The sequence below is a fragment of the Eretmochelys imbricata genome, chromosome 5 (genome assembly GCF_965152235.1).
Source record: "Eretmochelys imbricata isolate rEreImb1 chromosome 5, rEreImb1.hap1, whole genome shotgun sequence".
Lineage (NCBI taxonomy): Eukaryota > Metazoa > Chordata > Testudines > Cheloniidae > Eretmochelys > Eretmochelys imbricata.
Window position 1 is genome coordinate 23660931 of NC_135576.1, and position 131558 is coordinate 23792488.

The 131558-nt window shown below is 42.5% G+C and overlaps 1 protein-coding gene across 2 annotated transcripts; it reads right to left on the minus strand.

Annotated features, from left to right (window-relative positions):
- Positions 1-63897: 63897 nt before the first annotated feature.
- Positions 63898-116912, minus strand: NPR3 (natriuretic peptide receptor 3). Of its 2 annotated transcripts, none has more exons than XM_077816235.1 (8): positions 116216-116912; positions 107486-107608; positions 103664-103830; positions 78163-78298; positions 73508-73602; positions 69087-69222; positions 67200-67284; positions 63898-64159 (listed from the first exon to the last, which is right to left on the minus strand). In XM_077816235.1, the coding sequence occupies exons 1-8, from the start codon at positions 116910-116912 to the stop codon at positions 64048-64050; spliced, it is 1551 nt and encodes a 516-aa protein (XP_077672361.1). In that variant the 3' UTR covers positions 63898-64047. The 2 variants fall into 2 exon arrangements, with proteins under 2 accessions (XP_077672361.1, XP_077672362.1); XM_077816236.1 differs by having other exon boundaries at positions 67200-67287.
- Between the last annotated feature and the right edge of the window lie 14646 nt (positions 116913-131558).

Below are 131558 nucleotides of genomic sequence, written 5' to 3' on the forward strand. Positions count from 1 at the left end.
TTCTTAGTTCAGATTTCTGGGTTGTTTAATTTAGAACAGCTATTACATTGTGAGACTTAGGAGGCCAAAATCTGAAGTTTCCTAACTGGTGTATTCCATTATAGTCTTCTCAGTTGGACTGTACAATGCTGTCTATTCTGATATCCTGGGGCAGATCCTCAGCTGGTGTAAATCAAAGTAGCTCCATTACTTTTCACCCGCTGAGGTTTTTTCTGTTGACTTTTATTTTACTCTTATTTAAGGTTTAAAAGAATAACTCTGCAACAGATACCGCCAAGATCCATGTGTATTAAAAACAAAGCAGATAAACTTCCCCTGTCAGAGCAACAAGTCGAGTATTAGAGAAGGAAAGAATAGCATGCATTATGCAGATTTATAAGATGCAGTCAAGGGCATGTGCTTTGCATGCTCTACACTAAAGCTGGTGGTCATGTTTCATGAATACATGGACTGCAACTTGTTTACGCTTCTCAGGGACAAGTTGGGTAAAACTAAGCAAATGTTCAGCTTGTGCATGGTAGATTATATTAGCAAAACATAAGCAATACATTCCTTGAAGAGCTTTCATCCTCCATTGATAATTATAGTTAGTCTACAAAGAACACCATAAGAAATAATTGAGAGGGAGAATGCAAAGGGTAGTTGCATGAAAAAGAAAAGAATGTGAAACATAGCTTGCATGTAGCTTTAGGAAAAGGATAAAGGCTAAATTTGGGTCTCATTTATGCAACCCCGTTGAACTCAGTGGGGTTGCATGGATGTAACTAAGTGAATTCTGAATTTGACCCATTGGCCTGATTCCCCAGGCCTTAAACCTCTCCAGAGTAAGTGTGAAATGTTACCAAATCAGAATGGTAGGCTAATTTTGTACAGATGAAAATAATAACCCCAAGAGTAATGACAATGGGGCATCTAGGAGCAACAGCATGCTAAGTCAAATGACCCTGTCAGCGCCTCCACATCCCAGGCATTGCTTCTGGGGAAAAACTAAGACTATGGCTACACTGCACAGCTTGTAGCTGCATCGATGCACAAATTCAATTCCTACTCTACATCCATGGTGGCCCCGTGGCTGGGGAATTAGCCTAGATCTGTTGTGCAAGGGAGGCACTGAATGCAAGAAATCTGCCCAGGATATGCACTGGCCTTTTGGGATGGAGCTGGGTTCCAGAGCAGGAATGACAGGGGTGGGAATGGGCAGACTAGGGGAAAAGCAGGACCAGAGGGTTCATTGCTACATGACACTTCCCAGATTCCACAGTATAGCCCCAGCTGGGCAATACATGTAAGCCTGGGTTAAAATTAAGCATGTATTTAGGTGGATTTAAGCACATACTGAGGTGCATTACTGAACGGGGCTTATACACGGATTGTGTAAAGACCGACATAGGCTACCCCTGGCATTGGGTTGAAGTAGCTTCTATGGAGTGGCTGCATATTGTGGAAGAGGCAAATTCCTTTCATCTTTCTGTCCACCTGTCCAGTGCCCAGCCCAACTGCTAAATGGGCGCTGGGTAGACTGTTTGCTGCTTGACAAACACACTACTTAATTGATGCCAATACTGTAACATTAGCAGTAGAAATAGGAACATAGGGATTGGCATACACAGAACAATGGTCCATCAAGTCCAGTCTTTTTTAATCTATGACAGAGGCCCTGGGACTGCTTTAGCTATAAGCAAACGAAGCAGCTGCCTAGGGTGGCAAATTTCTGGGCAGCTGCATACGGCTGCAGATTTGGCCAAGACGCCCCTCCATAACGATGGAGGAGCGGCTGGGCCAAATCTGCAGCTCTGGGCATATGAGGAGCACGGGTCTTACTGAAATGTTGCCTAGGACAGCAGATTGTCTTGAGCAGGCTCTGTGGAGGCTAATATGAAATGCTCTAGAGGAAAGTGCAATAAACCCTGCAGAATAACCTGCACACATGGAAAGTTTCTCCCTAAGACCCATTAGTTAGAAATTGTCATTATAATGGTGTTTTCAGCTGACTTACTGCATAGGCAGAGGCATTGCACACTGAATTTTGTCTTACAAAATCCTGCATATATTTGCAGTGCTATATCAATCATGAATAATCATAAACTTACTAACCTAAATCAATGACTTCAGCTTAAACACTCCAAAAGATGTGCCTTTTTTTCATAACTAATTTTGCTTTTAGCAATTTTCTTGTTACAGCAGCTCTTGCTGGAAAACCTAGAGGTTAATCGGTCAGTAAACTTAACCACAGTTAGCATCAAACATACAGACCAATTTTAATGAAGCTGGGAAACTGTCCATGTTTAGAAAACACACACAGTCTCACAGAACCCAAGCTAAATCAGTAGAGCTGCAGTCAGGTTAGTATCAGCCTCTTGATCATGGATTTAGTGTACCAGTGTTTCATTTACATTAGTCATAGACTCAAATGTTATTGAACTTCTGCATTAGTACACTAGTCCCCATTAGAATGAACAACTGAGGGCTTGTCACATCATACTAAGAGGGAGAATTTGTTTTGGCCATCAAATCACAGTAGAAACTTTTCAAATGGTAAGACCAGAAACTACAACACCCAAGAAATCTCTGAATTTGTTTCCATTGTTTTGTTTCTGTCTCTTATTTTTTAACCTGTTAAGTTTGGGTTTTAAGTGAATTTTAGTGCTGGTAAGAGGTGTTGCATGGGCAGTCTCGAAGATGGAGGTGTTCTAGTCAGAGAGCAAGCATAGCATGGATAGCGACAATGCAAGCTTCCTCACATTGTCCTGCAACGGGTCTCCCCTCTGGCCTGGAAAAGGCCATCTTTAGAGGAGAGGTTGTTTTCACATCCATCCAGTCCTGCACTGCTGTCTCTGCCACTCTTGCAGGCACCACTGTGCCGATGTGTTTAGATGGGTACTTGTCTACAAAGAGGTGGGACCAGAGCCTCAGCTGATGTAAATGAGTGTAATTCCTGCTGATTTACACCTATGAGGAATTAGCTCCCTAGTCTGAAGCCTTCAGATCATTTCACACAGGATACAAAACAGCTGTCACAGAAGGATCACTAACCTGGACCACATGCAGACTTGTGACCTAGAGGTAGGAGGTTCTGTGTTCCATTGCCAAGCTCTGAGGCGCTATTCTCTTTCATTCTTCATCTGAAAAAAAAAAAATAGAGTGTGTGTCTGAACCTTGTTCTTGGTTTTCTGTGTTGATTCACTCCAGCTGAGTTACCTTTTAATCTTTGCTGTCTCCATATTTCCTCCACTAACTGATATTTACAGATGTTCCTTCTCAAATCATTTCCCAGTTTGCACCAGTTTTTCTAGTGGATTTTTTTTAATGTTCTTTGAAGACTTAAGGAAAGTATTGTACTGAGGGCAGTTAGCTGCTACCAATTAACACACTACATGCAGTTCTTGTTTAGCATGTTATAGTTGCAGGTTAATCCTTTACCTACTTTAATTTAAATGCTACATAAACTATAAAGCCACGGAAAAGACTCACTTTGCTGGTAAATACTGGAAACTTCAGAATTGCTACAGTGTCAGATTGGCCGACGGCAGCTGGATTTTACATCTGTTTTTGACTTGGCTGTTTGCAAAGTTGAAGCATTGTACGATGAAGCCATGAAACTGTTAAAGTTAAAAATCATGGGCCAAATTCTGCTGACTTTCACCAGTGTAAATCCAGTGTTACTCCACTGATTTCAGTGGACTGAAGCCAGATTTACAATAGTGCAAGTGACATTAGAATTGGGGCCAACATCATGTACTGCATTATGCTGCGTGTAGCAGTAGAAGATGACACAGAATTAAGCAATGTTTCCATGACATGCTGTACACACACTTCCCGCTTTATATGCTCTGAGCTCTTTGCCTATGTGAAGTTGGTTTTTAAAGTCTCATAAACATACTTGACTACTTAGACTTAGCAGTAACAAACCAAATAGCTGTTTCATGAGAGATTGTTAAAGAAAGACTAAATATCAAGGGAGGTCTTCATATTTAACTCAGGTTAATCTTTTGCTGTCATGTTATTCAAAGTAACATTTTTCTCCAGGGCAGGAACATGCTTTCACCCTTCCCGCTGTGCTTCTAAAAAGCACCACTGCATAGGAAGAAGAGCAACAATTTTTACACTACCAGCTGGTTTCCAAAATTCAGTTATTCCTGTTTTTAACAAATCCTCTTTGATCTGAGACTCCACCAGTGAAAGATAATCTGGAAATCCAAATACAAAGTTTCAGGCTTGTCTTTCACCCACTACAAAAATGAGCCATGCTGGTGGGTAGCAATGTTTAGCTCTATTCTGCTTATCTCAGCTGGACACCTGGTTCCCCTTTGCAACACCAAAGTGAGTCACATTAATTAAGCATCATCTGTTCTAAATTTTAAATATATTTCCCTTTCAAATGACATGCACCTTTCTGCACATTATTGCTGTTTTAAGGATGAGATTGTAATTTATCTAATTGAAAGCTCCCATTGATTTCCATGTTGCAGAATTAAGCCTTTAGACTCAGTTTATGTCTGCACTGCAGTTGCAGGTTTCATTGCAGCTGGGATAGACATACCTGCAGTAACTGTAATCTAACTAGTGCAGCTAAAAATTGAAGTGAAATTGTGGCAGTACAGACCCCAGCACAGGCTAGTAATGCACAAAGAATCATAGAATATCAGGGTTGGAAGGGACCTCAGGAGGTCATCCAGTCCAAGCCCCTGCTCAAAGCAGGACCAATCCCCAACTAAATCATCCCAGCCAGGGCTTTGTCAAGCCTGACCTTAAAAACCTTGAAGGAAGGAGATTCCACCACCTCCCTAGGTAACCCATTCCAGTGCTTAACCACCCTCCTAGTGAAATAGTTTTTCCTAATATCCAACCTGAACCTCCCCCACTGCAACTTGAGACCATTGCTCCTTGTTTTGTCATCTGGTATCGCTGAGAACAGTCTAGATCCATCCTCTTTGGAACCCCCTTTCAGGTAGTTGAAAGCAGCTATCAAATCCCCCTTCATTCTTCTCTTCTGCAGACTAAACAATCCCAGTTCCTTCAGCCTCTCCTCATAAGTCATGTGTTCCAGCCCCCTAATCATTTTTGTTGTCCTCTGCTGGACTCTTTCCAGTTTTTCCACATCCTTCTTGTAGAGTGGGGCCCAAACATAACCAGGGTTCAGCCCATGCTGAAGACTGAGCCGTAGCGACTTCACTGCTGTTTTTAGCTGCGCAAGCTAGATTCAAGCTAGTGTGGTTCAGTCTACCTGAGCTGCAATCACAACTTCGAATGCATTGTAGCTATACCCTCAGGCAGCAGCTGTATCATGATGTGGAAGGAAAGGAAACACATGAGAATAAACATCTGAATTTAAAGGCAACTTTCAAATTATTCTGACTATTGTTAACTAGATTTAGGGGGTATCTTTCAGAAAAAGTAGGTAGGAATTTGCGGATTTGCTTCTGTCACAGTTATTGCAATCTGTGCTGCAGATTTTTTATTATTATTTGTATTACACTCTAGCCTTTAGGCTATGTCAGCATTTGGAGCTAGGGGTATGATTCCCAGCTGGCATCGACATACTCCATGCTAGCTCTCATTGAGCTGGTGTGTTAAAAATAGTAATATAGCCGTGGTAGTATGCGGAATGGCAGCACTTGCTAGTTGCTCCAAGAACAATCCCACTTGGACCTTGGGGTCATGCACTCGGGGCAGCTAGCCCATGCTGCTGCTCACTGCACTTGTCCATGTGCAGCTTCGCTGCTCTCTTTGGCTTGGTGAGAGTTAGCGTGAGTACGTCTACACAAGCTGGGAATCACCCCACCACCCCAAGTATAGACATAGCCATAGAGACCCCAGCCAGTAGTGGGGCTCCATTGTGCTAAGGCACCATATGTACACATCATAAGAGATGGTCCTTGCTCCAAAGAGCTTTTAATCTGAATAGTCAAAGATTGTATTATTATCCCCGCTTATACTGAAAGGGAACTGAGTCACAGAGGTTAAATGACTTGCCTAAAGTAACACAGGAAGTCTGTGCCAGAGCAAGAAATTAAACCCTGGTTTTCTGAGTCTAGTTCACTACAAGACCATCCTTCCTTGCTAGAGTTATCCTTACCACAATTTTGAGGGTAGATATCGAATACCTTAAAATTATCAGGTCAAATCATGCAGCCCTAGATAGGAAAAACTGCCCTGGATTTCAAGGGGCCAGATACTAAAGTCCTTGTTCCAGTCTACTCAGGCAAAACTTTTATTAACTTCATTGAGAATTTTGCCTGAATAAAAGCTGCAGGATTGAATATATTAAGATTTTATTAGGTATATTATGTTCTTTATATAAAGAACAATAGCTAGTCTAAAAGATCTGAAAATGTGGAATATTCATTTCTGTACCTGAATGTCATGCTTTACTTTACATTTTTATTTTCCTGCTTGTACATACAGCTAGTTAAGAAATATTGACAAAAGGAATGTTGATGGTAAATGACAATGTTCAGGTTTTTTTCATTTTCCAATTAGCTTTAGTAAATATACATCATTGCTATAGTTTTCACTTTATTTTAATCCTATGTGCATTATTAATATTGATTTCCACAATAAGAGATAAATTACCAGTCAATATTTGTATAATTTGACTATCAATATATTTACCGTTGGATTGTATCTAATTGTTTAGCATGTCATCAGAACAACCATTTTGACTTGATTTATCATAGTACACTAGTAGCCGCATCTGTTATGTTGTGATGTATGGTGCCTTTTAATCATGACAAAATGCCATACCTGAAACAAAACTGTTATGTATCTTTCTATTATAGTAGACGTTGGTAATTCCCACTATAGTATTGCTAAGTTCCAATTTCCATTCTAACCAATCTGCAGTTGTTCATAATTTTGCCAAGGTAATTTTGTTTGACTGGAATTTTCCATGCTTGATCTTAGTCCCAATGTGATTTTTTTGGATGTGGCGGTGGTGGTGTTGCTTTTCGAATAAAACTGAGGGGGAAAGCCACTTTTGATTTATACAAGCATGAAAAAATACACATTTTTCCTTTACTGTCTAATACAAAAAATTGGTTTTGGTTATCTCAAAAATGACTGACGTTATGTAGATCCTTGATTCTGGGGTAGCTTGGGAACTGATTCAGCCCCCAGCACAACTTTGAGCAACCTCAAGGCTACTGTACATTACATGAGGCAGTAACAGCCATCCAGGGGGCTGTTCCAACAGCTAGGGGTCACTAGAAGGCAGCAGTGCCCTGACCATTCCTCTTTTCCACCATACCCCTCATGTTGTGAAAGCAATGGGGTAGGGTGGAAGCAAACTTAACAGGGGCTAGAATCTGGCTCCCTAAGTTCTATTCTCTGTCCTGCTTGTAGATATTACAGCTAGCAACTAGGTTGTCTACTCTATATGAATTTATGTGGCCTCAGTTTTCTCTTCCAAATGCATATAATGGGGCATAAATACATACTGAGAAATTCTGCACTGAAAAACATGTTGTTGAACCCTATTACCTGCAATGGGAACGCCTGGGCTGTGCACCGTTGATTTGGTGTTTTAAGTGATGGAGCATGCTAACTGTAGTTCAGTAAGGGTTGAGTAACATTCTTATCCCACTTCCCAGTGGAAGCACAGTAATTCCCTAAGTTCCCAAATTTGGAAGGATTTGCTAATTTTTTGGAAACAACACACGAAATATGTCATGTGTAATTTTTAACTGGATCCATTGTAAATAAATCAAACCAAAAATGTCAGCATTGGACTTATTTCCACATTTTTGTACATAAAATAGACTACTTCCAAAATAAAGAGGTCTTGAAGGATGGGTTTGGTTTGTTTGGAAGAATAATTTTTAATAAATATAGGCTCGAGGGTCTCCCAAAATCTGAAACAATTGTTTTGTGGATGAGGACGTAATGATATCTGATATTTGTTGCATTTCTTAAAATTTTTCTTGCAACTATTTCTGATTAAAAAAATATTGATCTAGTAGCAAAGTAATGATGCAGAATGTGACATCACATTAATTTCCATGGCAACAGATAGTGATGTCACAAATACACTATGTATTCTACACAGGATTAAGTAGAAGGATAAACAAGGACCATAGCCAAACAAAATATATGGAATCAGCACACACACACACTGAAGACAGGCCCACTGAACTAATTTATGTATAAATGATCCCTTTTTGTCAAATTTGCTTTAGCAAGAGAGTTTCATTTTAGCAGACTTTTAGAACTTCATGTCCACATGTTTATTTTTATTCACTTTGGAGTTTGGGACAGGGAAAGAACAATTTTTTCTTCTGCTAGTTTTATTTGTAATGTCCATTATGTGGTTCTGCTATACAATTGATTGTATCCTCTTTTATCTGTATTCCCCCACTTGCAAAAATGAAGTTTGAAAAATATTACTCATTTTAGCCTTGCCCGAACTTAAATTCCACTACATGTTTATTTGGATGCAACTTTTGGCTTTTGTTAATATTTTTCATTCATTTATATTTAAACCTGAAAGACAAAGTCTTCAAGAGCAGTCTCTAAATTTCAGTCATTTACAAACAATCTGCATATGTAAATAGTTTTTGCTTATGCAAGTTGGGTATTGACATTTATTATGGTCCAATGTACACATGCAAATTCTATTGACCTTATAAGTTGTATTACTTGCATATGCAAGTGTTTTTGTGTACAGAGCTATACAAGTAAATATGGAAACTGGATTAACCACCCTTTGAAAATTTAGCCCAAAGTTTTCAATTTTTCATTCTCTCTGGTTTTGGGAGATGAAGCATGATCTAATGGGTAAAGCATATGAGTATTAATCAGGATTTCTATGTTCTATTCCCTACTCTCCCATAAACCTTGTGTGTGACGTCAGACTTAAACTGCTTTTAAAATGAATCTGTATAAAGTGCCCCTATGCTGTTTTATGTTTTTCATTGATTTCCATATCAAGTGGCCATAGTTAATAGATGTCCTATGGTATGTGAGTTAGTGAAATCCCTGTTCATAGATAAAATGTATTTATGGTACCAAACTCTGTCACTTTTACAGGGTTAGCTACACCTCTATCCCCTTCCTCATCTGAGTACAGATCCTCAAGTCTTGGGCTTTGTGCCTTTACCTGATTTGAGGTGGCATTTTGCAATTTTCCTACTCTTAAATCAGAACCAGGGCTACAGGACCCTGTGTATTAACCATTTATTGACCTGTAGGTCTGAATAAGATTTTGCACCAGCAGTTCTTCCTTGAGGTGCCAGTGATCAGGGGTACATAGTGACCAAGCAGCTTTCTTAAAACAAAAGTATTGTTTATTCAGCAGTAGCAATACACCATTAAAGAAAAAGGATTTAAAAAACAATACATTGTATATATGCATATTTATCATATGTAGAGTCCTACTTTCCCATGACTGCGACCTAGGCAGGCCTACCTTCTCTGGACACTCCCAGCAGGCTCCTGACTCTAAGTCTCATTTTTCCCTTAGGTCTCTCCTCCCCAGAGAGAGCGACCTCCTTTAAACCATGCTAGGCCTTTTGTTCTTCTGAGTTTTCAGGCCTTGCCTTGTCTTTCCTTTCCTGGTCATAGGCTGGCTGGAACCCCAGAGACAAAATCAAAGTTAATAGCTCTAACAGTGTCCCTTAACAATTCAAGTGTTTGCTGATAGGTGGATATCTTGAGCCATGCTTCTCCTTCTTGCCTGCATTTCAGACACAACCTTTTTGATATGGTCTCTACATAACAAAAGTCCTGAACAGATAAAATAAGCCAATTAACCTGATGAGTTGCACCTGGAAGAGAGCCAGGGCCTGAGGAGGCCAAATGGCTGATGAAACCCAGCTGGAAGAAGAGTGGGGCTAGGCTTATAAAGAGAGGAAGTTGGTGGTAAAATGAGGCCTGTAGGGATGAGTTCTGCAGTCACTCCCTAGAGAGGAGAGGTATTGGCTAGGCACAAGTGGGAGTGTAAACTCTGTGGTTCTGCCTTGGGCTACAGACTCTTTCAAGAAGCCAAGAGGGGTGGGGGCCAGAAGAGATATTTGAAAGAGTCCAGGGAAACAGCAGCAGGGTTGGCAGTTGAGCAGACTGTGATTTCTGGGCATAGGGCCCCTGGACTAGAACCCAGAGTTGTTGGTGGGCCTGGATTCCCCTACTGGCCACTAGGAAAATCACAGAGACTTTTAGAAGTGGATTAGAAGACTGCCTGAGATTCCAATAGACTGTTTGTCCAATAATACTTTGATGCCCCAGAAGGAGAAGACTATACTGACCTGACTAGAGGGCTGAGTCACAAAGAGGGAACACGCCACGTCTAGAGAGAAACCATGGGGTGAGCAACTGAAGGAGGGGGTGCCAGACCAGATGACAGCTGATCTGTAGGCCCAGCCATGAGGAGGCATCACAGTGGTGAGTGTACCCATTACACATCTATTGAGTAAAACCAATATACTGATACAGTGAACATTCCAATAACCAGGCCAACGTGCAGTATCAATACATTACCAAGCAGTTCCATATTTGTCACAATTTCACATTTTATCATTGTGTGAGATTCTCCATGAACACAAAGGAGAACTCCTTGCCCACAAAGAGCTTACAATGTAAAAATAAAATGAACAGCCAAAGGGCACGGGAAGAAGGATAAATAATACAAGGAAGATGATGGGAATGATGATAGTCCTCCCATCTCCTCCCACCCTATGCACTGGACACTGAGCTGTCCAGAGACACAGGAGGAAGCATGTTGCATGCCTGGATTGTCACAACAGTGGATATGCTCATGCAGTGTACTGGGGAGCTGCTGTGAACTGAGGCTGTGTTCCTACCAGAGCTCCCCGCAGGATGGTGCAGCTCCACACTGACTCCAACACTGGATTGTTCCTTATTGGAAGAACTGAGCCCCTTGTTAGGCAGGAAGAGCCAAAAATACCAGTCACAAAAGCCTGCAATGACCACACTGGTGAAGATGCATGGGAACCCCTCCTTTACTTGCTACCATGCAGCATAAATACACTGTGGTATGGTGTGTCTAGATTAGAACTTAATTCTTATGTACTTTCACTGTTCTACCACCATTTCAGCTTCACCAATGGTAGCAACAATGAGCGTTGTATTGTATACCAGCTGCCAGCTTTCGGACCATCATTGTCCTCTTACTTTGCTCCTAACAAGTCTAGATGACCTGAATGTTCGAACTTTGGCAGCTGCCTGGGCTCTGCCTACATTAACATTCCCAGTGTTGCTCCTAATAGTGGCAGTATAATGATGGGAGATTTTAAGAAAAATGCTAGTGTAGACAAGGCCTTGATGGACAGCAGTGGCCTCATCATTAAACTCTTGAGAGGAAAAGTATTTGTGGAAATTAAATATAGGAGCTTTAATTTAATAACTTTCTCTTTTTGGCCAATTGTGCTACAATTTTTTTCCATCTCTACAAGACTTTGTTGAAATAAATATCTTTGAAGCTTAATAAACCCCATTTTCACTATCAAACAGGACCAGTCTAGTTTAGTATCCTGTGGGCTGTAACGCTTTGGTTTCATTTCGGTTGTTGGGATTAGTGTCAGGGTGCTGCGTGGTCCTGGTGGCCTGTAATAGACAGAAGGTCAGACTAGATCGTCAAGTAGTCCCTTCTGGCCTTAAATTCTGACTCTGACAGTTAAAGATAATATACTGCTTTCAATGTGCATCATCAAGTGACCTCAAGGAAGGCTGTGTCCAGGGATCAAGGTTAATAGGACCCTCAGTGCAAGTAAAGTATTATAGAAACACTAGAGGAGAGAGTGTGATGAGGTGAGAAAAGTACTAGCAGACTTCAGTTCCGGTATACATAGAATCATAGGGTTGGAAGGGACCTCAGGAGGTCATCTAGTCCAACCCCCTGCTCAAAGCAGGACCAATATCCAATTTTTGCCCCATATCCCTAAATGGCCCCCTCAAGGATTGAACTCACAACCCTGGGTTTAGCAGGCCAAAGCTCAAACCACTGAGCTATCCCTCCCCCCACCACTGAGCTATCCCTCCCCCATTGGATTCAAAGGGGTGGAATGCATTCTTGGTGATCACTCAACAGACTTTGTGATATGCAAGTATTTTTTTCAATCTTCCATTCATTCCTCAGCCAGATTTTTCTAATACAAGTATAACATGCTTTGGACTGTAATGGATCAGCTGCAAGCTAAGCCACGAGTCAGCTATTGGAGCACTATTTTCTTATCACAAATGTACCAAACAGAAAATTTGTTATTGAGGGGCGCTGTTCAGAAGAAAAATAAATCAGAGTCAGGGAATGCTGAGAGGGATGGACGCCAGTCCATGGGCTTACATTGCTTGGCTCAACAGGTGTGCGGTCAAAGGTATTTAGTCAAGGTTTTCTTGTTATAGAGCCATGCAAGCTCAGGGAGTCCTGTGATGTCACTGTGAAGGGTGGGTGGTCCATCTGAGACAGATTGGCTGCAAGCCAGTTATTGAAGACTCCAGCAGATCATCAACATTAAGGCAAGCCCCCGCCCCTCAAGCCAACCTCACAAACAGACCCAGGAAGCCTTTGACTGAGGGTGTATTGCCCTTAACAACTGAAGGGTTTTTTTAAAACAGAAAGATTTACTACATTTTGAGAGCTGGAGGAGCAACTCAAAAGCCTATCTTGCAATATATAAGTGCGCAGAGGAGGTCATTAGTGGTCAGCAAGCTTCCAAAGCTTTGGAGGTTGTGTTCATTTGGATAAGTATCAAAAATTCATTTGCTTCTGTTGAGCTTATCTGAGTTACCAAATCCCTTGTGTCTGCAAAATTGGGCTGGAAATCTTGTAAGAAACAGTATCTCACGTCTACTTCAGGCACCAGGCAGAAATATTGTGAGATGGGGTAACATTTTCAGAATCACTTAAGTTGCTTTTGAAAATGAGAGTTGGGCTTGTCTACATGGCGTGGTAATGCACACTCTGGTTGGGTGACCAGATGTCCCAATTTTATAGGGACAGTCCCGATTTTTGGGTCTCTTTCTTCTATAGACTCCTATTACCACCCCTCCCCATCCCCATTTTTCACATTTGCTGTCTGGTCACCCTACACTCTGGGTGGTGTGATATCTAAAGTGCACAAACGTGTTGGACGTCAATTGATCCAGGTGACGCTGCTGGTGCATGCTACATTTTCTCTAGTGTGCTTTAATGTCGTGCTGTTTGAAATGACCCTGCACAGCATACTGCATACATACTTGCATTATTAGCCCTCACCAAGGCCTGTACCACCATGTCTTCACTGCTGTTCATTTAGCCGTGTTAGCTAGATTAAACCAAGCATGGGTATGCCTGCCTACCCAAACTGCAATCACTTTCCAACTGCAGTATAGACATACACTTAGCTACTTCAGCTATGCTATTTGTGGAGTCAATGGAACCTAAACAAGGGAGAACATCTGTGAGGAAGAATCAGCCTAACAGACCAACCTTGGAGGCAGGGAGGGAAAGATGACCTCAGATGAAGCCTGACAGCCTGGCTAGTTAACCAGTGATGTACAAAACAGAGCTCCCAAAGGGGCAGAAAAAAGGTGTGTTGTGGGGGAAAGTGACAAGGGAAGTGCTGAGAACACTGTGGCCATGTCTATGCTATAGGTGCCACAGAGGCATAGCTATGCCTCTGTAACCCCATAGTGCGGATGTAGGCTACAAGAAGGGTTTTTTCCAATCACTGTAGGAACTCCACATCCCCAAGTGTTGGCAGCTAGATCGATAGAAGCACTCTTCCATAGACCTCGCTGTGCCTACAGCAGGGCTTAGGTTGACATAGCTGTGGTGCTCGGGGGGGTGGAAAATCCACATGCAGAGTTGTATAGCTGTGTCCCCTTAAGTTTTAAGTGGACAGGCCCGGGATCGCTCCAAGTTTGCTGTACCTTCAACAGTTGAAAGGAACTTCAGGGTGTTCCTTTTATGCTCTCAGAAACTTACCTGAAGGGGATGGGAAAATGGTCTTAAAAGTCACTGTTTTTCAGAAGATTCCAAGCTCACAGACCATAGATTCAGTTGTCCCAAGTGTGGAGATCCAGAAGGGACCATTCTTGTAAGAGAAGCCTTAGAATCAGGATTGCAGATGAGTATTGATGACTAAAGAAGGGCACATTACAATTACAAATTTGAAATTCACTTTCAATGAATGTTCTGCAATATTCACGTAAGCTTCAGGCTTTCTGCAAAGATTCCTGCCACTAGACTGTTCATGGGAAGTGAAAACAAAAGGAAGTTGAAGCAGACGTAGCAAATGCATTTAAAAAGTCAAATAACTTGCAGCGGAGGCCAACCCTAGTTCTGAGGATTTTTACTTTTTCTAAACTAACTTGTCCCAGGAGCAGACTGAAGGGTGGAAAAGGACAGGCAATACTGATTGGGCCATCTCTGTGCAGGGCCCTTCTGAGTTGTTCACTTGATGCCTCATCCAGCACCTGCTGACGTTGACAAAGTCTTATTGACTGGAATGGGTGTTGAGCAAGCCTTTGGTAAGGGTGCTTAAGTTAGGTTCATACACTTGGGCTCCACAGTTCATTTGCTGATTGAGACTTTGCTCAGCACTGGCTCAGCCCTCAAGTTGATCCCCTCCCCAAATGTTTCTACTGGAAATGGGCTCTTTCTCCTTTAATTAGACTTTAGGTTTCATTTCTTTGGGGAACAGGTAGGGAATCTAGAGGTGGGTATAGGATAAAAGAAGAGGTAGGAAGGAAAAAAGATAACACAATGGGAGTTTCCTGCATATCCAATCTCTTCTCCATGAAAGGCACCCATTGATTAATTAAAAATGCTTACAGGAGTCAGCATGTTTGATGTCACCTAGCTTGATTGGTGTAGAAGCTGGATCTGCAACTTTTTCCCATGACCTTGTGCATGAAAAAAGATCAAAATCATTGCCATGAGCTTAATTATAGGAGCGTATGGGTGGCATGTCCCTTTTCCCCAGTATTCTGACGTCTTTAGTGGATGTATGAATTAGAGGTTGTTCTTCAAAGGGCTGTCTGAATCCAACCATTTGCTAAGCAAAATTGTCCATATTCAATTCTGTGGAATCAGGCTTATGAGAGTCAACGCTTTAGCTACAGTATGTAACCCAAATGTAATATTCAACAAAACCTGATTTCAGCCACAGGAAACACTTGATATTTACAATGTCTCTCCTGTGCTTTGGAACTATTAAATAAAGTAGAATGGCAGTAAGTCAGGGTACAAGCTGAAGTCTTGTCACTAATGTCTCCTATATGTACCAGATTATGCAGTATAAATTCTCTATAGCTGTTGGTACTTAGATCACCCCTGTGTAAGAATGGTTGCCTGTGGTGGTTTGGATACACTGTAGGCAGCCTCACGCCACTCATCCACCCTGCTGCTTGCATTACACTGAGCCTGGGCTGATTTTTTGGCCCTTGTGAATGTTGTGGGCTGGCATAAACTAGTACAGCTCTCAGGCTGCTTTAATGAAGTGCAGGGGAATGGGTGTTAACAGAACAGTACCAGGATCAGAGGAGCTCGCAGGACAGATCTAAGCTTCCTCTGCACACAGCCCTGTGACCTGCACTCTGTGCAGGGTGGCTACCCCCAAGAATCTGTCCGCTAATTATCTAGGTGCTCGAATCTGTGAGGTGCTGATCCCACTCAATTCCCATGGTCATTAATAGGCATTAAGGGTGCTCAGCAGCTCTCACATCAGGCCGTAGGGGTTTAACACCAATCACACCCAGAGATTTCCAAAATTAGTATTTCTATTTACACCATGGATCAAATAATATCATGAATAAATGGTGAGTTAAGTAGTCTTATGGTCTTGGTAAGATGTGAAGATGGATGCCACAGCCGCAAAGAGACACTTAATATTCCTTAAATAGTAATGTTTGCTCTGAAGTGAACGACTAGCCTCAACTACCGGCATCTTTACAGGAATGTGACACAGTGCAATCCAAGTATCATTTAAAATAGTTTATGGAGTGGAGAAATATGTGTAAAGAAACAGTTTAGAAATGTACAGCTAAAAGATGTGAAATGATCTGTCAACCTAAGCTCCTGACAACTCCCAGGAATACAGCTCAGTCTTAAGCCTTCTATTTCACCCATGAAGCTGCCTGTCTCTGGCTTTCAATTACAGTGGGTCCCCTGGGAAAGTCAGCATTTACCATACCCTATAATTTGTGTCTCCCACTCATTCCTAAGCTTAGTGAATGATAGTACTGTAGTAAGCATTATACCTCACCAGAGCACATGTTGACTTTTTTTAGGGCCTTCACTGTATGTTAATTTCCACTGATTTCAACCCTGTGTTAGTTATGACAACCAAAATTATGAATAGCAAAGAAACTATTTTACATCTATAGAGCTCCTTTCCATTCTAAAGACCCAAAGTACCTTGCACCAGTCAAACAATTTCTCTTGTATTACCAACCATTTAAAACATATGGCCATTGGCCCAATTCTCATGTAGACGAAGGCCCCTCTACATTGCACTGGCAGTGCAAAGAGGCTTTAAATTGGGAGTAAATGTACACCCACTTTACAGTCCCTTTACACTGATAGCAGATACCAGCAGGTTGTTGGTTTGCACCTAAAGTTACCAAAGGCTGGAGTGAGCCACTTCTGAAGACAAGGCCCAGTGTTAGGTAGGGTAGCAGACTGCCAAAAGACTAACCACCGAGATCTGTAGCGAGATCCGTAGCCTGTTGTGATACAAGGACTGTGCTGCAACAGTTGTGTGTAATGCCTTCTGAGCAAGCCCCTCAAAAGCATTTGAATTTTGCCATGTTTTTCTGAACTGAACTTGAACCTTTTGAGCTTTGTCTATTAGATACATGTGGGTTTAGATGTAGGACTCTTGGGAGGCACATCACTAAATCCAGGCTGGTTCGTGGTGTTTTCATCTTTTTTTTCAACAGATTTCATATTAAAAGGAAAATTGTTTTTTCTTCGATTTTGAGCTCTCTCGTAGCAACCAAGATGCTTTTTTCACCCTCTGTAAATCAGGGCATGGAAGCTGTGGTGAGGTATGTTCATACTCACAACCTAGATTATCCAGCAGTTGTGGCTGCTCACACTCCCTTTCATTCAGACTAAAATGTGTCCCCTCTCTAATAAAGCCTGGGCCATTATTATAGCTTTGTATGAAGTTCTGTCTAGAGACCACGATTGAGAGAGCACAAATGGGTGGCTAGTAGGCATCCTTCAGTCTCGAGTCCATGGGTATGCGCTCCTGAGTAGTAAAGAGCTGGTGTACCTCTCCAGGGCGCAAGCCTGGGCAGATAATATGGAGGCCCTGAGTTGCCCATGCATCAGGACCCCACTCTCGGCATCACCAGTACAATCCAGAGGAGAGGAAGAACCAATATATATGGTATCCAGTCTACTACAGGAGTTGCCGGAAAGATACTAAGATGGTAGTAACTGACCATCCTTGGGGCTCCACGACAGATTTTCTGTCTGAGTTTATTCTCATAGCCTTACATATTCCCGAATTCACCCACAAGGCAGAGGGGTTGATGAGCTGCAGGTAGTACAGTCTACTCTAATTACGGTAGCAGGCATAGCCTGACCTAACCCTGTCTAGCCTCTGTACATACACCTAGTAAGACACAGTCCCTGCCCCAAAGAGCTTACAGTCTAAATAAACAAGACAGAAAAAAGGATGAGAGGAAGAAAGCAGCATTATTTGCATCTTACACATGGGGAAACTGGATCAGAGAAAGATTCAGTGACTTGCTGAAGGTCCCACAGGTAGTTTGTGGCAGAGTGAGGAACTGAACCTTGCTTTCCTGAGTATTAGGCTAGTGCCTTAGCCACACAAGTGTCCTTCATTTCAATTAAAGTGAGTGATAAAATTCCTATGTTTCTGAATGGTGCAATTTCAGATTTGTTGTCTCCAACAGTTTACTGGGGGGGAGGGACAAAATCACCAATAGCCTGATATCACCATTGTGAAATAGAGAGATTGTATGATCCAAATCTAGAGGTGAGAAAACTGAAGCACTGAGATTAAATAGCTTGTCCTAGGTCATACAGTGAGTCAGTCAAAATGCTGAGACTGGGACCAAAGTGTCCTGATTATCAGTGCTCTGCTCTAATCCATTAGCGCACCTAGTGGCATGAGAGGCTGCTACTCACCTTTAGATCAGCAGGGTGGCATTTCTGAAAACTTCCCCTAAATCCCATTGTTCAAGAATGCAGTTTATCATCTGATAAAAGAATGTGGGATATTAAAACAGGGATAATATTAAGCTATACAAGTGAATGAAATATCTGCATGGTATGAGAAAAAACAAGTTTTGCATATGCAATACGCCATGTGAAACTGTCCATTTCATATTGTAAATCCTTCCTGAGAACCTCAAAAGAATTTACTGCTGTCAGAAATGTCTGCTCTGCACGTGAAACAGAACATGCTGTTTTGAACAATGATGTTTCTGTTTTAAGGCACTTTAGTAACCCCTTAGCTGCCATCTATATATCAGCTTTAGTGCTATGCCTCTTTTGCTTCTTGGTCTGAGTACACAGGCCTGGAGCCTTACAGTTCCAACTGTTCTGTAGGAACCCCACTATTACTCACTGAGATTCAGGGCATGCAGGACAGGTGGAATTTTACTGCTTTACCATTAGTGGTCTCAATACCTTCATTTTTGAGACCTATTAGCAAGCAAGAGTCATGTAACATATTACTTGTATTAACAGCAATCTGTGCTGTGACACTGCAAGGGACCAACTAAAATAGCTTGCTTAGGGGAGTCAGGCTTTTAATAAAGGAATGGCAGAATTACATTCAGTATGCCTAAGTATATTTTGGGGTGGTCTTTTTTTAAAACAGGAGGTTGTCTAGTAAGACTAGTCTCTCAAATTAGTTTCTCAATATTTAAATTGTTTTGGTTTTTGGTTTGTTGTTTTAACTAAAAGTAAGGGCTTCCTGGTCATTTTAACAATTAAATAGCTAGGAAATGTTTTCTTTTATTGCAAACTCTAGAAGTTTACAGCAATGAAGGAGAGAATGTTTGTAACAGATCTAAACGCATTTTATTTTGCCCAAGCTGCTTGAACCGCTGTCCGGCAATTGCTAATTTTGTTTTAAAACTAAAGCTGCTGCCCACTTGGGGTTTCTCATTTTTTTTGAGACTCTTTACCTGCTGTTCCACCTGCCCAACTCCTAATCTTAGCGTGTCCCAGCTGCAGGGTAACTTTGGTATGTTGAGTATCAGAGGGGTAGCCATGTTAGTCTGGATCTGTAAAAGCGGCAAAGAATTCTTATAGACTAACAGATGTATTGGAGCATAAGCTTTCGTAAGGTGCCACAGGACTCTTTGCTGCTTTGGTATGTTGGAATTTCTACCTTTTTAAAGTAGAGTAATATTTATTACACAAAATAAAATGTCACACCTCTTAAGTGTGTAACTACCTCTTCAGTTTTTGGAGAAAGCTCAAGATGAGCACCTGAGAAATGTATTTCTTTTCTTGGCAATATGTGACCCAGATTCATTCTACTGACAAGGAATAATGAAAGGAGATTGAGAAACCAGCTTTTTTTTCTGAGCTGAGGAAACAGGAATGTTTCTTTTCTTGTAGCTTTTTAAAAGAAGTGATCTTAATGGATCACTAGTTCGAATTCACTGTCCTCAGAAGTAGACTCAACTCCATTGACTTCAAGGAAGTTATTCCCACCTACGCCATGGTGAAGTTGGTCCCATAAATCTGCATTCATATAATAAAGAAAAATGCAAATGGAGTAATTAATACAGATCACAAAGATTTCAACAGGTGAATGAGAGAGGACATGGTAAACCACTAGAGGTGCCGTGCATTGATGATAAATAAAATACACAAAGGCAAAAACTGTAAAGTAAAAAGATCACAGACTAAACATTACTTTACTCCCGTGCTGCTTTGCTGCCTGGGAGAGGATTCTTCCACCTCAGTCTGCATTGGAGAACCAGTTACATTGGCTAGGTACTTTGGAAATCATTTGGCCCTAGTAGCATAAATGAAGCCAAATAATGAAAACTCATAGTGTGGGTCTGACAGTACCATTTGCCTTAGGAATTTTAAATAAAGGAAAGGAAAAGCCTGCAAGTGTAAACTTTCAAAATAATTTGATTGTTCCCTTTCCCCTCCCTAGTCTACAGCCAGACATTTGCAGCTGCATAAAGCTTAGAAAGCATGGAGTGCAGTTTCTGTTCTGGAACTATACCAGATGAACAAACGTCTGGACCAAGCCAGTAAGTGAGATTGGTGTTTTTGTATTTTTCCCAGAATGTTGATAATATGGAGTTGAGTCCAGCAAGAATAATAACATAAAAAACAACCCTGACACCACTTGCTAAAATATCTAACCCCATGGACTGTGGAACCTCACTAGACAAAAGGATGTGACTCTCTGGCCTTTGTCCACACGCAAGAATTGTACGTCTTTAACTCCCTGGTCAGTCTCAGTCTGGAGTTAGTTATATCATTAAAGGTGCTTATGCTGGTATAGTTTGTCCCCTTTAGGGATGGAAAATAGGCTCTACTGGTATAAGGCACCTTCATCTCACGATAACTTCATCCACACCAGGGCTTGTACCGATTAAACTATTTTGGCAGAAAAATTGCACTGAAATAGTTAAATTGACACCAAACTGTAGATCATCTCTAAGTCCCATTCAGCAGAAGCATAACTCAACACTCCTTTAGGGAATCTTTATAACTGGGGGTAAGGCTATTTATGACCTGTCCAATAAACTGCAAGGACACTATGAGTTAAATCATTGTAAGTTAGCTGTAACTAATGACTTGACTGTTTCGATGTATTTAGAGGTACTTTCAATTTTCCGCACCTATACCATTATGCAACTGTAAGCCCCACACCTCCTGGGTGTGGTGTTCTGTCCCAGCTAGTGGCACCGAGACCAGGTAGAGACAGATTAATGAGTCTGCTCTACAGCCTTAGCTAACAACAATATAGCTTTTAGCTCATGCGGTTGAGGCTCATGCATTTAGCTCTAGAGGTACCAGGTTCAATCCTGCCCACCGACAGCTGGGGTCTGTCGGCATTACACACCTATGTAACATTCTGAAGTAATGTACCACAACTGCTGTGAAATGTGGGATAACTCAGAAAAAATGCATTTAAATTAAACTTTGATTGAGATGTATGTGGGGCCTTGTCCTGAAACAAATTAGTGGTGAGGCCAACTCAGCCCCTTAAAAGGAAAGAACATACGCATTTCCCTGAGCTTTTCCCTGGCTGAGAAATGGAGTGAAATCCTGGCTCCATTGAAGCCAATGAGTTTTGTAACTGACTTTTGTGGTGTCAGGATTTCACCATGATCTCTTTGAGCAATCTTTTTACAACAAATCTTGTAGACAATGAAATGGGGAATGTATCTGAAAGGTATGTTTAGATAGGCTATGTCAAATGCTCATTAATTTTAACAAAATATATAAGTTAATCCTTGAGTAGGTGCAATGATGAAAGCCAGAAGAGAGCTTCAGAATGTTTCAAAATACATCATGGGAGGTGTTGGACAGCCAGCCCAGATTTGACTTTAATGTATTAACTCTGGCTGGAGGAATTCACATGAAGAGCCAGCATAGGATTTATGGGGTGGATTTTTAAAGATATTTAGGTGCCTATCTGCATTCCTAGATCCTTAATGAGATTTTCAAGAGTACTTAAATGCCTAATTCATGGAAGTTAGGCACACAGGTGCTTTTGAAAATCGCATTGGGTGCCTATGTGCATCTTTAGGCAGCTTAAATACCTTTAAAAATGTGACCCTATGCATTTCAGAAGGGATCAGCACCCACAGTTAGCCTCACGTTTTCAAAAGATCTCCGTTTGCATTTTGGCACCGAAACAAATGCCCAGATTTTCGAAAAGGCTTAGCATACTGGGTGATCTTTGAAAATCTGGCCAAAGTTGTCACAATGGAAGTGGCTGGGTGTCAAGTTCTTTTGAGCACTTAAAAATCTGACACTGCTCTTTTGAATACCATATTTAGAGGGGTCGAGTGGAACATAAGTGGTTGCATAGGTCCTGTGCAGACCCTCTGCACAGGGGTGAATTTCACGCAGAAAGCTTAATTGAAATGCAGGTAGAAGTGAACTTCTGATAGATGATTATTTATGATCTGAGTACACACACTGGCAGCAACATCTCCTTCAGGTTTCCCATGCCAGTTCTGACAAAATGACCTTCCCATGCCAGTTCTTGCGAAGATACGTCAGCACAGTACCACTGAGGTCACTCTTTTCCTTTGTTCTTCTTTTTGGCCCTCTTTTAAATTAAAAATTGTTTTAGAGCTAACAGGATTTTCAATTTTGTCAATAGGGATATTATATTTGCATACATATCAGATGTGCTTGTTTATTCTATCAAAGGAAGAGCTAGTAATAGCATTTTCACTACATCAAAGTTGAAGCAGAGGAAGCCATTTCAACTAATTAATCACATTCCAGTCCTACTCGGCACTGTTTGTAAAGAAACATAGGCAATTTATTTCTGTAATTGTTCTAAGGAGTCACAGTTTGCACAGTTAAAATAATCTGACCATTAAAGGAAGCATTGAGAATGGAGGTTTAATACAAGAAAAATAACCAAGAATAAGTTACTAACTTAACTTATCAGTGTGAAGGATCTTTCCATATTGATCAGAGGCTTATGGGTGGATTGCACCAGCTTGCTTGAGATACCAAAAACATTCTGGCTGGTAAGTGGTCTGTATTTAATGGCCTGCTTGGTCAGAAGCACTAGTAACTAACCCAAGTTGATCTGTTAATTTATGAACCATACAGAACCATACCATACAGAACCATACCTGCAAATCTCCCTATGATTGAAAACTCTGCGGCAAGACATGTGAAGAAATCCAGGTTACAATTAAGCAAAGCCATTCACAGGTGGTGTTCATGACCATTATAATTACAGTCAGTACGAGTTCAGCTCAGGTCATTCTTAAATAGTGTGACTGTGTCAAAGATAACTCAAATTATTGCTCTTTCTCTCCATTCCATTGGCTCACATGAGTCAGTGGCCCGAGGCGGACTGTGCATGTGTTAAGTATTCTCATTGGTAGACGTACAAGCAGGATATTGTATTGGCTCCATACCTCTGTGTCTGAGCCTGAGGTACCAGGCCTCCCCTCGCCCCCAAGTGCAGCCATCTCTCAATGTGGTCCCCTCAAGTGGTGCAGGGCATGGATGCTGAGGTATGTCTCCAGTGTCAGTCTTCAGCCCCCAACGGGGCAGGTGGTGGTATCAAGCCTATCACTTTAGGTAGGCAGTGGAGGCATGGCCTCTCCTACACCCTCTTACTGCCTCACTTGTCAATGGGCTGAGCTGACAATACCTCTAGGCAACAAGTGCTGCACTAATACTTCAAGCCTCTATCATGCAATCTCCAGCTCTTCCCCCAGACGCTTCCCACTTCACCCTCTCCTTGTCTTCTTCCTTCCTTCCCACAGCTCAACCCCTTCCCTCCCACCAGTAGCTCCTAGCTCCATTCCCCTCATCCCTTTTCCTGCCTCCAGTCACACTTCCAAGCCACTCCTCCACCCCAGTAATGCCAGTCTCTCCTCAGGAGCCAGCCACACACCAGGAACATGAATTCCTCTCTTCACCTGTCTCCCCTTCAGCCCCCCTCAGGGCCCTCCAACTTTCCCGAGAGACCCGCATTCACCTGCTTTTCCCCTCCCCCAGTCTTTTCCCTGAACCCCACACAGTACCCCTGACAGTGTCCTGAGCCAGCTGAGCCCCTTCACCAAGATGCTGCTATTCGTTGGAGATGGGGGCGAGATTCCTGACAGCTGTTCGCTGTCACAAGGAACAAGATGTTTACAGTGGGTAGGCGTGTTAGTCTGTATCTACAAAAACAACAAGGAGTCCGGTGGCACCTTAAAGACTAACAGATTTATTTGAGCATTAGTTTTTGTGGGTAAAAACCTCACTTCTTCAGATGCATCTGAAGAAGTGAGATTTTTACCCACGAAAGATCTTTACAGTTCATTGTAAAGCTATTTGAATTTTTTCTATACTCTGTCACTTTGGAATATTAATTATTGAAAAGCCCTCTTAACCAATCTGGTGATGCCTATGGTAGACAGCTCAATGTTTTGTTACTTGCCAAAGCAAAGAAACACCCTGGCAGCTCTGCATTAGTGCTTACACGAGCAACTCGCTTTTCTGAGCTCTGGTATCAGTGCTAATGATCAAACATGTTCAGTTCGTGGGCCCATGTGCCAGCACCGTTCCTCTGCACTCAGAAGTCACATCTTCCAGCACTATAATTCACATGCAACCAGCCCTAAAGGGGAGAATCTACCTGGACCAGGACAAAGAAGAAGAAATAGGTTGCCTACCTGAATCACTTGAGAGGCCAGTTATTTTTATTATTTGCATTCCAATCATGCCTAGGAGTCCTAGTCAGGAACTAGGTGTTTTACAAACACAGACCAAAAAGACGGTCCTTCCCCCAAAGAGCTGACAATCTAAGTGTCAGACAAGAGAGGACAGGTGGGTAAAATCAGACAGATGCGAACAAGGAAACAATGAGACTGTATCGGTCACCATGATGGGCAGTGGCATCCACACACTAGCAGCCTAGCTGTTACCAAGTCTGCTGTGACCTGCACTCATAGCATAGCTTCCGGGTCTCTTACCCAGCCAGCCTGCCCTTGCAGAGCCTACTGAGAACAAGAAGCTAAGTCGAGAGTGGAATTCCTGTGTTTATGTGAGAGGAATTTATTGAAAGAAAGTTTTGCTGCCATACCTTCCTGTTTTCAGAAATTATCCAGCTTTTAGCTTCCTAATCAAAAGAAACATGGCAGCATGCCACGGAAATTAGACTTTGCTTCCAGCATATAGCCCCAACTCATGTTCAAAACCTGTTTTGTCTCTAGAGATGCATTTTTTACAAGGGAAAATAACTTTGAAAATAGGGCTGAACAGGAATTTTAAATATATATAATTACAGATATCACTGGCACTGTTCTTCAGAATGCTGTGGGTGAAATCTTGGTCCCATTAAAGTCAATGACAAAACTCCCAGGGGGCCAGGAATGTCACACTTTGTGTTCAATAAATGGGTGCATTCACATGGAGGAAATAGTTCACAAAATTCTACTTTAGTATAGACATGTATTTAAATCAACATAGGAATACGTGTGTGTGTGTATATAGCATACTGTTTTTAATTCAGCAAAGTATACAATAGGCAGTACCAGAGGTTAAATGAAAGGGAGTCCCCTTCCTCTTTGGCTGGGGGAGTGAGCACTCACCCTCCTCTTTTATTTTATATAAGGCCAATGAAAAGTGAAGGCAAGATACCTGGTTCACTGAAAAACAGGCTGCCTGGCTTTTCTTCCTGAGAGAACAATATTCTTTTTTGTTCTTAGTGTATTAGTTTTTGCTTATTAAACTAAATTAATACAAGGCACAATGTCTTTTCAAAGTCCTAAGAATGTTTTTTAGAAACACAGAAGGAGAAAGAGTACTGTATATCATATGCTTTATCAAAGCCGGACTTCTGTTTATAACCCATGGAAATTCAAGAGCTCATGAACAGATCTTCCTTGATCTAAGAAGATATTTTAAATTTAAAGACGAAAACTCTAGCTAAATGTCACATCTACTAAAAGTATAGGCTTTCATAATGGTGAATGGACCCTATTATTATAATTAACATGTTAATCTGTCTAATCAGATTGGCCTTGGTTGTGCTGGACATCAGATTAGACGATCGCAATGATTCTGGCCTTAAAATCTATGCATCTATTATGACTCAATATTATAATTAAAGGTTAAATTGGTGTGTATTTGACTTAATCTTGGGGAGCATTTCTAGACAGTAGATGATTACAAATGCATCCAGGTTTCAGATATATGTGAACTTCAGCCCACACTTTTGAAAGTTCAGGGCAGATGAGATTATCTGTAGAGCTCAAACTAGCAAACTCTCCATCCCTCTCTGTTTCATTCTCCCCTATGAAGCCTCAGGAGCCGCTTTGTGAATACATCTAAGGTAAACTGAGCTTGAACCCTCAAGCAAATTTTCAGACTTCCATCCCTGGTACCCAGCTACAGGATTCACTTCACAAACCCCTTAACGAACTGCCCTCATTTGTTCCTATGCATATTGAAAGTGAAGGCAATACTAGAATCACATAAATCGGGGTGGGCAAACTTTTTGGCCCAAGGGCCACATCAGGGTTGCAAAACTATATGGAGGACCGGGTAGGGAAGGCTGTGTCTCCCCAAAAAGCCTGGCCCTCACCCCCTATCTGCCCCCTCCCACTTCCCACCCCCTGATGCCCCCCTCAAACTCCCGACCCATCCAACCCGCCCTGCTCCTTGTCCCCTGATCACCCTCTCCTGGGACTCCCGCCCCTAAGCGCCCCCGAGGACCGCACCCCCCCATCCAACCCCCTGCCACTCACTGTCCCATGACTGCCCCAACCCCTATCCACCGCCCTAACCACCTCATAGGCCCTCTGGAACTCCCATGCCTATCCAGCCCCCCCCTTCCCTGACCGCGGCCCCCCCCCCAGAACCTCTGCCCCATCCAACCGCCCCCTGCTCCCTGTCCCCTGACTGCCTCCCAGGACCCCCCTGCTTCCCACCCCCTTACCATGTCGGAGCCAGCCACACTGCCCATGCTGCCAGGAGTTCAGGGGCCGGGTAGGACAGTCCCGCAGGCCGGATGTGGCCTGTGGGCCATAGTTTGCTCACCTCTGATATAAATATAAGATTGGAAGGGACCTTGAGAGGTCATCTAGGCCAGCAATTCTCAACCAGGGGTCTAGGGTCCCCTGGGGGGCTGTAAGCAGGTTTCAAGGGGTCTGCCAAGCAGGGTCAGCGTTAGACTCTCTGGGGCCCACGGCAGAAAGCCAAAGCCCCGTCGTGCAGGGCTGAAGCCCAGGGGCCCTGAACCCAGCCACCCAGAGCTCAAGCCAAAGCCTGGGCAGTTTAGCTTCATGGGGCCCCTCTGGTGTGGGGCCCTGGGCAATTGCTGTGCTTGCTATTCCCTAATGCTGGCCCTGGTTTTTATATGCAGAAAAAACATTGTTGTGGCACTGGTGGGCTGTGAAGTTTTTACAGCATGACTGGGGGGGGCCTTGGAAAGAAAAAGGTTGAGAACTCCTGATCTAGGCTATACCCCACATGTCCCCCCCTCCACGTTCCCCCCACCATACTGAGGCAGGACCAACTATACCTATACAATCCCTGTCAGGTATCTTAACCTGTTCTGAAAAGCCGCCAATTTCACAACTTCCCTTAGAAGCCTATTCCAGAGTTTAACTATCCTGCTAGTTAGAACGTTTTCCCTACTATCTAACCTAAATCTCCCGTGTGGCACATTAAGCCCATTACTTCTTGTCCTGTCTTCAGTGGACATGAAGAACAATTGATCACTGTTCTCTTTATAACAGCCCTTAATATATTGGAAGACTTATCAGATTTCCTTCCCACCTCCTCTTCCGCCCCCGGTCTTCTTTTTCTCAAGACTAAGCATGTCCAGTATTTTTAAACTTGTCTTACAGGTCAAGTTTTCTAAACCGTATTATTTTGTTGCTGTTCTCTGGACACTCTCTCCAATTTGTCCACATCTTTCTTAAAGCGGTGTCAGAACTGGATACAATACTCCATCTGAGGCTCTACCAGCACTGAGCACAGCAGGGAATTTACTTTCCATGTCTTACATAAGACAGTCTTGGTAATACAGTGCAGAATATTAGCCTGTTTTCCACCTATATCACATTGCTGACTCATATTCAGATTGTGAGTCACTATGACCCCCAGATCTTCTTCAGCCTAGCCTGTTATTCCCCACTGTGTAGTTATGCATTTGATTTTTCCTTATGTCTAGTACTTGTTTTCGCTGAATTTCATTTTGTTGATTTCAGACCAATAGTCCAATTTGTCATTTTGAATTCTCATGCTCTTCCAAAGTACTTGCAACCCCACACAGCTTGTCATCTGCAAATTTTTGTAAGTATCTGCTGCAGTCCATTATCCAAGTCACTAATGAAAACGTTGAATAGTTCTGGTCCCAGGACAAAATCCTTCAACACCCCCCCCCATTAGGTACATCCCCCAGTTTGACAGTGAACCATTAATCACTATTCTTTGACTACAGTTTTTCAGCCAGTTGTATACCCCGCAACAGTAATTTCATCTAGAGCACCTTTCCGTAGTTTCCTTATGAGAATGTCATGGGGGACTGTGTCAAAAGCCTTGCTGAAAATCAAGATATATCACATCTACAGCCAGTGCTGGTGTTAGTCCATTGGGAGGCCCTCAACAGGAATATTTTTGAGGCTCCCCCCCCCCCCTTCCACACACAATACATACTAATGATTAATAGGGGCCACCTTGAGCTGCTGGGGGCCCTAAGCTATTGCTTAGTCTGCTTATCCCTAGCACTGGCGCTGTCTATAGCTCCCTCCATCCACTAGGCCAGTAACTATCAAAGAACCAAACCTATAGGTTGGTTTGGTTCTTGACAGATCCATGCTGGTTATTTACAATCCTACTATCCTCTAGGTTCACATGACGCCCTGTGACCCAAAACTGCCCAGTTTTTCCCAGTCTAATGTTAGGTATTGCACTTTTTTCAAGACTAGGAGTATTAACCTTGGAGTCCTGGCCACATCTGAATTTGGACATGACCTTATGCCTACCAACATTTTCCTTGAAACTGTCAGTTGGACATAGTGCAATTTTTCACTTCCTATCTTATAGATTCATAGATATTTAGGTCAGAAGGGACCATTATGATCATCTAGTCTGACCTCCTGCACAACGCAGGCCACAGAATTTCACCCACCACTCCTACAAAAAAAACCTCACACCTGTGCTTCTGAAGTCCTCAAATCGTGGTTTAAAGACTTGAAGGAGCAGAGAATCCTCCAGCAAGTGACCCGTGCCCCATGCTACAGAGGAAGGCGAAAAACCTCCAGGGCCTCTTCCAATCTGCGCTGGAGGAAAATTCCTTCCCGACCCCAAATATGGCAATCAGCTAAACCCTGAGCATACGGGCAAGATTCATCAGCCAGATACTACAGAAAATTCTTTCCTGGGTAACTCGGATCTCACCCCATCTAATAGCCCATCACAGGCCATTGGGCCTATTTATGAATATTTAATTACCAAAACCATGTTATCCCATCATACCATCTCCTCCATAAACTTATCGAGTTTAATCTTAAAGCCAGATAAATCTTTTGCCCCTACTGCTTCCCATGGAAGGCTATTCCAAAACTTCACTCCTCTGATGGTTAAAAAGTTTCGTCTAATTTCTAGTCTAAATTTCCTAGTGGCCAGTTTATATCCATTTGTTCTTGTGTCCACATTGGTACTGAGCTTAAATAATTCCTCTCCCTCTCTGGTATTTATCCCTCTGATATATTTATAGAGAGCAATCATATCTCCCCTCAACCTTCTTTTAGTTAGGCTAAACAAGCCAAGCTCCCTGAGTCTCCTTTGATAAGACAAGTTTTTCATTCCTCGGATCATCCTAGTAGCCCTTCTCTGTACCTGTTCCAGTTTGAATTCATCCTTCTTAAACATGGGAGACCAGAACTGCACACAGTATTCCAGGTGAGGTCTCACCAGTGCCTTGTATAACGGTACTAAAACCTCCTTATCCCTACTGGAAATACCTCTCCTGATGCATCCCAAGACGACATTAGCTTTTTTCACAGCCATATCACATTGGCGGCTCATAGTCATCCTATGATCAACCAATACTCCAAGGTCCTTCTCCTCCTCCGTTACTTCTAATTGATGCGTCCCCAGCTTATAACTAAAATTCTTGTTATTAATCCCTAAATGCATGACCTTACACTTCTCACTATTAAATTTCATCCTATTACTATTACTCCAGTTTACAAGGTCATCCAGATCCTCCTGGAGGGTATCCCTGTCGTTCTCTAAATTGGCAATACCTCCCAGCTTTGTATCGTCCGCAAACTTTATTAGCACACTCCCACTTTTTGTGCCAAGGTCAGTAATAAAAAGATTAAATAGGATTGGTCCCAAAACCGATCCTTGAGGAACTCTACTGGTAACCTCCCTCCAGCCTGACAGTTCACCTTTCAGTAGGACCTGTTGTAGTCTCCCCTTTAACCAATTCCTTATCCACCTTTCAGTTTTCCTATTGATCCCCATCTTATCCAATTTAACTAATAATTCCCCATGTGGCACGGTATCAAATGCCTTACTAAAATCCAGGTAAATTAGATCCACTGCGTTTCCTTTGTCTAAAAAATCTGTTACTTTCTCAAAGAAGGAGATCAGGTTGGTTTGGCACGATCTACCTTTTGTAAAACCATGTTGTATTTTGTCCCATTTACCATTGACTTCAATGTCCTTAACTACCTTCTCCTTCAAAATTTTTTCCAAGACCTTGCATACTACAGATGTCAAACTAACAGGCCTATAATTACCCGGATCACCTTTTTTCCCTTTCTTAAAAATAGGAACTGTGTTAGCAATTCTCCAATCATATGGTACAACCCCTGAGTTTACTGATTCATTAAAAATGCTTGCTAATGGGCTTGCAATTTCGGGTGCCAATTCCTTTAATATTCTTGGATGAAGATTATCTGGGCCCCCTGATTTAGTCCCATTAAGCTGTTTGAGTTTCGCTTCTACCTCAAATATGGTGATGTCTACCTCCATATACTCATTCCCATTTGTCATGCTACCATTATCCCTAAGATCCTCTTTAGTCTTATTAAAGACTGAGGCAAAGTATTTGTTTAGATATTGGGCCATGCCTAGATTATCCTTGACCTCCACTCCATCCTCAGTGTTTAGCGGTTCTTCTTTCTTTGTTTTCTTCTTATTTATATGACTAGAGAACCTTTTACTATTGGTTTTAATTCCCTTTGCAAGGTCCAACTCTACTTGACTTTTAGCCTGTCTCACTTTATCCCGACATATTCTGACCTCAATAAGGTAGCTTTCCTTGCTAATCCCTCCCTTCTTCCACTCCCTATATGCTTTCAGCTTTTTCTTAATCACCTCTCTGAGATGCTTGCTCATCCAGCTTGGTCTACAACTCCTGCTTGTGATTTTTTTTCCCCTTACTTGGGATGCAGGCTTCCGATAGCTTCTGCAGCTTTGATTTAAAATAATCCCAGGCCTCCTCTACCTTTAGATCCATAAATTCTTCAGTCCAATCCACTTCCATAACTAATTTCCTTAATTTTTGAAAGTCAGCCCTTTTGAAATCAAAAACCCTAGTTGCAGATTTATTTTTATTAATCCTTCTGTTCAGTTTGAACTGAATTAGCTCATGATCACTTGAACCAAGATTATCCCCTACAACCATTTCTTCTATGAGGTCCTCACTACTCACCAAAACCAAATCCAAAATGGCATCCCCTCTACTCGGTTCAGCAACTACTTGATGAAGGAATCCATCAGCTATCGCATCTAGGAAAATCTGAGCCCTATTATTATTACTAGCACTCGTCCTCCAGACTATATCTGGGAAGTTAAAGTCTCCCATGATCACACAGTTTCCATTTGTATTTACCTTATTAAAAACATTAAAAAGGGCTCTATCCACATCCAGATTAGATCCTGGCAGTCAGGAGCTAGCAAAGAGAGCTGTAAACAGGGGTGTTTGAGTAGGAGTTTGTAAGGGGAGTTTGTCTTGTGGTGCTTGTTGTTTGCTGTGGGTGGTGGTGTTTGGGTGAGGTTTGTGTTTCCCAGATTAACAGGATTTAAGTGGGAAGGCAAAGACAGATACAGAGGTAGCAGTGGGAGTGACCCATGTAGCAGAAGATACAATGAAGATGACTGGATGTGTAAGATGTGGTATGTACATGATCCCGGAGGGGGCACCTGGTAAGAGTTTTGTCTGTATGAAGTGCCGTCTGATAGAGCTGATGGAGGAAAAGATCCGAGGTTTGGAGATGCAGGTGGAAAGTCTGGTAGAGTTTAGGAAGGGGTTTGAGCAGATTATGGAGCAAAGACATGAGGTAACTGAAGGGAAAAGCTCAGACTTGCAGATGGAAGCAGGACTGTGGAATTCTGAGGGGAGACTGAGTGAGGAAAATGGTCAGTGGAAGCATGTGACTAAAAGAACCAGGCAGAGGAAAAGACGGGCTAGTGAAGGAGAAACAGAGCTTAAGAATAGGTATGTAGAGTTGGAAAATGAAGAAGGGGCTCAGCAGGTAGTCACTGAAGGTGGAAGGGCAAGGAAGAAGAGAAGAGCGGCTAGTCCTATTGGAAAAGGGGAAGAGTTAATGGAGATTACACCAAATATGAGCCCCAGGAGGATATAGGATGGGTTAAAGAGGATTACAAGGGAGAATAGGAATGGAAAGAACTTGCAGCCAGAGGGAACAGAGGATAGACTGGAGAATAGCACCGTCACTAAGAAAAGACAGGTCTATGTGATTGGGGGCTCTTTACTGAGAAGAATAGACAGGCCTGTAACCAGAGCTGATCCAGAGAATAGGAGGGTGTGCTGTCTTCCAGGTGCTAAGATACAGGATGTAGACCTGAGGTTGAAAAAGATTCTAAAGGGAGCGGGAAAGAATCCCCTAATTATCCTTCATGTGGGAACAAATGATACGGCTAGATTCTCGCTGGAAAGTATTACGGGAGACTATGCTAGGCTGGGGAAGACGCTTAAGGAAATTGAGGCTCAGATGATCTTTAGTGGGATTCTGCCTGTTCCTAGAGAAGGGCAACAAAGGTGTGACAAGATTATGACTATCAACAGATGGCTTAGGCAGAGGTGCTATAAGGAGGGCTTTGGGATGTCTGGCCACTGGGAGGCATTCATGGATAGAGGACAGTTCTCTCGGGATGGACTTCATCTGAGTAGGGAAGGAAATAGACGTCTAGGATGGAGGCTGGCACAACTGATCAAGAGAGGTTTAAACTAGGAATTAGGGGGAGATGGATCTTAAACAGTAGTGTAATATTATAGTGCACTGCTAGCTGTCTCTCACATTTCAACCTAAATGTGGCTGTACTTCACTGATGAGGGACATGATTTCTGTATATTGTCACCCATCTGCCAAGCAATGGCAAATGTTCAGGTTGCTAGTTGGTTTCCTGTTGCAGGAGAAATCAGTGATGAGGAATCTGGGTATGTTCTTAGTGTAACTTCTTGTATTTATACATATGCAACAGTCCTTGACCAGGCATGTAGGCCCTTCTCTTTCGGGGATCTTAGCCCAAACACCAATGTTTCCGGGGAGAAACTCTGACCCAACTTGCTCTTGCATTAAAATGAAATGAACATACTTGTAAGACTATGTGTAAAGACACCATCTGGTGATCCCTTCCCTAATGATGTTAAGGTCTATGTGGTGAAGTGGCCATCAAGAGGTTAATTGGGTTACTTAGACTATTGCATTGGAGGAATACGCCTCCCCTCGTTACTTCCTGTTTAGTTAGTGGGAGTCCCGGCAGCACCACGCTTGCGCATGTACACGCTCTGTGATGCAGTTAAATAAAACCACAAGTTCCCAGCCTGCAGTTCTGAGAGTAGATTTTTTGTTGCACTAAGCAGTCCCTTTACAAAAGCCTATATCCTGCCCCGTGGTTCACCAATATACTTGGGGATAAAAGGTGCAAGAAGCTGCTTCTTTCCTACAAGTGACAGGGATATGTCTCCCCTCAGCATTCAAGAGTACTAACAGGGTGTACTAAATCCTGCAGTGTACTGAGCCCAGGGCCACAAAGAGATGGGGATGCAGCAGATGTGAGCTTTTCTGGACATCCTATCTGACGATTATGCAGGCTGCAGTCATTGGCATGTGCTATCCAGGGTTGCACAGTGGTCCTTGTCAAAGTTGCAATAAAGTTCATTCTATTCCACCATGGAATGCCCCAGTCCACCCCTTGCAATCCGGCTCTGGTCAACAGGATTCCTATAGCTAAGCAGGTACCTGCCAGGATCTCTCTTCCGCCTAGCAGTGTTGTCCAGAGAAGGATTAGGCCACAATTTGTGAAGAGCCTCATGATTAAATATGCTATTAAAATGTGAGATATTTCTGTGGTCTGACATGTAAGGCACTATTTGATTTACTGAAAACTGAGGTTTTGTAAAAAATCTCCTTAAGGTTAGTTAACCATTAGTTACAGATTTAGGGATTGGTTTTCAAAAACTGAGAACCCAGGAATGTTTGTTTCAAGTTACTGTCGTGAATACAAACTGAGCATCTACACTTACGAATACGTGGTCCTCAATTTTCAAAAGTGACTATTGATTTTGGGTGCCCCACTTGAGCACTTTGAAGAGACCTGATTTTCAGAAAGTTCTCAGCACCTCTACTCTTGACACATTTAAGGTGCCTCCAGTTGGGCACCCAAAAATTTAAGTACCCAAAGTCCCTGATCATTTATGAAACTTAGTCCTTAATTTGTGTAACCAATTTTGCTAATTGTATGTAAAATTGTCTAGCTAATTTTTATACCTCTCCTGATATCTTAGGGTTTTCTAATTTTTTTATTCAAATGTAAACTGACACTTGCAAATATGCAGATTTGGTGGTAAATTCCCAGATTTTGCAAGTGAGGGGTTATATTTGCAGAACAGGACACCATCTGGATAATATCCCATAATTTACCGTCTGAGGAGAGGGCTTTGGATTTTCTGCAGGTTTAAACTTGACTCACTGCTAGTCCAGGGTTGATTTATACCAGCCCTACCACACACAGGCAGGTTTGCCTAATCCCCACAGAATGTAATTTAAATCCTGATGAATGAGTATGCAAAAGATTTAAGAAATAACCAAACATAAAAGGCCAACCACCTAGACTGAGTCTGGATGATTTGCACGCACACAGAGTGGGCATGAAAATCCCATATTTTGTGCAAAGCTCTTCCTGAAGAAGAGCTCAGTGTAGCTTGAAAGCTGGTCTCTCTCACCAACAGAAGTTGTTCCAATAAAAGGTATTACCTCACCCACCAGGTCTCTCGTGCATGGAACTAGGCAGCTGTGTGTGGTAATGTCCATTGGGAGGAACAAAGGTGGGAATTTGCATGCCCAAAAGAGATATGTGCTAGTTTTGTAGGTGAAATACAAATATCATCCTCTGAACAGTTGATATATAGGAGGGGGCACCCTCACTTCAATAATCTGATTTTTTTTTTTAGTCACAAGTAAAATAGCAAATTCATTTGGATTAAACTCATATAAAAGTAAAGATTTTGTTACATTTTACATAAGCAGCTCTAGTAGGCAACCTAATTTATTTCAAATACAGTAATACTTTCAACCTCTATAATGCTACAACAGAGGTGGGCAAACTACAGCCCGTGGGCCACATACGGCCTGCGGGACTGTCCTGCCTGGCCCTTGAGCTCCCAGCCGGCGAGGTAGTCCTCGGCCCTCCCCCGCTGTTCCCCCTTCCCCGCAGCCTCAGCGCGCTGCGTCTGGCCCGCCGCTCCTGCCGGGCTGCACAGACTGTGCTGCTGGCTCCGGCATGGTAAGGGGGTGGGAAGCAGGGGTCCTGGGGGGCAGTCAGGGGATAGGGGGGGCAATTGGATGGGGCGGAGGTTCTGGGAGGGGCGGTCAGGGAAGGGGGGGCTGGATAGGCGTGGGAGTCCCGGGGGGCCCATTAGCAGGTAGGGGGTGGATAGGGGTTGGGGGGCAGTCAGGGGACAGGGAGCGGGGGGGGTTGGATAGGGGGTGGGGTCCCCTGGGGCGGGGGTCCCGGGAGGGGGTGGTCAGGGGACAAGGAGCAGGGAGGGTTGGATGGGTTGGAGGTTCTGAGGGGGGCAGTTAGGGGGTGAGAAGTGGGAGGGGGCAGATAGGGGTGGGGGCCAGGCTGTTTGGGAAGACACAGCCTTCCCTACCCTGCCCTCCATATAGTTTTGTAGCCCTGATGTGGCCCTCGGGCCAAAAAGTTTGCCCACGCCTGCGCTACAAGAATAAGTCCTCTGTATAATTGCTAGCACTTCAGTTTGATTAAGGGTAGGGCAGTCAGGGTCAACTTGCTGTTGCTTGACTTTGTTCTTCTGAAAATCCTTTTCCTTCTACTCACACATAAGTGAGAGGTATTTTCTCCCTGTAAAATATGTGGGAATGAGGTGCCTCCAAAATTCCTCCTGGGAGGGCTACACAAGGCCTATTATTGTTTTAAAAAATGCAGCCCAAACTAGTTGCCCTGTTATAGATGGCGCTTCTCCCATATGCCTCCTTGTGGCCCTTCCACTTCCCTCAGGTTTTTTCAGTTACCAGACCTCGGTTGGCACAAGAACATGTACCTCTGTAGTGGGGGCTGATTTTATTAAGTTTTATACAAAGGTTGACTTGCTTTTTTAGTTGCCCCAACTCATCCTGCTCCGGGACCCTAAAAGAGGCCTGGTCAGCTCTTTGTCCCAGTTTGGTAGGAACACACATACCTCTGGCCCCCCAGAGCTGGTGTTGTGCTTCAAACAGTCACTCTGTCACTAGCCCCAGCTCTCCTCCTTGGGGCCGAGTTATAATTTAGCCACTGTAGCACCTTAGCCAGTTTTTCCCTCAACTGGCCCCTTTTTCCTCAGCTTAGGTTAGGACAGTGGTTTTCAGCCTTTTTTTCATTTGCAGACCCCCAAAAAATTTCAAATGGAGGTGGAAATCTTTAGACGTAGACTGCGGGCGCCAGGTTGAAAACCACTGGGTTAGGAGGGTTCAGGAGGTGGCCTTCAGCTGGCATCTTCTCCCTGCTAACTCAGGGATCTGCAGGAGCCTTCTTATTCCCGGCAGTATCAACTACTGCCCTACTGTGAGGGAAGAGGAGCTTTTATGCTGGTCTCCTTCTCCCAGCTCATTCCCAGTTGGTTGCAGGGAGACCAGCCCCCTCTGCAAGTCTCCTGGCTCCAAGCCCTTGAAGATACAGTGTCAGGACTTGCTCCCAAGTACCATTCATTCCCAGGATGCTTCCTGTCTCTCCACATCCCCCTTAGGTCCTTATATTGGAGATTTCAAACTCTTAATCAGCCATGCCACCTGGTGGGGTGGACTGACCACTAGGCATGTCATAAACATACAGTTAAGGGTAGCATAAAATCCCTCCTTTACCTGTAAAGGGTTAAGAAGCTCAAATAACCTGGTTGGCACCTGACCAAAAGGACCAATAAGGGAAGAAGATCCTTTCAAATCTGTGGGGGGAGGTTTTGTTTGTGCTCTTTGTTGTTCTCTCTCGGTCAGAGAGGCATCAGGACAGGGAAAAAAATCTCCTAAAACCCTACCTGAAATAAGCATCTAAGATTACCAAAATTGTAAGTAATAGCAAGGAAATGCATTAGATTATCTTTTGTTTTAGCTTGTGAATTGTCCCTGTGCTAAGAGGGAGGTTTATTCCTGCTTTTTGTAACTTTGAAGTTGAGCCTAGAGAGGGATCCTCTTTGTTTTAAATCTTATTACCCTGTAAAATTATGTTCCATCCCGATCTTACAGAGGTGCTTCTTTTACTTTTTTCTTTATAATAAAGGTTTCAGAGTAGCAGCCGTGTTAGTCTGTATTCGCAAAAAGAAAAGGAGTACTTGTGGCACCTTAGAGACTAACCAATTTATTTGAGCATAAGCTTTCGTTTTTTAGTTGCCCCAAGTCATCCTGCTCTGGGACCCTAAAAGAGGTCTGGTCAGCTCTTTGTCCCAGTTTGGTAGGAACACACATACCTCTGGCCCCCCAGAGCTGGTGTTGTGCTTCAAACAGTCACTCTGTCACTAGCCCCAGCTCTCCTCCTTGGGGCCGAGTTATAATTTAGCCACTGTAGCACCTTAGCCAGCTTTTCCCTGTAGCTCACGAAAGCTTATGCTCAAATAAATTGGTTAGTCTCTAAGGTGCCACAAGTACTCCTTTTCTCTTTACAATGTTTTTCTTTTAAGAACTCGATTGGTTTTTAGTGTCCTAAAAACCAAGGGTCTTGTCTGTGCTCACTTGGTTAACCTATTGGTTGGTATATTATTCTCAAGCCTCCTCAGGAAAGAGGGTGAAGGGGTTTGGGGGGGGATATTTTGGGGAAATAGGAACTCCAAGTGGTCCTTTTCCTGAATCTTTGTCTAAATCACTTGGTGGTGGCAGCAATACTGTCCAATGACGAGGAAAGGATTTGTGCCTTGGGGAAGTTTTTATCGTAAACTGGTAGAAATAAGCTTAGGGGGTCTTTCATGCGTGTCCCCACATCTGTACCCCAGAGTTCAGAGTGGGGAAGGAACCCTGACAAGGCGCTACTGCCTTTAAGGGAGCAGACTATTCCATCACATTCCCAATGTCTACATATTCTTGTGATAGCCCTTTAGACAGCCTTAGTACAGGTACCCTTATCTGATACATTCCACTGTACTGGAGACATCTTTTAGTAATCAGGATTATATCCTTAGCACCTGTGGGAGTATCCTGGCATCGATCCACTTGTGGAACACCAGTAGGTGTTCTTCACAAAAAATTGATGCTGAGATATGGCAGCATGGCTACATGGCAAAGTGTAAGCCGTTACTGTAACCAAACAGATATCATTCAAACAATGGAATGCAGAGCAAGAGAAACCTCCTAGCACTTTCTTCCCCAGTTATTAGTGAATGTGATTTCCAGAACTGCACAGAACCCATAGTAGGGGGGAAGCCTGGGGGAAGAGTGGCTGTTCCTAGTTGTGGGGAGCTTGGGGAAGGGAGCGCTGGAATGCTGGCATCCCTACTGGGAGAGAGCAAGGGTCATGGGTGGTTGTCTGTGTTTTACGGTGGTGGTTGAAGTGATGAGGTGCACATCTCTGCGTGCAGGAGTAAAAGGTGTGTTGTGTTAGCTGCCATCACTTTTCATTTCTTTGCTTTTGTGTTATGTATAGAGCAACCTTAACTTACACATAGTGTTGCAGTGTTATTTTGTACTAATGAAATTCCGAAGGCCAGATCCTTGGCTCCGTTACAGCCCCTTTATATTTGGCACGATATTGCAGTTGGCTTAATCAGCCTTCTTAGGCTATGCCAATGTCTGGGAATCCCTGGGTGGCACAAAGGAAAAACTTTTTGACACAATCATAATGAACCTCTGGGCTCAAAAAGGGGACTTGATGTTTCTATGGGTAATGCAACAATCCACAGTTAAGTTGGACAGGATTACAAAATGCATGAAGAGTACAAACCCTCTTGCTTCAGGGTAGAAGCCGACCACTAATTGATGGGGATATAGGAATAAACTTCCCTTATGGGTGGGGTATTCTATAATTGTCCGGTATGGAAGTTTTTACAGCTTCCCCTGAAATATGTAGCCATTGTGGAATGCAGGATTGTGGGTTAGGTGCACCGTTGGTCTCATTCAGTATGACAACTTCTGTATACCTAATATGTTTCATGAGCAAAAGTCACAGCAAACAAACTATCCTTTTCTCAGTTTATTGCCTTCTTGATGAGTACATATATTTCTGATTCAACATATTGGAAGCAATACAGCCCTCCATAGCAGAACACACCCTTCTTTGGAATAAGATTCATTGCTAACTAGTCATAGAAAGACTTGCCCAACTTCTTTATCCATGAGATTAGAGAGAAAAAGGGGTGGTTATTTACATGTCGCTTTCAGAAATGTTTTACCTCAACCGCAGCAATTACTGAGTTCACCTATTGGTAGAACTAACCACCCATACAGAAGCTGAACTCACAGTGGATCTTGTCTCGCATCACCAGTGTAACCCCTTGACTTTAATGAAGTTACTCTTGCTTTACACTGCTTTAAGAGACAGGAGAAATCAGGCCCCTCAGATATTTATGTAGCTATTTCTTTGACATAGAAGATCAGTGGTCAGACACTTCGGTTAGCAGGTTTTCCTCATGATTTTTAAAAATCAAGAGCCAATTAATTTTTAAAGAATTTTTAAAAATCTTTAAAATATCTCCTCAAACTAACCTGTAAAATCAGGTTGCCTCGCATAGGAGAGAGGAAAACAAATTAACAAGGGTCCCCCCTGTCAGAATGTGCTGTTCCAACAAAGAACATCCACTAGATACCGAAAAAAGCAACAGTCCAGGAGTGCTGCAGAAAACTGAAGGAACAAAATGTTGTGGATCAGGTTATGATGTCCATGTCAGTGGTATAAATCCTAAGAAATTGTTGATATTCAGTGGTTTCATGAGTTCTTGTCTCTTCCTGAAGTAGCAAGTCCCCTTTGCATTTAGGCCCCATACAGCAAATATTTTAATCATGTGCTTATCCTTAATTTTGACTTCATTGGGATTATTCATATGCTTAAAGTGCTTTGCTGGCATGGTGCCAAAGATTTGTGCTTGTTAAATCCCTTTATTGTTCCTGTTCTTAGATAGGAGGTGATTAAATAAATAAAAATAACGGGCCTGATTATGAGCACATGCCACCTTTACCGCTGCATGACTCAATTAACCTCATGGACTTACTCCTGATTTACTTCTGGATAAGTGAGCTCAGTATCCAGTTCAGAATTTGTTTTTAAAAAGAAACCCCACCCTGGAGATCAAATTTAAATGTATTCCTGTGTAAACAGCAATTTGATGGCTTGTGAGTTCCTTCTTTCTTTTGTTTACTCTTCTATCTTCTTGAGTAACAAAAGTACCAAATGCTTTGCAAATGCTGTATAGTAAGTTAGCTTTTTTATATTCATTCAGACTTTAAAAAAATCTCCTTGGGAAGCCTTGAGGCTAACTGAGAATGATAGGAAATCATTTATCACAATTACAACATACTCTGGCTTCTGTGTGGTTTAACTGCATCTGGGTTTCATGAGTGCATGCTTGTGTTCTCCCAAGAGTCCTATGGAAAAAACATATTTGGATATAGTTTCCCCTGGCAGTATAGCTCTTAGCACAGGCTGATACAATGTGATTGTTTTTTCAAAGCTCAGAAAGGGTGCTTCTACCTTTCCACTCTTGAACTCGCTTGTTTCACTGTGAGACGGGGCATTTCCTAGCCTGTAGAGTAGAGGACATCAGAAAAGTCCCCTTGCAAACAAATTGTCATCAAGAATTCTGCATGGAGATAATTTCCTATGTTATTTAGAAATAACTTTGCTCGAAAACATTTATCAGTTCTTTTTTTCAAACACTCAAGGAGCACTTAGCCCAAACTAATATTAACAGATGGTTAACATAATATTTTTGACAGGTTTCAGAGTAGCAGCCGTGTAGCTCACAAAAGCTTATGCTCAAGTCCACTGAATGGATCCGACGAAGTGAGCTGTAGCTCACGAAAGCTTATGCTCAAATAAATTTGTTAGTCTCTAAGGTGCCACAAGTACTCCTTTTCTTTTTGCATAATATTTTTGGTTCAACTCTAATCAGTTATTACAAAGAGAGGGAAGCAATGTAATTTTAATTGCCAGTCACAATTGCCCAGCATCATATCATGTATTGATAAAACAATGTAATCACACCCTCTGTTCTACACACATTTGCACACCATGACAATGGAAGTGGTGTAAGAACCAGAACAGAATAGAAGGAAGAAAGTTTACAAAAGCCCTTTAAAATGGTGAAGTGACAACAGTATCAAAAGCCTGATTTAACAAAGTACTGTTTGAATTATTTAGGGCCCAATCTTGAAAGGCCTAAATTTCATGCTTAGTCCCATTGGACCAATTTTTCAGGGATGCTAGAGCTCTGATCCGCTCACCTGAAGAGCGTGTGTGTGTGTGTGTGTGTGTGTGCAATCATGTTACTAAATCACCTTAATCTTCCCTAATCCTGAGGCTGACTGGGAGGAGACCATCTGCATCCCTTGTGTAATTAGAGCACCTCAAAGTTGTTCCAAACCACTCTAAGCTATGACAGACCTCAGGGGTCATTTCTCAGTCTGGGATTGCCAGAGCATGGAAGGGCTTTGGCTGCTTTCCCATGACCCTGATACGTTCCTTAAGCCAGGGCTACAAGCACAGTTTCTGCAAACCTGGATCTAGCTATATCATTTACCTCCTCACTGTAACTACATCTACAACATTCTTGGATTTTCCAGGAGGCTAATGTTGTGGTGGAAAGCATGGTATGAAGGATGAAATCATTTTCAGTATGCTTCTGATATTCAGAGGGTGGAAGATGTTTCAACAAAGCATTGGCTGTGATTTTAATAACAGAAAGAAAAGATTACTAAGGTTGGAGAGAGAAAGAAAGTGAAGGTGAAAGAGAGAAAGGGCCATAAGGGCAGAATTGGAGCACTGAAGGGGGGAGGGATAAAGTTAGTTACATAGCAGTCTAGCCCCAAGTAACCCATCCGGGCAAAGAGGCTGTGAAATCACCAAAGGTTTACTGTTTATTTTAACCTGAGACAAAATCTGAAGTTATATACTGAGATAGGAGATATACATTCTATTGTATTGTGGATTCCTATGTAATTTCCTATTAAATAAAATAAGCACTGTTTTCAGAAAAATGGAAATTATTTTAGATGTTTAGGAGTACGTTAATGTGAAAAACAGACAAAGATTTTGCATCCTTAGTTATCAATTATCTCAGTCACTTAAACCATCCACAGCCTCAGAAACAACTCTGACATATAATCAAAAAGGTTGACAAAGGAGGTGCTGTCGTCATCATGAATAGGTCGGAGTATGAACAAGAGACTGCTAGGCAGCTCTCCAACACTACATTCTACAAGCCATTACCCTCTGATCCCACTGAGGGTTACCAAAAGAAACTACACCATCTGCTCAAGAAACTCCCTGAAAAAGCACAAGAACAAATCCGCACAGACCCACCCGTAGAATCACGACCAGGATTATTCTATCTGCTACCCAAGATCCATAAACCTGGAAATCCTGGATGCCCCATCATCTCAGGCATTGGCACCCTGACAGCAGGATTGTCTGGATATGTAGACTCCCTTCTCAGGCCCTACGCTACCAGCACTCCCAGCTATCTTCGAAACACCACTGACTTCCTGAGGAAACTACAGTCCATCGGTGATCTTCCTTATAACACCATCCTGGCCACTATGGATGTAGAAGCCCTCTACACCAACATTCCACACAAAGATGGACTACGAGTCGTCAGGAACAGTATCCCCGATAATGTCGCGGCAAACCTGGTGGCTGAACTTTGTGACTTTGTCCTCACCCATAACTATTTCACATTTGGGGACAATGTATACCTTCAAATCAGCGGCACTGCTATGGGTACCCGCATGGCCCCACAGAATGCCAACGTTTTTATGGCTGACTTAGAACAACGCTTCCTCAGCTCTTGTCCCCTAATACCCCTACTCTACTTGCGCTGCATTGATGACATCTTCATCATCTGGACCCATGGAAAAGAAACCCTTGTGGAATTCCACCAGGATTTCAACAATTTCCATCCCCCCATCAACCGCAGCCTGGACCAGTCCACACAAGAGATCCACTTCCTGGACACTGCGGTGCTAATAAGCGATGGTTACATAAACACCACCCTATACCAGAAAACTACTGATCACTATGCTTACCTACATGCCTCCAGCTGTCATCCAGACCACACCACACGATCCATTGTCTACAGCCAAGCTCTACGATACAACTGCATTTGCTCCAACCCCTCAGACAGAGACAAACACCTACAAGATCTCTATCAAGCATTCTTACAACTACAATACCCACCTGCTGAAGTGAAGAAACAGATTGACAGAGCCAGAAGAGTACCCAGAAGTCACCTGCTACAGGACAGGTCCAACAAAGAAAATAACGGAACGCCACTAGCCATCACCTTCAGCCCCCAACTAAAACCTCTCCAATGCATCATCAAGGATCTACAATCTATCCTGAAGGACGACCCATCTCTCTCACAGATCTTGGGAGACAGGCCAGTCCTTGCTTACAGACAGCCCCCCAACCTGAAGCAAATACTCACCATCAACCACACGCCACACAACAGAACCACTAACCCAGGAACCTATCCTTGCAACAAAGCCCGTGGCCAACTGTGTCTACATATCTATTCAAGGGACACCATCATAGGGCCTAATCACCTCAGCCACACTATCAGAAGCTCGTTCACCTGCACATCTACCAATGTGATATATGCCATCATGTGCCAGCAATGCCCCTCTGCCATGTACATTGGTCAAACTGGACAGTCTCTACGTAAAAGAATAAATGGACACAAATCAGACATCAAGAATTATAACATTCAAAAACCAGTTGGAGAACACTTCAGTCTCTCTGGTCACTTGATTACAGACCTAAAAGTGGCAATACTTCAACAAAAAAACTTCAAAAACAGACTCCAACGAGAGACTGCTGCATTGGAATTAATTTGCAAACTGGATACAATTAATTTAGGCTTGAATAAAGACTGGGAATGGATGGGTCATTACACAAAGTAAAACTATTTCCCCATGTTTATTCCCCCCACCCCCCACTCCCCCACTGTTCCTCATACGTTCTTGTCAACTGCTGGAAATGGCCCACCTTGATTATCACAACAAAAAGTCCCCCCCCCCCCCCTTTGCTGGTAATAGCTCATCTTACCTGATCACTCTCATTATAGTGTGTATGCTAACACCCATTGTTTCATGTTCTCTGTGTATATAAAATCTCCCCATGCATTTTCTACTGCATGCATCCGATGAAGTGAGCTGTAGCTCACGAAAGCTTATGCTCAAATAAATTGGTTAGTCTCTAAGGTGCCACAAGTCCTCCTTTTCTTTAAACTGCTGACACAAGCTTCTGTGCTACAGGGTGAAAAGTACGTTAAGCAACAAATCTGAGAAAAGAAAAGGAGTACTTGTGGCACCTTAGCGACTAACCAATTTATTTGAGCATGAACCTCACGAAAGCTCATGCTCAAATAAATTGGTTAGTCTCTAAGGTGCCACAAGTACTCCTTTTCTTTTCGCGAATACAGACTAACACGGCTGTTACTCTGAAATCTGAGAAAAGAACCTACGGTGTCAAATACTCAGTGGTTTTCTGTGTCTCATTTCTCACGTCCGCTAAGAACACAAAAGTCATGGGAATTCCTCATAGAACCCTGAATGAACATTTTTAATCTAACAAAGTAGCTAAAATGATATCACTCTGAATTTATGAAACTGTGGGGGGAAAAGGGTGTAGTTTAAAACACCCCCCTTTAAAGAACATTAGCACAAATCTGCTCTCGTAAGTAAATAAATTAGGACATGGAACTTTGCTGAAAAATTCCTCATGGATTTACAAGTTACTGTAAATCCCTGGGGAGATGGATTTTGATCTGTAAACCTGTCCTAAGTACACAGATCTGCATAGTATAGTGAACATTTGGGAACTGACATCTTTCCACAACAAAGACCACCACTGATTCTAAAACCCAGACCTATCTGGCTTTTTTTATCCCCTGTGTTAAATCACACTTAGTGTAGACTTAAATACACATTAATAGTTACTGACTTTAGGAAGAGAGAGATTTTAGCATTCAGTGTGAATGTAAAAATTAAATGGAGTAATTCTGAATTAAAGAAACTTGGGACAATTTTCTTGTGTGTCCCTTTTACTATGCACACTCCTGGACAAATGATTTAATGTTCATTGTTTAGAATGTATTTTGCAAAAATATTTATTTCTCTTGTCTTTATCCTCTGCTTGCTTCAGTGCCAAAGGAAAGCAATTACTCCAGTCTATAATACCATTCAGTATTTTTATTGTGCAATGTATCCAGATCAGCTGATATGAATTTGTCAGAGCATGGTACACATTAAAAGCAGGGCCTGAATCTGCTGCCATTCCTCACACTGAGAAGTGACACAGGGCTTGATCAAAAGGCCACTGAACTCCATGGGAATCTTCCATGGGCTTTGCATGAGGACCGTGTTATGCAAATAATCTCACTGATTTCAAAAGGACTACGGTGGAGTAAATTACTGTTCTTCTTAAAGTAGGCAGAATTGGGCCCTTAGATATTAGACATTCCCTTTTGAGTTTACCAGGGAAGTAAAATTTACAGCTTAATTTTTCTGCCTTTTCAGTGTCTGCTTGTTGAAGGCAGTACTGTATAGTACACCTAGGTTGTTTTAATTTCCTCGTTAGAATTGTATGCTTAAAAGTAGAGCAGGTCAGAAAATAAGGGGTTTTTCCTAGAGAAAATGTTGACTCTTCCGTGAAATATTTCTCGGAAAACTGAAATATTTCAATTCAAAATGGAGCTGTGGTGCCTCATGGAAGTTGTGGTTCTAGTATGCTATGCTCCCATTCTCTTTCATTGACTGGATTCTCTGGCCAGACTGTATTTCCCATGATGCACTATTTTTCCCATCTTGGCAAAGGGCGTATCATAGGAGTCCCTGGCTGTGGTGCATAACAGGAGATGTCCTACTGTTATGCTATACAAAGCCACAGGATCTTTTATAAGAGAGAAGGCAAATACGCCATATTTATTGAAAATACAACAGTTAGCATATGCGTTTCAGTCACACACACATACACATCATGCATACAGTCCTGCCAATTGATGTTTTATAGTTACCAGTCCAGAGTCTGGATCAATCTAGAGGCCAGCCAGACTGGTCACAGAGGGGAGCTGGGCTCAGTCGGTCGCGATCCAATGCTCCTGGAGTAGTGGCAAGACTGAACCCAAAATCCCATGGCAAAGCACCCTATTCTTATAGTTCCTTTCCTCTGTTGAAGTCTATGGATTTTGCTGTGTCAGTTTGTGACAGGTTACTTCTTAATTGGTGTTATCTTCTGATGTAAACATTCTAATACGCCTCCGAGAGGGTTATCCTGTCCTGTTTCCAATTTAATCAATTGTCCTGTCTTTAGGGGTGCCAACCTTCACCTCAGGGTTGTCAATTTGCCCTTTCTCAATCATGAATGCGCATTGATGGTTCTCTGGCAAGGATAAGTCTTCTTAGGCCCCTCATTTCTTGACCATCTGGTTAACAATGGCCTTCACACCTTATCTTTTCCTGATGCATGCATTCCTCATTCACACAGTCTTTCACAGAAACCTTCAAAGGTAGCAGAATACATTGTAAATTAAGCCTTCCTAAATCTTAAAACTAAAATGATTTACACTGGCTTCAAGCCCTCAACATTTCTCTAATCTATTTATCATATACACAATACAAAATCCTGTCTTTTACTAACTAAACTTTATAACAGGTCCTAATTGTAATGCATATGGGAAACAGGATCCCAGTCTCAGATGGTCATTTCTTTCTGTTATTCAAAAAGGGTGGCTGGCAGAATTAATTAAAAGTTTACATCCATTTTTATAGTACAGTTATAAAATCCTGTCCTTACACTACAGGCAGAGACCTACAGTTACCACCTTTGAAATTCAAAACTCTCACATACCAGGCAAGCCCACCACAACCCCCACCACAAGGCAACTCTACACTCTCCCTTCTTTCAACAGCCACTTATAGTACCTAGAGAGAGAGCACATATAGTGATTGATAACATCACACGTCTCCTCACTCTTGCGCGACTCAAACCCTCTCCCCTACACACTCTTGCGTATTGGTGGGAAGACAGCTGCTGTATTTTCAACAGTTTTGATCTGTTATCACTTAAACTGCAGAAGTGGGAGCACTGCAGCATCTTTAGCCAGACACAGAAACTTTTAACATTAGGACAGGTTTCAGAGTAACAGCCGCGTTAGTCTGTATTTGCAAAAAGAAAAGGAGTACTTGTGGCGCCTTAGAGACTAACCAATTTATTTGAGCATAAGCTTTCGTGAGCTGCAGCTCACTTCATCAGATGCATACTGTGGAAAGTACAGAAGACGTTTTTATACACACAAACCATGAAAAAATGAGTGATTATCACTACAAAAGGTTTTCTCTCCCCCCACCCCACTCTCCTGCTGGTAATAGCTTATCTAAAGTGATCACTCTCCTTACAATGTGTATGATAATCAAGGTGGGCCATTTCCAGCACAAATCCAGGTTTTCTCCCCACCCCCCAGCAGGAGAGTGGGGTGGGGGGAGAGAAAACCTTTTGTAGTGATAATCACACATTTTTTCATGGTTTGTGTGTATAAAAAGTCTTCTGTACTTTCCACAGTATGCATCCGATGAAGTGAGCTGTAGCTCACGAAAGCTTATGCTGAAATAAATTGGTTAGTCTCTAAGGTGCCACAAGTCCTCCTTTTCTTTTAACATTAGATATCTCAGTGTGATGATAATGCAAATCTTTAGATCCACGTAAAAAAAAATCTCGGCAGATTAAATTATTTTTCTGTCAACTGGTAAGTCCATTAAAAAAAACCTGGCCAGGCCATTCAAATACTAACCCAGGTGGTAACCCTACAGGGAGCCCAGAGCCTGGAGGAAATGTGAATATGAGGCAAGTGAACTACAACTCCCATAAGGCACTGTGGTGTTAAATTTAAATATTTTGGTTTTCAGCTGAAATAGTTCTGCTTTTCATTGTTTAGTGAAATATCAAAATTTTCCTTGGAAAGCAGCCACTTTTTGTGAAAAATATAGATTAGTTGAAAACCCAATTTTCCTCAAAAGTAATTTTGATGAAAAATGTTCAACTAGCTCTACATAAAGGTTTTTCTTTTGTGGTTACCCAATTGGGAAAAAATGGAGAAGAACCTGACAGACATCCAGAATCAAATCCAGACATCAAAACCTGGAATATATACTCTAAAAGATATGGGTGGGGTTTTTTTGCCAAATTCTGTATTCCTAAAGTTACAAAAAATGGGGTTTTGGTTTTGATAGTATTACATTACTCTTCTATAACAGTTTATGAGAAATCCCATATGTATGTTTTTATCTTATGGACCAGATTCACAGCTGGTGTAAGTAGTTGTAACCCCACTGAAGAGCATGATTGGAACCATTTATGAAGTTCAGACCCTATTTAAAATTAAATTTTTGCTCTTTCTGAGTATTAGACTTGATAAAAACAAACAAAGAAACAATATTTCCATGATAAATGTTGTTTTTCAAGTATTGGTTTCCCCTCCAAACAGTGGAAACTGTGCAAATCAGTAAGTCCAGAGAGGGGACACACTTCCAATAGCGTTGGATAATATTTTATACCCAGAAGCAGGGTGTAATAATGAAGCACAACTGGTGCGCAACAAAGCATGGTGTCCAGCATATAGTTAACATGTAACATTGACATTTATTCTATGCTGTTCTATGTTGGTCCTTGTATCACACTCATCACCACAGTGTCTGAGCGCCTTCAAATAGTTAAGCAAAGTGACTAACATCCAGAGGTGAAAGTAAGCTGGTATGCCCTGGTACGGCGTACCAGCAAGAGCCGGTGCACCGTACTGGGGCAGCCTGGCTTCCGCAGGGGGCAGTTTAAAGAGCCTGGGGCTCCCAGCAGTGGCTGGAGCCCCAGGCCCTTTAAATTGCCTCCAGAGCCCCGCTGCTGGAGCCCTGGGGTAGCAGCTGCAGGGCTCTGGCGGCTATTGAAAGGGCCCAGGGCTCCCCTGCTTCTACTGTCCCAGGGCTCCGGCTGCTAATTAAAGGACTGGGGCAGTAGAAGCAGGGGAGCCCCAGGCCCTTTAAATAGCCTTCGGAGCCCCGGGCTGCTGCTGCTACCCCGGTGGGGGAGGGAAGGAAGGAGGAGGAGGAGAAGGAGGGGGGGCACTTACCTTACAAGGTGGGCTGGGGCTGGCTCTGACCCCCTCAGCCCCGCCCCTTCCACCTTAGGCCTCACCCCTTCCGGGGGACAGAGCTGGCCCTGGTGTACCGGTAAATCACTCGACTTACTTTCACCCCTGCTAACATCTGTCATGTACTGTTTGTCCTCTCATCTTCTCCCCAGGGGGAGAAGAGTGTGCACTGGAGTGTCTTGTTTTAGTATGGTTTTAGATTTGTGGGGGTTATTTATGTATACTTGTGGTGCATTTTTATGTTAGAGAAGGCAAGGTGAAAGGAATGTATGTGCCTTGCACTTGGAGCAGAAAATAGTGGGGTTTGTGATGGTCCTTTAATTCCTGGGGGAGTTCATTCCAGAGTACGGGACTGCTCCTGATACATTTCTGTCTTTTGCAAAGACAAGCTTTGCCCTTATTGTAGAGAGTTCCACTGTGCCAGAAGAATGGAGTTGTCAGCTTTAGCTCTAGCTGGTCTTTTAGATATCCTGGGCCAAGGCCATGGAGTGCCTTGAAGGTAAGCACCAAGACCTTGAATTTGTTTCAAAATTCTATGGGAAGCCAGTGTTGGGTGGAGGAAACATGTGATGTGCTCACCTTATCTGTGTTGCTGAGGAGATGCACTGCAATGTTCTGTACTAGTTGGAGTTTCTATGCATGGAAGGCTTTGTTCCCAGGACTATTGCATAGTTGTAATCTAGCCGAGAGGTGATGAAAGAGTGAAAAATGAGACCAAGTAATCATCTGCCAGATTTGGAGGGAGTCTCTTAGCAACTGCAGACATAGATGCTGGAACTAGGGATGCTGGGGGTGCCGCCGCACTTCATGGCTTGGAGTGGTTTCCATTATATACAGGGTTTACAGTTTGGTTCAATGGCTTTCAGCACTCCCACTATACAAATTGTTCCAGCGCCTCTGGTGGGAGATGATAGAGAGTGTTACTCACAGATGCTACTATGCAATAGCGTAGCATTACTGAGGAACCCATGTGTGTTCTAAACTATGGACTATTTTTATTTGTTTAGTGTTTGCGTATTCGTCAAGCCAAGCAATAGCGTTCTTAGTGGCCAAGTGGAGCTCTTGGAGCCCACCACTGGATTTGGCTAGCGGGCACTCCTCGACAATGTGTGTCATTGTTTGATCTGTACCACAGCTGCAGCCTGGATTGTCTCAAAGACCCCTACAGTGCAGGCTGGCTGCACAGAGGCCTTGCCCAGTCCAAAATTGGTTGAGAAGAGTCCACTGACGACATGGCAGATTGAAGCCGGTAGGGTGAGCAGTAAGGTCTGTGATGAGGAACTGGTTGGTGTTAAGCACCAGTTTTCCCACCATAGGGACTCCGCTGCCACAGCCTGGCATGGCAGCCTTGACCACAGTGGGTGTCTTGATGTAAGACATGTAGCTGGTGGGCTAAAAAGGTCGTTGAACAAGGGCAAGCTTGGGTTGGCATGTATCTTCTCAAGCAGCTTGCCAACTGCAATCTCTTTCCTGGTGTAAGGGGGAGCAATGTGGTTCAGAACTGGAAGCCATGGAAAATGAGTCGGTTGGAGAGTTCCTGTGATCATGCACATTGTTGAGATGAGTTGAATGTCAACAAGGTTGATGTGTGCCAACTGACTCCATACAGTACTCTGCTACTGAGTTTGAGATGGCAAGGGCTGAGGTCCTTAGAGTTGGAGCACCTGCTCCCCATAAAGAACCTGCCAGTTTGCTGAGAAGGTCGTTGCATGTCTTGACCTTCTCTACTATCTTGCTCCCGTGACTTTTGTATGTCAGTGTTCAGTCGAGGGTCATGCCTAAATAAACTGGGTATGCTTCAGTGGCAATGGATCAGTGTTTTCATTGAACCACCTGTCAGTATCCAGCACAGTCCAGGGAAGGTTTCAGAGTAACAGCCGTGTTAGTCTGTATTCGCAAAAAGAAAAGGAGTACTTGTGGCACCGAGTATTGCCACTTCTGGTAACCCAAAAACAGTGCAATCCCATGGTTTTCATACCATCAGGCCCCCACTCTAAGTCTTACAACTCAATGTTGAGGGTTTATCAACAGCCAAGCAATGTTTAATCAGTGCTCTTGCTCATCAATATGCTATTGATGTGAGCTGCATGGACTATATTGATCAATTGTTGGTTTCCTTTTGGTTTTTTGGTTTAACTCTAGTAAAACAGGATTTGTTTTTTTTAAATTATGCATTCAGCTGGCATGACATTGCCTTCTTGGTATGGACATTGTAACTAGAGCTGCGGGGAGCTCATCAGCAAGGTCAGATGAACTGGTCCTCAAAACTTACTAGCTTTCCACCATCCTTCTGGGAAGTTACTCCTTATCAGCAAGCCTGATTCCATCCAGTAAGGTTTGCTAGAAGGAGTAAGGCTGAACAAGGTGTGAAAACTAGAGCCCCAGAGTCACTGTAAAAATTAAAGATTTTGCATGTGTAGCATTCCACCCACTCTAGCCGCAGAGCTGAGACGTGATGTTCTGACAGAGCATTGCGTTAGGAGCTCTTTCTGAATGTGAGTTCAAGACAGATAATCATGTTGCATTTGTGATGTCCACAAAAGGGTTAATGGGCTTTTGGAAGTCAGTAGATAACAATATCAATGCAACAACAGGGTCGGGAGAATAAATTAGTCACTGTTAGCTTATTAACAAAGGAGAGTATGAGGTTTATATGTTACTATTTACTTGAGTTAAAAATCATTTTCTGCTTTTCTTTTCTTTTTTTTAAAAAGGAGGACTTATGGCACTTTAGAGACTAACAAATTTATTTGTTTTACAGAGCTGTAGCTCACGAAAGCTTATGCTCAAATAAATTTGTTAGTCCCTAAGGTGCCACAAGTCCTCCTTTTCTTTTTGCGGATACAGACTAACATGGCTGCTACTCTGAAACCTTTCTTTTTTTTAAGTTTTACACACAGCTACTTTACTATGGTTCATGCCTCTCACTATGTCACTTTTATGGAAATAGTCTGAGTTAATGAAACTACCAGAGAGAGAGAGGAGACAAAGATCAAGTTCTTCAAAAGTGAGTAGTGACTTTTGGATGCCTGACTCTGAGGCACTTGAGGAACCTGCTTTTCAGAGCGTGGGTGCACAGCCCTTTTTGAAAATCAGGTACTTTTTAGGTGTGTCAAATTGAGCAACCAGAAGCAGACCCATCCAATGTACATGTAAAAAGTGCACAAACTTTAGCTCAGCACTGTTCAAAATCTCCACCAAAGCGTCTGAAAATATTTCAGATCACCAAGGGTACTTCGATGTGTGGAAATAGTGGGTGTTGCCCCACTTCCATCACTTAGAGTGACTCAACCTGAATATTTAAATCAAGAATAGAAAAAGAAAGGGCTTTGTCAAATACCTGAACTATCACGGGACATATCTAATTACACTGAGTTTCAGTCAAAGAACTTACTCTGTAAGGAAAATTTAGCTGCCATTCAGTGAGAATGTTGTAACATTATCTGAGAGGTGGTGCTGTTCATTGTCACTGCAGTGATGGGTGGGTTAGTTAATGTTTTGTGCATCCCATTTTACATTTACAAAGAGGGAACCTTTACCACACTTTTACAGTTTTTGTCTGCCATGAACCTTTCCTTGTTGGTTGTGTATAGAGGTGCAGTTCTAAAGATAATAAAAGAAACATACAGCATATGATTTCACATTTTACAGCCATATGGTAATAAGAAGAATTGCACAGATGTCATGAGGAATGTGAAGGCATGTCTTTGCCTCCTCCCTCTACTGTCTTGTTGATAGTGTAAGGTTGCTAAGTTAGGCACAATATGTTCTAGCTGGACATGAACTCATAACAGCATATGATTGACAATAAATTTTATTTAAGGTCAAGTTGTAAATGGGTGGGCCTGGGCATGTCTGAAGGTTGCAAAATTGCAGTGTAGAGTTTCATTTTTCCTCACGGGTCGAAGGGACAGTTCAGAGAGAAGGCAGCAATGTCTGGAAAAAAAGGTTCAGAATACCCAGATGAGGTTTATTTTACCCTCCTAGTAAGAGTACATGAAAATAATCCATATCATAAGACGTTATAGCGGATCACAGATTGAATATGAGTCAACAATGTGATGCGGTTGCAAAAAAGGCTAATATCATTCTGGGGTGTGTTAATGGAAGTGTTGCATGCAAGACATGGGAGGTAACTGTTCCACTCTACTCGGCACTGGGGAGACCTTAGCTGGAGTACTGTGTCCGGTTTTAGGTGCCACACATTAAGAAAGATGTGAACAAATTGGAAAGTCCAGATGATAGCAACAAAATTGATAAAAGGTTTAGAAAACCTGACATAGGAGGACAAACTGGGCATATTTAGTTTTGAGAAAACAAGGTTGAGTGGGGACCTAATAAGTTTTCAAATAGGTTAAGGGCTGTTATAAAGAGGACAGTGATCAATTGTTCTCCATGTCTGCTAAAGGTAGGACAAGAACAAATGGGCTTAATGTGCAGCAAAGGCGATTTGTTTGGATATAAGGGAAAACTTTCTAACTGTAAGGATAGTTAAGCTCTGGAATAGGTTTCCAAGGGAGGTTATGGAATCCCCATCATAGGAGGTTTTTAAAAATAGATTGGACAAACACCTGCAGGGTGGTCTAGCTTTCCTTGATCCTGCCTCAGTCTGGGGGGGAGGGAGGGAGGCGATGGACTAGATGACCTCTCAAGGTCCCATCCATCCAGAGTAAAGCTAAGATACTCCATCATCGAAAAGGATTGAAGACAATTTGTAGTTATTTATATTGCAGCAGTATCCTGAAGCCACATTGTAGAAAGATATAGTGTAAGACATCATCTACCCCCAAATAACTTGCAACCACAATAGACAAGACAGACAGAGAGGGAGGAGGAACACAGAGGTGGGGAGAAACATGCAGCATGTCAGTGACAGAGCCATGAACAGAATCCAGGTTTCCTGACTCCCACTCCAGTGAATCCAAACAGAGAAGAGTCCATTAGAGCCTGTGTTTTGGTTGTCTTTGGTTGCAGGTACTGTGAGGACATCTTTCTGGGTTCTACAGCACCCAGATTGACCCTTTTGAAAATCAGAAATACCTTGAAGAAAGAGAGAGAGCTGAGGAAAATTAGTAGGAAGGGGGTGGGGGGAGGGACAGGGGATGGAGAGAACCATGGGAGGACCACAGAGGAGGAGAGGAAAAAATAGAGAATGATCTGAAGGTGAAAATGAGTGATGAATAATAACAAGAGAGTGTGATGGAAATCCAGGTCTTCCTCTTGCTCACACATAGACTTTCAAGGTTGGTAAATGTTATTTATCCTTTATTTTCCTTGGCCCAGAAAGGGAAACTTTAGAAGAGGGAAACTCAAATGTTAGCTGGTGCTGGTGAAATTGTTGGTCCAGTTGCAGCTTGGGACAGGGGAAGGAATTTTCAGGCCAATCATGGCCCAGGTGATGAGAACATATAGCAGCACATTGAGCCCTGGAAATGTCAATAGCTCCTAATGCCTTTAATCTCCAGGATCTGACAAAAGAGGGAATTGTTAATGAGGCCTTTAAGATATTTGCTATTGCCTAGTGGCACACCCGTATAAATATTTAAGGAATGATAGGTTTCTGGGCTGAGATTTGTGAACCAATCCTCCTAAGCTTGAACCTCAACTCCCTTCCCAAATGGAAATGGAAATTTTTAAATGGCGTGTGGCTTGCTTTCATTAAATTAGACCCCTTTCTTCCCTCTGTCTCCCTTTTCCGGTCTGCTTCCCCCAGATCACTCTGTCTGTCAGTATCCAGGCTGCCTTCAACTCCAGCACTAATTTGGAGCTTTTCTCTGAATGTATCCTGGCCCATAAATAACGGGGAATCAGAGCTGTAATGATAACCAATCAGATCATCTTGCCTTCCCACCTGCTGCTGCAGAATTTTTCCCTGCTGCGTACTCTCAAAGGCTTTTGCTTTAAATACCTGAAGCAACAAAAATTCTACACACCAACTTCGGGCGATTAGTAGATTCTACTGTTCTGCAATTTTTCCTGATACCAGTCTACATTTTCCTCTGTTCAATGTCATGATTCCATTGTTCCTATTTATAACTGGTGTTGGGTGAAACTCAAAGGGTTCAGAGGCTTATTTCAGTCCAGCTAAGCATCCAAAAATGCATCTGCTTATCTGAATTCTCTAAATCTTGTGGGAGTCTCACAGCCAGGCCTAGTTTCCACTCTCCCCATGCTGCCCATCTCCCTGCAATAGGCCCTGCTCCTCATGTTTTTTGTGTCCAGGTGGTTGGGTACTGGCCAGTTTTGAATCCCTGACTCTCCAGTATATAACCATAAAATGTCATTACTAGCTCTTCAAAGAGCTCCAGTATAGAACCGTGTAAAAGCAACTTGATTTTTTGCATTTCTTGTTGACAATTTCAGACTTTACGCATCTTGAGAGTGGGACCGTCTTTCAATGTGTGTACAGTATCTAGCTGATAGCGCTGCTTGTTTTGCTGAGCGGCTGTCCTACTATCCCACTCCACTGCTCCATGACACTCCCCTTCCGGTTCAGTTTTCACAAGATGCCATCCCATTTAGCACGGAACATGTATAGCTTAGCTACATGATGGCTATGAAAACCTTCAGTAAGATTTGGATATATACATCAGTTGGTTAGGATTGTCCGAGCAATTATAAATAGAAATGTAAACAGACTTGTTTAAAGCAGTATTACACCCAAAACACCATCCCTCAAAATGATCCCAAACCTACATCCTTCAGTGAGGCCTGCTGATCTGATTGCTTTGTAAACCCTTTCTTATGCACCGCACCTCAAAGTGTGGGGTGGAAGAGTCAGAAAAGACTTAGAAAAGACATGCCGGACTTCTCACTTATTCCCTTCCTGTGAGGTTAGCACCCTTCTGGGAAGGGGGAAGGCTGCTGCCTTTTCACTACCCCTAGTACAGTCTGGGACATGAATTGTAGAAAAGCCCCAAAGGATCTTTAAATGTTATCATCATCACAGCACCAGGCCCAGTGAAAAGGGTATAGTGAGCCCCGGGATCTTGGTAAGTATGGCAAGAGTGAACCACTTGGCAGCCCCCTGAAGTTGATAGGATTGGGGGAATTAGGGATAAGATTGGGGGAATTAGGCTAATAACTAGAAAATGGCACATCATAGACTGAGGTGAGCAGGAATTCACTTGAAGAGATTTACCAGAACAGGGGAACAATGCATTCCCATTTTTCTCCTGGGATAGTTTTTTCTTAGAAAACAGCCTCAAAAATTGCTACGCAGCCCCTGGGGATTTTTATGACAAATGTCAGACTTGAATGGGATCAAAACACAAAATCTGGAAAAAATGTGCGTTTTTTTTTTTTAAAAAAAAAAGGTGGGCATGTGGGTGGGTGGAATATATAGGTTAAGCAACTTTCCCACCGCTACACTTTCTGTTTCTTAGGATTTACTCATCTCTATAAATTGATTTAATAATAAGTATCAACGTCACAGGTGTGCTGAAAGAAGTAATATTAGTGCTCTCCATGGATAAAAGACACTACATAGTGCAAAGTGTTCAGTTGTTGGACCTCGTTAGGCCTATATTTTTTGCTTTCATTTACCCTTTTCTTGTTTGCCTGTAGACTTGCACTTCTATGATTATGCTCAGAGTCACAGCTAGTCATTGTACTGCCTGGAGAGAGCAAGCCTATTTGCACTCCCTACTGCTTTTTCCTCATTTTTCCACGCCCGCAGCTTTGCACCCTGGGTGGCTGCCCTGCTCGCCCCGCCCTGGTTATGGCCTTGGTAACTCTGTTGGCTGTTACATATCTAAACCTTCTCTCCTGCGAATTATCAAGGTCTTTTATTTTGATGAGAACATGTATTAGATATTGACTCCTCATATTTGTTTTCAAGTTGTTTTAAGTTATCAAAGTTTGGTATGGTTTCAAGAACTGGCCTTAAATTTGGATTGCACCCTAACATTGATGCAACATACAAATGTATATTTATAAGAAGGCTGTAGACCAGGAGTGACAGGATGTCCTGATGACTGTATTTTAAAATCCCAGAAATGGGTCAGAGTGATACAGTCACTAATGTAAGAGATTTGTTACTATCCTGCAGTCCATTCTTGGGAAAAATTCTTCAATGCAAGTTTTGCCTGACTGCAAGAATTTGCACATAGAGGTTTAATAGCCAGTTGATTTAAATAAGCATGTCTCTATTTTATATCTCATTGGAGAAGCCAAGAAAATGTATCAAACATTTTAAATTTATTTTATTTATTAATCAAAGCCTTTTTTTGATTTTGAAACAATTGTGGTATCTTTCTTCTGAAGCAATTAAAATGATGGCCAGTGTAATCAATTATTGGATTTATTTAATACTTCACCTTTGATAAGCCCTAGTCATTATTAAAATCAGGGTTTCATTAGATGTGTTAAAAGCAAAACCAGAAGAATTGTTTTATTATTAACACACTGTACTCTGATGGCTCCACACATTAGAGACCAACAATAAAATCAACAGGTGATGAGAACAGAGCAGGAAAATGTACACTATCAGATTTCTATTTCTTTAATGGGAACATTTTGTTATAATCTGGATATGTGACATTCTTGCCTCCTTGACATGTTTACAAGAAAATGTACACAATTAAAATCAGTGGGCACTGATGAATGTAGACTTTTAGATGACCAACTTGTAAAAGAAAGAAATACATTACACAAATAAAACAGAGGTTATATCCACAGTCATGAATACACATTCTTTACCCCAAAACAACAATAAATAAAATCACATTATATGCATATAGTTCTACTTACATCAGTACAATATACTGTGCAGCTTTTCATTCATTTTCTACTAGACTGATACAACATTTCTGTGTTGTCCAGTATTTTTACATTGATAATGAATAGTATCACCCCCAAAAAGGGGACAAAGTTAACTTCCACAGTCTCTATCCTGAGTCCTCTTGGTTTCGTGATAATTACATACTAGGCACAAGGAACAAAGCAAATCCATCCCATCACCTTCCTCTCAGCTTTCTGCCCCAATGCATGGGGCTCCCTATATTTTTAGACATGCTCAATAAAACAAACACCCTTATTAAGTAAGCACTTCGTTTTAGAGGTGAAAATTCATCACTGGGAAGAGGATCAGTCTGAGTCCTATGTGCCACTTAAATTCAATTTAAGCCTTAAATGGGATTTAATTGGTGAATAGGCCTTAGGCTGGTCCTCTGAGCTTAAGTATAAAATAATATAGACCGCATCCTGTGCAGAAAGCAAGAGCTTGATCCTGCTCTCGTTAAAGTCAGTAGCACATTAAAGGGCGTACAATCAGTCCCTGAGTTTCTCTCTCCTTTCTCCCTCAACTCAACTGCGCAAGTATTCATTCTCTATTCCCAAAAGACCTTTCCACCCCTTAAATTCTTTGCTACAATAAAAGCCATTAAACAGTCAACACTTGCCAGTCATAACCCCACAGTTGCCCCAGATATGTACTAAATACAAAGAAAAGCTTTAATGATCTTGTATACCACTGTGTGGTAACTGTTACATTCGCTTTTTTAATGGTGCCTCCTACACTATAAGGAGAAACACCCGAGCATGTGGTTCATAGGGGATAAAGTGTCAAAGAAATGAACCAGATCCTTAGCTGGTATATATCCGTGCAACTCTACTGAAGTCAATGTAGCTGTGCCAATAAATGTCAGCAGATGATCTGGCCTAATATTTGTAAAACCCGTGGTCACAGACTTTGGTGTGAGAATTGTGAAGTTATTCCTTGTGCATATCAGCTTAGATTAAGAAATTAACAATTAAAACAAGATTTTAAAATCCCCTATTAGGTACATTTCTTCTGCTTGCTCAAGTGTCTGGTAGGAACATTCACACAACAGAAACACCAAGCAACAGTTTACAGAGAGTCAGGATTTTTAACCTTCTGATGTTTCAGCACCTAATGAATCCATGAAAGATATCTGATGTGCTGTAGCTTAACATATAAACTTTAACAGTGTCATATTCTTCAGAGTATTTTGCCATGGATGCAGAATATTAACATTAGTGGTTAATGAGAAATTTTGAATGAACTCTAGTCTAGCACCTTTTAAGTCATTTTTGTAGGGTCTAAATGTGTACGCCAGTCAGAGGCATTTTGAAATGTGCATTCTGGAAGAAGCAATTCTAGATTAAAAAAAAAAAATCTACGCAGTTATTTCATAATTAAGCACTAATCCAAGAAAGTCTCCAAGTCATGGCAGTATTATTTTCCTGATGAGAAGCCAGCAATATCCTTGTAAAACACCAAAGCCTCCCCTTTAACCCAGATGGGTAAAATATAAAGGGATGGTCTCCATTTTACATACATGCTAGATTTAAGACTGAATTAAGGCCAAAAAGAAGTGCATATGTTTCTTGTGATTCCCAAGAGGAGAGAACACCATCATAGCCCATTGCACTACTTGTTAACCCCTTCAGGTGGTCCGCTTTCACTGGCAACATTTCTATTGACTTCAACAGAAATTTGTTCTGCATGTGGTCTACAGGATCATTCTCATTCTGTATTCGAAGATGTCTGAAAATAAGACCACACACCATTTAAACTCCTTTCTGCCTAATATTTCTATGAACAGAGATGTGCACAGTGCAAACACTTCAACTTTCTCATGCGAAATGTGTCATTTAAACAAAAGCTCCTGTACTCATAAACTCTGCTTGCAGATATTCAGACAGCCAATGGGCGTTAGGCATATATCTGAAGACAGAGCTTTCCCCAACATCAACTACTACAAAAAAAAAAAAAAAAATTATGTACGAGTCCTCTATTAACTATATCACTTTAACACTTACGGATGTGTTTAACTTTGTAGTTTGTGTGCCAAAGTGTTGGGCTCATTTGTGACCTTTATATGTTGATTTGTTGTTATGTAAATGTGTGTGAAATATGGATAGCCACAAACATAGGTTTTGGTTAAACAAGCTTCTGTGAAACCCACATTTTACAATACATTTTATTTACTTTTATAGCCCCTTAGAGCCAAAGAATTCTTTAAAAACTTCTTTGAAAATCAGTGTGTTTTGTCTGAACTTAAACATTCCCCTGCAGTATTAGAAGCCTAAGCACTGAGCTTCTACAGGAGAATCAGAGAGGGAGACTGACTAGTCTGTATTTCTTGTCCTAATTAAGGAAAATGTAAAAAGTAAACAAACGCCAATGGTAAAAAGTAAATTCATGTTAAAAATTGTTCAATTTTAATAATCTAAGGTGTTATTACTAACACAGGACAGAGATTTTAAAGAATAACTAAACAGGCTCCATGCATTCCTCCAACAGCAGTCTGCTATGCTCCCAACGTTATGGTGCCTCCTCTGGAAGTGAATGAAGTGCGTTGTGGTGCTTTAAGCTGTGGCCCGTCTCCACAGGAGCCCCAGCTGGTGAGACTTCCTGGGCAATGCTATCGAGGGTTATGATTAAAAGCATGCCGATAATCCAGGGCCACATGATTTTTTTTCAGCCTCACAGTGACTCTCTAATGCCCCTTTTCTCCTCAATTCCATTTAGCTGAAACAAGCTCATGTGATCAAAAATTGTCCTGTTCATTATCCCAGATCCTCTATTTTGACTTAACTGTGCTTGGCACAGGACCAGGTGATGGGGACAAACGCAACTTGAGCCCACCTTTGTGTTCCTGATCTGTAGGGAAGCTCAGGGGGCCAGACCAGCCTCCCGTGTAAGTCACAGCAAACAAAATTTTTGTTTTGTGAAAAACTGTATTTTAAAATGTCCTTGGTTTACAACAAAAACATTTTGGGTTTTATTTTTTGCTTTTTTCCTTCCCTCCTTTTTCTTTCCCTTTTTTCAGTAGCAAAACAGAAAAAGAGAGAAAAGGAGGAAAAAAACAAATTTGAATATTTCCCAAAGTGAAAAATAAATCAAAATGATTTTGAAACCAGTAACATTTTTCCCTAACGTTTTAGTTGAAACAGATTTTGAAAATATTTTAGAAATTTTCCAAAAAATTGATCAACTTTTTTCAGCCAGCTCTACAGCAATGTGAATTCTGCTCTAACCTATGCCAGACGCAGTAGTTCATGGCTTGAGGGGGGCCACTCTAGTGGCCAAAATTCACTGGGCTGTAGTGGTGCATTGGCCACATCACTTTTTCAGCAGACACACGCTGCAGACCTGGACTGGGAAATGGATGATGTTAGAGCCTCTATCCTTACTCTGTGCTACCCAATGAGAGGGAATCTTTAAGGTCTCAAATCCACGCAGTTTTCAGCTGCTTTGATCTGCTCTGGAGCAGCTCCAAGAATGGGCCCCTGCCTCGATGCCTGAGAAATCAGACAGAACTTCACAAATGCAGACAGTAAACCGTATGCCCAGATACGACATGTTTTAGAAAAAAGTAGTATGATGAAACACACCAGCAAAATCTGTCCACTCACTGAAAAAACCAGAAAGCTGTAATAAAACAAATAGGGCCAAACTCTGCTCTCAGTTTACTGTAAGCTATTTCGGTGCACTTTCTCTGGATTTACACTAATGTAAATGATGGCAGAATCTGGCCCTTAGAGCAGTGGTCCCCAAACTTTTCCTCTCGCGCCCTCCCTGTTACCAGTAATAGAATGTGTCTGAGCCCGCCCCAGGAGCAGAGCTGCGGCCGGGCTGGGGGCCGCAGCTGGGGCCAGGAGCGGGGTCCAGCGGCCGAGAATGGGGGCAGGAGCAAAGCTACGGCCGGGACCAAGAGCGGAGCTGGGGCGTCAGCTGTTGCCAGGAGCTGGGGCTGGAGTGGAGCTGGATGGAGCTCCCTCCCTGCCCCCTGGTAGGAGCTGGCCTGGGCCCTGCTGTGCCACCCCCAGATGTTTCTCCACACCCCCTCCCTGGGGGGGGCATGCCCCACAGTTTGGGGACCACTGTCTTGGGGACTAGTTTTCTTAATATGAAAAATTGCCAGGATAAACCAAAGGATTCACAAACTCAGTAATTTTTCTCTCTCTCAGGCAATACTCTTCGAGCTGTTATTCTCCAAATCAGGAACTCTCAATAATACCTACATTTCCTGACTAGAAAGTGTTAAGAACTTTTCTATATACAGTATAAAATAACCTGCTTTTAACAGCTAATTCACCACAGAGCCACTCCTGCGCCAACTGAAGTCCATTAATTAATGAGATAATTACCAGAGAGATCAGTGGCAACAGGATCTGGATCAAGCTCCACAGCAGCATCTTAAAACCCCAATCCTGCAGCCGCTTTATTTTACCCATGTAAGTAGTCAGTCTCATTGACCTGAATGTGTGTAAAGTTAAGTGTCTGCAGGATTAGGCCCTAAATTTGAAATCTGAATAATTTTTGGCAATTTTACAACTAATTAATCAATTGCATTTTACTTTAGCTAATTAATTATTTGCATTCTGCACATGCCTGGGGAAGAGGGAGGAAGAAAAATCTGGTTAATATTCATAAACCAAAATAACTTTTATTTACATCAGTGACTTCCTGTGCACATTATTCACTCTTGTAAAAATATTTCTTCAAACCTTCTCACCTTGACTTTTAATCTCACCAAAGCAAAAATAGACATTTTCTAATAGAAAAATACAAGATAAAAATACCGAAAAATAAAATGCTAGCATGGAATGTCATTTTTATTAAAAAAAAAACCTCTTTTGAATTACCGTTACTGTACAAACACTCCCCTATCATTAATATTTACAGAGTCTGGATCGTACCCTCCTCTCACTGAAATCAGGGGGACTTCTGCCATTGACTTCAATGGGAGCAGAAGCCAGCCCTTTAGGTACTGCACTAGCCTTTCTAAGAGGTGGTGATGGTGGAGAGAGAGAAGGATGATGACTCTTCTGGGATGTTTTGTTATAATATAAAAGCAGATGTCAGGCTGAAGAAAAAGCCAATCCACTCTAGGGTTCTGATTCTCCCCTTGCTTATGTCTAATACCAGTGAAACTCCACTGACTACAATGGAGCTACTCTTGACTTACACCTAGTATATATAAGTGAGAAGAGATGCAGTCTCTGTATTCCCTGTCTTGATTTTGATACTGTACGTGCAATGAAAGAATGACTTGAGTGTTTCCACCCTCTTTACTTTCTCAATAGTTATTTATATCTCAAGTGCCAACTCCTGAGATTAAACTCTAAGGGTCTAATCCTGCACCCACTGAGGTCCATGGCAAAGTGGCCCATTGGTTTCAATAATGCAGGAAGCCCAAAATGAAGACATTTTTATTTTAATGGCAAAGCAGCATTGAAACCACATTTTGATATCCTTGCTTGTGATGCAGCTAAGAAAGGAGGCACTAGGAGTTAAAAAGAAGGGGTCAGGAAGAAGCATAACCCAGCCCTAAGCGCAAAACTGCATCCCTCAATAAATGTCTTAGAAAATACCCTCTCAAAACACTAAGAACGTCCTACAATGTGAAACTATCTTTTTTTTTTTTCACGAGATGAAAGGCCATGTGGCATAATATGATTAGTAAATCATTCCTGAGTTTCTGAAAGAAATTAAGACAAAATGACTTTACTGCTTAAAGAATGAGTTCTTCAAGAGCCTCTTCTTTTACACTGATGTCTTTGGTTTTGTCCATTTCCCTAAAGTTTTTTTCAGGAAGAATGGGATTTTTTTTCTTCTTTATGCGGCAGAAAAATGAGATCTAATGGAGTCTTCACGTAACTGCCGATGCTTGCCCACATTACACTCTTCCTGTTGACTTCGTCTCTCAATAGTTATTCTGTATTTCTTTCTGCATGAAAGGAGAGGAACAGAGTAAGAAATCCTCCCTCAATAACAAGATAATAGGACTTCTCTTTCAAAGAATGCCTATAGGGGACAACTGGGTTTCTGTTGAGAAATGAGAAGTGACAGAATGTGAAACCCTGGTAAAAGATTAAAGTCATTTGCCTTGAAGCATTTTGCCCTAGCCCAAGAATTCTGTGTAAAAGTTAACAGGCATTCTCAAAGCACACAGACGCAAACATTTTCTTCTTTGACAATTTGTGAACTAAACCATTAGGACATTTTTGTATAGTGGCATGGGAACTATGCCAGATTACTCTTTTTGCATTGATCAGAGCCAAATTACTTTCTTATACCAGTCGTGGGGGCCACTTTCTGTGGGATCTGCACAATGGATCTGGCTCTTTATGCAGTCAAAACTCCTACTGAAGCCAGATACTATCTAATTAACCCCTCACAACATCTACATGAGATAGATTAGTGTGTTTATGATGTCACTGGAAGTACTATCTGTGTAATTAACACTGCATCCAGCCCTAAGGATCTTAAGGAAAACTGGAAAAGAGATTTAAATGATATCTAAGAGGTATACTAAATTGCTTGTGCATCAGCCATGGTTTTCCATGTATGCCCACCTTAAGCCCCTTATCAAGAGTTTCTTTATATTATTCATACATCAAAGTAAGGCACTAAACCCACTTCCTCCCATAAACCTCCAAAATGAAATTTTAGAAACTGAGTCTAATATTTTTAACATTACACCTATGAACCCACTGGGTTTCAGGGCTGATTATTCAAAAGGGCCTCAAACCAGCCCCTGTTGTACATGCAGTTTTTGCACAATATTGCTTTTGCACACAAATGACATAATGTTCACATACAAAGGAAATTTGCATTCAATTTTCATGAACAAGTGGGATTTAAGTCCAGGATTTCCAAAGTTAGGCTTCTGAAGATGCAGATAGGCACCTAACCTGCTAACACCCTTTTGAAAATGCTAACAAGTGCCTAACTCCCATTGAAATCAATGAGAGTTAGGCACCTCGCTGCTTTTGAAAATCCCAATAGGCATCTATCTGAATCTTTAGGTACCTAAATTCCTTTAAAAAACAGACTCTTACTATATATATATTCTATTATTTCTTTGTGTATGGAAGTTGTTGAGGCACAAAACCAGCCCATTTTTGAAAATACAGCCTTTCAATTCCTTTCAAGACAATATATCAGAAGAACTATGGTTCAGATTTTTCAACAAAGTGCAGTTGTAGCCTCAAAGATATGCAAGAAGTTGTATGCCTAATTGTGGTAATTACACATGCAGATGACCAAACAGTTGTATAACTATATTTGCATGCACATTAGTGTAACTGCTGCATAACTATGGATGTGTACACAAATAATTTTTGTGAACACAATCCCATATGCACTTTTCTTAAAATCTAGCCCTATATGTCCAGTGAATATATGCCAGGTGTGATATCTAATTCTTGCCACTCATTCTAATGGATGAATTAAGGCCCTGATCCTCCTCCTCCCCCCCCAGCATCAATGGGTGCAGAATCAGTCCCCAAATGTCAAAGTCAGAAGCACTTAGGGGCAAGTCCTCTGCTGGTGCATACTGTCAGTTTACACCACCTACGGATCTGCCCCCTGGTGTGTGTAAAGTTTAAAAAAAAAACACCACCTTTAGTTTCAAATTGGGAGGGTTGTAAAAGATGCAAGGATCTGGCTGCGACAATGCCCAAAGTACATTACAAAGGCACATTTGTACCATTTTTTTGTCTTTTTCAAAACATAAATGGGGTCTTTAATCAATCCTGTCATTTGATAAATGGATGCTTTGTTTGAGACCCACAAGATGTACTGAACATGCACTGACGCAGGCAACAGTAAGTTTTCCTTGTGGACGTATATCATAGAATCATAGACATGTAGGACTGAAAGGGACCTGCAGAGATCTAGTCCCGTCCCCTCCACTCAAGGAAGGACAAAGTATTATAGACCATCCCTGACAGGTGTTTGTCTAACCTGCTCTTAAAAATCTCCAATAACAGAGATTCCACAATCTCCTTTGGCAATTTATTCCAGTGCTTAACTACCCTGACAGTTAAGAAGTTTTTCCTAATGTCCAACCTAAATCGCCCTTGTTGCAATTTAAGCCCATTGCTACTTGTCCTATCTTCAGAGGCTAAAGAGAACACTTTTTCACCCTCCTCCTTGTAACAAATTTTTATGTACTTGAAAACTGTTATCCTGTCCCCCTCAGTCTTTTCTTCTCCAGACTAAACAAACCCAATTTTTTCAATCTTCCCTCATAGGTCATGTTTTCTAGACCTTTAACCATTTTTGTTGATCTTCTCTGGACTTTCTCCAATTTGTCCACATCTTTCCTGAAATGTTGCTCCCAGAGCTGGACACAATACTCCAGATGAGGCCTAAACATCGCAGAGTAGAGTGGAAGAATTACTTCTTGTGTCTTGCTTACAATACTCCTGCTAATACATCCCAGAATGATGTTTGCCTTTTTTGCAATAGTGTTACACTGTTGACTCATATTTAGCTTGTGATCCACTGTGACCCCCAGATTCCTTTACGCAGTACTCCTTCCTAGGCAGTCATTTTCAATTTTGTATGTGTGCAACTGATTGTTCCTTCCTACGTGGAGTACTTTGCATTTGTCCTTATTGAATTTCATCCTATTTACTCTATTTTAATCTCATCCTCCAAAACACTTGCAACCCCTCCCAGCTTTGTATCATCTGCAAACTTTATAAGTGTACGCTCTATGCCACAAGGAAAATTACCCACAAGCATAAGGGATTGAAGGATCAGGGCCTAACACAATAAAGCTGATTTAAGCATACAAAACAGCTATTGAGACAGTAAAAGTGAATGAACTGGCTTCAGTGGGAGTTTTGCCCCAGAGAAGTAGGCCCTTATTTTAGCACCTGTCTGTCTCCTCTCCTCATGCCAGAGAAAGGCTTGCAAGGTGTGGAAAGGTTTGGGCTCTGTAGGTAGCTAAGGGACTTTTAGTAACTGGGACTAACCTGAAAAAGTAGAAAGCCATTAGTAATCCTGCTCCAAGTAAGGCGCCCACTACGATCCCTGTAACTGCTGACTCTCCTAGGCCACCTGCTTGAAAAAGCAAACAGAAATAAATGATCAGCATTGCTACCCAGAACTGTTCATGTTCACATTCTGGAAAATATGTATTAAAGAAATGACCAATGCAAAAAAATAACTAGAGCTGTTCAAAACCCAGTTCAGAAGGGACTTGGGGGGAACACCTCTCATTTGGTTCAAACTTATGTGACTTTATTTTCCTCACTGCTTTACTGTGAGTGTTGGGGGTCAACCTTCCCACCACCACCAAATCAAAGGAACACTCAGTCACAGTTGTTATAAAGGTGTGATATAGAGAAATGCTGGTAAGAGATGGGTGTGTATGGTCTACCCCACACGACGGGCTAGGATTACAATAGATCACATGTCAGGGGGCAGGGTCTAATGACTGCAGCAGCTACTATGACAGAAACGACCGAGTTTCACCTGGGTTAGCATCAAAATCGTACACCAGCCCAGATTAACTCAAGGATGGGCTCGTCTTCACTCAGTAGCCTCATAGGCCTCAACAAACCTTTTGATGACCCCGGGCTGAGTTTCAAGTTAAATTCATGTGATGTTAGTTCTGTGCTGAAAGTTTTGCACATGAAGTTACAGTCAACGAATGACTATGTGAACATAATCATAAATCAACAATCAGCTGAACGGTGAAAACATAGCACTTTGCCACAGAATTGAGTAGGGGGCAGAGCAGAGATGTAATGACCCAGAGGGAGCTCAGGGAAGAAAGCCCCTCTAAGGAGCAAAAAAGGAACATTCTAGCTGCATCAGTCTTTAGCATGGCATAGCCTGCTTCTCTTGCCATACCTGGCCCACTCCATGGGCTGGTACTGAGGGAGGGGGAAGCGAAGGACCTGCCTCCTCTTCACTCTTCCTTGACCCTTTGAAGGGCGTTGCTGCTTCCCACCCCTGGGACTCATGGAGATAATAAAGGGTCTCAAATGCACTGTCTCCCTCTGCGCTAGTCGGGGACAGACCGGGCCAGAATGAATGTATACAGTAAAGTATGGAGTACGGCTAGTGTTTTAAATCTGAATGGAAAAGAGGGAAATAATGCTGTCAAGCTGGGGGTATCTCCTGGCTCCAGAGCTAGCAATACATTTCCTGCAAAACCCTCCTTATAAAAGGGGAGCTAAGACCATCCTTTTGAGGGAAATGTCCACAGCAGAGGGAAACTTGCCACAGAAATATTGCAAGTATCTTTTTCCAGTCACCGTTCCTCATTATCCCCTCTGTGAGGCATGGTCTGTGAACACAGGGAACTGGAAAGAGATGGGGCTGCTCAGGTTAAGAATCCCTGGAGGGCACCATCCCTAACCCTGTGGAGAGTTAATGCTGTTCTGATCAGCATATGTCAAAGGGGTATGATTACGCCTTGTCTCGGGGGACAAGCTTGTATATTCCAGCTACTCACTATGTTTGCTCCCTTCTGGCCTGCGGAGAGCTACCCGTTTATTTTCCTGGAAGGGGACTTCCATGGGCTTAGGGCCAACCCGGAGGTCTCTGTAGCATAATGGCCATGCACCAGCTTAATGATGGGAGTCTGACAAGAAGTTGCATATCTGCTTGAGCTTTTTGTTCCCAGTAGCAGCGTGCAATGTCTGGGAATAAAGATATGTCCCGGCCATGAAAAACAGAACTGTTTCAATACAGCACAGCTGTCAAGGTCCTGTTGGCATTTTCAGGCCCAGCAACCTTGACAGTGTTCCATTAAGGAACGTGAGTGTAAACAAGGGGATGCTGTATTACAGCATGGGCTGCTTCCTCTCTCTCTTACAGCTTGGAAGGAAACATTAAGTCACTAAACTTACATGATTTACAAGGCGTATTGTTCGTGTGCTCTAAAACTCTGTTTTCATCTATTCTCAGTTTGCCAGGACCCCAAGGATACTTCACGTTTGATCGAATTTCAAAACGCCCTTGCTTTCCATAGTAGTCCCCAATCACCTGTGTAAAAACAAGAAATGACCACACTTTTCTAATGAATTTAGTCCCAGAGAAAAGAAACAAACTGGAGAGCTGCATGTGCTTGGAGCCTTCTGGCACGTCCTGAATAGCCACAGGACTTGAATGAGTTGTCCTGTCAGAATCCCATTGATGAGATCATTAATTAGCAGCATTTACGGCAATGGACAAAATTCCATATCCTGCTCCACTTTAGTCACTGAAATCAATTTTACCAGCTTTCTGCCCCAAACAATAAATGGCCAGGGTTCAGAGAAAATTTGGAGCCAGCTTGTTTAAAACTTTGTGATGGTTCTTGAAATGGTTCCTGTGACGTACCAAGGCTTTTGTGACCCACTGCTGGAGGCTCCACAATCCTACTACACCTCGCCCCAGGAAAGGAGCAGCAAAAGTGAGCCCTCCAGACCTGCCTAGAGCAGCTGCAGAGATGCAGCCAATCAGAGCCCAGAAGGCTTAGATAAAAAGGAGCTGAGGGCTTTAGCAGGTCAGTTCCTAGGACCAAGGAATGAGGAATGGTGCTCCTCTCTGGACAAAGGAGCTTGAGGGACAACCAGAGTTTGGTTCTAACTACAATAGTTTAAGCAGGGAGAGATAGGAACTGAGAATTTTAACCCTAAGATAAGGGGGTGAAGATAAAGGGGCAAGGTGAGAAGAGGTCTAGGGAAACAGCAACAATGAACTGAAGTGAGCAGTATGTGGCTGCTGTGTGTGTGGCTGCTGCTTGGCTGGAAAACGGAGTAGTAGGCAGGCCCAGGCTCCCCTACCAGCCACTGGGAAAGTGATGTAAACCTGAGAAGGGGACAAGGCTTGTTTGGGAACCTCAGCCAAGGGCTGAATTTAAAGGGCCCAGAGCCAGGACTGAACTCCCTAGTAAGGACTCTTGCTACCCCAGAAGGGGTTCATTTTGACCGTGACCAGGCTGGAGGACTGAGCCACTGGAGGGCTAACAAGTAAGGTCAACAACCTAGAAGGGGTGCCAGGAATCAGAAAGACCTGCAGTATCTCATGCAGCAGCAGGTGCTGCAGAGGTGTTACGGACCTAAACAAAAACCCTTTAATCTGATCTCCCACAAACTTTCTTGCATGGAGACCATCTCTACCAAGTTCATGGACCTCAGTAAACCTGGACCAAGGGTTTTGGGGTTATAAAGAAACTTAAAAGCAGGAGAGCTTTGACTGATTTTGGGTTCCATTCTGTAATGTTCTAAGAGGTCTACATGCATTTCCGTTTTCTGTTCAGGATTTTGGGTTCAGAGGTGAGAGTTGCAAAATCGAGATTAGGATTCTGAACTCTGAACTTCCTTAAAATTCAAGGCTGTATGTAATCAAGGTTGTGAGTTGGTTCCTTCCTTAATTTTATATGCCTGAGAGGACGATTCATGTTGCATCCAAATAAAACATATAGGATATAGTTTACTACTGCATTACTCCAGATTTACACCACCAGTGTAACGCTAATGGAACAACAGAGCTACAACAGTATACAGGTGGAGTAATACAGTAGAGAATCTGGCCCAAATTATCTCTATAACTAGCAGAGTAAAAGAGGCTGCTTTCTATCTACTTGATGAAATTCACAAAGGAGAATATTTTAGCCTCCCATTTCTAGGTGCAGTTTACACTCACAAAATAAAATGCAAGAACAAATGAGTATCTGCATCTGTTCATGAATTGTGCCTCCAGTCAAGTACTGCAGTTAGAGGGACAAATACCAGATATGTGAACAGTAGGGGCAAAAATACAGGAACAAATCCTGCCTGCAAAAGGAGATGGGCTGCCCACCCTTCTGAAAATATTCCCTAAAACGTATAAACATTAATGAAGAAAAAGAAATGGAGGGCCAAATTCTGCCTTCAGGTAACATGCACAGCTGCCAGGGAAGTTAATGTGAGTGGTGCATTTGCATCAGAATGTGTAATTATCTGAACACAGACATGAATTTTCAGTTAATTCTGGGCTTAAAGTAAACTTTCCTTATCTGAGCCACTGAGGCATGTTGATGGGTGAAATTCATCATTGTACATAGGTCCTGCCCAAGCCAGATGTGCCACTTAAATCCTATTTTGAGGGCTTATATAGGAGAATTTCATGTTAAAGGAGTCTGCATTTCTCTCTCATTAGTGCAACTGTAATTCAAATCTTTATAGGAAACACTTTTATTCATATTCCAACTAACAATTGCTCAGAAATGGGACTGCAGATGCAGTAAATTGGAGAGGGTGCAGAAAAGAGTCACAAACGTTATTCAAGGGCTGGAGAAAACGCCTTACAGTGAGAGACCTGAAGAGCTCAATTTTTTTAGTAATCAAAAACAAGCTTGAGAGGCAACTTGGTTACAATGTATAGTTCCCAGTATTTCCCCGCCCCCCATTAAGGTACTTAAAGGCTCTTTAACTGAGCAGAGAAAGGCATAACAAGAATGAATGCTTGGAACCTGAAGCTAGACAAATTCACATTAGAAATAGGGCACAAATTTTTAACAGTGTGGCTGATTAACCACTGGGACAAACTACTAAGGAACGTGATGACTTCTCTATCTCTTGATGTCTTTCTTGAAGATCCGTTTTAGTCAAACACCAATTACTGGGGTCAATATAGGCGTAACTGGCTGTGATATACAGGAGGTCAGACTAGATGATCTAATGGTTCCTTCTGATCTTAGAGTCTATGTATGAAGCTGTGAGCAGGGTTCTGGCCAATGCATGCACTCATCTGGCTCAATTCCATTGAGGAACTAAAGTTTTCATGACCAGATGGAAGGAACCAATGAAATAAATAAAAAAAAACAATGGCATCAAAGAAAGAGGCCAGGTTATAAATCAGAGCAGGGACAGCGGAAAAACCTGAGCAGAACAGACACAATTAACAACTAATAGATTACAAAAATGAAAGGAAGAAATTAACATGAGACATACTTTTGAAGAGAAAAAGAAATGCAACATCAAAGGGGGAAAAGAGAGATTCAATTGGAAATGAAAGGCAAGCAGAAGTGAAGCAAGGGAGAATGAAATGACTAAAAAAAATATTAATACAAATAGGGGCTGATCACACTCAATCTTTCCCCCATAATCAGTCCTACTGACTTCCAGTAGCTATGACTACTCATGTAAGTATGTGCAGGTTGGGTTCATAGTTTTCAGTCATTTGTATCTATAGAAATGTATTAGTGACCCAGCCAGGCCCTGTAAATCATTACTCATGTGACTAGACCTTACTCACTGGGACTGTTCAAATGAGGTCATTGGAACTCCCTGAGTTACTACGAGCTTGTCTGCACTGCACTGTTAGCTCGAGGTATAACTTGAATGTTGCCCTAAACCTAACTCCCATGCACATACAAAAATATCTAGCTTATATTAAGTGGTGCTTTAAACTCTAGCTAGTAGGACTCTGTGGTGAATCAGCCACAGACAGTGGTTTAGCGCTGACCTCATCTAGTTTTCCTCATGGTAAAACTAAAGTGCCTTATCTTCACTGTGTCTTTACCTTGGGATAGCTCATGTGTTTTAGCTTCCTGAGGTAAAAACATATCTTTTCTTACCAGTGAAGATGGGAACTTAGTCATTTTACTCTGCAACTTCTCTTTTTCAAACTATATCTCAGGACCAGCTAAGATATAGAGCAAGGGTGGCCACATCACAGCTTGCAAACCGCATGCAGCTCTTTTTCAGTTAGTGTGGCTCGTGGAGTAATCCCCCCACCCCCATTCTCTGCCTACCAGAATGGAAGTAGGAAGTTTGGGGCCTCTGCCCTGTGGTGGGGTGGTGGGGCTTGGGGCTTCTGCCCAGCAGGAAGGGGGTGCCTGCTGGGGCTTGGGGCTTCAACCCCTAGACCCAGCAGGTGCTCCCCTCCACCTTGCAGGACTGAAGCCTCTAGACCCGGCAGGTGCTCCCCCCAGCCCCACAGGGCAGAAGCCCCTAGTCCTAGCAGGCACACCCAGCTCTCAAACTTCTGAAGATTATCGTATGTAGCGCAGAACGTCAGTAAGTTTGGCCACCCCTGATATAGAGCCTAGTCCTGTAAACTCTTACACCCAAGTAATCCTTTGAGTGAGAATGGATTTGTAGAACTGAGTTTTATGATTTAAGATTACTTTTACAAGCAGGATTTGCATTTAGGGTTTGTAGGATTATGTTATGACATTTTAATACACATAGTTAAAAAATTAGCTGTCTATTGAGTAAGCAGACAATATGATGGTACATTATACTGACACTAGCTGGGACATCTCATCAGTAGGCATTTGCAATTATGTTTATTTTCTTACCTCCTGTGTGCCTGCTTCTGGGTTGGTCATTGCAATCACTGAGAAATCCCCATATCGGTCTCCATTGGCATCGATGGATACCTGCCCTGCAATGCCTAGAGAATGGCATGTAAGGAATTAGAAAATTAATTAGCTAAAATGTTGGACTCTTCCAAGGAAAACAAAACTATGAGTGGACAGATTTTTACCGACTGATACTTGACAGGAAATCTCATCAGTCTCACAGCACTTTTATTGGCATTCCAGAAGAAATTGTAATTTCATCTCAGCGTCTGCATTCCAAAATGCTTAACATTTCTCCTTTTGAAATATAAAATATGTGAGCCTGTTTGGGGAATATGTGCAAAAAATGTAATCCAGAAACTTAGAGCACTGGAATAAAAATAAAAATGCATTTCATGCAAATTAATTTACATAGGGCCTTGTCCTGAAATAGATAACAAAGCCCAAGTAAAAACACACATGCTTATGTGAAGCTGAGAACTAATGAAACAGAGACCAAGGCCAGAGTCAGCAGCTCCGACATGTGGTACATGTGTGGAGCTGGTTTATTGCTGTTCTCACTGGATATGATGTGGGGGGATAATGGATATAGCTGCTTTACTGTGGGCTGAATCCTGCCCTCAGATTCCATCATCTTCACTGGGGCTGAAAAATTTGATCCTGAAAGGGCAGGTTTACTCTGACAGGCTCCAGTTCAGTAAAGTATGCATATACCTCAGTCTCACTGTCAAGCTTAAAAGTATGTTTAAGTGCTTTGCAGAATCGGGGCCATATTTCCTTTCTTCTCTATGTTACACGTAGAGCTCAAGGGCATTATTAAACATTCACTGAAGTCAATGACACCCTTCCCATAGAATTCAATGGCACTGAATTATGCACCCCCCACCCAAGAATATACTGTGTGGGTTTGACAAACCCACAGCTCATATAGACTTAAATAACAGTTTTGGGTAATCAGCCCTTCTTAAGGTCAAGGCTCTATACAAATTCTCTACATGAAATTGGGTTCCCTTCCTATTTATTTCAATATTTCTAGTTACAACTTTGAGAAAGACTCATACAATACTCGTCATCAGTTTCTCAAGTCTTCACCATGGCACCTGCCCTCAGTGACTAATCTCCAGTGAAATGTAGGGTCAGTTCATTCATTGGTGTAAACTGATGGAGCTCTACTGAAGACCATGGTTCTATTCCAGTTTACATCCCTGGGGCTCTGGCTCAGCATGCATACAGTAACAGCCACACACATTTCTGTCAAAGACACTGTAGAACTTTGCGAATACACACTCATGACTGGGAAACTCTGTGCCAAATCCTGAAATTCTTAATGAGTTTTTAATTCAGGTTTAACTCCAGGAACAACTCCACTAAAGTCACTGGGCCTGATTCTTCTCTGACCCCAGTGTTACAGCAATTTGCCTTCACTGATTTCAGTGGAGTTACTCCTGAGTTATAGCGGTATAAGCAAGAGCAGATCGGGCCCACTCGGACTTTTCCCTGACTGAGCAAAAAAGTGAGCAAGGGTGTCATGATTTGACCCTGGTGAATGACTGAATTTAGCAACTTTGGCAGATTTAGGCCCTTACTGAGTAGTTCCACTGAAATCAGGGGACCTTCTTGTGGAGTAAGGTGCCATGAATAAAGCTGGCAGAATCAGGCTGACAGTCAACAAACCCAATAATAAAACAGGATAATGCAACACATAGTGCACTGTGATCGTTTATTTTGTCAGCTTTCCTGTAGTTTAATGATTATGGATAATACGTCCCAGTATACTAGTACATGTAATGTGGCAGAGTTTGTGAAAACAATGGAATCATAAGAACACAAGACCTCTCTCCAGTGCCAACTTTTTGCCGAGGGGTGGGCAGAGAACAGGGCAAGAACAAAGCAAAGAGCACAGTTAGCAAGGTTCTAGTGTAGCTCTTCTTCAGTCTGGGGATGAAGACCATGGGCCTGATTCTCTACTGCACTGTGCAAAGTGAATGCACATCAGAATGGTGGACCTTTACACCCATGCCACAGAGACAATTACGCGAAGTGCAGGGGAGTGGAGAATCAGGTCCCAAGGTGCAATTACAAACCAGGAGAGAGACTTCCGCTACCCAGTACCAGAACGTACATTTTTCTCAACAAACCTAATCTTCCCAAATGCTCAATGAGCTAAAATGCTTCACCTTTGCTCTTTTCCTATTAAAATGGAATGACCTCAGGAAAGATTAATGCGAGTTTAATCTTAGGCCTACTGAGTATTAACCAAACTGTTTACAACCAAATGACTGCCTGTAGATGTAATGGTACAGTAGCCAAACAATCACAAATTTGTGTTACTATCCTGGACTGAAGGATTAAGGAGTGAGCACAACCAAATGGCAATAGCAACACTCAGAGGCCACTACCAACTTGTCTGGCATGGCAAGGCTGGCTCCCAGAGCTGAAAGGAAGTGTTTACTGGAACAGAAAGCTTACTGACTCAGGAAGCCAAGACCATCTGGCCTGAAGTCATTAATAGAGCTAGTCAAAACTTGGAAAATCTGAAATTTTCTTTCATCCTGAATTGTAATTAAAAGTTGAAAATGGCCTGCAGAACAAAATTTTTTGAAATTTTGATCTGGAAATATGGAAGTGCTTTGATTTGACTTGATAAGACTATCAAAACATTAATATAATTTTTTTTTTTTTAAATCAGCATTTCTAATGGAAAACTGTTTCACTGGAGAATTTTTGACCAGTTCTAGTCCATATCCCTCTCCTGAAGCATACCATTGACTGGCTCTCCCCTGCCCCAACCTATGCAGAGGGGAGGATGTGCACAAATGTTTCTTTAGCAGCTATTAATAGCCAATTGGATTCCTGACTGGACACCTGTCTGATGTGGACCAGAATGTACCGTGGAGAAAAGGTGCCCAGGCTGTTAGAAATCTAAATGGCAACAACTATGTTTTCAATGATCTGTGTGCAAAATTTCAGGTGCAATATAAGGCCCCATCCTGCAATGGACTCTGCATGGATGGTCCCCTGGCTCCCGCATAGAGCCCCACTGACCATGGTAGGGCTCCCCACAAGGACAGGAGCCTGCTTGCACGGTTCTCCTTGTAGGATTGGCTCCTAAGAGGCCAACATCAGGCCCATAATGAATAAATATTTGTCCAGCGAAGTACTGGGATGGTGAGGAGTGGGGGGGAAGGGGGGAGAGTCTTCACCTTTCAGTCTTATGCTCCTGACAGCTCAGCCTGAATTTTCAAAATAGCTATGATAAGAGAGAGGTTGCTCAGCAACAAAGAACTGTTTTTTACCAGTGAGGAAAGAGAACCTTCTTTTCTCTTGGCTGATTTTATGAGTAAAATAGCTCAGGACGCTATTGTTCAGCCTGGCAGTCCCATTGGTTGGAGCACATATCTGTATACGAAACTTGCAAGAACGCACCATAGCTTGGCATGTTCTTGGAGGATTCTAGCATAAAATTATGGGACATAAGATGGACATTTTGGGCTGGATTCTCTGTTCAGAGAGGCTGCTGTAAAAGGAATCTCATGACAGAGGGGAATCCCCTGGGTGTAGAGTGCTGTGAGGTGCCATGATTTGGAGGGGATGGAGCAGGTTATACAGCGCTGTACCAGATCCTCACCTAGTGCAGTGGTGCCTGTGGGACTGCTTCAGCTGCATAATTCAGAGTAGTCACCAGGCTGCTTTAAATTACACTGGGGATCATATTGGCCTTTGGTCAACCCAGGATCAGGGGAACAGAAAGGTGGCTTGGAGTCACCTGCCCCTTCACTTCTCCTCAGCTCTGCCCGGTGTATACTCATTGCAGCTGAGCATCTGGCCCATTATGTCTTTCATAGCTGTTATATTTCTGAGTTAATTGTTGGTTTCTTATGTAAGGGAAATATTTTCTTTCTCAAGTACTTCCACTGGAAATCTTGGTAATCTAACACTGAAAGATTAATGTAAGAAATGATATGTGGGTCTGGTGATGTCACACTGCTCGGTTTCTTTACTGAGGCCCATACTCTGCAAAAACTTAAGCACGTGCATAACTACATCAACGGGAGGGACTACTCACACGTTTAAAGTTACGCATCTGCTGAAGTCTCTGTAGACTCAGGGCGTAAGGGATTAGGCCCAGAAAGCCACAGTCCTCTTTGGTTACTGTATCTGAGATAACAAACAAAGCTCTTAAAAGGAAGGGAAGAAAAACCTTCCAATGCTCAAAACAGCATCGACGACAAAGGAAAAATTGGCACCGGTGAGCTTTTATCGAATCCAGCTTGTTAAGATAAAAACGCTAAATGGAAAAAATGAAGCAAGCTCAAGAGCTAGTAGATGCACATGAAGTAAGACAAGCTGCTATAATCTTTTCAAAAACAAAGGAGCCTGAGAAAGTTATTGGCATTTCTTTACAACCCTAATGAGGGTCATTAAATTATTAGGAGTTCCTTTGGGCAGAATAATACCTAAAGGGATGTTATGAAAAATGTTCCAAGTGGTGAATTATTTGATCTTTAAAAATGCAGTGTGTATATTTGAAGAGCATATAGTCTGACTATTTTTTAACCTCTTGTGTCCTGGTCCCTAAGCGAAACACACAGTAATAGCCTCAGTTGTAATGATACTGATACAATCCAGTATTCCAACTAGCAGACACCTACCTTCATATGTCCTGTTCCGTGTCTGATGTACAATTTTATCCCCATCCTTCTTGCTAAAGCCATATTTTAGGACTTCACGCAAAGCCAGAGCATAGAGAAGAATGGCATCATGGAATCCTTCCACAAACATGTTAACCTAAGAACAAGACGACAACATTCATCTTTAAGCCATCTATGAAAAAATATTTATCTTTACAAAGGCTCAAACCCTGGATCAGGGAGACCAGGCTTGGCCCAAATTGATTAATATTAAGGAACTTCTACAGAATAATCGAAAGAACCCATTTTCTGGTTCTGAATCTTTGTTTCAAATTAAAACAGAGAATTTTGCAACTTGTAATATTTAATGGAAAACCACTAACTGGTTTTTTTGGTGTGTTTTTTTTACTCTCAGCAAATCTGGCATTCAAATGGTGCTTCATTATCACATCTAAACAATGTTACAGAGGGGAAATTCACTGTACCACAGTTCATGTGCCAATCTGCGTATAAACTGTGCAGCTGATCCTTTGAGATGCTGAGTATCTTCTATAAGGTGCTGAGCATCCTCATCCTCATTAGCCTGAGGGCCCTCATCATCTTGCAGGACCGTTCTCTTACATCATCTTCTGTATTCAGGCCAGATTCTGCAGCCCTTGGCTGGGTAGCATTTACACTCCTAGTTCATAGGCTTACTAGACTAGCAGAGCTGGATCAATAGTTTAATGCAGACATGCGCCTGTTCCAAAACCCCAGGAGAGCACATCTGGTTAATTGTCTGTTTTACACAGCACACTTCATTGGATATGAAAATATCCTCTCCCCATTATGTTTATGGAGAGAGGAAGTTTTTCTGACTTTGCTGACAGATTTGTTTGTTTAATGATTACTCCCCTCCATTTCTGCTGATTCTGGATCTTGCTCAACAGACCATCTCTCCGCTAGCAAATGAACAACAGAGCAAGCTGTTTACCCTGTACTATGTAACGTTCTCTGGAGTTGCCAGAAAACTAGTTTCCCATCTTTTACATCTGTTTCAGTAAATGGCATGAGCTAAATGAAATGTCATTTTCCAGTACAAATACAAAAAGTAAATACTGTATTGTAAACCAGCACTGCCCTTCAATGAAAGCAAATATGATTTCACATTAGAGCTACACTTAGACTGATCTCCCACTGATCTCCACAACACTTATGAACAGAGCAGTGCAAAAAACTGGTAGGTTTGGTTCACAGTAGGGTGGCAAATTTAAAATAAGTCTTTTTAGGTGCTAGATCTGAAATCTTATTTTTTTCTCAAGTTCTGGGTTCAAACTGAAAATTCAAACTCAGTTGATGCCAGCTAAGTTTGCCTGATGTGAGATCAAAACCTAGACATGAGAGTGGGTGGCAAAGTTCAGTGCTGGATCCAAACTTCCTCAAAATTCAGGGAGGTTGGAGCTGGGGATTTTGGTTCAGCGCCTGGTAGGGAGAGGGACCACACATGAACTCACATTTGGGTTCATTTTCCCCCAAAATCTGGGGTGTTCAGTGCTGAGGTTTTGGCTCAGGTCTATTTCAAGTTGAAACAACGTGAAACACCCAGTTTTCATATTGATTCTAAAGCATGAATTCCTACCTGGCATCTGTGGAGAAGGAAGGGGTTTGCTGAAAACCTTCCCCCCCAAAACTGGAAAAAGTTCACCCAAGGTTGACCTTCAACTAAAATTTCTGCCAAACCCACTGAACCTGAAATGATTTGGGCCTGATCCTGGCTCCCACTGAAGTCAATGAAAGTGTTGCCATTGACTTCAATAAGATCAGGCTCCAAAATATCAACTAAACCCAAATCTCAATCAATTTTCCTTGCTTTCCTGGAAGTGATATGCAATACATGGAAGTTACTTTATGCACCTGATTAAGAAGTGATAAAAAAGACCAGACTGTGGGGGTATCGTTGGAACAATTTTTATAGCGGGGGTGCTGCAAGCCACTGAACAAAACTCTAAACCCTGTATATGATGGAAAACACTTCAAGCCAGAGGGTGTGGGAGCACCCCTAGTTCCAGCACCCCTGAGAGTGTGTCTGTATACTGGTTGCAGAGTGGAAGCCGTGTTAATCTGTATCAGCAAAAACAACAAGGAGTCCTTGTGGCACCTTAGAGACTAACAAATTTATTTGGACATAAGCTTTCGTGGGCTAAAACCTACTTCGTCAGATGCATGAAGTGGAAAATACAGTAAGCAACATATATATTACAGCACATGAAAAGATGGGAGTTGCCTTACCAAGTGGGGGGTCAGTGCTAACGAGGCCATTTCAATTAAGATGGAAGTGGCCTATTCTCAACAGTTAACAAAAAGGGGTGAATATTACCAGACGGAAAATTACCTTTGTAGTGCTAATGAGGTCAGTGCAATCAAGGTGGACATCGCCCATTCCCAACAGTTGAGAAGAAGGTGTGAGAATCAGCAGAGGGAAAATTACTTTTTGTAGTGACCCATCCACTCCCAGTCTTTATTCAGGCCTAATTTGATGGTGTCCAGTTTGCAAATTAATTCCAGTTCTGCAGTATACTGTACACATACTGTATACTGTATATATACAGTTCTGTATACTGTATATGCAGTATGCCAATCATGCCCACTAGAGCATGGGCACAACTCACACTGACTTCCATGGGAGTTTCACATATATAGTGGAGCTCAGCACAAGGCTCAATTCATGTCAGTGAGCGATGCTTCTTTACTTCCACCCTTTAACTGTCTTATTTGTTTAGCTACTAAGTTCTTCAGGGCCTCGACTGACTCCTCCTATCTCTGTGTACATAGAGTGACAATACGATGGGGCCTCTGGGTACTACAGCCCTACAAATCAATAATATTAGCAAATTCAGTGCTGAAGTGAAGCTCCTGCAATCTCAGCTGAGCCCCATTCAGAAGCTGTTGTAGCACTTTTCCTACACAGAAAGGGCTCAATTTTACCATTAAGTCAATGTCATGGAGCAGAAGTGCTATGCCCAACAGCCACACCAACAAGAGTTTGACTTCTAATATGTGCCAGAGCATCCTTGTGTGCAGGGTGCATGTGCTCACCCCTTTTAGGAGAGGACCATGTGTGCACCCCTGTGTCTCACTTGCTCTGCTGGCCAGCGTGAGCAGTGTAGCCATAGCTGTACCTCTTGACAGCTCCCTGCGCAAGAGAGTCCTGGAGCTACAATTGGGGCTAGCCTCCGCATGGGTATAGCATGCTGGAGGGTACAAGGAGACATCCATGTGCACTCATGCCAGGACCAAATTCAATCTACAATCTGGCCCCCAATTTTTGTGCTCAATATAAATCAAAAAAACGTAACAATGGAAAGAAACAGCTAGTGAAAGGAAGATGACTTTGAGCTCAGTGGGACCACTTGTGTGAGTCAGTGCTCACCAATGTGAATAAAGTTTGCACCATGTAGCCCTACTCTCCCCTGTATCTCTCAATATATCTTATCATATAGGTGCCCGAATCTTAGATTGCAGGGACTGCCTTTATGTTTCTGTTCTTCCGAAAGCAACAGTGCTTAGCAAATGACTACATAATAATAAATAATAATACCACCAGCTGATGTAGTGAATTACATTAGGAGCCTGGATTCAAATATGGATCCCATTGTAAGGCAATACGGCTTAAGCTGTACATGTGTTCCTCTCCTGTAAGCAATTGCTCACATCTCAAAACCACAACACATCCTGGCTTGGTGCACAATAATTCACAGTGAATTATCTTTTCAGCCACAAGGAGGGTGGTCCCATTCACTCACAGTTTAGTTATATTGGGAAAGTGCCTGCCTGGGCTGCAACTAGCCAATGAGCAAGCAAAAATTTCACTCTTCTTGACATTTCTGGTGCGCCCCTGCCCGCCTTCCCCAAATATACTACTGTTTAGAAACAATATTTAGTTTACCATTAATTTCATTGCTTTTGAACAGCTCAAAATCCGGATAAATAAAGTTCTGTTCAGCCTCTCGTAGTTGTAGCTGGACATATACAATGCCAAAAGATAACAACATGTAGCCAGTTAAGTAAATAGCTGTTACACAGATAATAAAGAATTACATAGTCGATTGGCTGTGTTAAGATAATCAAGCTCCTTGTTATGTAGCTACACAGAAGACATTCTTTCGTCCTCAAGCCAGCTATCTGCAATAAGCATAGTTCATTCATCCTGACTCTGAAGCTCATAGAATCAAAGTTAAAATTTCTCTGACATCTTAACTGGGGCTGCGGATGTTTCTAATTCTCACCTATGCTTCATTTAAAAAGATCCGCCAAACGTTTAGAAAAAGGAGCCAGTGCCACCGAAGCAGCAAACAATTCATGTGAATGAACCTCAGAAAAATGAAATGCAAAGGTTAAAAGGAAGCCACAGCCTAAAGATCAGGAAGACAAAATTATTTCTACCTTGAGAGACAGTAGACTCTCTCCAGCAGCTGTTTGCATGGAACTGGAGGATCTGTGTGTGGAAAAGCTCACGCTATGACAGTCCCTCATTATATGGATATTGGAGGGCATAGTTTTTCATGTCGTCTTTTTTTAAACAAACAAACAAAAGAGAGAGTTGGGCAACTCAATAAATCCTGGCCCCACTGAAGTCAATTGAAGTTTTGCCATTGACTTCAATGATGCCAGGATTTCTCAACTGGATTTTGGACCATGGTTTCTAGTTTCATTAGGCTCCTGCCCTAACTTCTTATACACCAGCTGTTTGATGGTGCCTATCTTTTCTTAGTGCTCTCCTCATTTCTATTCTACCAGCTGGTTATAGAATGAGACCTGTCTTATTCTACAACATGCTATTTTACTGTGGCAGATTTTGATGCAAGTGTTCTCTTGTATGTGACATGAACACAACTGGCTTTTCATTCCCAGTGCCCACTAAGAACACTTATAGGGTACCTTTTCATCACACTGGGCTTAATCCAAACAGCCAGAGTTCCTGAAAGCAGTCAGTCTTAAGGGACTGACGATTAATAGTTTTAGTAATGTCTGCTTTAGGCCTGGCAAACCTAACACTGGAAATTCTGCTGGTTTCATGTTTTCCAGTTTAAAAAAATTATTACCCCCATTTATTACCCCCATTTCTAGTGGAAGAGGCACCCCAAACTATGTAGTGCCTTGTGCATTAGTTAGCCCTCACATTAGTCACATAGTACTTTCAAGCACAAATCCTTAAAAGGGAATATGGGATGTTATAAAGCGCTTACAATCTACCTGCCTATCCTCCTGCTGCACCATCTGAATATCCCTATTGCTGTGATATATTTTTTTCTTTTTCACAATAAGGGTGTCACGGGGATGTGTAACAAAGAGCCCTCTTAGGCTGTTCGTCTCTAATGGTTGCATGGTTGCAGCTGAAAGGAATACTGCAAAGGAGAGGACATAGGGATAAGATGAACATGAATTCATTATTTTGCTATTTAATGACTTTGAGATAATTTCACAGATTGTTCTGAAGGAACTCTGTTCCTGTTATTGGGTACCATTCCATTTGTCTTTGATAACACTCATCCAGTTTCACTTTGTAGCTCTACAGCTGTAACTAGAACTGGGTTTTTTTTGTTTTTTGTTTTTTTTGGGGGGGGGGAGACCCTATAAACACAAAATAATTTTAATATACCATCTGTCATACTAGGCACACTAGTTATGGCTAAGAAGGCACTTTCTTACATACCCCCATTTTCAAACACATAACTCTTTGAAGCAAAGACCATCTGATCCAAAATATCTCATCTTAGTTCTTAGCCCACACATGAATTGCTTTGGAAAGTCTGATATCATTCTCTTTGGCACTGTTTGAGGTATCTGTACATGCAATACATATATATTAAATAACAGTGGCCAAGATATTTAAAAAGACTAGTGATTTTTGGGAGCCCAACTTTAAATACTTTAAAGTGGCCTCATTTTCAGATAGTGGGTCCTCATCAGTTTAAGCCCCTTTATGGTGTCTCAAATTGTGTATCCGAAACTTGAGGCACTCCAAAATCATTAATCTCTTTTGAAAATCTTGATCATTGGTATATTAAAAATGGCCATTTAGAATGATATTGAACTTTCCAGAGCAATGTGTGCTTTTCTTATGTTTATTCAGATGTTAGATCATCCAATAGTAAAAGCAAAATTCACTAGCAAAAAATAACACACCCTCCCCTCTCTGTAAGAAGAAAATACATCACTGTGGAAAGGGATAGAAAGTGATGGAATAAACGGACATTCAATGAAATTTGTCCAGTGGAGAGTACTATACTTCTGATGAGTTCTTTGTAAGATGCTTAAAGGCAAAATCTGGGTCTCCATAGTAACTAATTGTGCAGTTCAGCAACAGACAGTAATCAAGGAAGAGCCCCATATTTGATAAAAGCTTTTATAAGAACCTCTAATCTTACAGGTAATAAATAATTCTGCTAGCTAAGATTTAAAAGTGAGAAGCATTAAAGAATGTTGTGCACACTATTTTCTGCTAATTTTTAAAATAAGTGAAAGAGAGAAAAACTCCAAACACTGTACATATGCAGGCACGATGGGTCTATCTTAATCTTGGATGCTCCAGTTCTCTCTGTGCCCCGCCAATATGTGGCTTGGATGACCTGAGTGACCAGCAGAAAAGACTGCCAGATTTGCTGTGCCCCTTTGGTGACAGTCATAAAGGGAGGCAGAGAACCTTCCTGCTCAGACTTCTTTACTACCAATTTCAGATTACACACCCATTGTAGGGTGCAGTGCACCCTATGTGTAAGATCCAAGAGTGAGCAAAATATGGTCTAGGTACATAGCCAAAAGTCATAGTCAAATAAATGCACATTCTTCCTTTCATTTTCCCATCCTTCCCCTCTATTCCGCATCTTTTTGCCCTTCGTAGTCATGTTTCATTATAAAAAATAATCCTCCAAGGAAATTAAATGCAAAAGCTACATCAGTGCTACACTATGGTTGTGATTTTTACATGCTCAAAAGTCGGGCAATTCAAAGTTATGGATCCCCCAACCAGCTATAGTGTGACCACACTGTACATATATACTAAGGCATTAACGTTAACAGCATGTACAGCAATACAAAATGTTACTTATGTGGAAGACTGCCAAGTTACAGCTACTGGGGACCCATAACTCTCCATATCCTGATTGCTCTATGTATAGCAAAGTGTTTTGCATTTAGAATTGCCCAGTACTGAGCCTCCCGATTCTATATTAAAGCACTTACAAGCCATGGAGCACTTTAGTGATGGGGAAGGATCTAGGCATCAGCCTCACTCAAGCTATGTGAAATGGCTAACATTTTCAAACTCGAGTGCCTAATGTATGGGCAAAGACTATGAACTAGCTAATCAATTCATGCATACAGGAGTTAACAGGGAAACGTCCACTGAAAGAGAGCTGAGCTCCAGTTTCAGATCTGGATGTCAAGCCTCCTCAAAGATTAAGTGCGTTCAGAAAAAAGCACTTGGATTTAGCCATAAAGCTGTCACTAATATTTTGTGTCTTGGTACTGTCTAAGTTGGCAGGAACACGGCCAGTTGCCTAAGCCTGCACGTTCACTGGGATACTGGAAGATCAAAAGATTTTGAGGGCAACACAGCAGCTGGAATGGGAGGAACAAGCAGTTAATGTGAGCTGTATGTTTAAATCCACACATGCTGAAAATATACCCCATTCTCTCAGGCAACAAGACTGCTTCCCTAATGGAGTTGGAGCTTAGTGGTTCAAAGAAACAGGAAGAAAAGCAGCCCCTGCTAAGGGAAAGAGGAAAAAATAATAATAGAAAAAACTGCCTAGTGCAGAAAAGGTCATTTCCTTAATATTCAGTTTACCTTTGAAAAAGAACATAGTGCAGGGCATCGTGGATGTAACTAAGGGCAGCATTTAGCCCACAGTGTGTTGAAAGAATGAAATACAGAAATAAATTGGCCAAAGCACTCACTTGTTCACTAGATCAGAACTAGGCAATGGCTTTCTAAAGGATAAACAGCATTCCAAGCCTCACTAGATGTTACGGTATTTTGTTATGTAGTGACTTATGGCTGCATCCTGCAACCTTCACTCAGGTGAGTTGTACCCACAGAAGTCACTAGGGCTGCTCACCTGAGTAAGCTTGCAGGATGAGGTCCTTAGGGGCTTTATGTAACAGTGAAAGATAGTACAGTGTTATAGAAACATTCATTCATGCACAGGCCCGGCGACAGCAATTCCGGGCTGCAGGGACGTCCCTAGCAGGAGGTGCGGGGGCCCAGGGCAAACGTGATGAATCCGTCACTTCCGGCACCGACTGCACTGGGCTGGCCAATCGCGCCTGCCCGTGGGGCCCCCCGCAAAGTGCAGGGCCTGGAGCATTCGCCACATCGCACGTGCCTAGGAGCCCTGTGGCCTGCCCAGGCTATTTAAAAAGGGCCCAGGGTTCCCGGGCCCTTTTAAATCATCCAGGCCATTACCCTCTTTGGCTCCCCCTGTCGGCGGGCCTGTTCATGCCGAGTTATATGTTTTTCAACATTGATGAAACATCCACTTTATATTTCACACTGAGCAATGGTATATGTGTTAATGATAATAAAAGGCATCCTATATTATGTGTGTAGTTTGATTAGTCTGCCCCAGGATTAGATTAAATTAGATTAAAACAAACATAGATTAAAACATTTATTGTAACATGTCAGACTTGTCAGAGAAACAAAGCCCAGGTCATTAACACAGCAAACTCTTAAGGCGCAGCATTTTTTTACCCCTCAGAGGGATGGCTTGTTGTCGGCCATGGGAGTAGGGAGGAGAAGAAATCCCCTCTTCTGTCTCCCTCCCTTTACTACTATTTGTATTGTGGTAACACTTAGAAACCCCAGTGATGGATCAGGGTACCACTGTGTAAGGCACTGTTCACATATATAGTGAAAAGCTGATCAAAAAGTTTACAATTTAAGTGTAAGTCAAGAGAGAAAAGGTGGATATAAGAACCAGAAGGGGGAGCTCATGGCAATAGTGAGACAACTAAGATGTATTTTGACAGATTTCAGAGTAGCAGCCGTGTTAGTCTGTATTCGCAAAAAGAAAAGGAGTACTAGAGGCATCCGATGAAGTGAGCTGTAGCTCATGAAAGCTTATGCTCAAATAAACTGGTTAGTCTCTAAGGTGCCACTAGTACTCCTTAACTAAGATGTAGTAAGCAGAGGTCACAGCAAAGCAGCTGCCTAGGCACTGTGGCAGAGATGAGTTTTAAAAAAAGATCCCTGCTCTTAGTGCCACTCCAATATTTACCGTAGGTCCGATCCATTCAGCGATTCCCTCACAACAACAGAAAAGAAAAGAATCTGCCTTTTGGTATTTGCCTTTTCATACCTTCTCCCTGGAGTAGGTGGAGTCAAATGGAAGGGAAGGATGGCTCAGTGTTTACGCCACTAGTCTGGGAGGCCCAGGGTCAATCATTTGCTCTGCCACAGACTTCCTGTCTGACCTCGCGCATCTTAATATCTCGGTGCCTCAGTTTCCTATCTGCAAATGAGGCTAAGAGCATGTCCTGACCTCACAGGAGTGCTGTGAGAATAAATATATTAAAGATTGTAAAGTGCTCCAATACTACGTTAATTGGGGGATGTACAAATACCATAGAGAAGTGCTTGTAGTTCCACCTTGGACTATATAAATGGAATTTCAAACAGCACCTCTCCCAGAAAGGGAAGGCTACCCACAACTTCCATTCCTGGGCACATGACATGCCCAGTGCTCTCCAGGCATAGTTGGAACAAAACATTTTCATCACTGTAACCAAAAGTGATTTCTATTCCACCATATATGGCTGAGCAGGGTCCCAGTACTGAATAGCACTCCAAACACACTATATGATTAATAGTCAATATTATGACTGGACTGCACTCCATGACATTTACATTTCCTGCAATAAGAGCAATACATATGTAAAGGAAAATGTAACAGCCATGACTGAGTCCCGGGATTTGCTAGCTTCCGCTGATGTACCTCAGCTGCAAAAGTTAGCTGCAGTGGGGGGTTGCAATGGCAAAAGGCTCTAGCAATCCCTGCTGTTCAGGGGGGTGGGGGGGAACTGGAGCCCCCAAAAGTTGGCAGTGCTGGCCAGGAAGCCCAAGAGATGAGCTGATTTAGCCTCTACTAACTGCTTTTCTATAACTTGGACACAGTTTTAAGATACTCTCCCCCTGGCTAAGCACCTCCTTCCCCAGGGAGGAGATGATGAATATGCTGCCTGCTATCCCCTCCACGAATGTAGCTGCTCTGCTGGCACTGGGTCAGGGGTCACCATGACCATTTACCCCAGTGGGATGAGGTAAGCCTAGTGATTTGCTATTACTGTTCTTCCTAGACAAAAGGATCATTAATACCAATAGCAAGCATATTATCTACAACAAATAGATGTTCTACCTGGAACTTGGTATCAATGAGAGTTCTGCATGTGGATTTAGGGCAGTATTTAACCCACTATAACTAAATCTTTATATGTTTTAATACCATACTTGGGTCAGAACCTGACTAATTGTTCAGTAAAAATTATACTAAAACAAAATTAAAAAACAACACTTGGGTAGTGAGCTATAACAAAATTACACAAATTCCAGAGAATTTAGGGATTCTATCTGGGTAGGTTATTGTCATTTAATAGAGAAAAAATATAAATACAACATCCCTCTTTATTTATCCCTTCCTCATAATTCAGACTTTAATTAAACTCAGAGAGACGGTAGGTGGGTTGCATAGGAAGAAAATCTAAGGGAAAAAGGAGTTCAGGAGAGCTGGCAGTTTCTCAAAGCACAATACTAAAGATACAACAGCAAACTATAACAATACGAAGTAAAGACAGGCATAGTAGTAAGAAGCAGATATGGCTCCATCAGGAGTTCTTTAATGATCTGAAAATCAAAATGGAATCCTACAAAAAGTGGAAAATTAAACAAATTGCTAAGGATGAGTACAAAAGAATAGCATAAGCATGCAGGGTAAAAATCAGAAAGGCTAAGGAACAAAATGAGTGAGAACTAGCAAGGGACATAAAAAGCAATAAGAGGAGGTTCTATAACTACATTAGGAGCAAGAGAAAGATGAAGGAAAATATAGGTCCACTACTTAGCAGGAGGAAGACCTAATAATGGATAACACCAAGCAGGATGAGGTATTTAATGCGTATTTTGCTTCAGTCTTCACTAAAAAGGTTAATTGTGAACAGATGCTGAACACAATTAATATTAACAACAAGAGAGGAGGAACACAAGGCAGAATAAAGAAAGAACATATTAATGAATAATTAGATAAGTTAGATGCATTCAAGTTGGTAGGGCCTGATGAAATTAACCCTAGGATATGTAAGGAATTTGCTGAAGTAGAATCTCAGAACCATTAGCAACTATCCTTGAAAACTCATAGTGGACAGCTGAGGTCCCAGACTACTGGAGAAGAGCAAGCAGAGTGCCTATTTTTAAAAAGGGAAACAAAGAGGACTCAGGGAATTAAACGCCAGTCTACCTAACTTTGATACATGGAAAGATACTGGAACAATTATTAAACAATCAATTTGTAAGTAACTAGAGGCTAAGAGGGTGATAAAGAAAAACCCATGTGGAGTTGTCAAGAACAAATCATGCCAAACCAACCTAAGTTTTCTTTTTTGACAGGGTTACTTGCCTAAGTGATGGACAGAAGCAGTAGACATGATATACCTTGATATTTAGTAAGGCTTTTGACATGGTCCCATGTGACATTCTCATAAGCAAAGTAGGGAAATGCGGCCTAGATGAAAGTGTCAGGAGTCAGGGCCTGCAGCAGAGTTAGTCTACTCAGCACTTGTCAGGCCTCAGCTGAAGTACTATGTCCTGTTTTGGACCCCACACTTTAAGAAAGATGAAGACAAACTGAAGAGAGTCCAGAGCAGAACTACAAAAATGATAAAAGGCTTAGAAAACCTGAGCTATTAGGACAAGTTTTAAAAAATGGGCATGTTTACTTTTGAGAAAAGAAAACTGAGTGGAGACCTGATAAATCTTCAGGTGTGTTAAGGCTGTTATAAAGGGGACTCTGAATTTTTTTCCAGGTCTCATTGAAGGTAGAACAAGAAGTAATCTACTTTATCTTCAGCAAGGAAGATTTAGGTTAGATATTAGGAAATACTTTCAAACTATAAGGATAGTTAACTACTTGAATAAGCTTCCAAAGGAGGTTGTAGAATCCCCATCACTAGAGATTTTTAAGAACAGGTTAGATAATTGCCTGTCAGGGATTGGTTTAGGTTTTCTTGGTCCTGCCTCAGTGTTGGGGGCTGATGACCTCTTGAGGTCCCTTCCAGCCCTATATTTCTATCAGTATTTCTTCCTCATTTTTCATTTGTAATCAAGTGGTTAATTTATTCATCATCATCTATCTGGCACAGCCACAAGTTGCTCATTTGTCACAATTATGAATTAAAGTATAGGCCCATTTTCGTTCTAAGATACAGGATAGCAACACAGTAAAATGCAGAACAGAGTATAGCAGAATGGAAAATGACATACAAGTACAGGGAAGAATCCCTCCAGAACAATAATTATAATGGTGCCACACTGTTTTATTTATTTATTGCTTACTCTACCTTTTACTAGGGCATTCCTTTGGTCTCATTATCTATAAAATAGCCTTAAATTTCTACTAACTGCCTGCTGCCAACATACCAAACAGCAGGCATCAAAAATATAATCTAAAACTATTCCTTGAGTTAAGATTAATAAATGCATAAGGGCAATAAGACTCCCTTCAGCAGATTTGGGGCCTGATCCCAAGCCTATTGAAGTCAATGGGAGTCTTTACCATTGACTTCAGTGTGCTCCACACCGAGTCCTTAAGGAAGGAAGTAAATCCCTTGGCTACATATCAGCAGTTATCAACCACGGGTGTGAGGCCCCCTGGGGGGTCGCAAGCAGGGTTCAGGGGGTCCGCCAAGCAGGGCCAGCATTAGACTCACTGGGGCCCAGGGAAGAAAGCCAAAGCCCCACTGGCCCGATCCCTGCCAACCGGGCCTCAAGCTGAAGCCTGAGTAGCTTAGCTTTGTGGGGGCCCTGGAGCGTGGGGCCCTGAGCAGCTGCCTTGCTTGCTACCCCCTAATACCAGCCTGGCTTTTACATGCAGAAAAACAGTTATGGCACATGTGGGCCATGGAGTTTTTATAGCATATTAGGGGGGCCGTAGAAAGAAACAGGTTGAAAACCCCTGCTACATATCACAGGTCTTATTATCCTACAGAATGTCAGTCAGAGCAGGGGGCTGGGAATCAGGGGAGAAATCCTGGCTCCACTGAAATCAATGGGAATTTTGCCATTAACTTTGATGGGATCAGGATTTCGCCCAGGATTCCTAGTTCTTCTATTCCCAGTTCTCTCTAGCTCTCTTACTGACATATGATATAATCATGTGCAGGTTATTTTATCTTTCTGTGGCTTAGTTATTGTAATATTATAGTATAGTGTTTACTTACCTCAGAGGTGTTGTCAGGCTTAACTAATCAGTAGCACTGTTTGACACTGGAAATAAATTATTAATTGAATAAATTATTAGATTAATTTTGCCTTTATTCAGCAAAGTATTCATTAATATAATTAAAATAGATATAGAGCTGGCCAAATACTTGAAAATATTATAGGTCAAATAATGTTTTCCTGTAAATATGGTGAAATTTACCGAACAATGTATTTAGTCAATAATATTTGACCAACTCTATAAATTAGTATCAATAACAGGTTTTTAGATCCGAGGTGCAAAGTGTAACATTACTGTCAAATGACTATTGAAAGGATGCATAACTAGAAAAAGCGTGTTTGTGACTTAAAGCATGAAGCATTCTTCATATCTTCAAATGTTCAGCTCTTCTTTTAACAAAATCTTTACTGACTCTTGTAATGAAGACACTGAGCACAAGCCTATATTTAGATGTTATATTTCTACCCACATGGGCAAAGTCCTAAAGGAAAAGATTAAGAGGAATATTCTTTTCAGCTGAATGCCAATCCAGCTGAAGAAATTCTTTTGTTTCAAACACATTAGTCTAATCACCTTATTGACAGTCTATGAAGGCAGCATATAATACCTGCTCTGTGAATGTCTACATTTTACTGGTAAGAGGTTTGAATGACTTATAGTGTGACCGTTCATGCATTTTGGCTACAGATGAAAAGTAAGATAAGCTAGTAACTCACAGAATAGCGCTTTTATTAGATCCTAAGTAAAAATTCAAAACTGCAGGAGCAGGCCAGTTCTTTAGAATAATAATTAATCTGAAAATCTAAAAGACTCAGTTACAATTGTTAACATATGTTAACTGGTTCAAATCAATGCAGGATAGGACAAATAGGGAGGGCACTTTTTGTTAAATGTTTGCCATTCGAACCTTGTACACAACATGTAACACATGTTGGGGTCCTGGACTGCTGATTTTATCACAAAACCAGTTCACCTCATTTGAAATGCTTTATTTTTACATATCTTTTGGGTTGTTTCTAAGTGCTTCTCATGCCAGAATGAGTAAAACCTCCAAATTTGGAGAAAGATCATCATTGGGGAGATGTAGGAATGTTCATACTGAAGTCAACTCTATTAAGCTAAGCCTTTAAATAAATACAGGACATTTGTTCCGTACAGGCTGACGACATCTGAAAGTGGCTAGGCAAAACCTGACACATGAAGGGAAAACTAGAACCAATTTACAGCAATGTGTAAAGACCATAGCTTAAGAAAGGCAACTCAGAAGAGAACTTGTTTTCAGTGTAGTCTAAGCCTTCCTGTTATTGATTTCTATAGGTTGTTTTAAAATATTTGACAGAGAGGGTACCATTCTCTATGATGGTAATGAAAAAATAAAGTTAGCTTCATATTATGCTCTGCAAATGTAGTCATTTGGAAGGTTTCATTGTACTGAGGTTTGTCCTGGTTATGGCCACTCTCACCGTTTCAGAAAGGGAGGGGGGACCTAACAAGCCTTGAGTTTGGTTATTTAAAATACTACAGCATGTGTTCAAGTCTCATTGCTATTCTTAGATGCTCTAGATATATTGGTATGTGCGTTCCTTTAAGAATTCTCTCTGCATCTGAAGAACTCACCTAAGGCAGGGGTTGCCATGGCGAATGATTTTTATTAAATACCAGAGTAAATGCGCATACTTACTTGCAAAACCTGATGGCAGGTAGCTAATGCAAACCCTCAGGCTGCTGTTATTTATGTCTCCATTTTCAAGTACTTTTAAATTATTTTTTTAATTCCTGGATATCAGTTAATATGTTTTATTTGGCTGATTCTTTAACTATAGAAGTCATAGACTCATAAATTGAGGGGTTTCATGACCACTGCATCAGTTCTCTTTGGCCCTATTTATACTAAGCAAAAAAGCACTGAAAGAAATCATTGCTTACAATAAGTTGAACTTGCACCACTTGTATTCTACTCATCGCAGGCATTTTGCAAGGTTTGGCTGAAAAACACGAAAGGTCTGGCTAAACTGGTGCAAGACAACTCCCCGCACCCGCAGGGAGGAATGCAAGCCAGAAGCATTGCACTTCTTCAGCAGGCCCTCCCAATCCCATCTCTAAAAACAGTGCCACCTAGTTTGGAAAAGTTCCCAGAAACCCCTGCTCTCCAAAAAATCTACTGTGCAAAATGGGGTAGATAGTTGGCAATCCCATTGAATGCCTTGATGCATATAAGGGAGGTGGGGGGAGGGGTGGCTACAAATACAAACAATGCAACAAACAGTTCTATGCACTCCGTGTCCCTGCAATGGCATCTCATTGTAATATGGACAGGACTCTTTGAATGTAGCAATCCTTGTTTCACACTTTCCCACATATGTAAAATGCTGTAAAACTTGTTGATAATTTAGGAACATACGAAGTCCTATGCAGGATCAGACTGATCGTTCAATATCTTCTCTCTAACAATGAACAGTATCAGCTGCCTCATAGGATGGGGCAAGAAACACTGCCATAGGCAGATATGGATAACATGCCTACAAGGAAAATTTCTTCTCAATCCCCATTAGCTAGAGGTTGGTTTATGCCCTGAAGCTTGAGGGTTCACATCACTTCCAAAATTCTTAGATTTTTTTTTTTTTTTTTTTACATTTTACTATGATAACTCTGGATAGTCTTATCAGTATATTAAGATGACGCATAACTGTTGATAGTGGGGGGGAGGAGGTGTCACAATTTAAAGATGCTGGTGGTATGTTCAGAGCAGGGCATTTAAACTCTGGCAGAAATCTGGAGTGCTATGTGACCCTGCATGCCCCCTTCATGCGTTGCCTCTGTCAGTATAAATGTCCAGTCCTCTCTGGAATTCTGCTAAATTCTTGCCTCAATGGTATCTTGTGGCAATGAGCACAATGGGCTAATTGGATAATTGAAAGTTTGGTGAAAGAAATAATTCCTTTTATCAGTTTTGAATGTTCAGCCTATTACTTCCACTGACTGTCCCCTTGCTCTGGTATTGTGAGGAAGGCTGAATAGAAATGTCTGAGCCATCTCATAGTTTTGGACGTCCTTCTCATGCCCCATTTTATTCATCTTCTCTCTGAGGCAAACAATTCCAGTCTTCCCAATCAATCTCTCTTCGTTTGTTAGGTTTTCCTCTTGGAATGGACTGAGCCTTTTGTTTCACTTTTGAACTCCTCCCCCAAGGTTATTAGTACTCGAATTCTGCTCCAGGGGGAGATCCTCTCCTGGGATTCCTAGACTTCCCTCCATTCCTCATATGCATGAGAGCGCTCATCCTCTTTAGTACACAGGTTTCGGAGCAGCAGCCGTGTTAGTCTGAATCCACAAAAAGAAAAGGAGGACTTGTGGCACCTTAGAGACTAACACATTTATTTGAGCATAAGCTTTCGTGAGCTACACAGCTCACTTCATCGGATGCATCCGATGAAGTGAGCTGTAGCTCCTGAAAGCTTATGCTCAAATAAATTGGTTAGTCTCTAAGGTGCCACAAGTCCTCCTTTTATTCACATAATCCATCCTAAAAATATATTGTTTCTACCAAGCTAACCATGTTAACCCACCTAAGTCAGTAGGCTTGTTACCTGTCTATTTAAAAAAAACAACAACAAAGCTTGCATCCTTCTATGTCAATCTTCTTCACCCAGGGCTGGCTATGTTTATATTATTCCACCTGCCCACTTAGGTCCCAATCCTACATGTCAATAACTTTATGCCTGTGAATAGTTCTATTGAATTAAATGGGACTATTTATGTAGATGTTAGAAGAATCAGGGACTTACATTATAAACTCTGAGACAGGGACTGGATCTTTTTCTGTGACTTGTACAACTGCACCGAGCACCCAGTCAGCGCTTGGTAAATAAAAATGTTCATGTGGCATAACATCACAAACACAGCACAGGACCAATAACATTATTTATTCTTAGAGCGCCCCTGTGACAGACAGCTTGCCCCCTAAATGCTGTAGAGTTTAGGGATAGCCAACCTAGACTACTGAAGAGGCAGCCCTGGATTGGATCAGGTAATTCCCTACAAAGGATAGCAGGTTGCTACAGTGAAGGTGGAAGTTCAGGACATTGTAGGAAGTAAGAAAGGCTTCAGCAGGGAAGACCCTGACTGGGTATACTATACCTCCAGGTTTTCTCAGACATTGCCCTCTTTTTTTGAGCTCCTTTCTCTGTCTGGGGGGATTTTTCAAACAACAGGAAATGTCCCAGGTGTTTGCAGAGCAAATAAGCTGCAGCTCAGAAGGAGCCCTAATTGGGCCCCTTCTCAATTGGTCCCTCCCCTGCAAGCCACAGCTGGTGGATCCTGCCCACCTAGGCCCCTCCCTGGGAAGGGCTCTACAGGGAGTTGCTGCGTCCTTGGCTTGTGCCAGCCACCCTGCCACAGTGACAGGGAGTGATATTGCCCCCGAACTCCAGTGAGTACGTCTGCTACAGGTACCTCTCAACTGTACCTGCCCCTCCATCTCCTTCTCCCCCTCTAGCAGTGTCCTCTTTTTGGGAACCGGAAATATGACTACCGTACTGATAGCAAGGGGCTTGGAGTGGTAAGTCAAAGCCAGAAACCTGAGGCTCCAACCAGGCAGGGCCTGGGAGTGGCCTGCCCAAGCAGGAAATGCCCCAGGCAAGAAGGCCTGGGGAGTCAGGTGGGCTGGAGACTGCTGGGAGTGAGCAGGCTCTAGAAGAAAGATCTGTGGCAGGGAGTTTTGCTGCTGAGATTATGGGCAGGAAAAGCCTGGGAGTGACCCCTGATGAGAGGGTAAAATGGATGGGCTGTGTTTTGGAACTTTTTCAGAGTTTTATTTGGGAACTTTATTTATGTGAATAAACTCAGACCCCCCAAGAAAGGGTGGTAAATGGGTGAGAAAAGCCTCTGTGGAGTTTAAGAAGTCCCTTGAGGGAGAAACTGAGGCAGGCTGCCTGCAATATGACCCCATGTCAGGAGGGGGTGCATGGGAGGTGGCTGCAGCCTCCCCTCCCCTCCCCTTTCTGTCAGGCAGTCAGATCATCAACTGGTATAGTTTAGACTAGCTTCACTGAAATCAGTGGATACTGATTTTTTACTAGCTGAGGATCTAGCCCAGAGTGCTGCAGGCTCAGCACAGGTAGCCTCTTGTCTCTATTTGGGCCTCATCATGGGTGTTCAGGTCTGCCCACATGGACAGATTTGAAGGTCAGGGTCATAATTTGCAACTGAACATTTTCTGTTGCATATCTCAAAAACAAACAAACAAACAAACAAAAAACAACCTCAAACTATTTGACTCCAGTAAAGTCTCTCATGCTGAAAGCTTAGTCCAACATAGCTGACTGCAGCTCTGCTCATAAAAGCAATCCTCTCCAGTAGCTGGAATGTGAGCCCCCAGGGCTGCAACATCTCTGAATACCCATTAAGACAAGCACTTCTCTCCTGGGGGAAAAACGGATCAAATGGCCACCTTGTGCTTTTTTTTTTTTTGGCACTGGATTGCTATTTGCTACCATATTTCCTGCTGCTGAAGTCTTTATCACCTAAATCCCTGAAGACTTTTGTTCAGATGACCTCATCTTTGCTGGGCTTAGATTTTTGTGCAGTTAAATAAAGAACTTCCAGTTGAATGTTATTTTTCATAAGTTACTTTGGGACTATGAGATGTAATGGATGTACTTACTGGCTTCTAGAAAAGTGAGTTAGTGAATGCTCTGGGTTTTTTAAAATGTCAGTTTGTGCAAAATGAGCTATACATGTTTGATCTGCTCTAGTTGAAAGAGAACAGGCCCAATCCTGCACTCCTTTGAAATCAATGGCAATATTCCTGTGAATTTAAATGGGAGCAGGATCTGGCCCAATATTAGCTTTCATTAATGAAATAAGCATAAAGACCTTTAAAAAGTCCTGCAAATTTCAACATCTTAATTCCTTGTTAGTGGAATATAATATATATATCTGGTGAGTATTTTAAAGAAAGAGTATCTGGCCTGCATTCTAATATTTCATGGAGGTAAATGCAAATGTCAGTTTACTAAAATGAAATGTGACTATCTTTGAAACCAAAGTAAAAAGACTGAAGACATATGGGAAATATACAAGTATATAAGACTAACAGTGCTAAACATGTACATTCCAGTGAGTCCAATGTTCTTATTATAAGTCATAACTAAAATTTTGTACTACCTGGTTCAGTTTAACAACTTCAAAAATATCCTGAGATACTCTCTGCTCTCCCCGCTCCCACAGAAAAACTAAACAGACATCAACAGTAAGAGGGAAGACTAATTCATTTATTTTCTTATCTTTTATGGCACTCATCAACTTACCAATATTCAGTATTTTTTGTTTAAGAACCAAATATACTCAAGAGATTTAGTCTTTCCCATCATTAGGGAAGCAGTAAAGGCAATATCTTTAATTAACAAAAAATAAAAATGGAGTGGCTACTAAACCCAGAAAACCTAGCAATCAGGAGTCCAACTTTGCTCCTATTAAAATCAGTGGGAAAACTCCCATTGACTTCAATGAACGTAGAATTGGGCTCCAAATTCCTAATTATGTTTCGCTGATAGAATTAACCTTCTTATTAATAAGATAGCATGTGAACTCTTTTTTTTTCTTGCTACTAAAAGCAACATGAGGTTTGCTTTTATTCTTTCAAACACAATTAGCAAAGCACTCTAGGCGCTGAATAAACCTATTCATTTGAACAAATTATTCCCTGGCAGAGGCATAACCCCCCTCCCTGCAAACCCTTTCCTATTCTGATGCAGTCAAAAGAGACACAAAAGCCTGCCTGTGCATTTATCCTGCCTGCCTGGGTCCGAGAAAGACAAATGGGACATACGCTATTGAATATATTATATTTTTCCTGTCTCTCTCAGTGACTTTACTGAATTGCTTACTTCCTCTCTCCCCCCTCATCTTTGTGAGTGTACAATCCCAATTAAAGGATGATGTAAGGCAATACACATGGGGGAAGAGTCTGGCACGGATGTTATGGATGAAGTGATAAACTTTATGACTACTGCTACCTCCCACATAGCTTTTGTAGATAATTGGTGAAGCCCTAAAAGTTGCTTTAGAGGCTTCCCTTCTGGGCCATTTCTCATTTGGAAGACTCAAACCCTTAAAAATAACAGATCGTCACTTTTTAAAAGGTAGTGTCTAGCTGATCTAAATAACGTATTTAGCTTTGACTTTGTATCTTTGGGTGAGAGAGCTTTGCGGGCAAATTGATCTTCAGTTTCCTTTTCCTGGTGCTCATTGTGAGTGTTGGGAAGAGGACAGTAGATAAGAAAAAAACTCCACACATCTTTCCCAACAAACAATGCTGCTGTGCCGTTAACACAGTTGGAATGTTTGTTTAATTAGCTAATTTTTCAGCTTTTAAATAAGAAGGAAAAACAAGCCATGGGTGGCCTGCTAACCTCAAAAGAGCAAATATCCAAGGTTATAAAATCATCCCAGCTCAGAATACTGGGTTAGATATAAAAACAGCATTTACTGAATTCTACTCCCAAGCCAGGAACAGAGGTAGTATTAAGAAGTTTCAAACTGAAGCTTTAAGCCAATGCATTAAGTGCTTAGTGTTATTTAATAAAAATAGACCGTGTATATACTTTAACTGAAACACTGTTTCTTGTTAAACATGTCTGTCTGGAATTATTCTCACCCTAATACAGAGGCAGTTGCAAATGCTGATCTCAGATAAATGCAAACCACTCCCCTTGCTGTCTTGGCACATTTATCTTAGAGCTCTTATGTTATGCCTTTAATCCAAGCATCCCAAATCACTCTACAAGCGTTCAGAGCACGCTGTGAGTAGCTGACGGATACCTTGTTTAAATCCCACTGGATGATACAGGCAATATTTTAGCTAGTGATGTTAGCCTGTTTTACTGTCCCTAATTCTGACTATCCATTCCAGATGGATTATTGAGAAGTTTCAACTACTAAGGGCCTGATTCCATAGCCCATATCAAGCAAGTCCAGATAGACTTCTACAGGAGTTAAGCTAGCTCTAGGGGCTAATCCTACACCACTGAAGTCAACTGGAGTTTGGCAATGGGTAGCAGGATTGAGGTGGAAGATCAGATTATCAGATGAGTTCAGCTCCCATTTAGACACCAAAATAAGTGGCCATATTTTCTAAAAGCAGCATGTTGGATGCTGGGTTTTTGGGGAAGACTCTCAGTTATTTACGTTGATAAATAGAAGCTGGGCACCTCTGAACCAGGTCCCAATACCGGAATGGGGAGCGAGGCCCAGCCCCGTGGGACAGGAACCTTTGCTAAAGGAGGAGTGCAGGGTGGGCTCACGCTCCAACAGCCTCCTCTCGGTGCCAGGCTGGAATTAGGATGGTATTGCTGGGGTTCCGGTAAAAGAAAAAAAAGACACAATGCAGCTGGTGGGTTGCTTTATTAAAAAGTTTGGGAACCAATTGTCTAGTGCCTTCTTAAAAACCTCTCTCTACCACTTGCTTCTCTGACTGTGTCACCAGTGATCAGTTAAAGACTGCTTAAAGAAATTTGTCCAGGACAAGGATTCTCAAACCTTTTGGACTTTATCCTAACAGCGATATTGTCTCCTGGACACCTCCACACATTCTTGATTACAGGGCTACTACTTAACAATGACAGCAGCTGCTTACATGGAAAAGCAACATCAAGAATGTTTTGTGTATTTTTAGCTTCTTTCTGTGCAACATACCAGCTGGAAACAAGGAGGGCCAGTGCCATGTGAGCTGCTAGCTCTCGACAGGCCACAGACATGTCCACCAAGCTGAGAACTGCTACGTTAGTGCTTTGCCCCTCCTGTTTTTCCATCCTTTGTTTTGGGCTGTTATATTTTCTCCACTTTTTATTATGCTCTTTCTGTGTAGCATAATAATGCCCTTGGAGTTTACAATGGCAAGAGTTCAGGACAAGATGCTGTATTAACAAGTCTTTTTTTTTTTTTTTTTTTTTGTCAGAGTCACTGTCAGATGAATTAAGCCACACATTTAGAGCTTCATTCTCCCATATGCTGGAAAACCCAGCACAGAGAAGTGGATTCTCTGTTTTACAATTCAGAGTTTCCCTGGATATTTACATTGGGACACATGATTTGCACATGCAGAAGAAGCTGAGGATTGCATTCAAACCCCCATTGATCACCCGTGTAATCCACTGCAGGCAAGATTCCACCTGAAGTAACATGCCCACCTTCACCAACAGGTTTCATGTGTAGAAGAATCCAGTAGAGTGGAGACATCCCCACCTCCTCCCAGTCCACAGAGCCTAAATGCTGGGAAGCCTCCACAGAGGGAAACTCTCTTGGAGTAGCAAGGGCCAGCATATAGTGAAGCTGGCATCCCCTTTCCCTTCCATGCAGATAGGAAGAGGGGCTGGGTGATGAGGCCCTTAGTCAGGTCATTTGTTTTTGTTTTGCTTTTTCTTCTTTCACAATTTTACAAAATGTAAGTTTTTTTAATTGACATTTTAAAAAATTGCTTGGTTTGTAACAGTGTCTGCAACTGATTGCAGTGTCTGCAACCCAGTCGTTGCTGTTGTGTGCTGGTGCATGAGAATCAGATAGGGGACACTGACTAGTCTGTTTTCGTTGCCCAAGCTGAGTGACGGTAAAAAACAAAGGGTATCACAAATGGTAGTAAATTAGATTACTAAAATCTGTTCATTTTTGAATGCTCTCAGGTATTAGTGACACAATAGCATCACTTTAAAATTGTTTGTTTTTTCAAAAATCATGAGGATAAATTGACGTGAGAAGGTTTTTGATTAGATCTTTATAGCACAGTAAGTAATAGTACAAATTCAGTACATATTGAACTTGTGTTTGAAGCTAACCCCCTTTTCTCTGTAGCTCTGAGCCCCTGCTCTGAGCAAAATACAAGAGAGCTTTAGGGTCACCTGACTGTACTATGGAGAGCAACCAATGAATGTTATCAGCACTGAGATCTGACTGCTCAAGCAGCTAAGGTCTGATAAAAGTGAACAAAGAACTGTTGGCAACATGGATGTATTTGCAGGGAATCTCCTATTTGGAGAATAAGAAAGTTAGCCAACAAAAAACGCTTCTGTTTGCCAGCATGAGGGAGCTTGCTGATCTCTCACACACATTGTGCTAATTCTGCGCATTATAATGAGACTCAGATTTTGCTGGCAATGTAATTGTAGCCAGGCGTTTAACACAAAGCTGAATTGATACATGCATGGTCCTCCAAACATAACTTTGAAGCGGGCTCCATGTCCTACAGAACCACAGAGTGCCTCTCCTTCTTACTCCAAACTGTCCTCCTTAATCCACCCACCTCAGCCTCTGAGCTGGGTAGATAACATTCATGCTCCTGGCTTCACTGGCTCTCCTAGCCATTTGGCTGCTCTTGCCTTTTGAACATTAGCCTGGCTGCCCTTGACGCCAATCAGCGTTTGTCGCTCTCCTTAACAGATCTCAAAGTTCCTTGGAAGGCATTAGCCCCATGTCCTATGGGAGTTGTGTTGTCTTACAACTTCATCTGCAAAAAGATGTGCAAATCTGAATGGGCCTCCTGTGCCCCTCGTTGGAGCACTATTTGAACTCAGTCATGCTTTCTGTTTCATTGCAGCAGTAAGGTGTGAACTAGACTTTCCAGGATTCCATCTGGATTTGCATGTTTCAGTCTGATTTGCATGTTTTCAGGTGACTGGAATTATGACCCAAACTGTGACTGTAAACCCTCCTGGGTAACTATATCAAAAAGGCTTTTCATTCTAAATAACCCTCCCCAGTACCTAAAACCACAAATAGGTGATAGGTTTTCAAATACAGCTGTTCTATGGTTGGTTGAGTGCGGATTTTCTGAAGACAACTGATATTGTACAATACCTTGCAGGAAAGACTTCCTGTCTGTTAATTCAGCATGCACGTTAGCAAAGCTTTTGATTTAGACCTTGTGTTTCGGCTCATAATCTCAGTTTTCAAGCAATATATATTGACTGTTGCTGCTTTCCTTTATTTTATAGACGTCAATTAATGCCAATCCTTAAATCAATATAAAAACAACATAAAATAGTGTATGAATGTATCCAACAAGTCACTTTTCCTGACTTTTCCAATTTCACTGGTCTCCTGTGTAAGTGTGGTCATTTTAGTTCCAGTAGTAGTGATGGTGGGAAAGTTCTTGCACGGCACTGTCACTGCAATGGATTGACATCCTAACCCTGTTCCCCTGGAGCTATATGAGCTTCAGCTCTCATGTGGCCACATTCTCTTCTTGCCACATCAGGGGTTTTTTAGTGGCCCCTTTCACAGGGAATGAAGTACCTGCACCAGCATGCAGGCAACTGTGTGTGTGTATATTGTGCCGTGAGCTCCTCCTATCTTCATCTGAAAGAAGACCCATCTAGGAATGATCTTGGAAAAATATCCTTTCAGTGTTTCTGATACTCTGTGCTAATTCCCAGAAGTATCCTCCTCCTAGAGGTGAATGGTAACAAGAAATATAGTATTTTATCTCCCTCTTTGGAGCACTGTGGTACTTCCAGGTTTAAAATACTTGACAGGATTTGTGGAATACCTCCAGTGGGTATTTGGATGGTTAAAACCACACAGAATTTTAGCATGGTAAGCTGGGAATTTGGGCACAGCTCCCCTTAAGGATAAGAAAAGTTCAATTTACCAGATACAACAGGATAGCACAACCTGCTGAGACGCCATTTCCCTAGAGTGAAAAAGCATGAGGAAGAGCTGGAGTGAGAGAGAAAACACAGAAATCAAGAACGAAAAAAATATTTTACCAATAAAAGGAGTGTGATGAACGATGGAAGCGCTAGAGACATGTAGAGCCCTTGTTTCTCCTGCCCCTCCCACTGTGTACTCCCTGATGACTGTGGACAAACAAAGAGCAATTTTCTTTAGCCAGGGAGAAAAACATCTTACCAGAGAGAGTTCACAAAGGTAACAGTGAGTTTCACAACTGAGCCCAGGTGTTTTTGACGGATTCAGAATAGGACACTTTGTCACCTTTGATTTAATCAGGATCCTGTTTTTGAGGACGCTAAAAGCTCTAGGCTCAATCAAGTACTTACGTAATCATCCTCGTTCAGACCTTGTTTCTGAACAGAACTTTTCACTTCCATGGAAAACCTCTCAAACTCAGGTTTCACTGTCCTCAGTAGAGTGACTGTTTGGAGGGATGAGTAGGCTTGCTTTGCTTCAAGGTCGTGTTTGTCTCCTCTTTTCCAAGAGCCATTTCCTAAGGGAGAAATAAAAATATTTACAATTCCAAGCTTGTTTGCATAATGGGCTCGCTCTCCCTTTCTGCTTAAATATCCTCTATACGTTGCTTGGGGGTAGACAGCAATGTACAAGGTATTGTCGCATTTGTGCAATACGTGCTGTGAGGCTAATGTAATGGAATTCAACATGTCTCTTGATGCTAGGGGAACAAGACAGGAAGGGGGACTGACATAATGCCCTTGAAATAATTATACAGATTATGATCCTTAGTCAGAAGCCCAGCCTAGCAGAATGGTCAGCAATAAGATTTTCTTCCCATATTTGCTTGATTATTTTTAACATCTGAAGTCAAGTCTAGATATGAGCAAATAACATCCTCAAACACAGAGAAGCAGGTTGTCTAGGGGCTAGACCAGGTGAGGGAGGCAAAACTGGATTCAGTTTCCAGTCAATGTGCCACTGACTTCCTTTTAAACTTCAAGCAAAGTCAGGTCTAAGTAGAGTAAGAAGAGTAAAGTAATTACTTGGAATGTCGTCACACAGGGCCTGATCTTGTAGCCACTTGTCGCCCAGCTCTCCCACTGAAATCAATGGGAATGCCATGTGCACCCTGGCTGCACGATAGGCCCAGTTTCTCTTAGCAGAAAACAAACACCCAACTACCAATTTGCCATTGCACACATTGTACTTGCATTTGCCCAGTGACACAGCAGGTGGGAGACTGAACTTGGTAAACTAATACAGTAATCAGAGATTTTTAAATTCAGTTACAGCTTATTTGTTTAAATGCCTTTGCCTACTGATCCTGTCCTGTCCTGAGTACTTCCTGTGAGTTGGTTGAGGCCAAAGGACCTGATTCAAAGCCCACTGAGGTCAGTGGAAAGACTCCTATTGCCTTGAATCAGGTGCTAGGGCTGTTCTATGGAACTGATAAATAATGAGGCCTTAGGGGAATAACAGTGTCCTTAAACAACTTGCTTTTAAATATTTAAAAATAATTAAAAAGCCAGACAGTCATTTTTATTTTTGGAACTAAAAGCCAGTTGTGGCTAAAAGTACAAAGACTAAAACTGCAGAACACGAGTAGCTGCTGAGGTTTGGAATCCGGAGACACGCAGGACCCTGAGATGAGGGAGGATGTGGTCATTCAGCCTGGTTAAAGGAATTTGTTGATTTATAGACAGGCAGACAGCAGGTTAGCTGAGACCAAGGGAAGGGAATGGGAATGGAGATGGAGTGAATGCCAGAGATGGCAGCAGCCAAGTATCAAACATTCTATCCGCCTTGACTTGGGACTATGTGCTTGCACAGGGATGGATGAGGGATAAAGATCTTCTGGCCGTGAGTGGGTTACACGGACCCTGGATCCAGGCATGCAGGTGGGTGAAAAGTGAGAGAAGCCTGTGTTTCACTTCCTCTGTGTGTTGTGATGGCAGCCAAGCCATTGGGGAGATGTCATAATTTGCTGCAGGTACAGGCCAACAGCAAGTTACTCACCTCCTCCTGACAGGGCATGAGGGAACCAGTGAAGGAACAGGGCCTCTGAGAAGCACATTTCTTTCAGTGTGCTGCTCCTGGGAAACTGCAGCTGCTTGCCACAAGTCCTGTGTATGAAGTGGCAAAGCCACAGTCTAGCCCTCACTGAGATCCAAGTCAAATGGTAGCTCCCTTCCATTCTGTCTCCTTTCCCAGAGAAAGGCCTCTATGCTTCGGACTCTGGTGCTTGTTTACCAAAGCACAATGCTGTGAAGGTGCTGCACCTCTATAGCCCTTGTGGATTACGATTTTAGCAAAATTCATAAATGACCTTTAATTCTTTAATTTTTATTGACCATCTTCTCTTTTTCAATCAGTTCTTTGTCTCACCTCCTTGTGAGGTTCTCAGCTACTGTTACAGCCACCTATCACGATTCTAGATTGTAACCTAATCGAGCACAAAAGCTTTGTTCTACCATGAGGTCCACACAGAAGATCTTTGAAAAGTGAATGACAACAGATGACAGCCACAAAATGTTATAAAGCCATGCTCTAAGCAGCATAGTTCCCCAGTCCCACATATATGCCACATTTGGGATCTTGACTTTCCCAGAGAAAGCTGGGTTTCAGGTAATATTGGGTCCTAAATGTGAACAAGCTTCTGAACCTCAGTCTGACCTAAACATGTTCACTTGAAAAGCTATTGTAACTGGAAACAGAGAAGCTCCCTTTACTTAACAGAGCTTCTAAAGTAATTTTACACACTTTCAAATCCTTTCAAAGATTGCTTTGGGCATGGAGTCTGTGGGCAACACTTAAAATGACTTTCTGATGAAGCAGCACAACTGTTGCAGCCTCAACAATTAATGTGTCTTTTTTGCAAATTAAAATAAACTTTAAGGACAACAAAAAATAAGTGTGATTGTGTGACCTTATAGAAACAATAGCTACTTGTAAATCATTCTGTCTTACAGTTCTGTACCTTTTTAGAGTTCCGATAACACAAAGTTTACTAGAACTGTAAGAGGAGGTCTGGAAAGTCTGTGTTCAGTTTGTTTACTTTATGCATTTGACAACAATTTGTGTACAGTCAGTTTCATAGATTTCTCTTCAGAGTTAGTTTGTCCTGTCTTAAAAAAAGAGCAGAAGATCCTTCTAATGTTTTCCCCCCTAGGAATTATTTACAAAAAATACTCAGGAAATGCTATTTAAACAATGCTGCATCGGAAGTTAGCATTTAAAACAAAAACAACAAAACACAAAAACATCCCAAAAAACTGGTCAGTCACCAAGAAACCAGATAGACAGTGCTCCCTTAACTCTGGGGATGTGGTGCTGAGTCCTTTGTGAAATATTTGCCTTAACTCCTAAGGATACCTTTTAGTATATGGCTGTGTGGGGCACAGAAATCTGAACCAATTAAAAAAATATAAGCACATCATATGTATGTGACTACATTCTACTGGGGTGAACATGACTGTGCTTCTGTGCACCAGGTGATACTACAAGGCTAAATATAGCAGCATGTCTCTGCAGGAATTATGTGCCATGAAAAACTGGAGCATATATTAGATCAAGGGTTTCCAGCCACTGGCAGGTGTACAAATCTGCAAAACTCCTATTGACTTCAGTGGGACTAGGATTTCACCCTAGGGCATCAAGATTTTCTGGCTGGTGAACTAGGCAACCCCTCATGACCTTAACAATGACTCTCTGGGCTGGGATTCACTGTGTCACCGCTGCCTATCTCTCAGTCAGTCATTTCCTCTCTAGCCCACAACAGGGTTTGGGCTATTCCAGGCCCAAGACTTGTAATCACAAGACTGGGATTTGTAGCAACCTACAGTGAATCAGAACACACACCATAGAATAGAAGGTAGTGAGAATGGGCTGGTATAACAAAGGTCTTTGTTGGAAGCAGTTTTTCCCCCAACGTAAGGGAATTTCTATATTAGATCTTCCATTTAGTCACATTGTTTCCTCACACAGATCAGTCCAGAAGTAGTTAAATCCAGAATTTCTGGTTTCCTTCTTGCTAATATCATAATTCAAGTGGCGGGTAACCTCAGGACCAGGGAGAGATAATGGTGTATTTTAAGGACTAATAGTGGTATATTTTAAGACTAAATCTAAAAATGTTATCATGTTTACAGAAAGTTTTGCAACATACTGGGGGGAGGAGAGGATAACATTACCATATGACGAGCTGTTGAAGAGTTCAATATTGAAGAAAGCGTAGTCCCCATTGGTCATTCCTTGTCGATGAGCCACTAGCATGATGTTCCTTATTGTGTCACTGCTGGCACACATTATTACAACTGGTGGAGGAAAATGGAAAACAGAGATAAGAAGCTGTTCTTGAAACCTTTGGGAACAGATTGTGAAGCTTGTCCATTGCCAGAGACAGTGACCTGAACTGTCCACCCAACATTTTAAAAATCATGGGAACAGAGCTAACAATTAAATCTGGGATTTCCAAAGGAGCCTACATGAGACAGGGTCCAGTTCACATTAAGACTCCATACCAATACCAAAGGCCAATCCTTTACCCACTAAAGTCAATGTCAAAAATCCTATTGACTTCAATGGGAAAAGAATTATTCTTATTCTTGATTTGATTCATGTAATGTGGTGAGGTTTTTGTGCATTTAATTTTTTTTACAACAACAATACCTAGCTCTTATATAGCACTTTTCATCAACAGATCTTAAAGCACTGTACAAAGGAGTATCATTATCTCAATTTTATGGACTGGAAAATTGAGACACAGCTGGAGAAGTAACTTGCCCAAGGTCATCCACAGGCCAGTGGCAGAGCCAGGAACGGGACCCAGGTCTCCTGACTCCCAGTTCAGTGCTCTATCCACCACCTGGTTATTGCAAGTGAATATGTAATTATTCCAAGATTAAGGCATAAAATGATAAAATTATCATTCAGAATTTCATTTTGAATACCTTGAAAACAGCTACAGTCTTAAGACTCAAGGTCTCATTTATCAATGATCCAAAAGCCAGATAAAAGTTTGGATCCTAAAATGTGATCTACTATTATTCAGTGGTACTCCATCCGTGCTAGAGGATTAGAAGATCAGAGCTATGCTATCATCTAGGAGGTAATATCAAGGCAACGTTTACATTACTTCAAAATTCTAAATACGGGGATGCAGCTGGGCACTTGGCATTCTGGTTTGTACTGTATGCTGGAGAGGAGGGGGTTACAGTGGAAATCTACTGTTGTTACCATATGTCAGAATTGGTGCCAGTGATTTGCAGAAGGACAGCTACTTACTGGAAGGTTCAATAAGCTTGAGAGAGAAGTCTGGTCAAAAACTTCCAGGGCATGTTAATAGTCCGTTTTGTGCATGTGGTGAAATTCACCCCTTCCCACTCAATACTTGAGTAAAGAGACTTTGTGCAGGGAGCTAAGTGGAAACTGCAGAGACAGAATCTACTCCCCAACCTGCCACTAATAGTTTGCAGCTGCTATTCCAGCCTATAGAAACATAGTTGCTATTCCATCATGCTGCCTTTTTTTCCTAGACACTTGATCTGTGTAAGTATGGATCTAATTCCTGTTTTTCCCTCTGTTCTAGCTTAATGATGCTTGCACATAGGTCAGTTCCCCAGCATATAAGGCATGGAAGGCGACATCACCTGTTTTCCCCCTCCCCCTTCATCAAGAGGTGTACTTCTCTCCTAGTAAACAGTCTATATTACAAACTGCTATATAACTTCACAACACACATGAAACTAGTTAAACTGTTAAATATTTGCAGGTCTGCGTCCAGGCAGAGCATTCTGTTCCCATTCCTAGGATGACACATGCATCAAGCACAGAAGGCATTCAGGTGTGATACAAGTATGCTTGTTTAATGGCCTGGTCAGTGAGATCTGATCAAAAAAGTCAAAATAAAAGTTGTTAGCGCGCTGACTAAAAAGAAACCTAACATATATTTGCAAGAAGTACTGCCATGCAATGGTAAAGTTACAACAATGGAAGGAGCTATTTTCATCCAAACAATAAAGCTCAATCAAAATCATAGTCAGTTTTTCTTGTCAAGTGCTTGTGCTCACATAAAATAAAGTTGCAAGCAAGCCAAATCTTTACTCACACAATCCATTTTCTTCCCTCTCTTTTCTAGGTTTATTCCATTATAGGCATAATGATCCAAATTAATCCCTGGGATAACCCAACACTTCACAGAAGTTCCACCAGGGACAGGTCTGTCTGACTATAGTCGATTAGTATAATAATTTCCAGAGCAAACTATAACTTATGAGTATTGTGAGTCGCTTACACGAAGAGGGGGGAAAAAAGAGCTCATGTTTGATATAAACTTTGGCATAGAAATTACTGAATCATCAGCAAATACAACCTATGAGATCAAATTCTTTCTGGATTTACACACTGTTCCTAATGGGAAAGGTGAGCTGTTTTTCTTTTAAACACTTGACTTTTGCCTTCATAATTCACATCTACCAAAAAATCCCCATCCTGTAAGTGAAAGTGAAGTTATTCCCCCTGCACCAGTTAATGATCTTGACTAACAGGAATGAAAAGTGGAAAAATTTCTGCTTTAAAATGTGTTGACAGGTCATAGTTTGAGAACTGATAAAGGAATGTGAGGGGGCAAATGTTAACTATTTGGATGTGGTGTTAGCACAGCAGAAATATATCAAAGATTACATTTTTTTGGTGTGTACAGGGAATACACCCATAAAATCCAAAGATAAATTGTGTGTGTGTCATTTTTTGTAAGCTTTTAAAAATGCAACTATGTTTATTTGGTCTGTATTTGTAAATTACTAGAACATATAACTAAATTCTTATACTTTCTTCAGTTTAAAATATACATATCAAAGTAATTCCAGTATTAGTATTTTGATCCTGTAAGCACTTATACAGTGCTTAACTCTATGGACACGCAAAAAGAAAAGGAGTACTTGTGGCACCTTAGAGACTAACCAATTTAGTTGAGCATAAGCTTCCGGGGGCTACAGCTCACTTCATCGGATGCTCAAATAAATTGGTTAGTCTCTAAGGTGCCACAAGTCCTCCTTTTCTTTTTGTGGATACAGATTAACACGGCTGCTACTCTGAAATCTATGGTCATGAGTAGTCTTTCTGAAATTAATGGGATTACTCAAATTCTTAACTTAGGCATGTGCATAAGTGTTTGTAGTATCTGGACCTCAGCCAGCATTATTGAGTTTTGTTAAACTAATTATTGATGAATTGAAAGCTTTAGCCAGTTGACTAGATCTGGAAAAGCATTAAAAGCAATCTTTGTAATAAACATTCACTTTTCATGGCAATTTTTTGTGACATTAAGATTTGGAAGAACTGTTTTCAAAGGCTTAGATTCATATTTGCCAAGCTGTCTTCCTTTCTCAACCACGGTTAGGGCCCTACCAAATTCACGGCCACCAAAAACGCGTCCCAGACCATGAAATCTGGTCTCCCCCCATGATATCTGGTCTTTTGTGTGCTATACTATACGGATTTAACAGTGGAGACTAGTGTTTTTCAAGTTTTTTGGGATCTTGACCCAAAAGGGAGTTGCAGGGGGGGTCACAAGGTTATATTAGGGGGGTTGCAGTATTGCCACCCTTACTTCTGTGCTGACTCAGAGCTGGGCAGCTGGAGAGCGGCGGCTGCAGGCTGGGAGCCCAGCTTTGAAGGCAGAGCTGCCGCCAGCAGAAGTAAGGATGACATAGTATGGTATTGCCACCCTTACTTCTGTGCTGCTGCCTTCAGAGCTGGGTGGCCGGACAGTGGCAGCTGCTAACCGAGGGCCCAGCTCTGCGGGCAGCAAAGCAGAAGTAAGGGTGGCAATACCATACCATGCCATCCTTACTTCTGCGCTGCTGCTGCTGGCATTTCTGGACTCCTGGCCTGCAGCCGCTGCTCTCCAGCTGTGAAGGCAGCAGTGCAGAAGTAATGGTAGCAATACCGCAACCCGCTCTACAATAACCTTGTGGACGACACCCCCCCCCCCCCCATAACTCCTTTTTGGATCAGGACAATGGGGACTACGCTTCCCTACAATAACAACACATGAAATTTTAGATTTAAATAGCTGAAATAATGAAATTCATGATTTTTAAAATCCTATGACCATGAAATTGACCAAAATGGGCCATGAATTTAGTAGGGCCATAACCATGGTATAACTTTTAAAATGTATTGTACTTCTGTATCAGGGCTTGATCCTACCCAGGGCAGGTGGGATAACACTAATGGATGGGATCCTAAATGGCACTGAACATAGTACGGCAATCCTGCTGGTGCAGCTCTCCAGATGTGCCAGGTGCAGAGAGCTACATATGCGTGGCCGCCATGCAGCAGAGCCGTCCAGAAACACCCACGCTCTCTAGGAGTGTGCAAAGACTGTTATGGATGTGTGATCCAGGAGGCTGCAGGAACTGGAATTTTGGTTTCCAAACTACATTTTCAAAATGTTACCTTAGTGTGAAAATAGTGTGTTCTGAAAACTAAAATTCATTAACTCTTTAAGGTAGACATTTATGAATGACCACATAAGCAGGTTCTTAACTTAAAACATGTGCATACACCCCATTGAAGTAAATCCCTTCCCAATTGCTATGAAAGTGAGTGGGACTATCTGCATGAGTAAAACGAGCAGAATTAGAATCTATATCAAGATTTCAGTTACTGTCACTCTCATTCTAATTAAAAACATCAAAATTTATGAAAAATTAAGCACCAATCAATTGCAAGTATAATCCTCTGAGAAATCATGGAAATTCCCCTTGTAAACAGGGATGAAACTGAAGATGAATGAGTTGAAGGAAGGGAATGCCACTCCCTTTGTTAAAATAAAATGTGGCTGTATATATATAAAATGCAATTAGGAAGAGATTAGAAAAGAAATCAAGTTCCATTTGCTACAGGTTAACACTTTTCTTATTGAAATAGAATTATTATGCTTTTAAGCATCAAGAAAACAAAGCAGAGATATAAACCTCATGTTAATTAAAAATGCTTTTCTCCGCTTGGCTGTTTAGTCTAGCTGTCATTTGTTGCATCTTATTAATTCAAGAAAGCACTTAAACTAGTGCTTAAATTCCTCTCTGTTCAACTTTAGCACTTAAGTGCTCTCCTGAATGAGATAATAAAAACCGATCAGTTGGTACCAATTATCTTATAGGACCTGAGTGTTCAGGAAATTCACACCAGTGTAACTATTATCACCAGTGCAAAGTCCTAAAGTATATACACTGTATCAACACAAATATACCGTGTGGTGACTGCATTGGAGTTATATGGAGTGTGATTTGTATCTGTTTTTTGGGGGGGAATCACTCACTCAATAGGATTCTATTTAACTGGGGGTTAAAAAAATAGTTTTAAGTGCATAATTTAAAATTTAAATCTCCAGTCAGTTTTAGGGAGGGAATTTCTTTAATGTGATCCACTATCAATTAGTGCATAGTGCATGCTTGGAATATTTTGACAGGTTTCAACAAGCATTTTTAAAAAAAAATTCCAAGATTAGCATTGCCTGTAGCAGGAAAATGTTACTTAATATGCGTGTGTACCAAATGCGTAAATTAATAAGTAATTAATTCAGGTTTGCAATTAATCCAATGTATTCTAAATATATGGTTGTTCTATTATGTTTTGTGCTTTTTGCTATTATATGATATATAATCAATTCATCCACCCGAAGGGTGATTTTTTTCAAGATGTTTTACAAGCCACTTATCTCCCTGTTGTTTTGCTAACAGTCAGTGGCAAAATTACTGCACACATGCAAGAGTTAGGAATTCATGTGTTCCCCTGCTAGCTGCTTCCACAAAATGTTTTTGTTATTTATGCAATACTCAATGGGGCTTCTAAATGGAAAGAGGGGGGAGGAAATCTCAATGGTAAGACTCAGCAGGATAAGAGGAAAACTTCTTTGCTCAACCTTTGAACATATGCAGAGTCACTAAAACAAAAATTTGCAGCATAAGCAACAGGTCTGCTGTCCAATCCAAAAATCTGCGGTTTGGCAGCTACATATGTTTTCTCTCTTGTTAGCAATGCAGCTTGTTGAAATAAATCAGATTTCTACTATAAATAAAGAGCATCAAAATACAAAAGGGTGAAATCTTAGCCCCGCTGAAGTAAATAGTAAAATTCAAATTGATTTCACTAGAGCCAGGATTTCACCCAAAGGTGCTGGTCCTACTCTCCTCTAAGTCAGTGGGTTCACTGGGAACAGAATCATGCCCAAACTTTTCGACATGTGACAGTCAGCTGGGAAAAATATTACCCCTTTCAAGTGCCCTCCCTCTCCCAATACCACCAGGGTATTAACTACCCTTAGCTGCATTAATCCCTGCTAATGAGGATGATCAGCCAAAATACCATACAGCTCAGATGCACCTCCTTACACCAGCCTGAATTTGGTCCAGCAAGACTCAATATATTTTAATATTTAAGTATAACCCTAAAGGAACTTTTTTCAGCATAGCAGCCTTGTTAGTCTGTATTTGCAAAAAGAAAAGGAGTACTTGTGGCACCGTAGAGACTAACAAATTTATTTGAGCATAAGCTTTCGGGAGCTACAGAATGCATCTGATGAAGTGAGCTGTAGCTCCCAAAAGCTTATGCTCAAATAAATTTGTTAGTCTCTAAGGTGCCACAAGTACTCTTCAAGGAACTATATGTCCACATTAATTATTTCAGGGAGAGTTCCCTACAAGTTCTAAGCTGGTTACTCAGAAACCACAGGTAATTTTCATACTCAAACACACCATTCAAGCATTCCATGTTTCTTTTACTCTTGCATTAGTGTGTGTGTGTTGGAGAGAGAGATCCATAATCAGAATTAGTCAGCGAGTCTTTAAGTGCCCCAGACCAACAGTGAAATCTGCCCTTTGAGATGTCTCTGCATAACAGATGACATACATATGCAATGAGTAACACAGCAGAGCCAGTGTGAAGCTTCTGCAGTTTATATCCCACCCCCACCACTTGCATAACTGGCTCCTTTGATAGCTACCGCAGTGCTGAACTAAAAGCCTAAAAGCCATCAGTGTGTGACCTGAACGGAGAAAACGTCCAGATCTGAATAAAAACAGGAAACGACACAAAAGATCTACCCTGCCGATACTGAGTGGCCACGTGAAAGCACAGAGCATGAAATACTTGCAGCACAGTATACACAACAACATAGCCTAGAAAATCTCCTACTTATCTCTATGCACAACTACGTAACACATTTTTAATGTCAGGTTTCAGAGTAGCAGCCGTGTTAGTCTGTATTCGCAAAAAGGAAAGGAGTACTTGTGGCACCTTAGAGACTAACCAATTTATTTGAGCGTAAGCTTTCCTGAGCTACAGCTCACTTCATGGGATGCATTTGTGTCACGTTTTAGGGGAAGAGCTAGAAAAAAGAATCTGGCATGTTGTTTGCTATTATATACCTGCGGAAACATAATTAATACCCTCTCTGAAACAGAAAATGCATGCAGCATGCAAAACATGCAAAGAGCTAGCTGAAGAAAAGATACTGAAGGAGTTAGCTTCAACAGGCGATAAACAGCTAACCAGTGCCTGAAGGGTTACATCGTTCTGGACCAAAGGTTTTTATCTCATCCTGTGCATTTTCACAGTCATGTTTATTTATCGTTTCTTGCGCATACCGCTGTGGATTTCAGATTACTCTGCTTCCGAGCCTTGCTAGGCAAATCTGCTTTAGCAACCCACATGCATTTCACCATGTTACTTCCGCGGTGAATTCGCTTTACTTTCAGACGGATGATCAATGTCGCCTCAGCTGAATGCAGCTACAATTAATGGCTATTTTTCACTAGCTGCCTTACTGATCAGACAAGCTGCCGGCTGCGTCTGGCAACACGTTGCACCTACGCCCTCCATCTCAGGTGCATAGCACTAGAGCGAGTGCATGGGGGAAAAACACCCTGATTCCCAGCTAAGGAAGCTGGCGAGCACTCGGGAGCACAGCGTATAAGGGAGACGGCATTACTCAATGGGACTGTGAATGCGTTCAACAAACCACTGGCTGGAGGGACTGAATGCTGAGCGTCATGTTTTGCACGCTAGGAATCCCCCTAATGTTTCCCGTTTACATGCAGTCAACGTGGGAATAAACCGCTGTGGCATCAGGGCATAGTAAGCCTATTGCAATGACTTTCCACACAGGGGATTTGAAGACCCTCCCCAGTCCCCGCACGCAGCCAGGGCTTTATCAGACGTTCACCAGCTTTGAAAAACAATGTTGTGTCTTTGCTTTAAAGGGGGAGGCTTATGGTCCCATTGCTGTAGATCGTTATGGGGATGACTGACCGCCCGTGGAAATCTGCTCCACCAGACACGGTGAGATTGACTCTCTGTCACCTTGCGCAGCCATCGGCGGCTGCTCTGCAGACGCCGACCTGCCAGCGTCTCCCACCCGCTCGGGGCTGGCTGCAGGGCGGCTGAGCCACGGCTCCTCCGCACGGCCCCAGGAGGGGGCTTTGCACTACGTCTCTCCACCCACGAGGCGCTGCCGGTGAGACTGGCCCCGGGCTCTGGGCAGGGTGCGCCTGGGCCAGATTTTTACCGCGGGTGCATCGTTGGAGTGGAGGGGGATTGCGGCGATTTAACTAAACGCCACCGGTGGGCGATGGTTTGGCCAAGGCTCCTTCAGCGGAGAAGGGGGGCGGGGGGGGGGGCTGGTTTGGACAAAGCTCCTCCCGGCGGCACTGGAGGGAGATGATGGACGCACAGGGGAGCAGCGGAGCTACAGCCCTGGCTGGGGTGGGATGTTCGGGGCGAAGCTGCTCCAGCCAGGGGGGAAGGGGAGGTTCGGGCGGGTGCCCGGCTCCAGTGGAGATGGCGGGGTGAGATCGGGGCAAGGGGGCGGGGGGATTCCCCCCTGCGGGTGCCCGTGCTGCCCCCGGCTCACTCACCTCGCTCCCCAGCCTGGATGGCGCGCACGATCTCGTCCAGGTCCAAGTACCGGCCGCTCTCGTCGAAGCTGTGCACTGCCATGGGGAACGCCTCCTCCTGGAAGACCACATGCACCCCCTCCATGGTGAAGTAGCAGTTGCGCTCCTGGTTGTTGTCGCTGTAGAGGAGGGTGGCCCGGCTCCACTTGTGGTGCCGGAACAGGGCCAGGAACATCTCGCCCATCTTGGAGTAGGCGGGCGAGACCCGGGTCAGGTGCGAGAACTCGCCCGTCCGGGTGCTGAAGCCGGTGGCCAGCGCCCCAGCCGAGATCATGGGCAGGTTCCAGTGGGAGGCCAGCCGGGCCACCGGGGCAGCCGCGTACTCGCAGACGGGCCCCAGCAGCAGGTCCGGTTTCTGCTGCTTCAGGGCCACCAGGTCCACCAGGCTGAAGAGCGCCCGGTTGCCACACTCGGAGTCCTCGTAGATGAGCTCGAAGCGGTAGCCCGGCAGGCAAGTCCCGTTCTCCTGCAGGCTCCGCACAGCGTACTCGATGGCGGGCTTGACCCTGGCCAGGGAGAACAGGTAAGAGTTGTCCTTGGGCAGCAGCACCAGGACCGTGACCAGCTTCTCCTCGTTGGGGCTGCTGCTGGTGCTGCTTGCCAGGAGCATCCAAGCCACCAGGATGCAGGGGACGCTAAGTAAGAAGAAGGATGGCATTGTTTCAATAGCAGTGAGCTCCCTCCCCCCTCTCGCCGCTGTCTCCGAGTCCCCCTGGGTGCCCTGCACAGAACAAGAAAGTGCTACCAACCTCCTCCCCCTGCACACTTTAATACAGAGATCAGTAGCCCGTGGGGTTAGAAGGAGCTGCTGGTTTTCTCTCGGTTGTTGGGTGGCTGATTTTTTAGGGTGTTTGGCAGGTTAACTAACTGTCCCAGCAACTTGTTATTTGTGGGGCATCTTCCTCCCCCACGCTCTGCCTCCTGGCTGATCTTATGGATCCTCGCTGGTCTATAGCCCTCTGTTTAAATAGTGTGGGAGCCAACGCGCCTGTTGCCACACATGGCGCTGCGAGGCCGGGTTTGTGTTTGGGGAGGAGTCGTTCATTAACATTCCTGCAGGGCTGATCCGCCCCTCCGCCCCCTTCCCCCCCCCCAAACAAAATCCCGGGCCCCCCACCCCGCCGCCCCTCTTCCTGTAACCAACCCACATCTCGCCCAGGGGCGCTCTGATGAGCAATGGCTGCAAAGGGCACTGCAAACCTGGAGCAAGGGGAGAGGTGGGTAGGAAATAAAAAGACCCCGCTCGGCTGCTGCTTGCCTGAGAAGTCGCGCTCACCCTTGCAATCCGGACTTTGAAAATCCCCTCGATGCGATTGTTTCTTTTCCCACCGTGCACGTGTCCTAGCAGGGCGTGCAAAAGACCCGTTTAAAATCAGGACCTGGAGATGCAGCGAGCTGACTCGTCCTGCTGTAACTCTGGATGCGGAGCGACCTAGGGCAGCGCACGAGACCCCTCGTGTCCCGGAGCTAAAGCGCCGTGTTTTAAAAGCCCTGCTTGCAGGATTGGGAGCCGCCCTCCGAATGAATGAATTCCCCCACCCCTACTTGAAATGGCCCTTTCATTGCAACAGCGGGTGAGGCGCCCCTTTAATGCTGCTGCCCCTGCTGAAAGGGGAGCGTTCCTGGCTCCCCTCCGGGTAAAAGCCCCGCGCCGCTTTCTACAGCAGTGGAAGGTAGCGCGCATGCTAGTATCAGCCTAGGAACTGGAAGGGAGAGGACACAGTAGCTCCCCCCCATGCAGAATCCCAGACAGTCCGGCAGTATTCTCCTTGGCAGGTTGGTACTGCGTCAGGTGTGCCACATGGACTCCGACTGAGTGGTACCTTAGTGCACGAGCATGAATGGAACAACGCCTGGTGTAATGTACAACTCAGCCTGAATGGGCGATGGACTCAAAGCATAAGCCCCGGATTTCTTACTGGGTGGAGGAGTACCTTACTCCTCAGGCAGGCTCATGGAAAGCAGTGGACTACCAATGTGGGTAAAGCTAGCAGAATCTGTGCCCCTGCCTGTTCTGTGGCTGGGGGCAGGAGGTGGGGTAAGAAACTCTTCTAGTTTGCACAGCCTCCATGGGGAGGGGTATAACTAGCACTCAGTGATGCCCAGAGGATACTTCCAGGGAGTAGGTAGGACTTTGGCTGTGCCCCACATAAACTGTCCAGCAGACCTGATCGGCAGCATGCGAGAAGCATATTGCCTCCTTTAAGGGTACGTACAGTAGTATATTAAATGCTCCCAATCCCCCCATGCAACTAGGGAGCTCTGGGATACATTGTGCCACTCTGGTGTGGCCCCTAGAACAGAGCAACTCCGCACTGCCCCTCATTACAGGCTGGGCTTAACAGGCACAATTTAGTTCTGCAGAAGACTTAGTGTGCCCCAGTAAATAAAGTGTGTAATTAAAAGCAAAACAAAACTCATTTTTCAGTTATATTATTTCATTTGAAAGACCTTGTATTCGGAGAATTGTGTTTGTTTAACATTGTTTTGGTGTGAAAAATTCACTTGTTAAGTAATCTGGGCACCACTCTCTGACTAATTTACTTAGCTATTGCCATGGTAAAAAAAAAAAAAACCACTTGTTTTTATATGTATTGCTAACAAAGCAACTATAACTTCTGAATTTTTGGAAATGCCACTTGAAAATGGATGATCATTTTCTGAATAAGAAACTATACTCAACATTACATATTGAAAAGAGTTAAAAATGATATAGTGAAGGAGGATACAAGGAGAATGCAGAGGGGGACTAACTGCATTCATTATTTGCAACTGTGAAATCTCTGTGGATTCTGCATGTTCCATAATGGTCAATGGTCCACGTCTGCACACACACAGTAATCCTGCACAGTTTGACATTTTATGCTTATAATGAGAGGCCCAAGGTTGAACTGGTAGGGTGAGTGAAGTGCTTCTCACCTTACAGAAGGGGTCTGTTTAACTCAGGGTTGAGGTCACTGTCAGGGCAATGTATATAAACAAATTGTTTCTGCCTTTACTGTACAGAGTGTAAATTGGAGACTTTGGTTCCAAGTGGAACCCAGCTGTTCATCTTTAAGAGCACATGAAGTCTGAATTAAACACAAGAGGAAACTGCACATGCTTTTAATGCAATTAAACTAAGTAATAGAATTTAAAAGGCCCAATAACCCTATTTTCTTTCTAATCAAAACTAATCAACTAATCAAAAATTCACAAGAATATTTTCCTGGAATATTTATCTAATGGCAATCAGTCAAAAAATAAGATATAGAAATTCAAAGACAAGTAACTTGCCTGAAAAATGTGCATTTAAAGTAATATTATTTGATTGATTAATTTGGTTTCAGAATGATTTTAAAGTTTACATATACATCCACCCTGCTGAAGATCATTTTGTATGTTGCCTTTCCAGCCACTGTTTTCCGTTGACCCTATATGTCTGTTTATGACACTGCAACCTGGCAACATCTCTTCGATTTTGTTTTGCAAAATGTATCTGTCTTTTTCATTTGTGTGTGCTGCATTTTGTCTGAGAACCATCTTATTTCAAATAGCATGAATTGTATCAATATGGAAGAGATAAGCAAACAAATCACAAGTCTGCCATCCTTATTCATTTTGACTACTCCTCAGGGAATAACGTACTACTCAGCATACAGGACAAAAGTGATGAAAAAAGAAGACTGGAAAATATGAGGTTTGAAGGCCAGTTTTCAGACATAGATACAGACTTGGATTTAGGCCCCAACATGCAACCCTTATGCACATGAACACTGCCATTCAAGCTAGTGGGAGTCTGCCTTAAGTAAACATTTCTGGATCAGGCCCTTAGAGCACCAGGATCTTTTGGAGTCAAAAGCTTATGTGTAACAATTTATTGTTGATCCAAATTACATCTGTCACTTAATCTACCTTGTCATGAGTACAAATACAGTACGGCTGCAAACATTTTCCAGGGCTGTAAATCTAATTGTTTTCCAGTGAGCAGACATTAGTTCTTTCAACTACATACATGTTTTTTAATAGGACCAACTCCTACAGTCCTGAATCTTTTGTCAGGCAAAATGTCTGTTGGCTACAATAAGAGTGAGGATTTCGGAATCTGGCCCTTTAGGATTAAGGTCATTATGGAAACAGTATTTTCCTCCCAGAATAGCATGCATACAAATCAAGATTAGAATCACTGTTCCAACTCAAAGTATTACAGTGAATTGTGCTTTTGATTCTGGAAGGCTTTATTCCTAAATTAAGGTCCAGCTAACATTAAGAACAGTTTGTGAAGCCTGCTCTCGATTAAGAAAATTTTATTGGGGGAGGGTTTGCTGAAAACATAGTTCCCTCTAGAGGTTGAAAAGATGAAAGAACTTAATATTGTCTGCAGTGCAAATAAATTCCTACTTTTTGGATTTTTAAATTCGTTCCCTGTTTTCCTATACAGTTTTTATTTTATTTTATTTTAATATTGTCCCTTATGGATGTGTTATTGGTTCATTATATATCTTGGTATATCTTTTCATATTTTTGTATATTTATGTTAAGTAAAATGCAACAAAGATTTTAAATGAAGATACTGCAACGTAAAATCTCATGAGGGACAAAACTCATACCAGAAAATTAAATGAAACAAATTAATATAAGATCTTCTTGCATGTTTTTTTTCTTTTGTTATTGAAATACAGGATGTAAATTCACCAACAGTGAATGGTGTACTTGAGTGCCAAAGAGGATATATTAGAAAATGTAGATTAATAATAATAATTAATAATACTTCGTGGTTCTACAGGGATTTCTATCTGCATATCTCCAAGTGCCTGACAGATTAACAAATTAAGTCTCACAACACAACAACCCTGTTAGAAAGGTAAGTAAATATAATTATTTCCATTTTACAGATGGGGAAACAGAGGCACAGAAAGGTTAAGTGGCTTGACCGTTGTCACACAAAGGCCTGAGATAGAACATGGGAAAGAACTTTGATCTTCTTCCCCCCAGTGCTGTGCCTTAACCTCAAGATTACCCTTCCTCTCCTATGTAACTTTCCTCCTCTATGTCCATTTAAGTCATGAGTTCTCAGCTGGGAGGTCAGAAACAGGTGTCAGGGGTTACTCCCTTATTTGCTAAATGGGGGTGGGGTAGTCCCAGCTACATGGGAGAGGGCTTCCAGGGATGTGTAAAAGGGCATCCTTTTACAGTATGGAGAAGGTTGAGAGAACCACTGAACAAGTCTATTTGGTATTTTCAGAGCTTCTATTTCAGCAGTTTCTGAAGTGTCAAGAGCAAATATTTTGTCCCAGGCATTCTCCTCTGGAGCAAGTTAAATATGTATAATGCTTTAAATATCTGTATGTATATCAAACCCCAGATGCACTCTTTTCTACAGAAATACAAGGTAATATTGACAAAGTGAGTGAAGGTGCGGAAAAAATAAACCAGCAAATCTCTCCAGAGGATTGGAAGAATATAAGGCTAACTACTCTGAACAGTACAAGTTCCCCTTCGTGGAGAGAATAACAGTGAGAAATTATTATTAGATATTTTTGCACAAGTGTTGTAAAACAAGAGACATAGCTGGAGCAGATGCCATGGTGTAGAGAATCATCTTCAGATCTTCCAGGACTGTGCCAAATTGAAAGGCATCTGGTCTCATGTTAGAAAACTGATACAGGACTCATTTCTAATATATCTGGTGTAGGAAAATGTATTGATTTCCTGAAATTAAACAAAGTTGGGTAGTTGCTTAGAGTTCTAAGACTGGGATGAAATATAATTGGGAAATATAATTGGGATGAAATTTAGCAGTGTAAAGTGCAAGGTAGTGCATTTAGGGACTGACAATAAGAATTTTTGCTATAAGCTGGGGACATATCCGTTGGAATCAACAGAGGAGGAGAAAGACCTGGGTATAGTGGTTGATCACAGGATGACTATGAGCTGCCAGTGAAAATGATGAGACCATTAAAATGCAATCCTAGGATGCATCAGGCGAGACGTTTCCAGGAGAGATACAGAAGTGTTAGTACCATTATATAAGTCATTGTTGAGACCTCATCTGGAATACTGTGTGCAGTTCTGGTCTCCCATCTTTAAGAAAGATGGATTCAAACTGGAACAGGTGCAGAGAAGGCTACTAGGATGATCAGAGGACTGGAGACCTACCTTACAAGAGGAGACTTAAGCAGCTTGGCGAGTTTAGCCTAACCAAACGAAGCCTGGGCAGGGAGGAGATATGATTGTTCTCTATAAAAATATTGCTCGAACATGCAGGAGTGTAATCATGAAGGCCAAAGCACAATTGGAGTTGCAGCTAGCACGGGATGTGATGGGTAACAAGAAGGGTTTCTACAGGTATGTTAGCAACAAGAAGAAGGTTAGGGAAAGTGTGGGACCCTTACTGAATGGGGGAGGCAACCTAGTGACAGACAATGTGGAAAAAGCTGAAGTACTCAATGCTTTTTTCGCCTCAGTCTTCACAGACAAGGTCAGCTCCCAGACTGCTGCACTGGGCAGCACAGTATGGGGAGGAGGTGAGCAGCCCTCAGTGGTGAAAGAACAGGTTAAGGACTATTTAGAAAAGCTTGACATGCACAAGTCCATGGGGCCGGAATTAATGCATTTGAGGGTGGTAAGAGAATTGGCTGATGTGATTGCGGAGCCATTAGCCATTATCTTTGAAAACTCATGGCAATAGGGGAGGTCCCGGACGATTGGAAAAAGGCAAATATAGTGCCCATCTTTAAAAAAGGGAAGGAGAATCCATGGAACTACAGACTGGTCAGTCTCACCCTAGTCCCTGGAAAAATCACAGAGCAGGTCCTCAAGCAATCCATTTTGAAGCACTTGGAGTAGAGGAAGGTGATCAGAAAAGGTCAGCATGGATTCACCAAGGGAAAGTCATGCCTGACAAAGGCTGATTGCCTTCTGTGATGAAATAACTGGCTCTGTGGATATGGGGAAAGCGGTGGACGTGATATATCTTGAGTTTAGCAAAGCTTTTGATAGGGTCTCCCACAGTATTCATGCCAGCAAGTTAAAGAAGTATGGATTGTATGAATAGACTATAGGGTGGATAAAAAGCTGGCTAGCTTGTCGGGCTCAACGGGTAGTGATCAACGACTCAATGTCTAGTTGTTGGCTGGTATCAAGCGGAGTGCCCCATGGGTCGGTCCTGGGGCCAGTTTTGTTCAATATCTTCATTAATGATCTGGATGATGGGATATATTGCACCTTCAGCAAGTTCACGGATGACACTAAGCTGCGGGGAGAGTTAGATATGCTGTAGGGTAGGGATAGGGTCCAGAGTTACCTAGACAAATCGGAGGATTCGGCCAAAAAACATTTGATGAGGTTCAAGAAGGACAAGTGCAAAGTCCTGCACTTAGAACGGAAGAATCCCATGCACTGCTACAGGCTGGGGACTGACTGGCTAAGGAGCAGTTCTGCAGAAAAGGACCTGGGGATTACAGTGGACGAGAAGCTGGATATGAGTCAACCGTGTGCCCTTGTTGCCAACAAGGCTAATGGCATATTGGGCTGCATTAGTAGAAGCATTGCCAGCAGATCGGGGGAAGTGATTATTCCCCTCTATTTGGCACTGGTGAGGCTACATCTGGAGTACTGCATGCAGTTTTGGGCCCTCCACTACAGAAAGGATGAGGACAAATTGGAGAGAGTCCAGCGGAGGGCAACGAAAATGATTAGGGGTCCAGGGCACATGACTTATGTGGAGAGGCTGAGGGAACTGGGCTTATTTAGTCTGCAGAAGAGAAGAGTGAGGGGGGATTTGATAGAAGATTTCAACTACCTGAAGGGGAGGTCCAAAGAGAATGGAACTAGGCTGTTCTCAGTGGTGGCAGATAACAGAACAAGGAGCAATGGGCTCAAGTTGCAGTTGAGGAGGTTTAGGTTGGATATGAGGAAAAACTAATTCACTAGAAGGGTGGTGAAGCACTGGAATAGGTTACCTAGGGAGGTGGTGGAATCTCCATCCTTCAAGGTTTTTAAGGCCCGGCTTGACAAAGCCCTGGGTGGGATGATTTAGTTGATGTTGGTCCTGCTTTGAGCAGGGGGTTGGACTAGATGACCTCCTGAGGTCTCCTCCAACCCTAATCTTCTATGATTCTATAAATACATCAGAAGGATAAACACTAGGGAGGGAGAAGAGTTATTTAAGTTAAGGCCTAATGTTGTCACAAGAACAAATGGATTCAAACAGGCTATCAATAAGTTTAGACTTGAAATTAGATGAAGGTTCCTAACCACCAGAGAAGTGAAGTTCTAGAACAGCCTTCCAAGAGGAGCAGTGGGGGGCAAAAAAACCTAACTTTTTTTTAAGACTGAGCTTCTAGCAACTAGACCAGCCAGCCAGCTTCCAGCAACTACATCATGGTGGTCCCTTCTGGCCTTTAAGTCTGTGAGACCTGCTGCTATTGAAGTAAATGACAAAACTCCCTTTGACTTCAGTTCCAGACTGTCAGTTAGGGGATGTGGCTGGGGAAAGGAGCCATTAACTGGTGCACTTGTTTCTGACTGTTCCAGGCAGCCAGTACAACTTAAAGCAGCATGAAGACTGCTCCAATTTACAGTAGAGCAAATGTTTCTTAAAGCAACCTGTGCATGCCCCCTCCTTTGTTATGTGCCCTCTGCATTTGTAGCTAGGGATCTGGATCCATATCTTTATTTCCATCAGGGAATACCTACAGCATGCCTGGCTCCTTTTCACTGTCTGCTGGGAGCAGCAGTAACCAGTCCTGGAACTAGGGATTCCTCATTAGCCTTTCCTCGATAGGGTAACAGGGGCCTTTTCTCTCCTTCCCTTTTTACTCAATGGAATTATGGCAGGGATAAGTCTGGCCCAGTATATCTTATTAGAGAATCCTGAAAATATGCTATCGATCATTTGTGGTTGCTGAAGTTTTGAGAATAACGTTATTGTGCAGTAGTATTCCATCAGGACCATATGTCTGAATTATATTTCTTGGTCCTTTTCCAGTTTATACTGTATCCTGCATGAACGTTAAACTCTATCTACCTTACTCAAATGTCACTAGGAAAACATGGAGGAATAGTTTTTCATTTTTATGATGATACTAAAATTGTCAAATTTTGTTTATAGCATTTTCAGTTTCTAGTCATTTATCACCAGCTTCAGGAAAGCTAAGACTTATTAACTGCCTGAAGGAAGACTGTAAATCCTAACAGGGATGAGCCAAAGCATCTTTTTTAATGATTCAAAGTAGGAAAACGTGTACATATAATTATTTTTCCATTTGAAGTTCATTCCTCTTTAGTAGTACCACCTCTTCCAAGTGGAAATAATCACCTAGAAGAATATTACAAAGCATGTCAAGGATTTTTGCGTATGTTGCTACCCTTCCGATGCCTAATATTCATAAGGAAAATTATCACCTGTATTTCTGTAGTCAAAGCATGTCTTCAGCTGCTGCTGTGCCTTTGCCACGTCTTTGCCTTTCATTTCCAAACACATGGAGGTTAAAGAAGGTACTAGTTTTCTCTACAGACTGTAGTCCTGACTTCAGTAGATACTGCAGTGACAATCATTCGATATCTGAGGTATTATAGGTGGGTTGGTAGCACTGCCTATTATTAAGGTTGCCCGATAACGTCTCATTATAAGACCCAGTATTCAGTTGCCTGTAACTTAGCTAAATTTTAACCATTTGAGCTGAAATTTTCCTTGCCTGGTGGCTACTTTAAGCTGAATTATTTTGAAATTTTCAACCAGAATGATTCAGCCATGTCCAAGAGTGAGACTAGGGAAAAATATGTTGTTTTCCCATGTTAAAAAATTCCAGCACTCTTTTCTTTGAACAGCTTTAGTGCCCCCAAGCTTTGGAGCAGGGTCTCCAGGACTACAGAGGTAAAGCCAGACTTTCCCTGTAATGGCAGCTCCCAACTCTTTCAGGCCAGGCACTAGGATGACCCCCCACTGCCGGCAACCAGGCAGTATGGAGGAGGAAGCTGTCTGAATCAAATGCAGAGGGAACAAAAGCTGGACCAGGGAGAGGGAAAGTAGTAGAATGAGACAAGAAGTCTAGTGAGATTGGGACTGGAGGAAAGGAGAGAAGCTGGGACTGATTGGGCAGGGAGGCTGGCACTAGCAGATGGGGTAGGAAGGGGCAGGCTGAAACTGGGCACGCATACTGGGAGTTGGTGACCCTCCCCCTAATTAGAATGAAACAGGCTGGTGCTTCCAGACTGGAGCACTTTCCTCCAAGTGTTCTTGACAATCTTGACGACACCCACTCAGCTGAAGCCACTGTACGGAAGCTCTGACAAGGACAGGGCCCGGCTACCATACACCGTTTGGTTTTGATGGCTTGAAGTTGATGTGGAATGGAATGAGGTGGCCCTGCTTTATCAGTTTCAGTGGGCTCCAGAATGAGATCAAGGATGAACTGGCCTGATCCAACTACAAGCTTGGATGCCTTCATTGATTTAGTTATTTGTATTGACAACGGGTGCATGACCGAAAAGAGAGAAAAAGGGGGTGTTGCAGCTGTCCTACCCACACCCCACACTGTCATCCACAAGCCCCTGAGCCCCTGCAGGTCAATCTAGCTTGCTGGCATTCGACCACCCAGGACAGGGAGCAACACTGGCGTAATAACCTAAGTTTTTTTTGCTCTGAGCCAGGTTAAGCTCTTGCTGCCTGCCCTTTGAGAACACCAGCCCAGAGAGATCAGGGAAACGACCAATCTCAGGCCTGGTAGAGGGGCCTGGCATGGGTGTGACCAAGGGGTTATAGCCTGGTACAGCCCACCTCCCCGATCTTCACTGGGATGCATCCTGGGCCACATGGGTCCTCACCACACTTTCAAGTATGATACAATTACGCATTCCGGACGAGAGCCTTCGAATACCTGTGCTATGGGCCCTTAATGATTTCAGTGCTGCTGATAACTTTATTGATATCAACATGGTTCAGACCTGCAAATCCCTGCACAGCCAAAACCTACCCCAGACCTTTTGGACAGGATAGGTGGGCCCTTCGTGTCCTCAGGTCCAGTGGTAGAAGAGACGAACCCCTGGAAATCACCATCTCAAGACACTGAGAAACACTGCCGTTTGGTTCAATCCGTTATGTGCATTTCCTCCTGATTCTCAGTGTCTCACGGCTAGCTCTCCACAACCCCCATATCTTTTGGTAGGAACAAAAAATCAGCTTTCCCTCCAAATTCTGCTGGCATGTCTGCTTGTGCAAGGCTGACAATTGTTCTTCAGATCCAGGAAGATCCTTCCACTATAAGGCAATGTCAACGTCAAGGGTACTCTGGGCTCTCATGGTGGGTCAGATGGGGCTGCCCTCAGGATTGTCCCCCTACTTCCCTGTCAAATACCAAGAGTACATGGCCATTTTTGAGAAAAAGAGTGCAGACATCCTACCCCACATCGGGGCTACAACTGCCCTATAGACTTGCAACCTGGTGCAATAGCCTCTTATGGTTGAATCTATGCAATGCCTGAACCAGAGTTAGCTGCTCTGCATAGTACCCCAGTCTACAATGCTTCTTTAGGCTTTACCATTTTCTATCAGTGTTTTATTTCAGTTTTTCAGGGCAAATAGTGCCCATGACCACACTCCTCTGCAAAAATGCAGGGTTCATTTGGTCCCACAAAGCCCAAAATATGCTTGAATGACTCAAGCTCACCTTCACCGCTGCCCCCATCTTGGTATACCTGGACCCAATGCTGGCCTTTATTGTGGAAACTGATGCGTCCAACATGGCAATAGGAGCAGTGGTGTCTCAGTGATATGGTCCGGAATCATTATAACACCCATGTGTCTACTACTCCGGAAACTCACCCACGCAGAACAGAATTTTGAGAAATTGGATAAGGAACTCCTGGCAACCAAAGCCGCTTACGAAGAATGGTGTCATTACCCTGAAGCAGCCCGGTATCGGGTACAGGTCTGTACAGACCTTGAATATCTACACAAGGCCAAAGTACTGAACCAGAGACAAGTTAGGTGGGCAGTGTTCTTCTCTCTCTTTTGACTATACCATCGCTTATTCATAGATTCATAGATTCATAGATATTTAGGTCAGAAGGGACCATTTTGATCATCTAGTCTGACCTCCTGCACAACGCAGGCCACAGAATTTCACCCACCACTCCTACAAAAAAAACCTCACACCTATATCTGTGCTATTGAAGTCCTCAAATTGTAGTTTAAAGACCTCAAGGAGCAGAGAATCCTCCAGCAAGTGACCCGTGCCCCATGCTACAGAGGAAGGCGAAAAACCTCCAGGGCGTCTTCCAATCTGCCCTGGAGGAAAATTCCTTCCCGACCCCAAATATGGCGATCAGCTAAACCCTGAGCATATGGGCAAGATTCATCAGCCAGATACTACAGAAAATTCTTTCCCAGGTAACTTGGATCTTACCCCATCTAAAACCCTTACTTACCCTAGCTTACGGGCTAGAGGCCCGGAATGAGAAGACAAACTCACTATCTAGAAAGGTGGAATATTACTTAGGCCAAGAAATGCCTAGCAGGGAGCTGTCCTGCATCCTCAAGCCCTGTAACTTTCTTAACAATGCCATCCCCTAAGATCTAATAATTTTCAGCCTCGGGAGTTGGACTAGATGACCTCCTGAGGTCCCTTCCAACACTGATATTCTATGATTCTATGATTCTCCAGACTAAACAAACCCAGTTTTTTCAATCTTTCCTCAGAGGTCACGTTTTCCAGATCTTTAATAATTTTTGTTGCTCTTCTCTGGACTTTCTCCAATTTGTCCATATTGTAGCGAGGCAGTGTGGCTCCCCGCCGCCCTGGAGAGGGTCGAGCCCCTCCAGACACCAGAGTGGGTGGAGCCAGGAAGCTCTGAGCCCGCCCCTCAGAGGGACAGATGGCAACCCGGAAGTAGAAGGGCGCGACCTGGAAGTATAAAGGAGGGCCCTCAGCGCTTACTAGAGGACCAGCTGCTGGGGAGGCTGGGTGCAGCCAGCCTGGCCCGCGACTGGAAAAACCCCGCAGCCCCAGGTCCACACCAAGACTGGCCTGACCTGTACCAACTATCCAGGGGAGTTGCTGGACCTGCCCTGTGCCAGCTACCCAGAGGAGGTACCAGGCCGGCCGCTTGTCCACTGCCCCAAGGAACCCATGGTGCTGGACCCCCCGGAGAACACCGCCGGGATCCAGGTACCAGAAGGAGGGGAGTTAGGAAGTAGCCCGGGGACAGCCGACTCTAGTCTGGCTGTAACTCTGCCAGAGCCCATGTCAGTGTGTTGCAGTCAAGATCCCCACTGACCTAGCAGCGGGTCATTTGCCGCTGCTAGGGCCCCGGGCTGGGATGCAGTGGAGTGGGAGGGCCTGCGTCCCCCCCCGCCTCCCAACTCATGGGTGCCAGTCTCCCCCTCTTCCAGGTCCTTGGAGGCCTGGGCTATTTCACACACGGTGTGTTGCTCAGCCCCTGCCTGAGGGTCTGAGCTATTAACTGTTTGTTGCCCCGCCCTGATCCAGGGCCTGGGCCTGCCTAATCTTGAACTGTTTGCTCAGCCCCTGACCCTGGGCCTGTTACCACTGGACCATTTGCTCAGCCCCTTCCTGAGGACCTAAGCTACTGACTATTTGGTGCCCTGCTCTGACTCAGGGCCCGGGTCTATGGTGCTCATTCCAGTTATCACAAGGGCTGCCGAGGGAGTCTCCGGTGGCCGGACAAATTCCTCAAAGTCAACAGTGTGTAGCGAGCCAGTGTGGCTCCCTGTGGCCCCAGAGAGGGTCGAGCCCCAGCCTCGCCCCTTTACACACGTCTTTACTGAAATGTGGCACCTAGAACTAGACACAATACTTCAGTTGAGGCCTAATCAGCACGGAGTAGAGTGGAAGAATTACTTCTCATATCTTCCTTAACAACACTCCTGCTAATACATCCCAGAATGTTTGCTTTTTTTGCAACAGTATTACACTGTTGACTCATATTTAGCTTGTGATGCACTATGACCCTCAGATCCCTTTCTGCAATACACCTTCCTAGGCAGTCATTCCCCATATCTGTATGTTTACAACTGATTGCTCCTTCCTAAATGGAGTACTTGTCATTTATCGTTATTGAATTTCATCTTATTTATTTCAGACCATTTCTCCAGTTTGTCTAGATCATTTTGAATTTTAATCCCATCCTCCAAAGCACTTGCAACCCCTCCCATCTTGGTATCATCCACAAATGTTATAAGTGTACTCTCTCTGCCATTATCTAAATCACTGATGAAGATATTGAACAGAACCGGACCCAGAACTGATCCCTGTGGGACCCTACTCAGTATGCCCTTCCAGCTTGACTGTGAATCACTGATAACTACGGCATTTTCTGGGAACAGTTTTCACCCAGTTATGCACCCACCTGATAATAGCTCCATCTAAGTTGTATTTCTCTAGTTTGTTTATGAGAAGGTCATGCTAGACATTACCAAAAGCCTTACTAAAGTAAAGATATACCACATCTACTGCTTCCCCCAGCCACAAAGCTTGTTACCCTGTCAAAGAAAGCCATTAGGTTGGATTGACCTGACTTGTTCTTGATAAATCCATATTTATCACCTTCTTATCTTCTAGGTGTTTGCAAATTGATTGATTTATTATTTGCATCATTATCTTTCCGGGTACTGAGGTCATTACTGTGGTATGTAATTCCCCTGGTTGTCCTTTTTTTTTATATATAGATTGGCACTATATTCCCTTTTCCAGCCCTCTGGAATCTCTCCTGTCTTCCATGATTTTTTTGAAGATAGTTGCTAGTGGCGCAGATATTGACTCAGTCAGCAACTTGAGTATTCTAGGATGTATTTCATCTTTTAATAATAAAAGAAGAGAGATTAAACCTCATGCTTCAGCGCTTATAACTAATTTCTGACTGTTAGAGATCAGGATGAAACCTAATGTGGGGAGCAGGCTATGCAATATCTGTCTACTGTAGTGTTCTTATGCCTTCTTCTGAAGCATCTGGTGCTGGCCGCTATTAGAGACAGGATTCCAAGGAGCTGGACTCCGATCTGATCCAGTATGCCAATTCTCATGTTCCAGCAACCTCTTCCCCATGGGGCATTCCATATGCTCCACAGGAAAAAAAAAAATCCTCGCCAGCAGGAACTACTACCTACTTTTTAATATGCAGCCTGGAAAACAACAGGCTGGCTCTTGCCAACTTGAAAATGTGACCTCGTTTGTTAACATGGCCTTATTAAAAGAACCAGCTGAGTTTCAGTTATAAAGATCAATTTTAAAGGTAATTAGAGGCTGATAAAAGCCAACTGTACCGTACAAATGTGATTCACCATTCATTCTAAACAACCTAA

What these genes read in the sequence shown, in the direction of transcription:
- NPR3 (XM_077816236.1), bottom strand. Translation starts at nt 116,912, where the DNA reads ATGCCATCCTTCTTCTTACTTAGCGTCCCCTGCATCCTGGTGGCTTGG. An exon ending in CATCCAGGCTGGGGAGCGAG is followed by an intron (nt 107,609 to 116,215) that starts GTGAGTGAGCCG and finishes TTCCTCCACCAG; the next exon opens with TTGTAATAATGTGTGCCAGC. An exon ending in CAGAAGCAGGCACACAGGAG is followed by an intron (nt 69,223 to 73,507) that starts GTAAGAAAATAA and finishes GTTTTTACACAG; the next exon opens with GTGATTGGGGACTACTATGG.